Here is a 132,845-nt window from a genome sequence, read left to right as displayed (position 1 = left end):
ATCTCAACCATTCCCAGCAGTTTTCAAGACCAAAACTTTAAACAAAACAGATATTGCCAGTTTTGCTGCTAAAAACTGTGAACAGCTTAAAATATCATTGTCACATTACACTATGAAATAATTTTTTAAACACCTGATTATCGCTGGCATAAATGTCGAGGCCTTTAAAGGTACGATTGGGTTTATACTGTAGGGCAACAACAGTGTCAGAAATAATTGATGAACTGGCCCCGCTTATTTCTTCTTCCTCTAGAATCTCTTGCAGCTCCTTAATGGCACTTGTTGAAAAGGATAAGAAAAAAAATCAGAATGCCACATTCTGATTAAAAATCTTACATTAATTACACACCACAGACCAAAGGTGTCAAAGTCAAGGCCAGCAGGTCAAATCCCGGAAAATAGATTTAGAGTTTGGCAACATGGTGTATTTTACAAAGGTGCAGAAACTAAGTCAGAGAAAAGAGTTTGTGAGCAGAATGAGGAAATCTGCCAATTGCAGACTTGCATGATCACTGATGTGCTGATGCAGTGAAGGAGTTTCAAGTAAAGCTGCACTTATGAGTGCACACAGTGCTTTGGAAAGTAAACCAGAAAAAGAAAATAAATTTCAAGCTGCATCACAACCCATTTGCTGCTGACGACGGAACTGCATTTTTACAGGTTCAAATGGAGCTGATACAGTGGCAGTATAACGGGACACTAGTGACCTGTTTTTATTTTCATTTTTGGAGCACCTTCATATTTTAAATTTTTATACATTTGACAGGATGTATTTTTTAGTTATTTCAGTCATTTTCTAAGAAAGAATATTGTATCCTGTCCTGTTTTTGTTCATATTTATGTTAGAAAAAACTTTCAGTTTTAATCTCTTCAGTAAATCCTGTTTGCCTGCGAACTAAAGTGTGCTTTGGGTTTTGGCCCCTTGTCTGATTGAGTTTGACACCCCTGCCATAAACCATCTGAAACACATTACCATCTCAACCCTTTTGATTTTGCTCCTATATACATATTTAATCTAACAGTTTTTCAAAATAGAAAACTCAAAAAAAGTTATTTAGAAGGAAAGTGTTTACTTGACAGCGTCATCACAGCTTCTGTTTTTAAAAATGTTGGCTAAAACTTTCTTACAGCATGTGCCATTCCCTGTAAAAATAAATAAATTAATTAATTAATCATATACACATTTTTACAACATTGAGTTAATTAAAAGTTCTACAGAATGTTTCACATGGAAACATGAGCCTTAAATATTAATAGTAAAGCATCTTACCGTTGCACTGGCCCCTGCAGGAATCCTGACCTGGTGGACCTGGTTTGTTTCTACAGACTGGTGGTGAACTACGACATGCAGGAGGTTGGTGTGACAGGAAAAACACCAGCCAAAAGAGAAGCCACCACTTCATGCTGCGAAGTGCAGAGAATTAATTTAAAACAGTATCTGTGCTTTACAAACAATAATAGGCTTAGGTTATGGAAGAAGTTCACCCTCCGTCAAAGCAAATACTGCCTGATGAGATTAAGGTGTTATTAAGAAGCACTAAAACATAAGACTTTTGAATTTAAGAGACACATTTTTGTGAAATCTGTGGGTTCTAACAACTGTCTAAAGTCTACGAGGACACAGATAATTTTCTTCGGAAAAATACTTAACAGCACTGATGGAGAAACATCACCAACAATTATTATTATTATTATTATTATTATTATTATTTGACTGCTTGCTTTAGGGTTTGGCACACTGCATTCTCCTTTCTCACACCAACCGTCTGCATGTCCTCCTGTACTACATAGTTCTACATATCAAAACAGCACTTTTAACAGCATTGTACTTTATGTCATATTGCACACCATATTCAGTACAGACATTGAGAAGATCCTGTAACCCAGCACTGCTTGGACTAAAAACAACCAGGTCATCTGCATACATAAGATGATTTATCAATGTTCTACCTAATATACACCCAGTGTTACAGGCTCTCAGCTGTATAGACAAATCATCAACATATAGAATAAATAAATTGGGGATAAAATCCCACCCTGTCTAACACCATTGCTGACACCAAAGGGGGCAGAAATACTGCTTCCCCATTTAACCTGCATGTTCTGATGAGCGTACGAGTAAGAGAGAATCCTCACGATGTATTGAGGAACTCCCCATCTCTTCAGTTTATCAAAAGGTTTTCTGTGGTTCACTCGATCAAAAGCCTTAGAGGCATCAATGAAACACATGAGGACAGATGAATTTTTAGCCCTATACAAACTGACTATTTCCTTGAGTGCATATATGCACATGTCAGTGTCGTGCTTTGGTTTGAAGCCAAACAGATTAAACAGAGAAGAGATGAACACACTAATTCTGTCAAACAAGATTCTTTCTAACACCTTAGATAAAATACTGGCAAGTATCGGCCTATAATTATCCAAACAGCTCACTTTTGCAGCTTTGTCCTTCATAACTGGTACCAGTAAAATACACAGCATTAAGTCTGGTAATATGCCATGAATCATAAACCCAGTGAAACAGAGTGCTAGAAGAGGAGCTAGCCTTAAACTAGCATGTTTTAAATGTTCTGCAGTGATGTGATCCAAATCAGAAGCTTTGTTATCAGATAACCTATGAATGGCTTCATATACTTCATGTGTCCTTACACTTATTGTGTCATTACTCATGTCAAAATTGTCCTCGTATGGTTCACTTTTTATACAGTTAAACAACGCACTGTAATGCTGTCTCCATAATGCTGCAATGTTATCTGCCCCCCCCCAGAAACACCTTCAACAGTTGATGGTAGAGATGGTTTACAGTTATTGAGAGCTTTCACCTCTTTCCAAAAATCTGTCATATAATTACACAGCATTTTCCTGGACAAAGAATCTGCCAGCAGCTTTTCTTTGTGCAGGATGTCAGCAGTTTCACAAGCTATCATGGTTGATGTCCATCCCCTATACACTGACACTATACTGTTTATACTGTCTTTACAATTGACAGCAACCTGCAGTTTATCAAGCGTCACTGAGCAGTGCTTATCTTTAAATCTGACCTGTCTTTTCCCTCTCCTGTCCTGTCTTTCTACAACTTTCTGAATCTCTGAATGAATTAAACTCGCACTCTTTTCTCTCTCCATGAAATACAGCAGCTTTACCTTTATCTAGCAACACACTGTGTAACAGAATCTTCTTCTGTATCTCCAGCTAGATTCTTAAGTACCACAACCAAAACTTGCGGACACCTGAACTCCTTCCAGCCCACTTTAACTCCCGAGTATAAACGCTAGAGAGCAGTGGTGTCAAACTTAATTTACATTGATCTTAAGTGGGTGGGCAGGACCAGTGAAAGGTGGAGTTGCAACTAACCAAATACCCTTTAAACATCATTTCAAGAGATTAAGAACAGTTTTCTCTTGTTCCTCTTCTTTTTAGTGAAGGCCTCAGTTGTAATTTCTGTCTTGTAATTGTTATCTGTTGTTGCATTAAGATTGTTTAGAGTTAACTCAAAACGTGTGTGTTATCATCACATGCACTCATACTTGACTACTGAACCTAGAGTGAGGTGTACTTACTCAAGAGCGGGTTACATTTCGCCTGTCCATAATAATTCAAATGAAAAATTATTACCAAAATATACACTAGTCAAATCAAAATATGGGTAAAGTAGTAGAAAATTGACAAACTAACCTTTGTTAGATTAACCCTTGATAAAGTTTTCCCAAATATGGTAAATTCAATTCAATTCTATTTATAGAGATAAGAGATAAGATAAGATAGAACTTTATTAATCCCTCGGGTGGGTTCCTCTGGGAAATTCGGTTTCCAAAAGCACTGCACCGACAGAAGTTACAGTTACAGAATGTTATATATATATATATATATACACACACACACACACACACATATATATAAATACAGAGACAAATATAAATAAAATATACAAAGGGGATAAATAGAATAAATAGGAATAAAAACAAATAATATACAGCGCCAAATCACAACAAAAGTCGCCTCAAGGCGCTTTATATTGTTCAGTATGTCCTATAATAATAGATACAGAGAAAAACCCAACAATCATATGAGCCCCTATGAGCAAGCACTTTGGCAACAGTGGGAAGGAAAAACTCCCTTTTAACAGGAAGAAACCTCCGGCAGAACCAGGCTCAGGGAGGGGCGGGGCCATCTGCTGGGACCGGAGAAGGAAGACAGGATAAAGAGAGACAGAGGTTAATAACAGATATGATTCAATGCAGAGAGGTCTGTTAATACATAGTGAGTGAGAAAGGTGACTGGAAAGGAAAAACTCAATGCATCATGGGAATCCCCTGGCAGCCTACGTCTATTGCAGCATGACTAAGGGAGGATTCAGGGTCACCTGATCCAGCCCTAACTATATGCTTTAGCAAAAAGGAAAGTTTTAAGCCTAATCTTGAAAGTAGAGATAGTGTCTGTCTCCCGAATCCAAACTGGAAGCTGGTTCCACAGAAGAGGGGCCTGAAAACTGAAGGCTCAACAGGAAGGAACAACAAGTAAGCCTGCAGTGTGAGAGCGAAGTGCTCTAATAGGGTGATATGGTACTACAAGGTCATTAAGATAAGATGGGGCCTGATTATTTAAGACCTTGTATGTGAGGAGCAGGATTTTGAATTCAATTCTGGATTTAACAGGAAGCCAATGAAGGGAAGCCAAAACAGGAGAAATCTGCTCTCTCTTTCTAGTCCCTGTCAGGACTCTTACTGCAGCATTTTGGATTAGCTGAAGGCTTTTCAGAAAGTTTTTAGGACATCCTGATAATAATGAAAAACAGTAGTCCAGCCTGGAAGTAAAAAATGCGTGAACTAGTTTGGACTGGTTCTTGTATAGCGCTTTTTTACTCTCCCGGAGTACTCAAAGTGCTCTATACAACACGCCACATTCACCCCATACACACCCATTCACACAAGCACTGTTTTATGGTGAGTGCTTTCTAACTATCATTCATCCGCATTCATACTCCAATGGATGCATCAGAGAGCAAGTTGGGCAAGTATCTTGCCCAAGGATATTTGGCATGCAAACAGGGGTAGCCAGGGATAGAACCGCCAACCAACCAGCAGCTGACCTGCTCTACCTCCTGAGCTACAGCCACCCCAAAGATGTTTCCTGCCACTTTTTATTACAATGATTTGGATTTAAGGAGTCTCCTTCTTTATAATTTTGATTTGAATATCAAAGGTGAAATATTATCCTGGATAACCTGTTAGTCTAGACAGCTTTGTCTTTTTGTATATTGCATGTCAGGCATCAGCAGAACTGTTGACTGAAAAAATGTAAAAGCAGAACTTCAGAACCTGAAGCACCGGTCAGGAGGGGAAGGATTGGATTTTATTTCAGCTTTGAGAATTAAATGCATTTCTTCCTTTACACAAGCTGACCCCAGAATATGACCTCAGCACCACCCAGTGACAACAGACAAATAATCTTATATACCCACTCTTCATGCTGAATAAACTTTTATTTTAATATTGTAGCATAAACGCGTTGCTGATTTTGGCATAATAACTAGTTACCGTGCTCGTTACCACAATAATAATGTAGTTACTGTAACGCGTTCCTTAATAACGCGTTAGTCCCTACACTGCCTACAGCGTAGGAAGGAGTGCTACCGCAGGTCATTCTTACCAGCAGATGTTGCTGGCATGAATGGTTGTTTATGTATATAGGACCACTTTGTGTCTTCCTTCTATATTTCATAGTCCTCTTGCTATAAGAGCTGTGTAACACCCATATTTCTCATTAGTAGGATAATAAAGGTTTTCTATGCTATTCTATTCTATTGTAACTGAATCTCTCAGGCCTGAATGTGAAAAAAAGGAAGAAAACAACAACAAAAAAACTGGACAGTCTGGGCAATGAGCTGCGAGAGCTTTTTCTGGTAGAGTCATGCTGACAGATTTCAAATTATTAAGTATGTAACTTCCTTACACTGACAGAAAAGGGAGTGTTACTGGTCTGACCCATCAAATGAGTTTGACGCCACTGATCTATACTTCCCGTTTCCACAAAAAGCGAGGAAATGGGTCACATTCAAAGGTGTGAGATGTGTTATAATATTTACATATTAAATTGTATTTATATTTGTATTTATATTTACATTATTTGCTGCTTTATATACATATTGCTATATGACCATGTTTAACAGCAGACACGAGTTATCAAAGTTACTGTTATTAATTGGTAATCAAAAACAAATTTCTATATTGTAACAGAGTTCAAATTAATTTTATTGGAAACACACGAGGCCATATTAGCTTCAAAGATTAGAAAAGGCGGGGTGTCCAAGACTGAACCCATCTAGGGCAAAGGCCGTTAGGCCAATTATATTAATACTAATTCTACACCTTATACTACAACTGCTACACCACTAATAATGATAATATTAGCAATGGGATGCCTGATGTGAAGTAACACTTAAATAAAACCACTTAAAAAAAAACTATCAAATCCACTTTTTATTAAATGTAATATTCTTAAATTTAAGAATTTGGCTAAACTCAGAACTGCACAATCAATGTACAAAGCAGAAAAAAAAATCTTTGCCTCACAATATTCAGAACTTGTTCCAAATAAGGCCAAATACTAATAACCCAAGAGGAATCTTTATGTTCAGCAAGCCAGTGGTAAGGACAAATGTAAAATATCACAGACTTAGTGTGTGGAACACCTGTACAGATGAAGTTAATGATCATCAATACAAAAATTTGCACGAATATTTAAAAACAATAAATTGCAAGAATATAAGAAATTTTCCTCTCAGGGATTGAGCTGTCTCATTGTATTCTATTGAAGACTTGTCCTCATTTTGATGTATCGACTATATTCTGAATACTGACTTGTAAATAATGGAATTTGAAATAAGGGGGCAGGAACAGAAAAAGTGTATACTTCATCCTACTCTTTTTTGAGGATAAACATTTCGTAGACAGTTTTCTCTTCTTATTTGAGTTATATTTACATGTTCAAAATATATTATTCTAATTATCTTACAGCAATATATGTGTAATAAAATAAATAACACAACATTTACGCACAAGGAACAGTTTGTTTAAAAAAGTACACATGGCTTAAACCCCTCCAAAAACCACAGAGATAGGCATTCACAAAATTTAAATCTTTACACATTAGAATAATAATTTTTTATTCAGAGTTTCAAAAATCTACAATATTATAGCTGTAATATTAGCATTTATTCAGAGAGACGAAGTAAATCTCTAACATAAATACAGCCAAACAGCCTACCTTTGCATGTTGCTCAGTCCCTGTTAAAATGATTTTATGCGAAATGAGAATTCGGAGCCCACCTGATGTGACAAAAAGGCAAATGAGTAACCCTGAAGAGGTTTATAGGAAGTTGTTGACATGTAAATTATTTTTTGAATAAAAAAGAGGAAGCATAAGCTGACATAAACCTAAAAATACATATATATCTTCTTCCACTGGGTGTACAGCAAATACAGGCTAACATTAAACTACTGAAAAATATTACACTGAGTTCTAGACACTGTTCTGTTCACACATTAAGCACTAAGTTATCCTTTTATAAACTAGTTTATCCTGAATTTTAAAGAAATTTGTCATTAGAGGCTAAATTGTGGTATGTCACTGCTATGACCAACAGATAGAAGGGGCTTGAGCACTTTTCTCTGGGATGCGCCAAGTGCCCTTTTCTTGAGGCATTTTTTTTATGTGTGTTTTTTTAAGGAGTCCTGCCTGTGCCTGCCTATCTCATTTAACTATTAATCACAATGTTTTGGTTCTGTGTCATTTTTCCATCATTATTTAATTTTGGATTAGGTGTAAGAGTTGTTAAGTGTGGATAATTAAATAATAGATTGACGCAATAGCAAATTGTGCCTTGTTCTTAGATGGATAGCAAGTGGAGAATGATAGATAGAAGGAGAAAGAGATGCAAAGAGTGAGTCACAGGTAGAGCCTAGTTTATGTCTCACAGTTTTTTTAATCTGTTGCCTAATCTGTTTCCAAGTGCTGACATCAATCTTTGCATTTTATTGTTATCTCATAACACTTTAACCCTTTAAGACCTACTATAGAACCAAGGCCGCCAGAGCTTACTTTATATCTTTACATGCTGTAGTGCCATTTTTGGGAGCATTTCAAGTTGCTACACAGCAATACAACTGTTATAGCCCATATTTTAATAATATGTATGCATTAAGTCCATAGTAACGACATAAATTGCAAAAAAGTGCAATAAACTACAAAAGAATTGAAAATCGTTTTTGTTTGATGCATGATGCAAATTTGCAAAGAAAACAGCATGTGCATGAAAAAAAACTATTTTAAGCAGTGCAATTTGAGTTCTAAGCATCCCAGCAACTATTCAGAAAAGCATAAAGTCAAACATCACTTATAAAAACACCAGTATGGACTTTTAAGGCCTACAAGTAAAAAACTACATTTCTGCGAAAATGACGTCACTTCCGGTTTCGGGCAGGTAATGGCGGACATGCGATCGTTGGCGCTGATGTGTTTCAATGTGGGAAGTGTTACGAACAGCTGATCGGATCAGCAAAGCGTGTTTCTTGAATATTATGTTTTTGTTGCTGCAAGCGCTTTTTATGCAATATTTGCAAAGCTATATGTGGAAGGAAACCGTGACCTAGGACAAGCTGATGGCATAAGATGTAAGTACAACTCCTCCGGTTTCATATGCAAAAAAAATATTGTGCTAGCTTACGTGGTTCCGGTTCTAGAGGGATTTAAAAATAGTTACGCAAAACGGAGCGTGCCCGCTCCGACCGGCTTTAAGGGGTTAATAAGCTGCCATCTCTTCCATGGACTTTTCAATGTCCACAGTTTCAGATCAACACAGCCCTGCACTCCAGCACTATCAGCAGCAGGAGCAGCAACAGTGTACCCTATCAGTAGTGCATGGTACAGAAATATTCATTCATTCATAAATATTAGAATAAATAGTTAAATATAGAGATATACTGTAGTTATAAATATACATATAAATGTAAAAGAACAAATATGTTTCCAAATATATGTCATGGTGTAAAAAAGTGACAGGGTGCGTAAAGATGTGATCATGATGTTCATGAAGTGGTTCGAACTTTGCCGCGAGATATGACAGCGATATAAACCCCTCAGACTTCATTCAAAATGTGGGTTTTTGATGGAGAGTTGCGGTTAGTGAGAGTTTGGAGGTTTATGAGAGTGAGGAGAGAAAGTCAGGAGAGAATGGAGCCAGCTAAGAAGAGGAGGATGTCCTCCCCTGTGTGGGAACATTTTGATCTTATATCTCCCAAAAAGGTATGTAAATTTCTACAGAAGATGTATTTTCATAATACTGATGGTGCAATACAATTCATGTTAAGCTGTCTTTACTTTTGTACAAGGTGAAGTGTTTGCTATGTGCCAGGGAGCTGGGATATAACAACAACACCTCATCCATGCTTAGGCACTACAGAGCTTTGCATGAGAATAAGGGGAACACCGATTGTTGAGCAAGACCAGGTGAGCCATCAAATGCCATGATAATATAGCATGCAGTAATGTTACTAAATGATATAACAATATTATACAACTGTAATAAGTTACGTGTATGACATTTATATTTGTGCTTTGTCTTTATTGTCTTTCCTCAGGAGAAGAATCTCAAATAGATGAAGACCTGGTTAGCATGGTGATTGAGGACTCCCAGCCATTTAGCATTGTGGAGGACAAAGGATTTAAAAGATTTGTTAAATCATTAAATCCTAGCTATGTTCTCCCCACTAAAAAGGCCATAAAAGCAGTGAAAATTTAGTTTTTACAGAATAAAATGTGAACAGGCAGTGTGTAGCTGTCCATACCTCAACGTTACAAAAGCACAACCACTGTCCACACCCCAACCACACCTCACCTCACAGTAAATGATCATTTCCATTTTAAGCATTTCCAAATAATCATTTTCCATACTGCCAGTATAAATATACAAAGTAGACTGCCATCGCTACAATATACATGTTTTACACACTCCTTTTGTTGTTGACATTTACAGGCTGTGTGCAAAAGGTCACACTTCAAATTCTTGCCAACTAATATTTTTACGTCCAGTAGGTGTCCTGCTAGAGCAAATGAAGCTTCAAGAAGCTTGGCGCTGGGGTGAACCAATTGGATGAAAAGCTTCAGTGCTTCATGAAGCTTCATCTGCCCATCACTACGTAACACTACCTACTAATTGGAAGGTTGGTGGTTCGATCCCTGGCTCCTCCAGTCTGCATGCCAAGTATCCTTGGGCAAGATATTAACCCCAAGTTGCTCTCCAATGCATCCATCAGAGTATGAATGTGTGTGTCAATGTGGTCTCTATGTTTAGAGAAAGTGCTTTTGAGAATGGGTGTGACTGGGTGAATTTGGCAAGTTGTATAGAGCAATTTGAGTACTCTGGGAGAGTAGGAAAGCACTATATCAGAATCAATCAGTCCTCACATAAAAGCAGTAAAACCAGCCTGCCTGACAACACACCTGAACAAGATTCAAATCAATTAACAAAAAGTGGAGGCAGAGGTGCACTGTAAAAAAACAAACTGTAGATTTTACGGTAAAACGCTGGCAGCTGTGGTTGCCAGAAATCTACCGTAAAATTACGGGTGGAACATTTTCTTCTTTAACGGTAAGAAGGTATTGTTATTGTTTATTTTACGGTTAAAAATAGTGCTAGGGTCAATATTTTACCGTAGAAGAAAATGTTTTAACTTGAAGAACAAATGTTTTTCCCTAGAATTAACATGAAAATAACATATAAAATAAAGTTTGTGCCAGAAAACACAACATTCTTTCCCTGTAAAATTAACTATCTAAATATAGAAAAAATACAATTTTATTCTGTAACCGTTTTTAGACTAGAGTGCTTTTAAGTCTTCTACTCTTTAAGTTTAATACACAAACCATGATTTTATTCAAATTACTAAATGTAACACAAAAATGTCCACCTTAAATTTCCAAAAAAGTATTTTATTTAACATCTTTGATGCTTTGAACATCAAACATTTATATTTTTACTCAACAAATCACAAATAGTTACTGGTTATCTCCATGACAGTAACAGTGAGGAATCACAGAATTCTTACAAGTTCTGTTCAAACTGTGCAAAACCAGTGCTGTAAGTTGAGCACACATTATACTTCACATTACCTTTTGCAGACAATTCAGACGCCATTAAGTGTGTTGGTGCTGTTCTCACTACATAAATGTCAGTACACGTAAAATCTTGACTTTTCAAATTATCCAAATACAAATATAGAGAATTAAAAAAATTTTCTATAATTGAAAGAAAGTCTGAATTGAAGAAATTACAGGAACAAGTTTACACCCACATATTTTGCACACAGAACTGAGTAGTAAAGCTGAAAATGTACATCTTAAAACTGCATCAGGTAACAAACGAAAACTTTACACTTGTTTTGAGAACGTCAACTGCAAATTTTTGGATAACTACAAAATGCCAGCAATGTACATGCAGCATACTTTTACACTATTGTAATACAAATATCTTTAAAACTGGGGAAATTAAAATCCAAGAAACAAAATCGCGGGTTTACCACATTTTCACCAGATACATTTTTCAGATATAAAACAGTGAATCAAAAGTAGAACATGTACTTTTACAAATTGTGTCTAGTAAAACTTCACATTGTTAAAAACTTCCCACTCACAATCAGAAATGTAACAATCGTTTCAAAAACATAACATCTGTAGAGTATGTAACATGGTATACCTTTATCACTTCGTCTCAAACAAGAGGGGTAGGACTAGATCCACTCATGGTCAGCAATGTCTGAGATGAGAGTGAGGACTCTGGGATTGACTGAGAACACTTTTTTCTTCTTGGATTCAACCTTGGTGCCTCTCTCAGGATTTATGGAAAAGAAACACCTTCATGAAAAAAGGGCAAGAGAGATTGAGGAAATTAACAACCTGAGGTGGGATATCAAATGGCCAAGTTTGATAAGCACAAAAATAAATCCATAATAAAAGAAATTTTACCGTTGATGGAACTCCAGTGTTGATCGTAGTTCCACAGGGTAGTGTATGTTAAAGCAGTAGTAACTGCCAAACATTAGGCAGATAGCAGAGGTGAAGGTTGTGATGCGGTCGTTGACAATCTTCTTGTCAATGCTCAACATGAATGTCTCAGCAGCGAAGCAGGAGGAATTAAAACAACAACAACAAATCAAAAACTTAAATAACAAGAGCTTTAATGTCAGTCATATATACAAATACAGAGATACTTGTTACATGGATCATAGGATGAGTTATGTTACTAGTTGAACTTACAGTATATGGTTGTGTTATCCAGTGTATTAGTGTGGAAGCAACAGAACATGAAACTAAACAAGTCAAGACTACAAGAACGTGGCAGTTACAACAGAAAAAAAAAGTTGAATTTTGCACTTTCGGCTTACCGCAAACAATGATGACGGGTGTTGGTGGCACTTTCTCCATCTGAACATCTTCTGCAAGGCTTGTCATCTCAACGCAGTGAAACAGAAGCTCTCCCTTCTCGTCAAAATGAGCCAGTAAAAGAAGCATCATCTCAATGACTTCTTGCAAGCAACCACTGGACTGCCCTCTTTCAGTCTGAAGTTTGAGAACAGCATTCAGGACTTGCTTGTGCTTTTGTGCATCAACATATTTGAGGAACTTTAACAGACGTGCACCCTTTTTGTCTACATTGGCAAGGAAGGTCTCCATCAGATTCACACCAGTCAGTTCTTGGAAATGTGCGGTCATACCAACTTCATTGAAGAGAAAGGGCCATTCCTGGCATAGTTTCTGGATGCTTGCCCCTTTGTTGATGTCTTTACGCTGCGTGTAATAGGTGCACTTGACTAGTTCTTTCACAACATCTGTACTGTAGTTATTCTTTTTAAACAGCTTCTTCATTTCTTCTTTTTTTTCAAGCTGACTCCACAGTCTCAGAGAGTGGCAAATGCTTTGGCTCCCAGCTAATACAGCCATATGTGTCTTGAACCCTTGCTTTTTGTTCAGCTGGTATTTCATCTGTGTCGTTGTCGTCATCTGATATTGCTTTGCGTTTTTTTACCTTTGGTGTGTCAGGTCGCTTGACATTTTCAACTCTTGCCTGAAGTTGCTGCAGTGACCTGCCCGTGAGCTCCGCCGGCAGCCAGCTGTGCCTGAGTGACCGAGCCCCAGGCCGAGAGGCCGGGGGCACCCCACCTCCGAAATGCCCCGAGCGAGCCCCAATAAGCGGCCGCCAAGGAGTGAGCCGGTGTGTACCCGGACGCCCACCCCCAGACACAAAGAACCACCAACGCACCGACACCTGAGGGAGTCCGCCACCGGCAGGGGAAGTGGTGGTGGGTGGAGATAGGCCCTCCAAGGTTTGGAGGCCTGAGATGTCCCCAGAGAGGTGGCGTCTGATACCCAACCTGACATATAGACACAGACATACAGGTACACACAGACACAAACATCCATTCCCACCCTCATGCTCTCATATGCACTTACACCACACTCAACCGACGTGGAGACAGACATAAAGAGACGCTGTATTAGGGCTGGGCGATATATCGAGTTTTTAAAAAATATCGATATATTTTCATACGAGATATAAGATGTGACAATATCGTTTATATCGATATAGTCTATGTTACGTTATAATTATACTTGTGGAGCCGCAGGTTTGCCTCTCTTTCGTCCACTTTTGTCTCTACGCAACGTTACTCGGCCTCGCCTCTCCTGCACTGAACACAACTCCCCCATAGCTTCACCTGCAGGCAATGACAAGATGAAAGCGGAAAATCTCCGTTAGCGAGTTACCGTGCGTGGGGCTGGATGGCGTCAACGTGTTAGCGAGCTAACCGCGCTAACGACATGCAGCCCAGAGGGGCTGCACGGGCTAAAATCCTTTCCTTTTCTCAAAAATCGACAGTGCACCTTATGTATGAATTCTGGTTGTGCTTACTGACCGCAAATGGCACCTGTTCAGAGACGTGGTGCAGCTGTGAAATCTGTCTCTTTGTTATTATGCTCAGCGTCTATTAGTTTACATTTTGACTGCACAATTGTGAGCTTTTTGTTATGCACAAAAACAACATTGTTTTCTTTTATTTATGGACCATGATTATTTAATATATGCTGATAATTTATTTTTGAGTAATATCTACGCTGTATGTAAATAAAAGTGCCCGTGTGACATCTGGGACACAGTGTGACTAAGAACTCTCTTTTTGTTCTTAACTTATGGCTTAAAAAAAAAAAAATCGAGATATATATCTTATATCGCCATCCAGCTAAAAAATATCGAGATATGAATTTTGGGTCATATCGCCCAGCCCTACGCTGTATACACGATCACACTCCCCACGCGTACTCTACCAACCGGGTCTAGGTACCCTTGCCCCTGGAGGGGGGAACTGCACCCGGACCCAGGTGGTGTTACACTTTTCCCTGCAGTGGGGAGAGGCAGACCGCCCCGACTCCGCAGCAGCAGGGAGGCCCCACACCCCAGACCGCAGTCGGACGGCCAACTCCTCCTAGCCCCCCCGCTCCAGCAGGCCGCAGAGAACGGGGGTGAGAGAAGACTCCAAACCTCCCTCCACCCGCTCATTGTAGTGTTGATGCATGTGTGTTCTAAGGTGCAATTAAAACCCAGAAGGGCATGGAGCTACCTGCCAGAGAGCAGCAGGTAAGCGCATAGTCCCTCCTGCTAGCCCTCAATGTCTACGTAAAGAATTAAATACAGACCTGAACTTTATCCCCTGAACTTCTGACACGTCTTCTCTTTCCAGTTGTTCAGTGGCAGATCTATACGTTTCTGGGGTCCGCTGAGGTCCACACACTGCTGGATCAGCACCCTGAAATTCAGTTCGAGTTAACAGACAATATCTGCATAAGTACACTGATGAACTGAAATTTTCTGTAAAACCCCCAATACAATGAGAGCCCAGGTTGTCTCCAGCAATGCAGTAGAGCGCTCCTTTCACAACAGTTTTGTCTGCCATTGTTATCCCATTCTCCTCTAGGCAAGGCAAGGCAAGGCAAGTTTATTTGTATAGCACAATTCAACAACAAGGTGATTCAAAGTGCTTTACAGAGACATTAGAAACAAAAACAAATAAAAAGCATGATTTAAAATTGATTAAAACAAGCAAATAAACTAACTAACTAATTAACAAACAAACAAACAAAACAGTATATAAAATCAAAACAGATAAAATCAGAACAGTAGATAAAATCAGTAGTTAAATGTAAGTTTTGAAATTTAAGCTTAAAAGTGTGGATTTGGTGCTTTATTCAAATGCAGCTGAGAACAGGTGAGTCTTCAACCTGGATTTAAATAAACTGAGTGTTTCAGCTGATCTGAGGCTTTCTGGGAGTTTGTTCCAGATATAAGGAGCATAAAAGCTGAATGCAGCTTCTCCGTGTCTGGTTCTGACTCTGGGAACTGATAAAAGACCGGATCCAGATGACCTGAGGGATCTGGAAGGTTCATACTGGGTCAGGAGGTTATTGATGTATTTTGGTCCTAAACCATTCAGAGCTTTATAGACCAGCATCAGAACTTTAAAGTCTATCCTCTGACGGACAGGCAGCCAGTGTAAAGACCTCAGAGCTGGACTGATGTGGTCCACTTTTTTGGTCTTAGTGAGGACTCGAGCAGCAGAGTTCTGAATGAGCTGTAGTTGTCTGACTGATTTTTTCGGTAGACCTGTAAAGATGCTGTTACAGTAATCAAGCCTACTAAAGATGAATGCATGGACTAGTTTTTCCAGGTCCTGTTGAGACATCAGATCTTTTATCCTTGAAATATTCTTGAGGTGATAGTAAGCTGACTTTGTTATTGTCTTAATGTGTTTTTCTAAGTTTAGGTCTGCATCCATCACTACACCCAAATTTCTCGCCTGGTTTGTGGTTTTTAGATGTATAGATTGAAGTTCTCTGGTGACCTGTAATCGTTTTTCTTTGGCGCCAAAGACTATTACCTCAGTTTTGTTTTTGTTTAGCTGGAGAAAATTGTGGCACAACCAGTCATTGATTTCCTCAATGCATTTACCAAGAGCCTGCACAGGGCCTTGGTCTCCTGGTGACATTGTGATATATATTTGTGTGTCATCTGCATAGCTGTGATAGTTTATTTTGTTGTTGTTTATAATCTGTGCCAGTGGGAGCATGTAAATGTTAAACAGAAGGGGTCCCAAGATGGAACCTTGGGGAACTCCACATGTGATACTTGTCTGCTCAGATGTGAAGTTACCTATTGATACAAAGTATTTCCTGTTTTCTAAGTATGTTTTGAACCAGTTTAGTACAGTTCCTGAAAGACCTGTCCAGTTCTCCAGTCGTTTGAGTAATATGTTGTGGTCAACTGTATCAAATGCTGCACTGAGATCCAGTAAAACTAAGACTGACATTTTTCCACTGTCTGTATTCAGACATATGTCATTAAACACTTTGGTCAGAGCGGTTTCAGTGCTGTGGTTCTGTCTAAAACCTGACTGGAAGGCATCGTAGCAATTATTCTGTTTTAAGAAGTAATTGAGCTGTTGAGAAACTGCTTTTTCAATGATCTTACTTAAAAATGGGAGATTTGAGATCGGCCTGTAGTTGTTCATTTGTGTCTTGTCAAGATTGTCCTTTTTCAGTATAGGTTTTATTACAGCAGTTTTTAGTGATTCTGGAAACACACCTGATAATAAAGAAAAGTTGACGATCTGTAACAGGTCTGACTCTAAAGTCTTTGAGACCTTTTTGAAAAAACTTGTTGGCAGGACATCTAAACAGCAGGAGGAGGAGTTCAGTTGACCTAAGATGTCCTCCAGGTCTTTGCTGTTAATAGGTTTAAACTGTTTCATGGTATTTAAGCAGTTTTTTGGTGGACACAGTATATATCCTGGATCTGCTGTTGATGTACCAATTGCTTGTCTAATTTTTTGGATTTTTTCTGTGAAGAATTTGGCAAAGTCATTGCAGGCCATGGTCGAATGAAGTTCAGCTGCCACTGACACAGGAGGGTTTGTTAGCCTGTCAACTGTAGAAAATAAGACCCGAGCATTATGGCTGTTTTTAGTGATTATGTCAGAGAAGTAGGACCTCCTTGCACTCCTCAGTTGTAAATTATAATTGTGAAGTTTCTCTTTATAGATGTCATAATGAACCTGGAGGTTTGTTTTTCTCCATCTGCGCTCAGCTTTCCTGCACTCTCTTTTTTCATTTTTCACCAGTGTGGAGTTTCTCCATGGAGACTTTTTCCTTCCAGAGATAACCTTCACCTTAATGGGAGCAATAGTGTCCATTACTTTTAACATGTTAGCATTGAAGCTATTGACGAGCTCATTGACTGACCCTCTGGACAGGTCAGGTGTTAATGGGAAGACCTGGTTAAAAATTGCACTACTGTGTTCAGTTATACACCGTTTTGTGATCACTGTTGTTGATATATTTGTGTGGGCTGAGATTTTACTTTCAAAGAAAACACAGTAATGATCAGACAGGCCCACATCAGACACAGTAACCTTTGAAATGCTCAGGCCTTTGGAGATCAGTAGGTCAAGAGTGTGTCCTCTATTATGTGTGGCCTCTGTTACATGCTGAGTCAGCCCAAAGTTGCCCAGAGTGTTACTTAGGTCTTTAGTCCCTTTGTCCTGAGGGTTGTCCACATGGATGTTAAAATCCCCAGCAATAATTACACAGTCAAAATCAACACCGATCACAGACAACAGTTCACTGAGGTCATTAAAAAAGTCTGTGCAGTATTTGGGAGGCCTGTAAACATTAAGAAACACAACTTTGGATGGGGCCTTCAGCTGCAAAGCCACATATTCAAAAGACTGAAAACTTCCAGGAGATAGCTGCTTACATTGAAATGATTCATTAAATAAGACAGCAACCCCTCCTCCTCTCCTGCTCGCCCTGACCTCACTGATAAAACTGTAGTTAGGAGGGGTCGTCTCGATGAGAACAGCTCCACTGTTACTTTGGTCCAACCAAGTTTCAGTTAAAAACATAAAATCAAGGCTGTGCTCAGTGATTAAATCATTAATTAAAAATGTTTTCCCAGCTAAAGATCTAACGTTTAATAAAGCCAACTTAAGTGTTTTAGAGGTATTACTTGTCCCCTCGTGTTTGGGAGCAGTCTGTGGCACACAAGGTATGTTTACTATATTTAAAGATCTTTTAGAGCGCAGCTCTCTGTGTTTTGACCAGGCCACATGTCTCCTTCTGTCACCTAAAAGTACAGAAATTTTAAAACCTTCTAGTAAACAGGGTCCCAGCTTCTCCTGGGAAAAGTCATCACTGCCATAATCCTCACAGCCCGGACCCTTCACACATCACACATCAGACTGCGGAGACAGAGCATGAAGGTGGTAAGGAGGAACTAAGGGGGGCGAGGCTGGGCAATGTGACTTCGATTGCTCTGTTGAGGGTGGGGCTCGATGGCGAACCTTTGGCCGCTCTGGTGGGGGGTTTATGGGGGACAAAAAGGGATTGGGACGGGGGGTAGATCTGAGCCCAGCATTGACCCGCTCCATCATCTCCTCAGTGAATTTCAGGTGTGGGGAGGAGGGAGAAAGGGAGGGGGAGGAGGGTGATGGCCTGTCAGGGGTTTTGGGGACTGGTCCCTTGTCCTGGTCGTTGGTGTTGTTGAGAGAGTTGGAGGCAAATAGGGACCCCTCTTCTTGCCTTAGATGTCTCTCCTTTCTGAGGCTCTTCCTCAGATGCCTTAGGTGTCTCTCCTTTCTGAGGCTCTTCCCGGGTGGGGGCAAATGGAGCTCCTCCTCAAGGTTTCTGCTGGGCTTTGTCTGTTCTTGGAGTACTGTTTGTTCCTCTTTATGAGATAACTCCTCGTTTATCTCAGCCTTGGCACCAAGCACAGATGGATGACGTATGGAATAAAACAAGTTGGAGGTGAACAGTTTCACCCCTGACTTGTTAAAATTAAATCCATTTGCTTTAAACAGATGCCTGCGTTCCCAAAAAATATTAAAGTTGTCGATAAAATGCACTGAGTGGTCGGCACATGCTGATATAAGCCATTTATTCAGTGTAAACAACCTGCTGAATCTCTCGTCTCCTCCTCTGACCGGCGGTACAGGTCCACTGATGAATACAGCTGCATTCAGAGAGTTTACAGTATTTAATAATCCAGTAAAGTCCCGTTTCAGAACCTCCGACTGTTGTTTGGACACATCGTTTGACCCTGTATGCAGAACAATGTTTGTCACAGTTGGATATTCATCTGCAATTTGAAGAATTCTCTCCTTCAGGTTGTTGACCATATCCTTAGAAAAGCAGAGGACTTTAGTGTTCTTACCGCACATCCTTTGTACATCCTTTACGGCAGAGTCACCCACAATCAGAGTTTCAGTACCTTCAAATCAGTCAGGAGTTCTGAAAAAACATTTTCATGGCCAAATTCTTTGAAATCCTTCTCCCTACACAGTAAGACGGTGGATGTTGAGTAGAGAGAAGTACACAGCCAAAACCTTGTGCTTCTTTTTGGCAGAACCAAGTGGGTTCACTACTTCAAATGCATCCTGGTATAGAACCAGCTTGAGGCAATGTGGATTTTCCTGAAAAAATTTGTTTGACACAAACACGTTACCATCACAACAGTCGCTGAGAACATCTGGGCCCTATTTCAGGAAGCCGGTTTAGTGCAAAGTCTGACTAAGTATACCCTGAGTTAACGAAAACTCTGGGTTTTCGGTTTCACAAAGCGAGTTTAGATTAATCCTGAGTGAGTCACTATGACGACACACTCCGTGAAGCTAACCTGCTCCCTAGCAGGTTTACTTCAACTAACCCTGACGTTCTCCACCTCTTTGTCAGAAACCTGACTGTAGGAAGTGTCAGACATGGCGTGCCCCTTCCTTGAAGAGCCAGTAGATGTTGAAGCCCAAATTCTCCGCAGAGCTCTCCGCCGGGAGAGAGTGATTAGAGCGCGTTTGGACATTTTATCATTTCCTGATGATTTTCTGTGTGAACGTTACCGTTTTTCAGCACAATCTATAATTTATTTGAATAACATCCTCAGGCCTAATATTGCTCATGTGACACATCGTGGACATTCTCTCAGTTCTGTACATATTATTTGTATTGCACTTCGGTTTTTTGCAAACGGGAGCTTTCTGTATAATATTGATGACGCTGAGCACGTTTCCAAGGCTACCGTCTGTCGGGCAGTCAGGAATGTTACAGTTGCACTGAAACGTCTCCTGTACTCGTCTGTGGTGTTCCCCGGTCATAGACCCACAAGATTTATCAAAGAGGGATGCCACAAAATTGCAGGTAGCAGGATGAACAAAACTCAATTCATGATGTGGTGATACTTGAACTACTACTTAAATTTTACATTTATTTTCACGGTTCCCAGGCGTGATTGGCTGTATAGATGGCACTCACATTCCAATCATTGCTCCTTCAGTAAATGAAGGAGACTATGTGAACAGGAAGTCTTTCCACAGCATTAATGTACAGGTACATAGTTCCCTGTAGCATTTCAAACTAACAAATTATTTCATTACAGTAATGGATGCTAATTTGTGTTCTCTGCACTGTGAAGATCATATGTGATGCTGCCAACATTATCACAAATGTGGAAGCCAAGTGGCCAGGCTCTGTGAGTGGTGGTGGTGGAGGACCCCCACCTGTTTTTCGGGCCTCCGCTTTTTTTCTAGTGGCCATAACGGGTCACATTTGAGCATACAGAGTAAGCAAATATTTACTTGTAATGTGCTCAGATAATTTCAATAAGTGCTTACAGAAAGAAAATTAATGTAGCCTCTAACTGCAATTGATTTACATAGGACAAACAGACCAAGCACTATGGCTCATAATACAATTACACCTTACCTGTTTGGACTATATTTTTATATTTCATTTTTACTTGCTGCCAGGAACGTTTGGGGCCTGTTGGGTTGCACCTGCGCTCACATCACGTCACAAAATAAAATGTATAAAATAAAAAATGAAATATAATAAATAACGTGTTAAATGGGTGGAAATCCCTAGATCAATGTTTAGATTAACACTCACGCATTGACTCTGTCGGCTATGTTTTGCCATGCATGCTCCCTTTCTTTTGCAACTGAGGCTGTGTTACTTTTTTCCCGCAAAATTTGCATGTTATCGGCATATGCTGCCATCAGAATTTCGGCCTCAAGCGCTGTAACATACATTGACCGCGCCTTCTTTCCCTCCGTCTCCATGGTGACTCGCTTAATCTGTGCTCCACTAATCAGGGCTTTATGTATCCTCGTGCGCGCGCTTAACTTGGGGTTAAAGCAACTCCGCGTTGATTGAACTACTTGTTATCAGCTATTCTGAAACCGGATATTCCGAGTTGGACAGTTCGGGGTTACTCAACCCTGAGTATCGTTTTTCACTCTGAGTTTTCTAAACCGGCTTCCTGAAATAGGGCCCTGGTCTTGAAACATTATTAGGATCCACTGATATGAGACCTTGCCAAAAACTTGATTCCAGCATACCCTTCAAAGTATTTAGCAGAGGAACATAATAGGCAAATCTCTCCATCCTGTTCTCGTCCCTGCCCAAAAACACTTTTCTGGGTTCAACATACTTGAACACATCTTTAAAGCACTGAACTCTTGAATAAGCAGTTCTCATGGGCCCTGTGTGACAAGCTGAGAACAAGTCAGATTGTTTTACTGTGTCACAGATTTTTATAATGTCTTCATCTGAAACTGACATACCTTTTAGAAGTGACCTTAGTCTATTCAGTGTATACATCTGTCCCAATTCATGTATATTTTGTATTTCTTCAACAATGGTTTGAATGGTAGATGCTGGCAGAAGATGTTGTCCCTGTAGTTTAATGTAAAACATACATACATTTCTGAGATACAGGTCACTGAAATTAGACCCATCCATTCCAGGGTCTTCTATATCTGATACACTGGCACCTTCCTGTATGGTGGCACTTGTAGATGGACTCTCTGACTGAGTATCTTTGTTTAAACCACAAATCACATTTTCCAAACGTTTGTGTTTTCTAGACATATGGGAGGTAAATGTAGATTTTACAGAGAACACACTTTGGCATCCTCTCACTGGACAAGTTACATGCCGTCCCTCTTCTATGTGTTCCTTTAAGTGAGCAATCAAAGCTTTAGTTCCCTCACATTGGCGTTCACAAAGTGAGACAGTGCAATTCAAACCCATTAAGGTAGCATTCTGAGAAACAGTTGCGGTACCAGTGTGGTGGCGGTAGAAGTGAGACTTTAAAGCAGCATATCCAGAAAACACCTGCTTACAACTTACTTCAACACATTTAAAAATACACCGGGGTTCATTACGATGCAGTCTGCAATGCAAAACATAAGCTTTCACGGACTGAACCGATTCTCCACATATGCTGCAAAAATACATAGTCAATATGACACAGCTGCGAGGCTAGCTAACTTAAAGCTTCAGCCGGATGTTAAACAAGGCGGGAAAATCCAGGCCGCATTTAGACAAAGCATTCAAATATAGCTATACTAATTAGACGGTTTCCATTAATACACCCGTCTCCAAAACACGTCTCAAAACGCGCACTGCTGGTTTTGCAAGGCTCTTTTCAGCCTGATGTAGCTAACACTAATGCTAGAAATTAGCTAAAGCTAACGTAAATTTATCATTTGCGCCTTCACTGCCTGCAACACAATGCTGTCGATAAATAAACCAAGTTGTAGTGATGGCCCGCTTGAAGCTGACGCTCCGGAGCGTGTGTCGAAAAAAACAACACACTGGTTCAGAAGCACTGTGTCGAGGCTTGCTTCGTTTGGCAAAAGTCACGTGACCAGTGACGTCCGAAGCTTCATTACGCACGTAACTGCTTCGGTACCTGATTCAAACGGATATAAGGAAGTGAATCATCCACGGGATTCGTGGAGTGTGTTGATGGTGACAGAGAGCGAAGAGGTGATCATTCCACTGACAGATATGGAGCCAGCGAGGAAGAGAGGACATTCTGGCGTGTGGGAATATTTTGAGTTGATTTTGCTCAATTCATTTTATCTGCCGAAGTGAAAAACTTGAAATGTCCAAAATCATGTTTTCATAATGTAAATATCATTACAGCATATGACTTTAGGAACACTTCCATGTGAATTAAAGCTGATGAAGACTACAACAATGTATTTGACACTATACGTACATTACATTGCTACAGTTTAGAAAATCATTTTGTTTATTGTTTTTAGGTGATAGTCTGCAGGACCCAGGAATACCTGCATATCTACCAACTTGCAGTGTAGTTCCTGCACTCCACAGCCTCTTCTGTTCCATGCAAGTGGATTTTCTCCAGGGCAGGAGAAACTATTTCTAAGAAAAGAAACAGACTCAGCCAGCGCACAGTAACACTAATCCTCTTTTTAAATGTAAATAACAAAAGGGCTACCTGACATAGAGCATGTTTTTACTTTGCAAGTTCTTGATTAGGGGTGGGTTTTGATTATCGCCTTTCTGATTACAATCCATGCTAAATTGAATAAAGTGATATTGATTCATTAAAATCCCGTGTCGATTTGTAAATTAACGTTATTATGCCTGAAACGCCAGCATCTCAGGTTAAACCTCACAACATGTCGTCAAACACCATGCAGCTAAAACAGTAACTGGGAGCAGGTTTACGGATTCTGCATACAAACGTGAACACAGAGCGCGGACCCGACGCGTCAGAGTCAGATTTTGGTGCGTCGTCGGGTCCGCGCTGTGTTTGCCTCTTTTTTTTCCCGCTGGCTTCTGCAGCTGCAGGTTTCATAACTCTCTGTTTACATCTCTAATTAAGTCTCACATGTGTCAGCTTTCTTTTAATAGATACGAAATTATGGATATATACTGTTAAATGATCAGAATTGTAATATTTCTGACTGAGGCAAAACTTTCCAGATTCCAATCAAATTGAATCGGATCCTGTATCGAATCAAAAATGATTCTACAAATCAGTGACGATGCAGCCGTACTCAGCTCCCTAAGCATTTTCCCTTTCCAGTTCACAATGTTGTTGTGCCTGAAAATGAATAAATAAATGAAATGAAAATGAAATGAACAATCAATCCCACCCCTAGGTCAAAAATATGTATAGGACAATTGGCCTCATCTAATATTTTGTATGAACCTGTCCAGCTGTCCAGTGATTAAACGACAAGTAGATGGAGGCAGGACTTCACAGCAGGGGCATACTCCATAATGTGCTGTGCATTCTCATATGTATATTATATATATTGCTCACTTATTGTATTTACCAACATCAAGGAGTTATGAGCAAAGAAAGGCCACACCATAGTGCATGTTTAAATAGGGAAAGTTTATTGATCAAAATGTATTACGCAGATACGCATTACATTTTTTTCAGCCCCCCAATCGAGAAAACAAAACCAATTACATGTTCAAAGCAACGGAACGGTGGCCCAATATCAGAGAGAACTCCACTCTTGAGTGAGCAGTGATAATTGAGCAGTCCGTTTTATTTTGCAGATTCAAGCTGCTCTTCAAAATTTTCACCACCAGATGTCACCGGAGAGGACTGTGTTGAAAAGCTTCGAGTAATGAACCGTTTTTCAATACAAGCTTCAGTGCTTCGGAAAGCTTCATTTGGCCATCACTACCAAGTTGGATTATTTTCTTACCGTAGTAACTGAAGATGAGCTGTGGCAGACGTTAAATTTAAAAAATGAGAAACAAGTCCACGAAAATGAAGATAGTGTGCTGCCGTAGTCCAAAGCAAAACTTGTGTGGAGCTGTACAGACGTTATCTGCGGTGGAGCCTGATGCAGTGCGCTGATTGGCCGGTTTGAAATCAGGCACCTTGATGTGAAACGGTGCTCTAAACATCAGGGGAAAACGCCTAGTTTTGGGAGGAGGTGCTTTTAAAATCTTTTTTCTTCATATGATAATTAACTATGAATAAATAGAACAGACAACAGATTATTGTTTTAACACTTTTGGGATTATATGAATTCACTCAATAATATAGTATGTCTATCATTAGCTGTAGGTCTCTCAAGTTGTTGTTAGCTTTTACATTTTAAACTCATGGTTTATTGAGTTCAACAGAATGTAGATTTAACAGCTACATCCCATATTCTTTACAAAAACTACATCCAAAAATTGCCCTAATACATTTCTAGTACAAAGATCTTGGGACATATGAATATGCTGTATTAAATGTGCAATGAATCAAGAATGGATTTAATGTAAAGTGCTTTGGGCTTCTTGAAAACCGCTATCTAATCCATTATTATTATTATGTGAAATTAATGCAAAAATCACAAAGTCATATTACAGCATGTATCCATTACTAGCACAACCATGCTTACATTCAGCAATTAAAACCTGTATTTTTTTCAATAAATAAATGGAAAAAAAAATTGTGTTTGCCTGTTCTAAAGTTTATTGGAATCTTCTGTTAAAAAAAACTATGAAAGAGTGATTTACAGTAGGTTTATGTATTTTTTTCAGAGAAAAAATGTACATATTACGGTTTTTCTACATTTCTTTATTTACGGCAATTTCACATCAAATCAACAGTTTTAAACTGTTTTATAGTTAACAGGTTTTTCCTGTCGTATTTTTACTGTCGTTCACTGTTAAATATACGGATCTTTTTTACAGTGTGATCCATCCCAGCTTCAAAATGTCCTCTTAACAGCAGTGTTGCAGCTCACTGAAATTTTTAATGACCAACACGTAGGACTAAAATGATGTCCTTTATGTTATCTAAAATGTACAAAATCTTCAATTTTACTTATTAACATTTTCTGGTCATTTCTAAATCAATTTTATCTATCCATTTTCTTATTCATCTTGGGGCTGTAGGGGTACTGGAACTTATTTTTCATGGGACAAGAGAAAGGGAACATAAAAATACAAAATGCTATCATAACTTTATACAACTTTTATTTTATGTACATTTTATTGTAAGTTACTCTTTTGCAGTATTTTCTTCTCACACCACTTTGTGAATCTATATACAGTAGGTATTTCATATTTAATCAACAAATTCAATTTCAATTCAATTTTATTTATATAGCGCCAAATCACAACAACAGTCGCCTCAAGGTGCTTTATATTGTACAGTAGATCCTACAATAATACATACAGAGGAAAAGCCAACAATTATATGACCCCCAATGAGAAAGCACTTTGGCGACAGTGGGAAGGAAAAACTCCCTTTTAAAAGGAAGAAACCTCCGGCAGAACCAGGCTCAGGGAGGGGCGGGGCCATCTGCTGGGACTGGTTGGGGTGAGAGAAGGAAGACGGGATAGAAGACATGCTGTGTGTAGTGAAGTAGATTTTGGGGTAGGATTTTACGTGATGTCCGCAAATGCAGCACTAACATCAACGCCTTCCCAGCTGATAATTAGCAGCCTTATAAGAAACAGCTGCGCTTCACTATCACATGGAGGCATTTGGCAGTCTTTTCCCATCCAAGGTGGCTGAGAGCGTTAGGCAGCTAAGCACTGCAGATCTCCTGAAGAAAGCTGCTCATTAGTATTGCCCTTTAGTAGTGATGGCCAAATGAAGCTTTCTGAAGCACTGAAGCTTGTATTGAAAAACGGTTCATTACTCGAAGCTTTTCAACACAGTCCTCTCTGGTGACATCTGGTGCTGTCCATAGACAGGGAAGTAGCGACAGTGACACTGGAAACAGCCAGAAAGCCCAACCCAGTGGCCGCAGAAACCCGACATGCTGGTAATACCCCAGACAGGGATCCATTGCTGCAGGCTCGAGAACTCACTAGCCGGCTGACATATCAGACACAGCGAGATCCAACTGGTGAGTAAACTGGCGAACCGCGGGCAATAGGCCAGGGGAACACAGCCTGCAGCAGCACAGCCACTGAAAGTGAAGGGCCAACTGGCCCTTCTCTACTTGTCAGATACACAGGATGCCAGTAATTTAATCTTTTACTCTGTGTAATAGACATGAAATTAAATAGAATTAAAAACCAAACGAAAACATGTACAGTTTTGCTATTTGAACTATGATATACAATTTAATAATGATACTGAACAAAACTGAGATCTGGGCTTTAGATTGCCAGTAACTATTCTACAAAAATATCAACCCAAAGGTTCTTTTTTTCCTGGAGTGACAGCTATTTTTTCAGTCATAAACTGGGTTAGCAAGAAAAAAATTGTTTGCAATAACGTCTTTATGATTAAACATTGAAAGGCAGCTATTACAATTATTATTGACACCACAGCCTTCAGTGATTCACAATGTTTTTAATATAAAATAAACCTCGAAACAGTCCAATTACAATAGAACATTAGAATGCTGTTCATGCAATTAACATAACAGCCTCCTAAAACACTAAACTAATGGCAGGTGAGTTTCATTTAAAACCTAGATTTGAGCTGGTATATAGAAATGTGAATGTGTGACTTAAGACAGAAAAATAAAAAGAGCAATTTTCTATTGTTATACCTCTGATCTCTGAAAGTGGGTGCAGAAGAGACACTTCATCTATCATCTGTCTTATTCTGGCCTTTCTTTCCTGCTTCGCTATTTCAATTTTTACTCTCAGAAGTGCTCCAAAAATGAAAAAGGCTCAAATGCGTTATCATCATATGTTACATGATCCGGTGGAACGTTAAACCCCTTGTCGCAAAGACTCTATTCTAATAACAAGAAAACTTCAAAATAAAGTGGAGCTGTTAAAATCTTCCCACTTAATACATTCATGTACATTTTTTAGTCTCAGTCACTGTCTTATCTGATACATTGTTTTATACATGAACTTAAGAAGAAAGAATGTTTCTAGATTTATATTACTTTACACATTTTAAAAGGAAACACATAGGCACTTCTTGGGTTACTGGTAGTTGTGTGTGAGCTAGGTGCTGGTGCTACGTTGTTTCACTGCTTGTATTAGTAACTGAGGTTTTAGCCTTTCTCAGTGACATCATAAACCACAGGAAGATGAAGAAACCTGCATGGAACAAGAAAGAGAGAGAGATAAGCAAATGTTTAGACTTTGTACAGGAGATACAATGAGTATGCACATTTGAAAATAAAAGCAGTAAATCAATGCTCAGTCAGGATCTGCAGGATGGAGACGTGATTAGAGGAATGGAGATAGCTGGGGAGAACAAAACATGGCTGAGAAAAGAATCATAACAGACAAGAAAGGAAGAAGAACTCATGACAACAAACAAACACCACAAAAACAAGAATGAAATAAATACAAGGTGCTCGACACACAAGGAAGGGTACACAGAGGGTGATAGAAACTAACAAGAGGCTAAAAAAAAACTAAAGAAGGAAAGCACCCAGGACTATAACCAGGAACAGAACTATATAGTAAAACTAGTAGGGTTCAAAATGCAGGATTACCATAAATGACACATTATAATAACACACTTTAATAACATTGCTGCTCATTATTGACACAATTTTAACTTGTCATTTAATATTTTACACATATGTTAATATTAAACAATCTTTAATCACAAAGACAGTTGCCTCGAAGTGCTTTATATTATAAGGCAAAGACCCTAGCATACTGTAATAGAAAGAAAACAGAGAAAACTCCAATCATATGATCCCCCTATGACCAAGCACTTTAGCAACAGTGGGAAGGGAAAACTCCCTTTTAAGAGGGAGAAACCTATCACATAATCCTGGCAGGTAGAATAGCACTAATATGAGCCCAGAACTGAGCCTAACACATAAAATAGTTATACGGACCTTGAAATGAGTTCAGGATACAGAAGAGGTAGAGGCCAACAGTGGTCAGGTAGCCAAAAGAGAAGAAGACCAGGCCCCAGGTAATGCCAAGCAGAGTCATGACTCCCAGCAGGGTACAAATGTCTTTCTTTGCTCTGTCACGGTTACTCTGCCCAAACTGATTGGCCAAATATACAATTACACACAGATAGATAAATGTGTTTGAAGAAACATTTTTACTTATCAAGGTATGTGTTGCTTTTCCTTTGTAAATAAATGACTACAAATATAATGCATTGCTCAAAATAATTAGAGGAACAACATAACAGCAACAATGGCAAAAGAACATCTCATTGGGAAAAAAATCAATGCTGAAATGGACTGGTTAATGTGTTAGACGCGAAAGGATGCCATGCTATTTGAATAAAAATAATATTATCAACCTACACAGGTCTAAATTCACAGTAAGCCCAAACAATAAATGGAAAAATGATGCAACAGGCTTATTAGTTTTGCTGAAACTTCATTTCAGCCCCTCAAAGTGGTTCTTAGTAGTTTGTAGGCTCCCATGTGCTTATACGTATGTCTGGCAACATGCACATGCTCCTAATGAGATGATGGATGTCTTTGGGGAAATCCTCCCAGATCACCAGGGAATCATTGAACACTTGGACAGTTGAGCTGCAAATTGGCAGCATCGGATGGACCAAAAACACAATGTCCCAGAGGTGTTCTGTTGAATTTAGGTCAGATGTGTGTGGGGGCAGTGAATATTATCAGTTCCTTCATCCGACAGTAACTGTTTGCACACTCTCATCACATGAGGCCAAAATTGTCATGTGCCAGGAGGATCCAAGGGCCCAATGCTCCAGTTTAGGGTTGACAATGGGGCCAAGGATTTCAGTTTTATTTGTCATATGCAAGTTAGCACAGGGTCAACATTGGGTCAACATTTTAATAATAAAATGTATTTGACAAGCAGCAGACAGTCCCTCAGCGACAGATAGAGATCTCTCATTCCTGTAGTGTGTGTGTACACCTAATGGCAGTCAGGGTTCCTGTTGTTAATTTCATTAATACAGACGTCGACAAAATTGTTGGTACCCTTCGGTCAATGAAAGAAAAACTCACAATGGTCACAGAAATAACTAATCTGCCAAAAGTAATAATCAATTTTAAAAAAATCTATAAATCTTAACCAATGAATGTCAGTTATTGCTTTACAACCATGCTTCAACTGAGTTATTTCAAAAATAAATGGATGAAACAGGCCTGGACAAAAATGATGGTACCCACAACTTTATATTTTGTTCCACAACCTTTTGAGGCAATCACTGCAATCAAATGATTCCTGTAACTGTCAATGAGACTTCTGCACCTCTCAACAGGTATTTTGTCCCACTCCTCATGAGCAAACTGCTCCAGTTGTTTCCAGTTTGAAGGGCACCTTTTCCAGATTGCATGTTTCAGCTCCTTCCAAAGATGATCAATAGGAATGAGGTCAGGGCTCATAGAAGGCCACTTTAAAATAGTCCAAAGTTTCCCTCTTAGCCATCCTTGGGTGTTTCTAGCTGTGTGTGTTGTCCCGTTGTAAGACCCATGACCTGCGACTGAGACCAAGCTTTCTGACACTGGCCAGCACATTTCTCTCCAGAAGCCAACCTTTGTGGCTTGTCAACATGTAGTTTGGCATATTCCAGCCTGACTTTTTTATGATTTGTTTTCAACAATTGTGTCCTCCTTGGTTGTCTCCCATGTAGCCCACTTTGGCTCAAACGACAGTGCGATCTGACACTGATGTTCTTTGAGCATGAAGTTCAGCTTGGTTCTCTTTAGAAGTCTTTCTGGGCTCTTTTACCATTCAGGTTATCCGTCTCTTGGACTTGTCATAAAATTTCCTCCTGCGGCCACGTCAAGGGAGGTTGGCTACAGTCGCATGGATCTTGAATTTCTGAATGACATGGGCAACTGTAGTCACAGGAACATCTAGCTGCTTGGAGATGGTCTTATAGTCTTTACCTTTAACATGCTTGTCTATGATTTACTTTCTAATCTCCTGAGACAACTCTTTCTTTTACTTCCTCTGGTCAATGTTGAGTGTGGTACACACCATGTCACCAAACAATACAGTGACAACCTGGAGTCATAGGCACACTGACTGATTACAAGATTGTAGACACCTGCGATGGTGATTAGTGGACACACCTTGGATTAACATGTCCCTTTGGTCACATCATTTTTATTCTTTCCTAGGAGTACCATCATTTTTATCCAGGCCTGTTTCATGCATTTATATGTTAAATAACTCAGTTGAAGCATGGTTGAAAAGCAATGTTTGGCTTTCATTGGTTAAGATTTATAGATTTTTTTTTTATTGATAATTACTTTTGGCAAATTAAAGTTATTTCTGTGACCATTGTGAGTTTTTCTTTCATTGTCCGAAGGCTACCAACAATTTTGTCGACGTCTGTATCAAAGCAGTTGAAACTGATTAAGAACATTTAATAACTTCCTTTCCTACTTAAATGATCAGATCAATATTTTCATAGAATTTACTTTGACTTAAACGCTAACAGACAGCCCATCCTACAGTCTAACCTTTAAAAGGAAGGTATGCATATTAAATAAAAATTAATGGTGGTGACGAGGGATGGTCTTCATTTTTGTTGTTAAATAGACTAATTTCTTGTTGCGTTTTGAGATTTCACAGAACATATTGACATAGAAAACATCAATTTCAATAGCAACATAAAACTGCCTGTACCTCTGTGCTTTTGCGTAGAATCAAGACACGTCTGATTGTCGCTCCAAACATAAACATGTTAAAGAGGAACACCAAGCTGAACAGTCCCACTGTAGTTCCCATCTTTACATAGTTATTGGTTATATAGCATCTAAAAAAAAAAAAAAGGGAGTGTAGGTGATCCGTGTTTTAGTCTCTTACTCTGTGAAATTAAAAAGTACATTTTGTACTTCATAGAGGTGTTATTGCAGATGATTTAGATACATGTGGTTAAATATACCAGAAACTTCTCAGTATTTTAATTTTGGTGAAACTGGGTTTGCTGCCTAATGTTTATGTTACATTTATGACAAAGGACTACAGTGTGAACATGCCAAGATACAGAAAGTATGATGCATATTTATTTTATGAATAAATATGAATTACATTGCAGTTTTGTTGGAGCTGTCCAGAGGGACTTGGCCATAAAAGCCTCTGTCAATGATCACCACCACTGACACAATGACTGCAGCAACACCTGAAACACAAGAACTGAACAGTTATACAATATAAAGCACCTTGAGGTGACTGTTGTTGTGATTTAGCGCCATATGAATAAAATTGAATTGAATTATTCAGATGATGATGATGATGATAAACACTTTCATGCCTAAATTATTCCACTCACCCCATCCCACCACACTGAGTTTGAGCAGGTATCTCTTGATGTAGATGTTGAAGACTTTGACTAAGAGAAGGTAGAGGTGGAATCCCTCCAACGCCATCCAGATGAAAGTGGCCAGCAGGGAGTAGTGAAGGGCAAGAGCCATGTATAAACAGAGCCCAGAGGAGGACACTGCTGCCGCTGCTTGATTGATCAGGAAGTGCAGGTTGAGGAGGATAATTGCAATCACGAGGTTGATGTGGACCCTCATAGAAACATCTTCTCTGACTTTTCTGGCAAATACAGGAGTTGTGATTCATGGTAAGTGACAACTTTCAAGCAGATTATTTGGTCATATTTTGTTTGGAAAAAAATGGAAAATCCAGTAAGGAAGAAAGAAGGAAAGGGAATAAAGACAATACAGATGAGAAACGATGGGATTAGAGGAAAAAGATTAAAATAATGCAAAAAAAAGACAAAAAGGATAATTAATTGACAATAAGTGAGGCGAACCTGATGAGAGAAAATGCTAAAGAGTTGATGGGAGCAGGAGAGGAGGATGCTATTAGAAATGGGGAGGATTAAGTTTTGAAGGATGTCATCAATCAGAAAACAGAAAATTACCTATTTGTGATGAAGAGAAAAACAGTGATGACCAGGGTAAAAAGAGACAGACTGCAGCCAATCAGAGTGATGTATGTTAGAATCTCCTGGTCTTTAGGTGATGGGGAAGCAGTGACCTGTGGAGAAAATGCACTTTCACATTGTTTTGCAGCATCTCCATTGTGAGCTAAAATTCAAAACAAAAAGACACACAAAGTATAAAGAGCTGATGTAGATTAGAGAAAAATTACACAGATAAGATGGGGACAAATCAATTAAACAATGAACATTGGATGAGTACAGATGGCACTAACAGAGGAATAAAGGTTACAGTCATGAGTTGTGAGTATTTGTAGCAGGAAAAGATGACTATGTGGAGATTTTTGTTTTGGCATCTAGTGGTAGTATCAGGAATGATACAGATCAAGGGCATCTTTCTATTTTGACAGAGTATCATTTTAAGAATGCAGTAATGTTAGTATCATGAAAGTCACCCCTCATTTCTTTATATTTAGCTTCTAAGGATTCTTCTTATAATTTTATTTTAAACTAGTTTGTATCATTGTTACTAGCAGTTTGTTGCAGAAGCACAGGTTTTTTTTCCCCATTTCTTCAGTTCATCCTATGAAAAATGGCAAAAGTAGCACAGGTTTAAGGGCATTGAATAATATATTTGCACCAACAAACTGATTCCAAACAAGCTTTTAGCAAATACACTATTCATGTTCCTAAAGTTAATCTAACTTTCAATTTATGTTTTTTCCTATGGGTCCCAAACCATATAGTTCTGTGACCTTGATCTACAACATACAAATGAAAAGGAAAAAAGAGATTAGGATGGGTAACAGAAGTAAAGGAAGAAAAGTACTGTAATATCGTTAAAAACACTCCAGGGTTGAAATGTTGAATTTCCAAGTTTTTCAGTAAATGCTCTATAAATCATTAAAATAATCAAAGTTAGTTTAATTTAGGACGTGATTTCTTATGATGGTTAAACTTTGAATTAAAGGACTTAGGAACAGATTAAATTCAGTGAAAGTCTTCCAGTGTTGGGCAAGTTACTTTGAAAAACTAATTAATTATAGTTACTAGTTACTTCTTCAAAAAATAAACTGAGTTAGTAACTGAGTTACAGTTTGCCTTGAAAAACTATTTACTTTGCCTTATTTGGTATCATCCTTTTCAGCACAACCTAACGTGTCTGAATTTAAAGTTGTTTTCATTTTGACATACTGTATTAACACAACTAATCTACAATCAGACAAAAAACAAAATCAGAATAGAAAAAGTTATATATTTTACTGTAACAACCACAAACATGTTTAATGAATTGTATTTCAATGAATTGTATTTTCAATTTTAAAATCTTATGCACAAGTTTTGCAAACAACAAAGTTATTTGCAGGCATTTACCTTTTACCTTGATTTTTTTTATAACCATTTCAAACTATTAACATAACAATCAGGTGTTCTGCATTCAATAAGATGTCACACAAATTATTTGTGCCACTCCAAATATTTCTTTCCACTACAAAGGAGAACATCACAGCCTGATACCTGCAGGTCTGACAGCAGCAGGTATATCACTCCTGTTTTCTACCTATATCATTTTTGATTGGTCGACATGGTGCATTTTCCACCAACACGAAAGGGCAGGTTTTTTGTTTTTTTGGTAATAAGCAGAGAGTGCTTGCTAGCTCTGTCCTTAGACAGTAAATGTAACAAAACTATTGATGAAAAAAACCACGCGTATATATTAGGCTGTTAGTAACGCCGTTACTTGTAATGCCGTTATTCCCATCACTGATGTCTTCACAAAGACAGAGAAACACATCTGTGTTGTTATGTTTGCCTCTCCACACACACAGTGTCACTACTGGGGAAAAAGTAACACAGAACAACTTTTTACCGAAGCATGAGAAACATGAACGTGTTGGATTATTAGTAACACACCTGCCAACTATGAAGAAGATCAGAAAATGGTTGTTAAGATAAATGAAGAGAGATTTCCCATTTTATTACTGAGGTGTTTGTCAATATTTTGTTGATGAAGTATCATTTAGTCTAAAGACACATAATTCTTGAATTAGACTTTTTATAATGAATATGTTGACTCCTACCAGGAGCACAGCAAAGTATGTGAGATGGTCACAGGAACAGGTGAGATGATTTTCACCACGTGTCCATAGGGTAATGCAGCCATCCTGACTGAAATCTGATAAGTCAAACAAAGAGATCAGTTATGCATAAGATGCTATTACATCCAGGTCATATCAGCGCATCTTTGTGATTTTGAGAAAAACCACAAACAACAATGACTCTGGTTTATAAAATAAATGTTCATGTTAGACACTAATGATAATGTGAAGCTTGGTTACTCACTTTTTCTTGACAAGTTAAAGAAGTGGCACAAGGCGTTTTGGGTTTCCTATGTCACAGAAATATTACATGTTAACATGTTTTTATTACACGTACCTAATTTATGTGAATTTGTTGAATATAAAATGTATTTAATAATATAATGTTAACAGGCCAAAATAGAGTAAATGATAAAATTCAGAAGCAGTTACATTTATTTCCCTGGTAAGGTTGATGGTGATATTGACACGCTGCTGTAGTCCTGATATGTTCTTGCCCTCCACACTCAGGCCAACCAGTAATCGATCATACACTTCATATTGGGATCCTAAAATCCTCTACAATAAAACACAAATTCATCAGTTGGTTTTCACAAGAAAGATTAATCTAAGCTTTGTCTATTCTGAAATACATCTACTATTATTTGCATCATATTTAAAGGTGTTGTTGATTTTTCCCTTAGGCATAAACCTTCTTACATAAACCTGCATATTAAATTGTATTTACTGTAATCACATTTTATGCATTATTGCAAAGAGCTAAAGAGCATCTATTTCTGCACAGTTGGTTGAATGTGCCACATCCTGTTTTGTAAAATATTACGGCCTGTGTGAAAGCTGAACTCTTAATATCTCCATATTTAAAAACAAAATGTAAAAAAATAATGGTAAATGGATTCGTTCTTATATAGCAATTTTTTACTCTGAATACTTAACGTGCTTTATATTCGCACTTTCATTAATAATTATTTTCATTTACACTCATTAATACTCTGATGGATACATCAGAGAGCAACTTGTGGTTACTATGTGCCCAACGATATTTGGCTCACAGACTGGAGCAGACAGGGATCAAACTGCCAACCTTAGGAGGTGACCTGCTCTACCTCCTGAGCTACAGCCACTGGCCCTGTTGTGTGTTTCTTCTTATCACTAAAATTGGAGCGGCTCCCAAAGGGGTCTTTAAATTTATAAGCTCAACATTAGAAAAGTTTAGAAACTAATGCACTGTTACTCACATCATCAGCATTTTTAAAATAAATAAATGACTGCACTATTATATCACTAAATTAAACATTAAATTAATGTTCCTGTAGTGAAAACGTTGACATATTCCACGTTTTCACCACAGTTTACTTAAACATTAGCTCATTGAGTCATAAGGTATGATGTTGAAAACAAACTTATTATGTCATGAGGGTCCTCTATCTGCATGATTTACAAAAATTTTAAATTCAAAAAAAAAGAAAAAAACCCAAAACACACTGGATATAAAATATTCTGAATACACAGCATACTAAAGGATCAGTACAAAAACAGTTTCTGCACACTAACAATACAATACAGCACCTGTGAAGTTGACTGCAAGTTCATATTTAGAGTGATCATGTTACGTCTGGCATAGCAGACGTGTGGAGTTGGAGAATATGACCCAAGATGCAACTTCTGATGAGAGTGAGCTTTATTTTATAAAGTGTGTGAAAACAAACAGAAACGGCGAGGCGAGAATACAACCTAAACTGGAAAAACTAACAAAACAAACCTGAAACCAAAAACAGAGATGCAGGGAGCCACCGAGAGAAAACATGAGACGGCGGGAGATCACACAGACGAACCAGCAACACACACGAAAACACAGGGCTTAAATACACACAGGGCAATCAGGGAATGGGAAACGCGGCTGGGATTAGTTGGACATAACGAGACAAGGGGAAGCGAAACTAGAAACACTGACAAGAGGCACAGACCTTCAAAATAAAACAGGAACTCACACATGCAAAGCCACAGACTAAGAAACACGGACTTTACACAGAGGAATACACAGGAAGAAATGACTAAACACTAAACTGAGGAAGAACAGAACCAAAATACATCACAATAATAGAAAACACAAAACGCTGGGTCAAAAGACCCAGGATCATGACAGATTATGCAAAATGGAATTGTAACAGAAGTACTCCAAAAGAATTTTTAAGAACAGCATAGAAACTTTTTAAACTGAATTTCAAATTCAATTATTTTCGCACTCATAATAATTTGTTGTGTTTCTCTTACTAGTATGATGTGCAGAGATCAGAGCACAGTCCATTTGAATTCCTTGGTAAAATTATATGATCGTAACATGAAAATGATGACTCTGCTGCTCTACCAGTAATACTAATAACAACAATCCACTAATTTTCATATATTTCCAGGCAAGAGAACATACTCGTTACAGAATAAGATTGACGAACTGTGCGCTCTGAACAACCACAGACTATACCGTGAGTGCAGCTTGTTTATCTTCACGGAGACGTGGCTAACCGAGCTAATGCCGCAGGCTAACGTAGACCTATGCGGTTTCACATCCTTGAGAGCCGATAGGGACACGCAGGCCAGCGGAAAAAGCAGAGGTGGGGGACTCATTGTTTACGTTAACAACAGATACTGTAACCCTGGACACGTCTCCGTTAAAGTTTCGGTATGCCGTCCGGACCTGGAGCTGCTAGCTGTTAGCTTGCGGCCATATTATCTACCTCGGGAGTTCAGTCATGTGATCTGTGTGTGTGTTTACATCCCTCCGAGGGCCGACGCAACAGCTGCCTGTGAGAAAATACACACAGTCACAGCAAGACTTCAGACACAAAACCCCGAGGCTTTCATTATTATATCTGGAGACTTTAACCATGCCACACTGGACTCTACTCTGGCTGCTTTTCACCAGTTTGTGAATTGTCCCACAAGGAGCAACAGGACAATTGACCTACTGTATGCTAATGTGAGAGATGTATACAGAGCCACCCCCCTCCCCCCACTAGGGAAGTCAGACCACAACCTGGTTTACCTACAGCCACAATACACACCCCTCGTCCAAAGGCAGCCTGTCACAACGCGCTCCATCCGGAGATGGACCCCAGAAAAGGAGGATGCTCTGAGAGACTGCTATGACACCACAGACTGGGATGTGCTCCTGAGCCCACATGGTGAGGACATAGAGGGGGCGACACACTGTCTTACAGACTACCTCAACTTTTGTGTGGACACAGTCGCCCCTGCTAAGACGGTACGGTGTTATCCTAATAACAAACCGTGGGTAACACAGGAAGTCAAAGCTGTCCTCAACATGAAGAAGAAGGCTTTCAGGAGCAAAGTGAAGGAGGAGATGAAAGCAGCACAGCGGGAGGTGAAACGCTGCCTGAGGGAAGCAAAGGACACCTACAGGAGGAAGGTGGAGCTGAAGTTGGAGAGGAACAATATGAGGGAGGTCTGGAATGGTGTGAAAACCATCACAGGCCACAACACCAAGAAAAGCACAGTGGGGGGGACTGTGGAGAAGGCAAACGAACTCAACAACTTCTTCAACAGGTTTGACCAGCCCACAACCCCCCCACCCTCACCTTCACTACAGAGTCCTCTCCCCACTCTCCTGCCTCCCTCGCTTCCCCCCCTTCCTGACACCATGACACCCCCCTCCTCCAATCCCTCTCTCAGCAGCAAGACATCTCCCCCCCTCCCCTCCTCCCAAACATCTCACAGTGTCACAGTGGATCAGGTCAGGAGGCAACTGAGGAAGCTTCGCCCCAGAAAGGCAGCAGGCCCAGACAAGGTGTGTCCTAGGATGCTAAAGGCGTGTGCTGCTGAACTTGGGGAGCCGCTACAACGAGTCTTCAACCTCAGTCTGCGACTGGGGAGAGTGCCCGCCCTATGGAAGACATCCTGCATCGTCCCGGTCCCCAAAAAGAACCGGCCCAATGAGCTGAATGACTTCCGACCGGTGGCACTGACGTCACATCTTATGAAGACTCTAGAGCGGCTCTTCCTCAACTTCCTCCGACCACAGGTACAACATGCCCAGGACCCACTACAGTTTGCATACAAGGCGGGTGTCGGAGTGGAGGATGCCATCCTGTACCTCCTACACAGAGCCCACTCACACCTGGATGGGGGAAAAGGCACGGTCAGGATACTGTTTCTTGACTTTTCCAGTGCCTTTAATACCATCCGGCCCTGTATGCTTCAGGAAAAACTGAACAGGATGGAGGTGGACCCCTGCCTGGTGGCTTGGATCTCCGACTACCTCACCGACAGACCACAGTACGTCAGGCTGAAGGACATCACGTCTGGCACTGTGGTCAGCAGCACAGGAGCACCACAGGGAACTGTGCTGTCCCCTCTTCTCTTCACCCTGTACACCTCTGACTTCTGCTACAACTCTGAATTATGCCATATTCAGAAGTTTGCAGATGACACGGCCATCATGGGGTGTATCTGGGATGATCAGGAAGAGGAGTACAGAAGTCTGGTGAGGAACTTTGTCGCATGGAGTCACACAAACCACCTGCAACTCAACACCTCAAAGACTAAGGAACTGGTTGTGGACTTTGGGAGGTCCAGAGAAGGTCCACTGCCGGTTCAGATAGAGGGGGAGGAGGTGGAGGTGGTCAACAAGTACAAGTACCTCGGGCTGTGGGTGGACAATAAACTGGACTGGTCATGCAACACAGAGCACCTGTATAAAAAAGCCCAAAGCCGACTGTACTTCCTCAGGAGGCTGAGGTCTTTTAACATCTGCAGGAAGCGCCTGAGGATGTTTTACCAGTCGGTGGTTGCTGGAGTACTTTTCTATGCTGTGGTGTGCTGGGGGAGCAGCACAGCAAAGAGGGACTCATCCAGGCTGGAGAAACTGATCAGGAAGGCTAGCTCTGTGGTCAGCATGAAGCTGGACACTCTGGTTACAGTGGCAGAGAAAAGGACATTAAAGAAACTGATGGACATTATGAACAATGCCAGGCATCCTCTGCACACGGCCATAAACAATCAGAAGAGTCTGTTCAGTGACAGGTTGCTTCTCCCCAAGACAAGAACTAACAGACTTAAAAACTCCTTTGTCCCACACGCCATCAAACTGTTTAACTCCTCTCTGGAGGGGAGAGGGAGGGGAGACAGGAGGACAAAGGAGGGGGGAACAACTAAGCTGTAGTGCCTCTTCACCTCACTGTACAATACCTTGTGCAATACTTTTTGTAAATAGTCAACAGTGCAATAGACTCAATACTTGAAATGTGCAATTCACTTGTATTTTTATTTTTTATTCCTATTTATTCTATTTATCCCCTTTGTATATTTTATTTATATTTGTCTCTGTATTTATATGTGTGTGTGTGTGTGTGTGTATATGTGTGTGTGTGTGTGTATATGTGTGTGTGTGTGTGTGTGTGTGTGTGTGTGTGTGTGTGTGTGTGTGTGTGTGTATATATATGTGTGTATATATGTGTGTATATATGTGTGTATATATGTGTGTATATATATGTGTGTATATATGTGTGTATATATATATATATATATATGTGTATGTGTGTGTATATATATATATATATGTATATATATATATATATATATATATATATATAAAAAAAAACACAATTCTGTAACTGTAACTTCGGTCGTTGCTGTGCTTTTTGGAAGTCGAATTTCCCAGAGGAACCCACCCGAGGGATTAATAAAGTTCTATCTTATCTTATCTCTCTTACTCCAATAAATAGCACTATTAAATCATTGAGACCTGAAGTGTCTACAATTTATTTCAATATAATGCAGAGATTTACTAGAAAACATTGGGGCCTGGCATTCATGTGGACTTGTTACTTGAGCACCTTGGTGTCACGGTCTGCGGAGGGTGGACCGTGTGTGGGAGTGGAAGGATCCAGGTGCAGACACAGACGAGGAGACTGTACTGAACTTGAAATGAAAAGCGAGCCTTAAACCAACCAACAATAAAACCCCAACAAGGACCCCAGACCAAACATGAGCAGAGAAAAAAAAAAAAGAAAAGAAAAAAGGTCAAGAAAGCATAACTTTGAAGGTTCAAGGTACGCAGTTCAAAACAAGATGGTTCTGGAGGTCGACCCAGAGGTCAGCAAGACAAGAGTCCATGAAGCTTCCATTCCAAAGGTCGACCCGACGGCTGACAACACAAGAGTCCAAAGCAAAACTGCTCCTGAGGCTGGCTGCACGAAAAGCACCGGCGACGGAGGCTCAGGAGGATGTCTATGACACCACAGATGGCCTGAAAAGTTGCTACCGACCGTGCGGTGCTGGTACGTGGCCGCCAACCGTGCGATGCTGGACTTGCATGGGCCAGATGGCGACGGATCAGGTGGTGTTGATGGTGGCACTGAGGGCTGAACGAGCCCCACAGACCCTCCAGCATTGGCAGATGGCTGGACAGGCCCCTTGGAACCTCCAGCTGGCGAAACATGAGGCTGGACAGGCCCCTCAGGCCCCCCAGCTGACTTGACCTGATGCTGGCTGGGTTCTCTGGCTGGAGCAGATGCAAGGCCAGACGGTGTGGAAACCTCTGGCTGAGGCGAAGTTAGCTGGATCTCTGTGAAATGGACAGCCAGCTCGGGTTGCCTTTCAGGCTCCGGCAACACATAGTCTATTGTGGGCTGGATTGGCTTGCCTGAGCCCTCGGTGAAAGTTGCTGCAGACTGTGGGGACAGCACGCACGAGGTCTCAGTAGAGACAGAACACTGAGACAGCCCAGCAGAGCTCCCAGGGGAAGCAGCTGAGGTGGGCTGAGAGAATTCAGTAGAGCTCTCAGGCGATAGAAAACGAAACGAGAAACGAGGCAGGCGACAGGTGGTCAGACCGAGACAGTGAGGGCGAGTGGCTGGCCCCTGGCGGAGACGTGGATTCAGAGGACTCCGGGTTGGAGTGCAGCCTCAGCAAGTCGACCCAAATCCCCTTGGGGCCGTGAGGCAGTGATGCTGAGCACTGAGGCAAGGCAGCGCCCCTGACAGCTTGAGCTAGCACGTGGGCACGGAGCCCCTCTTTTAGCGGGGCTAGAGAATCAAAAGTTTCCACAAGTTGCGTCATCTGGCTGAGGCGCGGCTCTTTTAGAGAGGTGGCGTCCGCAGCCACCAATCCAATGCTCACTGCCATAGGATCCCTGGACCCGCAGATGGAATCGCAGATGTGGCGGAGCCTCCCCAGCTCCTCCCCAACCTCCTTTGGATTGTCTACCGGAACTGACATGGTCGAGTCGTACTATCACGGTCTGCGGGAGGCGGGCCGGGTGTGGGAGTGTGAGGATCCAGGTGCAGACACAGACAAGGAGACAGTACTAAACTTGAAATGAAAAGTGAGCCTTGATTTTGGCTGATTAACGTGGCAAACAACAGAAAGCAGGCAAAACAAAACTAAAAGCTGAAATGGGAAAACTAAAAACTGACACAGGGAAGGCTAAGACAAGGTGACAATAATGAATATGACTGAGTCAGCTATAAACAGGACTCTGTGCTGGAACATGAAACCACTATGAAACGTATACATGAAAGCAACAGGACCAGCACGGAGTCCTGAAACCTGACATAACTTGGGGAAGTTAAATAGACGACTCAACCCTGACTGAAAGAAACACAAAGACTAAATACACACAAGGGATGATCAAGGGAAGTGGCCACACATGGGAGCACAGCTGAAACACATGAACCCAATGACAGGACAGCGGAAGTGAAACTAAATACAATGAACAAAGAACACTGGAGTCTTTCAAAATAGAACAGGAAACATGGAGACGTAAACATGACACATGGGGAACCTGATAAACCATGAACTAAACTGCAAACTACGCATGACCGAATAACTAGATAACTGAAAAGAAACTCGAATACAGATGAAATAACAAAATAACATGAAACTCAGAAACACTGGGTCACATGACCCAAGACCATGACACCAGTCATTGATCTAAGCCCACACATTAAAGTCACTGCGCCTCCTCAGCTGATACATTTCAACTGTAAGTTATTGTGATTCATGTTGTGTGGTAATGGAAAACTTGTGGAGAATAAGTTACTGCAGTGCAATTTTACTTTAATTATTTTATTAGTGGTTCAGCATTTAAGATAGTTGTATAGCATGACCCATGACAATTGTAAAATAAAAAATAAAAATGTAATGTTGAGGATAATGTGCACTCAAAGTCAGCATTTCTGGTGCATATGTCTAGTTCATATGGTCTGCAAACAAAGAAGTTGAGTTAGCATTGTGAAATCTATGTACATACACAAAATGTAAATTTTATAACACAAAATCATTTCCCTGACCTGTTTCTTTTCAGGCCACTTGAGCTTGAGGAACACAATCGTGTTGTTCAGTCCAGGATTCAGTTCTTTCGGCAGCTGAACACTAACTGTTCTGCTTGGAAGATGATCATATGATATTTCCTATATTATCAAACAAGAAGAGAAACATTCATTCATGTGAATGCCTGTAATAACACAATGAAACTCTCAACTAAGACTGATGGGTATGATTTCTTTGTTGCAAAAAAACTAAGATAATGTTCTGACAATGAATATTAGGAAAATAATTAAATATATTTAAGCATCTAATCTGGAACAACATAACACATCATTAAGATTCATACTCTTTGAAGCAGCACCAAATTTTAATCTATAAAGTAAATGTTGAGGTGCTACATAGCAAAAGTAATAATATACAACCTGTTTTGTTGCTTATGAAAAATGTAAGCAATATACATGTACACTGTTTGTATCCTATTGATTTCCCAATGTCAAACATTCCATCTTTTTTTCTTCAGTGATAATAAATATTTTCATATAAAAAAAAATCATAACCAGAAAGTGAATGTATGTATGCACATCCTTTTAAAGCAAGTTAGTTACTGTCACAATCATTTTTAAATTAATATGAAATCAGATTTTTTTTAAATACCTCATCACTCGCATGAATATCGAAGCCGTTGAACATGTCATTGGGTTCATACTGGAGAGCAACAACATGGTCAGAAGTCATTGATAAATGGTTCCCGTTTATTTTTGCTTCCGCTATGAAATCTTCTAGTTCCTCAATTGCGCTTGTGGAAAAGGACAAGAAAATATTAGCGTGACTCATTTTGCTGTCTCTCATTAATTCTTATACTACATACATAAGGTATACTTAAGGTATATACTTAAGGTATATACATACTATATACCTTAAAATCTTAACTCTGTGTTGTACTCCTACGTACATAAAACTCCAAACAATTGAAATAAAAAAGTGTGCTGTGATTTGGAATGAGAGTGTTTACTTGATAGTGTCATCCATGCTTCCAGTTTCCAAAATGTTGTCTACATAGTTCATACAGCAGCAGGAATCATCTGTAAAATAACATCAATTTTCACATTTTTACTACATTCAATATATTAATTTAATATCTAAAAGTCCTACAGGAGTTCTCACATTTTCACCTGTAAACTCTGGTACATTTTTATTTACTGTATTACCCAAGAACAAAGATGCGTGGGAGAGACACTTCAAACCTAAAGCATAGAAACAAGCATCTTAGTCACAGGTCAGTCACAAGCCCCGAGTTCTTTTTAAAATGTTTAATTCTGTGATTAACCCCTGTGCCACTGTTCCCATGGAGACTTCCTCTGCACTTTATTAAAAGAATATCCGCTTTACGGTCTCCACATTCACAGGCAGTGTTTGACCTAGATCTTCTCTCTAAGAACTCAGCTCATTTTCATCAGTTTGAGCCTGTGACTTTTTCTGTCTTAACGGAAGTAATTGATCATTTAAGACCTTCTAATACCCCTCAGGATATTCTTCCTTCTCGCCTTTTCGAGGAAGCTCTTCACATTATTGGGCCTAATGTTTTACTCTTATTAAATTCCTTGTCATTAGGTTGTGTACCAGCTGCTTTCAACATGCTGTTGTGCAACCCATTATTAAGAAGAAAAATCATAATCCAAATGTTCTTTTTTAACTACAGGCCAGTTTCTAAACTCTTTTATGTCCAGAATTTTGGAAAAGGTAGTTTTTTAGCAACTTCAGACCTTTTTAGATGATCATGGCATTTGGGAAGGGTTCCAATCTGGTTCTCATCACAGTACTGAAATTGCACTTTTAAGAATTTTTAATGATCTTCTTTTAACTGTCGACACGCACAACGAGAGAGTAAACCTCAAGTAGTCTAAGGAGCTTGGAAAGAAAAGCATCTGGACTTCTTTAAGTTGCTTGAAGACGTTTCAAATGACATCCGAGAAGCTTCTTCAATTCTAAGGTCAAATGGTGGAGAGTTCCAGATTAAAGCCCTATGGGACTCTCCACCATTTGACCTTAGAATTGAAGAAGCTCCAGATGCTTTTCTTTCCAAGCTCCTCAGACTACAATGACCTGGATGACTGAGAACCTTCACAGACAAACCTCAAGTAGGCTACTTCTGAAAGTTTTGGTGTTTTTCTAGAAAGGCAGCTAATTTTGTGTTACTTTTCAAGTACCTTGATGATTTCAAGTGTTAATAATCAAAGACAGTATTTTGGCTGCTGCGTAGACTCACAACTTAGGAATAAAAAAAATGCATACAGCAGACATAAATTTAATTTAAAAAATGTAATTTATTCAAATCCGACATCTGCGTTGAGATTTAGGTTGTGAGAGCGTCTGTGTTGAATGGAGTTTACTCTGACGCCTCTGTCTTTTTAAATGGAGGGACAGTTACTGTGTTTGTATATGTAAGCATGTAAAAACTAGATTAACAGCAACAGCAATTTGTCTATATCCGCCATTGTAGAAATTAATCTCATGTAAACAATAACCTGGCGCACAGCATAACGTCAAAAAAGGCAAACACCTTTGATGTTGCGTGACTAAAGCGGTGTCTCAAATCAGGGGCTGCATCCTTTAGAGGACCTGGCCTTCGTGGTCTTCACGTGGGCCAGGTCCTCCAAAGACCAACAAGGCCGTAAGTGCGAATCTGTGAAATTGGACAGTGTAGCCTTCAGATTTACGTCACCGCTGTCTCAGCAGAATTTAATAAACTCAGCCATCTACTCCTTGCTATGTAAACTATAACAGGACACTGGAGTAAATTCTCTACCATCTCACACTTCTGTTTAATCAGTTTTCTGTTTGACGTTTATTCAACTGTGTGAAAACTATAACTTTAATCTCAGCCAAACCAGTTTATTCAGGAACAAATAAAATACTGAAAAAAGCTAAACAATAACATTTTTAAGTTATCTAAGTGACTTATATATCATGTTTAACCTGAGTAGCGAGTAGTCTGAAAACAATGTGCCGGGAGTCTGGGGTTCTCGCCTACTCTAGTGAGCCTTGACCTCCCGGTCAGCTATCGAGCTGGTGGGTAACAGATGTCTCCAAAATCGTCAGGGTACTTTTGCAAATATATGATGTCTTGATAAACAGAGCAGATATTTGAAGTTTACACAGCTACATTCTCGCCTGATGTTCAAAGTTTATTTTGTGACCCAGAAAGAGTAATATTTCAAACTTTTTAGTTGCGCTCCTCCGCTATTGCCGCATTTGAAAAGTATTTTTATATTATTGTCCAAATATTATAAATAATAGTTTAAATAATAAATTATTGAAAAGGGTAATACCAGTAATATTACAACTAAGTAGCTGCTGCCATTGTAGAAAGTGGAATTGGCTGGGCTGCGCTATGAATTCTGGAATAATTTGGGCCACGAAGGATACACCCGACGCATCCTTCAAATTTGGGGAAATGAAGGACGCATTTGTTGTCGCATTTGGAGAAGCCTTTGAATTGGGGCAGCCTTCGTTGCATCGCTGTGACATAATCGGCCTTCAAATCCAGCCTCCAAAGGAGGCAGCCCTTGAATTGAGACACAGCCCAAATCTCTCACCTAAACACAAAAACTGAGTTTTCGCAAATCTCCACCATGGGAGGAGTTTTTAAAAATCTCCATTTTCAGTGATCGAAAACACAGTAAAACAATAAGACAGCAGTTATTGTTTTTGGAAGTTATGTCCCTTTGGATAAGTTAACTGATACCCTTGGTCCTCTTGGTCCATCATTCTCACACTGTAAGAAATCTCAGAGTGTTTTTAGATGGCTCTTTTAAATTAGAGAAGCAAGTGTCCACAGTTGTGGAAAACAGTTTTTACAAGTTACGTGAAATTGCCAAGCGAAGCCTTATCTTTCTCCTAAGGACCCTATTCATGCCTTCATCACCTCTAGACTGGATTACTGCAGTTCTCTCTATTTGGGTCTTCAACACTCACCTGTCCATTGCTTGCAGTTATTCCAAAATGCTGCTGCATGTCTTTTAACAGTTGTTAGATTGTATGAACACATTGCTCCAGTGAGCAACTTGACACTGGCTCCTTCTCTGTATTCGTATTGATTTTAAGATTCTTTTAAACATTTAAATGGCATGGCACCCAGTTATTTAAGCAAACTCCTCAACATATATAACCCCAAAAGAGCACTGAGATCATCTATCCAGATGCTCTTAGTACAGCTGATGTCTCGACTGAATCATAGAGGAGATCGGGCCTTCGTAGGTGCAGCATTTAGACTCTGGATTAAGTTTCCAGTCAATATTCATATTCAGAGTCTATACAGCCTTTCAGATCCCGTCTTAAAACTCACTTTTTTATGTTGGCTTTTAATTCAATTTAAGTTTGAGTACCATCAAACTTGTTTTATATTTTTTATATTTGTTTGTTTTTTCTTATGTTAAATATATTGTCTTTTTCTGTATATGTTTTTCTATTGTTCTTCACTAATTGTGAAGCACTTTGGTCAATTTTGTTGCTTTTAAATGTGCCGCAGAAATACAAATGATATTGATATTGATTAAAACATCCTACCTATATTGTGACACCGATCCTTGCAGGAACCCTGACCTAATGAATTTTCATATTGCGCTGTGTTGCAGGGTGTTTTTGGAGAAGAATGCGTAGAAGTTTGTTGTGACAGAAAAAACACCAGCGACCAGAGAAGCCACCACTTCATCCTGTGAAGTAGAGAGAATTCATTTGAAAGTATCTGTGCTTTACAACCAATCATAAGCTATGTCATGGAAGAAGTTCACCCTTCATCAAAGCAACTTTGAATTTTTATAACTTTTATTAAGATATAGTGGAACATAAGACTTTTGGATTCAAGAGTGAAATTTGTCTAAAGTCTGTGGGTTCTTAGAGCTTTTAAATCTATGAAGGATGCAGATACTAATACCGGTAGACTTTCTTTGAGGAAAAAACTCTTTATCCTCATCAATACTGATGTGGCAACACCAACAAAAATAATCGATAAATAACTCTTTTTCTGTCAGCTGCTCCCTTTGAGGGTCACCACAGTGGATCATCTTCCTTTAGCTCACCCAATCTGTAGCATCCTCCTTTGTCATACTAACAATCTGCATACCATACTACCGTCTTGTAAATCTTCCCTTATACTACCATCTGAGAGAGAACAAAGGACGCGACCCTAAGCGACGGCCTCGAGGTAAAAGAGCCGGCATCAGGAACAGGCTACGGGCTCGCGCACACCGCGCACACCGCGCACCCATGCCCAGTATCCTGCTTGCCAATGTTCAATCCATCGAGAACAAGCTTGATGACCCCAGAGCCAGAATCAAGTTCCAGAGAGACATTCGGGACTGCAACCTCCTCTGCTTCACCGAGACTTGGCTGAACCCAGCGATACCAGACCACGCCGTGCAGCCGACGGGGTTCTTTTCGGTTTACCACATGGACAGGACAATGGAGTCGGGGAAGAAAAGAGGTGGTGGAGTGTGTTTGATGGTGAACAACAGATGGTGCGACAGCACAAACATCTCCCCACTCACACGCTCTTGCTCGCCCAATCTGGAGCTTTTGATCGTTAAGTGTCGCCCTTTCTATCTCCCTCGGGAATTCACTGCGGTCATTGCCTGCACTGTTTACATTCCGCCTCACGCGGACTCGGACACTGCCTTATGTGAGCTACATGAGGCTCTCACACATCAACAAACACTTCACCGAGATGCCGCACTCATTGTTATGGGAGATTTTAACAGAGTGAATCTCAAACGGACATTTCACAACCTTCACCAGCACATCAACTGCCCCACCCGGGGCACGAGGACATTAGACCACTGCTACACCCCGTTCAAGAACTGTTACAAGGCTCAACCCCTGCCGGCATTTGGAAAATCGGACCATTCCGCCATCTTCCTCATACCTGCTTACAAACAAAGGCTAAAGCAGCAACCACCAATCAGGAGGGAGGTCGCTCACTGGACGGACCAATCGGTGGCCGCGCTGCAGGACGCACTGGATGACGCAGACTGGGACATGTTTCGGCGCAGCTCTGATGACATCAACATGTTTACGGAAACGGTTGTGGGATTTATCGGGAAACTAGCGGACGACACAGCAGAAAGAACTATCATCCGAACGTTTCCCAACCAGAAGCCGTGGGTGGATAAAAACATCCGCGACGCTCTGAGATCACGCACCGCTGCCTAAAATGAAGGGCTTGTCTCCGGTAATATGGACCTATACAAGGCTGCGTCCTACAACGTGCGCAGCGCGGTCCGAAAGGCAAAGCGGAGCTACGGGGAAAAACTAGAGTCACAGCTACGACAGTGCGACTCTAGGAGCCTGTGGAAAGGACTGCGGACTATAACGGACTATAAACGACCAGCTTCTTCAATGATGAATGCCGATGCTTCACTGGCTGATGAGCTGAACACGTTTTATGCTCGCTTCGACGCCGCAGCAATTAAAACAACAAACGGCTGCGCGCGCTCGGAGTGCACCAGTGAAGAAAATGCATTCGTCATCACAGAGCATGCCGTGAGGAACACCTTCAGGAGGGTGAACACCAGGAAGGCAGCAGGACCAGATGCAATCCCTGGCCGGGTCCTTAGAGCCTGCGCTGATCAACTAGCACCGGTGTTCACGGAGATCTTCAACCTCTCCCTGGCCCAAGCTGTGGTTCCCACGTGCTTCAAACGGTCCATTATTGTCCCTGTTCCAAAGAAACAACAGCCCGCTTGCCACAATGACTACCGTCCAGTAGCACTGACTTCAATTGTGATGAAGTGTTTTGAAAGACTGATGAGAGATCACATCACTTCTTCACTTCCTCCCACCATCGACTCACTTCAGTTTGCTTACCGGACTAATCGTTCCACAGATGATGCCATATCTCACCTGCTCCACACATCCCTGAGTCACCTGGACACTGGCAGAGGGAATTATGTTAGGATGCTGTTCGTGGACTACAGTTCAGCATTCAACACAATAATTCCCTCTAAGCTCATCACTGTGTCAGTGGATCCTCAACTTCCTCACAGACAGACCCCAATCAGTGAGGGTGGGAAAACAAGTCTCCCCCTCCATCTCACTCAGCACTGGAGTGCCTCAGGGCTGTGTTTTAAGCCCCCTGCTGTACTCACTGTACACTTATGACTGTGTAGCCACATCCGACACCACCTCCATTGTCAAGTTTGCTGACGACACTGCTGTTGTGGGCCTGATCTCCGACAACATCGAGACGGCCTACCTGGAGGAGATTAGGAACCTGGAGACCTGGTGCCAGGAGAATAACCTCCTCCTAAACATCAGCAAGACTAAGGAGCTGATCGTGGACTTCACTACAAAGCAGGCGAGGAATTACAAACCCCTCATCATCAGTGGCACGCCAGTGGAGAGAGTGGACAGTTTCCGATACCTGGGTGTCCACATCACTCAGGACCTGTCATGGTCCTGTCACATCAACACCTTGGTTAAGAAAGCCCGTCAGCGTCTCTTCTTCCTCAGAAGACTTAGAGACTTCCATCTGCCACTGAAGGTGCTCAAGAACTTCTACTCCTGCACCATCGAGAGCGTCCTGACGGCAAACATCTGCACCTGGTTTGGGAACAGCACCAAGCAGGACAGACGAGATCTGCAAAGTGTGGTGCGCTCGGCAGAACGCATCATTCAATCAGAGCTCCCTGACCTGCTGTCCATCTACACCAAGCGGTGCAAGTCCAAAGCTAGGAAGATTATGATGGACCTCTCCCATCCCAACAATGGACTCTTCTCACTGTTGAGGTCTGGGAAGCGCTTCCGCTCCCTTAAGGCCAAAACAGAGAGAATGAAGAGGAGCTTCTTCCCCCAGGCTATTCGGGGCCTGAACCAGGTGTAGGACTGGACTCTCACACACGTCACCACACGCACCACCACACATTTCCTATAATCCTATAATTCCTATAATTTATAATCCTTATCTTTATAATCTCTTCTGCTATTTGCACATTCTTTACTGTAAATTCCTAAGTTAATTTGTAAATTTTTGTAGTAAATTGTAAATATTGTAGAACTTTTCTTCTGTCATTTAATGGTCGGGCATTGTACAGCTACAAGCATTTCACCCCCATGTCATACTGTGTATGGTTGTGTGTGTGTGACAAATAAAATTTGAATTTGAATTTATCTTTCTGGAACATATCACCATGACCCTCAGCTCTTCCTACTCCATCACAGGTACAGTCTCTTTTTCACCTCTGTAGTGAATTGTCCATTGCTTTGAAAGGTTGAAGGTATTACCTTCACTACCTCATCTTCACTGTTACACCTGTCTCCCTCTCACACTGGTAGTCAGGACTACACATGTCTCTATTGTAGTTGAAATAAACCACAAAAGTCTGTTTTGTAGCTTAAAAAAAAACACAAACATTTATTCAGAGTGTGTCACAGGCTTAAACCCATGACACTCAGGCTGAGTATCACTATAGTCTACAAGACACAGTGTGTAAACTGAGGGCCTCCACTAACACACAGTGCAGAAGTCTGATTTCACATGTGGCGCACTGTTGCAGTATATGAAAGCTATAGTACCAGGATACTGAAACTAAACCATAAAATATTAAAAAATTACTGAATTAGTTTTTGTTTCGGCCGTATCATTCTATTTTGTTGTATTAATCCGCGGAACGTTAAGGCCGTTCTGTGAAAATATTGTCTGACATTAAACCGTTCTGTGGCGCAAAAAGGTTGGGGACCGCTGATCTGAGTGGCTTATATATTATATGTTTAACCCGAGTAGTGAAAGACCACGGGGGTTTGAAAACGATGTGCCGGGAGCCGCGCTTTCACCACCCGGTCAGCTGGTGGGTAACAGGCATCTCCAAGAACGTTAGAGCACTTTTGCAAATATGTGATGTCTTGATTAATCGAGCAGATATTTGAAGTTTACACAGCACCATTCTCGCCTGAAAATATCTTAAAAGTTTATTTTGTGATCCAAAAAGAGTAATATTTCAAACTCCGCCACTCTGCGTTCCTCCAACACTGCCTCGTTTGAGTTTTGGACGAAATGCATTCTGGGATATTGAATTTCGTCATTTCGAGCTGACTGGAGACCAAAACAGCCAATCAAAATTTTTTGCATCCAAGCCTGTGATTGGTTGGTTTTGTGGCACAAATATAAGTGCCACAAATATAAGCAAACCGTTTGTACGTGTTTTGGAGTTCGTACATGTTTTGGAGTTTGTACGTGCTTTCTCTCTAGGGGCCACCGTAAATATATTTTTATTTATTCACTCCACATAAAATAAATCATATAATACAAAAACCAACTATTTACATTCAACTTTTAACTATTTACATTTTTTGCTTTTTCCTTTTAAACAAATTTAAAGTGAAACAACACTAAACACTGCAAACCACAACACAATTAAATAGAAATATGAAAAATGCACATTCTCTGTCATATGGGCCTGCATGAATAAACTTTCTAAATCCTTTAACAACCACATGTTAGGATGCCTGGGTCGTTGACCCAGGGTTTTTGAGTTTATTATATTATTTATTATTTCCAGTCTTTGGTTTCTTGGTTCTGTCTTATGGTTTATGTCTCTGTCTTCTCTAGTTGCTCTGTCTCCCCTGTCAGCTGTATCCCCTTGTCTAGTTCACGTCTCTGTGTATCCTTAGTTGCTATATCCCCGTGTCCAGTCAGTGTCTGTGTCTGCCCTGGTCCCACGTCTCTGTTCCCTCTGTTGTAGTGCCTGCATGTGAGTCTGTGTCTTTTGTTCAGTCTGTGTTATGGGTTTCCTGTTTTACTTTGAAAGTCCATGTCTGATGTCTGTCCATGTTTCGCTTCCCCTTGTCTCGTTAGGCCTGATTTGCCCCAGCTGTGTTTCCCTCCTGTTACCCATTCCCTGATTGCTCCCTCTGTGTATTTAAGCCCTGTGTTTCTCTGTGTCTGTGTCGTGATCTACCGTTTATTTAGCTGTGTGTGTTCTGTCAGTCCTCTGGTTTAAGTTTATTTTGATTTCTTCCAGTTATGTTATGTTACGTTTGAGTTCAGCATTAAAGCTATTTCAGTTTACGTTTGTCTCTGGAGTCTACACCTTGGGTCCTATTCCTGTCTGCACACAGCCGCCACACAACACCGCAACTGAAAATAGTTGTGGATGATTACTATACCTTTCTAATGTGACGTTGTTGTCCCTGGCTCTCTTTCTCTCTCTCTCTCTCTCTCTCTCTCTCTCTCTCTCTCTCTCTCTCTCTCCCTCCTGCTCTGTTCCTATGCTACTGCGAGTGTAACTACCGCCCCTCCCCCCCCACGGCTCGCATTGTTCACTTCAAAGAGAGTTTTAGCCAAATTACATTGGCTCCCTGTTAAATATCATATAGATTTTAAAATTCTTTTGTTCACTTTTAATATTTTGAATAATTTAGCGCCCAGTTATCTTTCTGATTTACTCCATTCATACAATCCCAACAGAGCACTTAGATCGTCCAACCACAGGCTCCTAGCACAACCTAGGACTCGAATGAAGTCGAGAGGCGACCGGGCCTTTGCATCCGTGGCACCCAGACTCTGGAATAACCTCCCTGTTCATATTCACACTGCTGAGTCTATCCAGTCTTTTAAATTACGTCTTAAAACTTATTTTTTTACTTTGGCTTTTGATTCTGTCTAGTTGGCTGTTTTAGCTTGTTGCGTTGTTACCTATTGTTTGTTGTCCTTTTATTGTTTGTTTTAACTGTCTCATGTTTTTATTGACTGTGAAGCACTATGGTCAACACTGTTGTTTTAATATGTGCTATATAAATAAATTTTGATTTGATTTGATTTGATTTGAAAGAGTCGGCTCTAAGAGCAGTTTCGTTCGCGACCGACACATCAATACTAGAAAGAGGAGACCAGCGGATAAACAACAGCAGCACGTTTAAGCTTGATCAGCTGTTGTTAGAATTGATTTAATATTACTTTCTAGTAGCAGTTGATGTTTGTTGGAGCCACAGCTGTAAAAGCTGCTGGTCATGATATCGGTTTGGATATGTGGTGAGAGGGAAACATGAAGATGAAACCAGGAGATGTCCTTACTGAATCATCAGAGCTGAACAGGTGATGGAGAAACAGGTTTAACTTTCAGGTGACATGAATGAGTTGAAGGGAAGTTGTGAACTGTTTCTGAGAGACAAATAACACCAGGATCCTTTTTTAAGTAGCTGACAGCTGGTAACTGTGCAGGGGCGGGTCTAGCAAAGTGTGGCCAGGGGGCCACGCAGGGCATTAGCAGAGAAAGGGGGGGCACAAAAAATACTTTACTTTGTTATTTCATTTAAAATGACTAACTTTTAATAGTTATCTGAATCTTACAACTAAAGTGGTCATCTGACTAAATGTATAGAAATCCATTATTGTATCTGGTAACTATGAAGTCTAACATATAACCCAGTAAGCTATACTACTTTTTCCTTTGGGAAGGCACCATCTGTACAGTCTGCAATTCTGTTGAATAGAGAGTCTATTTAATTATTGTAGAAAAATAATTGATTTCTGGGCATTAGTTTTACACGTGCATTAAATTAAAGTTGATTACGTTAAGCATCGTGAGGGTGGGGGGTGGTTCCCTAATATTTCTGCTGGGAGTTGGCAACCCTATTAGTTAGGTTGCTTAATATTTATGCTAAGTACTCTTTAAAATACCAGAATAGGGAGGATGGTGCAGGTTTAAGTTTATTAGATTGATCAGTGTTGCTGAACTATAAAATATTTTGGGTGTAGGGTATTTTTTGCATACAGGTATAACAAAGTAGCTTTAGTGTTTTGTTTTTTAAAACTGGAGTATGAACTTATATAAAATGCAGCAAGATATTTATAAAAAACATTTTTATTGATTACAAAACACACTATATCGGATTCATATTGGTATCGGCAGATATCCAAATTTATGATATCGGTATCGGACATAAAAAAGTGGTATCGTGCCATCTCTAGTTTATATATTTTCTAACTGAGAGTTTGTGTCAAATAGCTGGGTTAAAAAGAAGTTTGAATTATTCTGAATGAGTTTTGGGTCACAAAATTGCTTACACAAGTCTGCACATTTTACATCATTTGAAAGAAATAATATGAAGCCTTAATATGTTGTTGAATGCTGAAGCAGCTGATCAGAGCACTGCTGATATTATCTCCATATGCTTCATCGTCCATGATTCATCATGACTGAACCAAAACTGGTAACCTAACAAATTTTATGTGATCTTTGCATCTCTCCATTAAAAAAAATTAAAGTCTAGACTTTATTTCAGCTTTTCAGCTTTTAGAATCTGACCTCATACAGTGACAACAGACAAAGAATCCTATATGCCCACTGTTTATACTAAATTAATTTATTTGTTTTATTATTGGAGTAAATTTATAATAATTCCCACATTAACTGGGGACATTCTTCCATGGTCACATCCAAGCACATGCACAAACAACCTGCTGTGAGTCAACCATGGGTGACACACAACAGGATGTTATATGTTATTTACATATTATTTGCATAATGTTCCTAGAAAGAGCATTATGGGAATCAGCAGACCTGCCTCTCTATAATATCGACCTCATTGCTGTTAATAATCATTCAAAAAACATTTCTAAATAGTAATAGGGTCGAGAGTTCTTGTCTTAGTGGAAACACATGAAGAAATATTAGTTCCAAAGAATAGATACAGCAGGAAATACAACTACAACAAGACATCTCAGGAAGCTAACCTTCAAAGTAAGGCCTAAAAAAAGCCAAATTTTATAGACTGTGTCCACTTGTGCTACATCTCTTACACTACCACTACTAAAGATTAGAATATTAATTAATGGAATACCTGATGTTAAACATTAACACAATAAATGGACTGGTTCTTATATAACACTTTTCTACTCTCACAAAGCACTGAAAACACACAACATGCCTCATTCATGCAAGCCCTTTTTATATGCCTGCGTGTTGTCTATTGAACAATCAAACTCTGATGGATTCCTCAGAAAGCAACATGGCATTAGTATCTTGCCCAAGGACACTTAGTATGCAGACGTAGCAGCCAGGGATTGAACCACCAACCAAACTTAGCAGATGGCCTCCTCTACCTCCTGAGCTACAGTATTTACATTTATATGTCTTCATATTACCAATTTTTTCTGCAAGAAAAGGACGAAAACCTGAATTAGATCTGTAACATAAAGACAACCAAAGCATAGCCTACCTTTGCATGTTGCAGAGTCCGTTTTATCTGAGCAGAATCAGGAGCAGAGCTGATGTGCCAGCAGAGAAAAAACAAATGAGTAACTCTGAAAAGATTGTTTGGATCTTGCTGACATTTCATGTAAATTACTTTTAGAATAAAAAAGAGGAAGCATCAGCTGACAGAAAACTAAAAATATATTCATCTCTTCTTCCACAGATGCAGCAGTGTCGAGCAAATACAGGCTTACATTAAATTAGTGAAACTTGCACTTCAAATTGCACTTAGTACTGGACACTGTATTTACATTCTTTAGAAACATTCAACACTAAGTTTTCTTTTTAGATGATAATTTTAATTTGATTTAATTTGAACCAATTTGTCATAAGAGGCCAAGTGTTGTATTTCACTGCTGCGACCCACACCCCTCCTAAAACAGCCAAAAAACCAAACTGAACATAAACTATGAAATTTCCAGTTTTGTGTGTATTGTGATTTTCTTAAGATAAGTATGAAAAAATATTTTGTTTTATTTTATTTTTTACATTGTAAATGATGAATAATAACAAGACACAGACAGATATGTGAGATATATGAGCCTCGTATGAGCCTGTTATCATATAAACTTGAATTCAAGCCACTGTGTCAAATCAGATGTAGATGTATAGACCAACCATAGATTTACTGACTGTTTGTTTGTTACTTCAAGCCCTGTGTCAGGATGGTGACCTGTCCAGGGTGTACCTGACCTCTCGCTCTATGGTAGCTGGGATAGCCCCCCCATGTTTAAAATACAGAGGTGATTCTGCGTGGTCCGTGGGAGGTATTTCTTTTAAACAAACATTCTTTATGGGGGCAACATAATGACTGTTTTAACTTTAGCATCAGTCTGCTCTAAACTAGTTGTGTTAACAGGAATATTATTACATCTGAACAACAAACAAAGCAAATTTTTTAGGTTTTATGCAGTTTTTATGAATTAGCAAAGGATTTAGAAATGCATGTAGAAGGTAATAGGTAACCCTTCACTGTTTTGTAAGCTTTAGAAGCATTATATTACAGTTGTTTTGTGCACATAGACACGGCAGTTTTGTGCCTCAATTTTATACAGTATAATGGCCATTAAGCTAACGGCAGGAGCTACAACCATTTTGTCAGGAAACCTGTTCAGGTATATGTATAGAAAGCACTTTATCATTTTGGTTTATTATTTAGCTTTTCCTTCCACCATGTGACATTAAGCAGTACAGAATGTGAAATATTTATGTTCATTTTGATTGCAATAAACAACTGCATGAGAGAAGCATGTCAAAATCACTCTTGTAATTCTTTTCCCCCTGTTTTCAGGGGTGTAACATGCGCACGTTAACTAGTGACTTTTTGGGCAAATTATGGTTTGCCCATGTTGCATATGATCAGAAGTTTACCTTAACTTTGTTGAAAGGCTAATCCTCATAAGTCCCTTCAACAGAAACACACATAGTGGCAGACTGTACAGACCTTGCAGTGAGTTCAGGATGCAGAAGAGGTACAGGCCAGCAGTGGACAGCTGTCCAAATGAGAAGGAGACCAGGCCCCAGGGAAGGTTAAGCAGAATGCCTACTCCCAGAAGGGGACACATGCTGTGCATGGCTCTATTGCATTCAGTCTGTCCAAAAATGATTTAACAAATATAGAAAGAAACATAATACAGCAGGCTATAGATGACCTGCAGAGTCCTTGAAAAGAAAACTTTCAGTTTGTTTGAAATTTCGTTCTCTTAACAGACGGCTGTTTACTCATACAGTGTGTGTGTAATGGAAACGAAATTTTAAGTCGTGATGGTAAAATATTACAAGTACATAAAATTTTATTTAAAAAAGCCAAATTAGACAACCCATTGTAGAGTATTTTTATCAAGTAAAAAGAGGATAGAAATTTAAAAAAGGTGAATGATCTTGATTGATTGATTGATTGATTGATTGATTGAACGTTATTAATCCCTAAGGAAATTATGGGTTAAAGGCTGCCTTCACTCCTACACCATCTTGATAATATCGGACTTATCTTCAAGATCGTTTTAAAAAGATGAAAAAAATTACCTCTCTGCTTTGGCCAACAGTGAAAACACATCTGATTGTCACCGCAAACTTAATCATGTTAAAGAGAAACACAATGACGAACGGTCCCACTGTAGTCACCATTTTCACTATGCCTTGGGTAATATAGCACCTACAAAGAAAGGAAATAGATGATGATAAAAATGTTACACATTGAAAAGCAATTAAGGCATTCTGTTACAAATATGTAGGTGAGTCAGTGTATCAACCAAAACAAATTGTATTCTTTTTTTTTCTAACAATGCAAGTAAACAGAAATTCTGATGCACATACAAAAAAGTTAATAAATAAAAATTAGTTAAGATTTTGCATCCAAATTTGTTTCTTAGATTGCAGTTTCATGGAAGCTGGAGATGCCAAAAACTGAATGTAAAATATTTCACGAGTTTTTACATGCTGGCAAATTCATTCCTTACATTGCATTTTCATTGGTCTGCCTGATAAAGACGATAATCTGATAAAGAGAACTTCCTGTTTGGAGTACTCGACTCCACCCCATTCCACCACGCTGAGTTTGAGCAGGTATCTGCTGACATTGATGTAAAAGATTTGGACAAAGTAAAGGTAGAGGTGGAATCCCTCCAAAGCCATCCAGCTGAAAGTGGCCAGCAGGGAGTAGTGAAGAGCAAGACCCATGTGGACCTTCATAGAGACACGTTCTCTGACTTTTCTGGCAAATACAGGAGATGTGATTCATGGTAAGTCACAACTTTCACATAGATTATTTGGTCATATCCTGTTTGGTCAAAATCCAGTCAGAGAAGAAAGAATGTATAATATAAATATAGAAGAAAATCTGAAATTTCTTGCAAGATGAAAAGAGACGATGGGATAAGGAAAAAAGGATAATTAACTGATAAAACATCAGAAGCAGATGCTGGAGAAATCATGGGACCAGGACAGGAGGATGCTACTAAAAATGTGGAGGAAAGGAGGGTTAAAGTTTAAAGAATGTCATCAAGCAAAAAATAATAATAATTACCTATTTGTGATGAAGAGCAAAACAGTGATGATGAGGGCAAAAAGAGAGCGACTGCAGCCAATCAGAGAAATGTATGTTAAAATCTTCTGGTCTGTAGAGAAGAAGGACTCAGTGCCATTTGTGTCAGAGCCAGAAACAGGCACCTGTGGAGAAAATACACTTTCATTTTATTTTGCAGCATTTCCATTAACGGTGGTTTAAATTAAAAACAAAAAAGGAAGTGCATGGCAAAGTCCAGTTTAATAGACCATAATAAGCAGGAGACAGACAGGTGATTGAGGAAACACTGCACTGGTCAAATATTCCAGTTTTTCCATGTTTAATATTTTTTACAGATCATCAGCTGATCTTTGGCAGCAGAAACTTTAAATGAAAACAGACTAAAAAATTTTCAAGTGAGCAACACGAGCGATGTAAAGACCAGATGTAGATTAAAATGGAACATTTAATATGGGCACAAGTTAATGAACCAATGAACATTGAGTGAGAGCAGATGGCAGAACATAGCATGTCCAGCTGAAGAGCTCGGATAACATCCTGAGCAGCACAGGGGTGCCTCGGGGTACTGTCATATCATCCTTCCTCTTCCCCCTCTATACGTCTAACTAAAATAGGAAAATAGGAACATAAACAGTGCCATCATTGCCAGACCTGGCCTACATCTGGTTGACATACACCCTGCCATGACACCAGTCAGCCAGAAGTGGCTTGATGCCGGATCTGGCCCAGACCTGTTTTCTATGAGTCAGGGCCACATAAACCAAACCACAATCTGGCCAGATGTAGCATGCCATCACATAAACAGTGCCATCTATGCCAGACCTGGCCCAAATCTGGATGACATACCACTTACCATGCCAGAAGTCAGCCACCAGTGCTGGTGATACACCAGAGCCGGGCCAGACCTGTCTGCTATGTGGGCATGAGGTTAACTGCACAGCCTCCAGGAGGCACGAGACAGCTGTATCGGTCAACCAGCAAACTTTCTAATGTTAGGTTTTCTACCCTTTTGATGCCCTCTGCTGAGGCAAGCCCACCACAGGTTGATCAATCCTGTGTGTGTATCTCTGGGTTAGTTGACGGCCTTAGCTGCCCAGTTGATGTCAGCCCTTTTTATCCATAGCCAGTGACTGGTCCTCTCAGCATTGTTAGCTAATTCTCTTATAGCCTGCCATAGTGCCTGTCCTCTGATCCCAATCTCTCTAAGCAGTTTCACTGTTGTACTGGCAACAAAGCCCCTGGACCCCACTTCCACCGAGCGCATCTTGATCTTCCAGCCTCTGTCCTCTGCCTCAGCTGCTAAGTTGGCATACTGCAGCTTCTTACGCTCAAATGCTTCCTCAATTGCATCATCCCATGGTACCGTCAGCTCAGTGATGTATGCAAGTTTTTGGGAGTTAGCCCAAAGGACAAGGTCTAGTCGCAGAGTAGTCGTTATGATCTCTGTGGGAAAAATTAGCCTCTGATCCAAGTCCACTTGCATCTGCCAATCCCTGGCAACCTTCAGCGGGCCCAGTTCCAGGGTTGAAGAGCTAGTCCTCAGCTTGTCCCCTTCCCGGACAAATGCTGATGAAAACTGACAGACCTGGTTGTGTCTCCATGTGTATCTGCCCTGAGTAAGGCTAGTCCTATAACCAACCAAGATGTGCTTGAGTGTTGCTGGGACTGTACACAGAGGGCAGGATGGGTCCTTTCCAAACCACAGCTGCAGATTTATTGGGGAATTACATGGGAATCCATTACTGCTGTTTAGACATTTTAATCAAAACGATGTCAAATTTGTGGAATTAGATGACAAGTTATCAAGATTCTTAGATTCCTAAATGTGAAACAGCATCAACTTTAATGCATAAATGTTGTGGTTAAAACAAGGAAACAAGGAATGTTGAGTAAGTAATATACAACATTTTGCGTTGATTAGGGAAAATCAGAGCAAAGGTAATCAAAATACATGTACATTAACAATCCATCTTGTTTTCTTAACAGTGATAGAATAAAAATGTCATCATTTTTTAACCAAATCTATGGATGTCATTTTAAAGCAAGTCATCCAGTGTCATGGTCTTTTGACCCAGTGTTTTCAGTTTTCTTGTGTTTTTTGTCATTTTGTATTATGTTTAAGTCCACTTGTTATTCTTAAAGTTTATATTCTGTTTAGCTTTTGTGATTTAGATTCCTCCTTGTGTGGTTGCCCTCTGTCTCCCTCTGTGCATCTGGGTTTATGTTTCCCCGGCCCGTCATTTTGGCTCTCTCTCCCCCGTGTTCCCTCGCTCCCTCTCGTCTGCCTCTCCTCCACTTCTGCATCATGTTCCTCTGTTTCCTGTCTTATTGTGAAGGTCTCGTGTTTCCATGTTCATTCTGTTCGGTCTTGCTTCCCGCATCTCGTTATGGTTATTTGTGTCAGGTGTGTTCCCCATGTGTTCTCACTTCCTGGTTATCCCTCTGTGTATTTATGTCAGTGTCTTCCAGTGTCTTCCTCAGTTCCATGAGGAACTCCCTTATTGCTGTGTACCTCTCTATGTGTTCCCCTGTGTAAATTATTATTAGATTTTTCCAGTTTAGTTTTGTATTGTTTTGCATCCAGCAATAAAGCTGTGATTTTTGAATTCACGTCCTGCCTTTCAGTCTGCATTTGGATCCTTTTCCTGTCTGCACACAGCCACATTCATGACAATCCAGTAGTTGCCAAGACATTTCAGTCTGGACCAAAATGGTATACAAAACTGATATTTCCAGTTCTGCTTCTTAAAAATGATTAGCAAGTTAAAATATCAGTGTCACAGTAATTCTGAATTACTCTGAAATCATATTTTTTAAAAATACCTCATTATAGCTGGCATAAATGTCGAGGCCTTCAAAGGAACCACTGGGTTTATACACGAGGGTAACAACATTGTCAGAACTCATTGATGAAACAGTTCCTTTTATTTGATCTTCTAGTGGAAACTCTTCCAGCTGCATAATTGCTCTTGTGAAAAAGGACAAGAAAATATTAGGTTGTTGTAAAGACTTTCATTATTTTCATACCACAAACAGTCTTAAATACCTTAAAATCTCAACTCTCTGTCGTTCACTCTTACATACATATTTGATCAAAGAGTTTTCAAAAGTATTAAACTCCAAAAGGGTAAAAACAATCAAAAAAACGATGCTATGATTTGGAACGAATGAGTTTACTTGATAGCGTCATCAAGGCTTCCCTTTTTAAGAATGTTGTCTACATGGTTCATACAGCAACAGGAATCATCTGTAAAATAAAAGAATTAAAATATATGCACATTTTCACTAAATTCAAGTTGATTGAGTCCTACAGAATCTGTCACATTTCCACCTGAAAACTTTGGTACATTCTGATTTACTTGTGTTACAGAAGAACAAAGGTGTAGGTGCGACATTTCACCCTGAAGCATGGAAACAACAGCCTTCGGACAAAATGAAAGCAGCCTACCTTTCTGACACTGATCCTCGCAGGAACCCTGACCTCCTGAACTTTGATCTTCCATTGTGTTCAGTCTGTTTTTGGGGGAGGACATGCAGAGGGTTGGTGTGACACAAAAAACACCAGCCACCAGAGAAGCCAGCACTTCATCCTGTATAGTGGACAGAAATGATTCGAAAAAATTAAAATGGTAGATGATGCCTGATGAGGTTTAAGTTTTATTGAGCTATAATAGAACATAAAACCTTTTAATTTAAGAGACAAATTTGTGGAAGGTCTGTGGGCTTTAAGACCACTCTAAACTCTATGATGCATGCCTCCCCTGAGGTCTTCTTCTTTACTCTCTCCCTAGCAGCTCCATGTTCAACATCCTTTGTGTAACATATCCACTATCCCTCCACGTGGCCAAAGTATCCCATCCTTGCCTCTCTAACTTTGTCTCCAAACAGCTCACACTGATCTGTCCCACTGATAGATCTGTTTTTAATCTTGTCTATTCTGGTCACTCCCAATGAAAATCGTAACAGCTTCAGTTTCACTTGGTGCAATCGATCTATCACAAATCCCCCCCTGACAATCTTCTGCACCCATCACTGGACAAAAAAAGAAAGAAATAACAATTGGCCCTGACATTTCTAGTTGGTTAAAACAGCATATGGTCCAGTTAAGTGTGCACACTATTTGTGCAACAAAAAAAATAATTCCATACACATAATATGTATATTGATACTAAAACAGTATTTCTTTCTAATCATGCTGGTACACCTGTTGGGTTAGGACATCTCAGTTTCACTGCAGTGCAGCATGTGACACTTGAAAACTGCACACTTGCTATTAATTTTATTTCCCTTCTTTCTTAGTTATGTCCATATTAATTATACCTTGCCCCGCTGCACTGTTTCTGGGGCTGCTTTCCCTCCTAGAGTACTTCTTGGTAGCACTAGAAACAGCACCCTCTTGTGTCCGCAGGGCTTACTTGGCACATTTTTCTTTGACTATTTCTTTTTTCTTTTTCTATTTCTCTTTCAACATTTTAGCTTTTCTTTGTCCATCTGTATCAACCACTTCAATACTAAACGTTGTTCTACAAGGTGCACAAACAAATAGGGAAGGTATGGGAGGGGCCCGTTACATTAAGAGATTTGATTGGACAGTGTCAGCAATGGAAATTAACAAATGGTCTGCTGTCACCGCTCACAGGGCCTGTGTAATAATATTGACAACGAAAAAGAAATATTGGCATATCGGCCCACAGGTACATTAGCAGCCCTCAAGAGTACTGGAAACCTGAGGCCATACATACCACCAGCAACTGCACGTCTATCCCAGCAGAAGTAGGGAGGCCCAAGAAGAAGTCCAAGCAACCCTGGACCACCACCCTGTAATCAAAAAACACTTCTTTGACCACGGGTAAAATATTTTTTGTCATTCTATCTCAGGAATACTTCCTAATACCAATCAGGATACCGATTAACACTGATTTCTATCGGTCACAGTGAAAAGACTTGAACAAACAGCCTGTTGTGAATCAACAAGTGGTTACTTACAACAATAAATTAACATAACATCATGTTATGTTAAAATATAACATATACAATATAATATGTATGTGTAATAAAATGTTTAACAACATACTTTTCACAAACAATGCACAAAAGTATGTTGTTTTAAAAAGTACCTATGGCGGAAAAAAGAAGACTAACACCTACAACATTTACATCTGAACATATTAACAATTATTTTTTAAATGCAGAGTAAAAAGAAAACAACAATAATATTACAGCTGTAATAGGAACTTGTTGCCATTTCATGTAAATTATTTTTTAAATAAAAACGTGCTGTTAGAGATCTATCTATCTATCTATCTGTTTACACATTCAGCACTAAGTTATCTTTTTAGATGCTAATTTATTCTGAAATTTAAGGCAATTTATCGTCACAGGCCAATTGCAGTATGTCACCGCTATGACCAACAGATGGCAGTAGTGCATCAAAACAACCTTAAAAACAACTTCAGCTGGTTGTTTTTCTTTTTCTTTTTTTTTATATATTTTTTATACTAAATATTATGAACTTTTTTCATAAATATACAAATGAGTGAACACATCCCACTTTTTCCACTGTGACAACAAAGTTCCTGAGTCTGATGCCAGGCCACAGACGAGGTTGTGAGAGATGCATGAACCTGGTATTGTTATTATATGAAGTAGAATTAAAGCCACCAACTCAAGTCTAATGTAGATTTAGAGGCCATCTATATGTTTGTGTATTTGTGGCACTTCATGTTAGTCTGTTGGCAGCTGTACTGGCTCATCATGCAGGTCTCCATTCTGGCAGGTGGCCCTCACATTATAGAAACGATGAAAAACACTAAAGTGGAATAAACATGATCATACTGAATAAACCAGACTGTTTCTAGACATTTACATTTTACATATACACTGTGTACATTGAGGTCTTACAAGTGCATGTATGGTACGCATATGATGATATATAACCTGTTTTTATTACTGGACTACAGTAAATAGAATAACAGAATTACGCATTCCAGTGTTTCTGATAAATTTCTGTAATCTATACAATAGCATAGCACAAAATAATACATATCCAATACACTATTAGTATGTATTGCAGTGCTTATATGAGCTATTGTGTTTTGCATGATTTCCCTTTTCTTGTTGAGATACAAATGCTGCCCGTAAAATATGGATTTTGTGTGTTTGGTTAGTTGATGTGAACATAGCTCACCTTCAGTCTGTAATGTAAGCAGTATCTAATGGCTGCTCACCTGGAGGAAGATCAAAAACAAAAAAAACAAAAAAAAAGTTGTGATAACACAAAATTTCTATTTGTAAAATCAGAAAAGAGAACTACAAACCATATTAATGTGGATATTCCCAAGATGTGAAATTCCTATTTGTCAAAACATGTTTACTGATTTGCTGTCGCTTATGTTTTTTTTAATTTTTCACAAAGCTGGATGAAAATTCTTTAGCACTAGTTAACCTTTCTCCAAACTTCAATAAAGCGCTTAAGTCTAACAGAGTAAGTTTTTTCAAACACTGTGTTTATTTAAAAAATTTGAAGTACTTGTGCTTTATTTTAGATTATGAATGATGAAACTCTCCTGAGTGGAACTGCTCCAATTTAAATTCACAAACAACAACAACAATAATGTTGTCACAGTTATATAGTTTATCTCAGTGTGTCGATTACATTACTTTTTCTTTTTAATTTATGTGTGTATAAACTGATGTATAAGGTCAAAGAAATCATGCAAAGCCCCTAATTACCACTAATGCCCATGATGAGTGTATGTACTTATGACCACAACTGTAAATACTCAACACACACATGCAACACAGTTTACAATAAAAAGTGTTTGGAACAGTCGACTTTGAATGTACTATATGCTGATTTGTATGTGCTGACATTCAAGTTCTGAAGAAATAATTCTTTACAAACACTGTGCAAACTGATTGAAAACATCACCTCTTCCCAATGACAGACTTCTAGCTCTCGGTTATGGGCAAAAGACCTTTAACTGACAAATAAAGGCTATCTCATCATCTCATCATCATCATCATCATCATCATCATCATCATCAGCTAAAAGTTCACTGAACTGTTTTGCTGCACTATCCTGCAATATCAAGCACTGCATACATGACATATTCTTAAAACATCAAGACCCCATTAACCCTTATGTTTGGATTTGGAAGCAGTTAAAGGGTTTTATTGTTAAACTGGAGACATTCAGCAGGGAGGTGTTTCCTCTTGTCTTAGATTAGATCCACTGATAGGGACATCTCTGTCTAAGCAACCTCTCTGACTGATGACAAGTGCTTTCATCTCACCCTAATCCATGCTGACTGCCTATCAGCCACCTTCTTAGTTTCTAAACAAAACAAAGTTTGTTCTTTTTTGTTAACTTATAACAATAGCAGAAATTCTGTGGAACAATATTCAAGGAATGTTACTCAAGGGATCTTACAATATCAATGATGTCAAATTGATGACTGAGTTTATAGAAGTATACTCACCTTATACATCGCATATCTTATAATTAGTAGTGTGTGTGTGTGTATGTAGTCGATTATCTCGTTTTGGTGGAAAACCACATCGGTCCGACTAATAAAAGCGTCAATTTTGAATCAGATAAGCTAATACCGGAAGTGCATTGCCTTCAAAATATAAAAAAAATCATGTATAGCTATCATTAATAGAAGATAGTGGAGTTATGCTACACTTTCGTTGATGCCTATATCAAATGCTTATCAAGTTTATCAAATAAGTGCACCTTAAAAAAAAGTCTTTCCTTACCCAGCAGCACTTTCTCACTCTTTCACTGCTTAAAACTGAATTCCGTATTTTTATGGACCCAAGTTCTCATGTTAATTAATGTGTGCTATTTGTGCTCCTTTTGGATAAGCCAAAACATTATTTCATCACTTTCCTTCTTAATATTCTTTTTGGTGGTGAGATGAAATATTATAATGAAAATAAATGAGAAAATCTGGAGAATATAAGTTTTGCATCCTCTTTGACTCCTCCCCACAATCAAGCCCGACTATGTGTTTATTTTGAAAGGCACTGCAGGAAAACGCCGTTAGCGTGATCCAGGTGCAGTAACAGCAGGATCCGAGGACCATTGTCCGTCCCGGTCCCGGAGGGTGACAACACGGGACCTGTTTCAGGACAGGACTGAACGCAACTAACAAAGTACCGGGCTCCCGAGAACATTTCCTCCGAGAACAGGGAAAACTGGATATTTAAAGGGCAAAGAAACCGTCTAATATGTGTTTTTAAAGGACAGGTCCCGATCTGAAACATTCATATTCGACTGTTTACTTCTTGCAACTGCTGCTGAAGGAATCGGTCAAGTGTGCTGAACTTTGGACTTTGCAACTTTGCTGCTCTGGTTAAATTCAGCTGCACTATTTTGGGCATTATGATCACGAGACGCGGTTATTAGCTCACCGGATCTGGACATGATCGCAGTAAAATTAATGTCAAGCTTTCCCGTGGTAAACGCAGTTTCCTGATAATGGTCATTGCTGGTTCTTTTTTTGAAGTGCACGTTGGAGGTTACTAATTAAGGAGCGATTTTGATTTAAATTAAATGCGTGCGCTCTCGTGGGCAACTCCCGCTTCTGTTAAGAGCTCAGTCCGCGAAGGAAGGTGACACTCGCTGCCAGCGGAGTAAAAAAGAAAACGAGTGAAGCTGTGTGCACTCACGGGAACATTTTGCTTACTTTTATGTAGAAATTGTAACTGTATCAGGGATGGAGCTGTTTGGCAGTTAGCAGATGCGCTCTTGAAGATTGCTGCAGACTGTAGGGACTAGTTTACTAAAGTTTGGGTTCTTTTTTACGGCACAAACCAGCGAGTAAAACACGACTGAGAGATCTTATTTAACCCTTGGGATCGAACTACAACGAAGGAGGTCCCCTCGAGCCCGCACCATGGCCACTAGCTCGCGGGACAGCTGCTTCTGGTTGCTCTGGAGACGCACCCTCCTCGCGCTTTGGCTGTGCGCTGTAGGAGCGCGTGCAGCGGAAGAGAGCGCGTTTAACACAGAGGTAAGACGGCACAGAAGATGTGAGAGGCTTCGGGCGCCTTTAGGCATCGCAAATGATCGAAATGCTTTATTTTAAGCAGTCAACACAAAGCAGGGATTCTCCACTGTTTTGCCATAAAGAATTCTGTTTGACTTGGGTGTATATTTCTATAATATCACGTTAATTAAATTAACCATAGTTGTGCTAAATGTTACTCATCTGTTAAACGGCGTACTGACTTGATAGTTATTCTTGGAAGCGCAATATGTCCATGCCTATCAAAAATAAGGCAGAGCACACGATCCATTTACCGCCTGTTACACGATGATGTTGGTTTTGTATGAGTATTTCGAGGGAACACCTTGAACATTTGACGGTCCATCCCCAGCAAATGTGCATCAGACACTTAATTTTGCTTTTCTCCTCTTTTTAATACTCGTATTTCTGCATTTTTCACAGTTTGAAAACTCTAGCACAGTCGGCGATAATTTGATACTGGAGTGATATATTGGAACACGATTTTGTTTCGCTTTCAAACAAAAATATATCGTTTATTTCTTTCATTTAATCTTAGTGTTTCCCCGCTGAGTTAACACAGATTTAGGCATGGTTTCCTTTTGTGCTCTTTTTTCTGTTTGCTTGGGTGCAGATGTGAGAGTCAAGAGTGCAACAAGCCACTATGTCTATTATCAGGTTTGGGAAAGTCACCTGCTTACATGCGCGTGTGTCACCTGTTGATTACAGGTTAATTACACACACTGTAGACTTTTGATAGCAGATAAATGTTTCTGTACACATTTAAAACTTTTCCCTCCATTAAACACACATCACATATATCTGCATATATCTGTGTGCGAAGAGTGGGTGGCAACAACAACAACACTTGGCAATAGTAGTTCTATGTTGTAATTAAAACTTTCTCACAAATAATGTTTTTAGACATTTTGTGAAAAAAAAAAAGTCCTAGTATTGGACCTCCTCCATGGTTCACCTGGAGTGCACACAGTGCTGGGCAGCTGATGGCTCAGAAATTATGCATCTTTTAGTAAATGTATATATCGTAGTTTTTCTGTTTTTGTTGTCCTCCTTTAATGAGCGCTATGCCTGAATGTAGGAGTGCTGCCAGTTAACTTAAGTAAATGGTTAATCTTATGTACACACATGCAAAGATGCTTTGTGACTAATCATTACCTGAAGAGCCAAAGTTTCATAAACTGTTTTGGAAGCGAGCTCATTTCTCAAATATCCACTGGCTATTTCTTTTTTTGTAGGTTTCGCTTCCTTGTAACCAGTGAAACCATTGGTACACATTTATTCCATGTGTACTTAGGTGTGTCAGTAAATGCCAGAGTATCAAGTTGGAACTTGAACCACTGCTTCTTGTACCCTTACTTCACCAGTCCAGCAGTTCATCCATCACACTTGTTTGTTTTGAGAGACAAAAACAGATAAGAGTTGACAAAAAGTTGACCAGTGCTGGAGTTTCTGTTGTGTGTAGATTGAGAAAGAGAAAGAGACAGACTGACAGACACTGAGACCTCCCAATCATTAGAGGTGAGCTTGCATTACCAAACTCACTGACCTTGGTGTGGGGGTGTTGCTGTCTGGTTGTCGGTCAGTTTACAACATTTCCTGATTAGCTGTTAACATAGTTGTGGTGAATGTGTGTGTGTGTCTGTGTGTGTGCAGGTGTGTGCTTATGCACAAAGGCAGACAAAGAGTTTCCACATTGTGTGGACTGATGAGAAATTCCTAGCCGCTTGTTGCTAAATGTGCATGTGTGTTTGTAACAATTGAACCCATGTTGTCAGTTTAACCTTAGGAGTGCTCCATACATGCAGAGGTTGGTGGTCGGTGCATCCTGGGAACTGTGCTTTTCTAATTTGTTGAGGCACATACGGTTTGAGTATCTGGAGAAATGCTTGACCGCTTCCAACTTAGGATATTTTAAAAAAGAAAAAAAAACATGGCTCAGAAAAAATTAATATGTATGAAAATCAGGACAGAGATGAGTACTGTTACCCTCCAAATGTTAGGATGCCTGGGTCGTTGACCCAGGGTTTTTGAGTTTATTATATTATTTATACTTTCTAGTCTTTGGTTTCTTTGAGTTCTGTCTTATGGTTTATGTCTCTGTCTTCTCTAGTTGCTCTGTCTCCCCTGTCACCTGTATCCCCTTGTCTAGTTCGCGTCTCTGTGTATCCTTAGTTGCTATATCCCCGTGTCCAGTCAGTGTCTGTGTCTGCCCTGGTCCCACGTCTCTGTTCCCTCTGTTGCAGTGCGTGCGAGTCTGTGTCTTTAGTTCAGTCTGTGTCATGTTTCCTGTTTTATTTTGAAGGTCCTTGTCTGAGGTTAATGCATCTGGTTTCGCTTCCCCTTGTCTCGTTAGGCCTGATTTGCCCCAGCTGTGTTTCCCTCCTGTTACCCATTCCCTGATTGCGCCCTCTGTGTATTTAAGCCCTGTGTTTCTCTGTATCTGTGTTGCGATCTACTGGTTACCTAGCTGTGTGTTCTGTCAGTCCACTGGTGTAAGTTTATTTTGATTTGTTCCAGTTATGTTATATTTGAGTTTAACATTAAAGCTGTTTTGAGTTCACATCTGTCTCCGGAGTCTGAACCTTGGGTCCTATTCCTGTCTGCACACAGCCGCTCATAACACCAAGCATATATATATATATTATACAGCTTTCTTGGGCATGATAAAATAACTGCACTTTTGAAGTTGATAAGTTTTAGTGTAATATGTAGACAATTAGAATTATATGAATAATAATAAATTATTGAGAAATCTGCCATTTGATGTAATAACAGCTAATATAGTAAACAGAAATTGCATGTTTATTTGTGGTGTGCAGCACTTACTGAAGAATGACACTATATTTATATAGTCATTTATATATAAACTGGAGTTTCTCTAACAGAGTTGCTCTTGATAGGCAAATAAATGTCACTGATGATCACCACAAATGTGACCTGGTGGGTCTGCTGTCAAGAACTTGGAGATTACCCATTACTTATGTGATCATGCAGTTCTCTCAAACGACTAAAAAAAATATTCCACCCTTTACTTGGCTTTGCCCGCCCAATTAAAGTCAGTATGCAGAAAACAATTGTGCTATGCCATAAGCGCTATGATTCATTTTGCAAATATACAAATGCTGCCTTAAAGTAAATTATAATAGGCACCTGTAGCATCCATCTTTCCACTTGACCAGCTAAGATAATCTTAGTGTTTCGCAGCAACACAAAAACTGATCGCTTAGTCTAAAAATCAGAAATTGTTCAGTAAATCTTGCAGAGTGGAGACTGTCAGATTACAGTATGTTATTTGACAACCTTAGAAGAAGAGCTGTTGTTTGTTGATGACTCAGCTAATTTTTCACACAATTTAATGGGAGGCAAGAACTTGCTTTAGTGAATAAATGAAGTCTAAGAGCATTCGCCATCACTAACTATAGATTTATGTTTTGGTATTTTCAATGTGTGAGTGCAAAATATGCTTGAATTTCAGTAGTAATAACAGAAGAAAGAAGAAATGAGTGTATATTGTGCAACGTAATCAACATAGAAAATTAAATAATATATATTTTGGTTTGTTTTAAAGAAGCCAATCTGTGTTGTATTGTGTTAAAATTAAATTAAATACCTGTTTTGAAATCTATACACATATTGAAGTACTCTATCTGGAAGTCTGATCCTCTCTTCAGGCTGTGTTTTTAGAATGTGGCCCCAACTCCTACTCTGTCTGGACAAAAAGGATGAAGTGGGAGGTTAAAAGAAAAGAGGGAAAAAGAGAGGGATTATTAGTGTGTGTGACAAGAATCTGAGATATTTTGATTAGCAGAAGGGAAACACAGAGGGGAATTGGATAGATTTGTTTATAAAAGAGGGAAGGAGGGACAAAGATGGAGGGAGTTGACGGGGAAGGTAGCGCTCTGTCTCAGCTGTGCGGCATGTGATGGCTGAATGTGACAGCTGTTCTCTAACTGGGACACACACACACACACACTGTGCAAATGCATGCTGGGCCTGGGACTCCAGGGCATGTCAGGAAATACAATGGACCCTCTTGTCTGAGGAGAGGGAACTGTGAGCGAAAAGTTTTGAATAAGAGGGAGAGAGAGCGGATGAGGGAGTGCAGACATGGACATGATAAGAAAAGCTTGGTTTATAGAGAGAATGCAAAATGTGTTCAGCAACAATTTGTAGCTGAAACAGTGAGAGTGGTAAGAGGAGGGGGTAATAGGTGACTTATTGCAGCACACAAGTAGACTGCTATTCTCTTTGCAGCCATCCAATCTGCAAACTTCCATCTCTTCAGGTTCTGCACACTGTCCCTCCACTTCCTTGTGATTGACTATCATATTCACACATATATACTACAATGACGGTTGGGGATGTGATGGAAGGGGAATGATATTTCTTATCGTGCATTAGAGACATTGTGCTCTTGTGTATATGTGTTTTTGTGTTTACAAGTATTTGAATATGATAAACGACAGCGACAGCCGTTAATTCTGTGCTATTTTCCACAAGAAGTGTCAAAAATAGTGACGCAACTGTGGACTACTGTAGGCTAAAATAATCAAGGTTTACCTATCATGTGTTTCAATGGTGAGAGAAACCAGTGCAAACTTGTAGATAGTTTGTACGCTTCATTACTCTGAGGTAAAAATGCTAAACATCAGATCATTTCATGATTGACTCCACTGTGGATTAATCTAAACTTTTTATTGCTGTTATTATTTGTCATGTGAACAGCGGGTAATGTTGCTCAGCACTGGACACTCCTTTGAACTGCAGCGCAAGCTTGTCAGTTTTTTATGATTCAAACCACAAGTGTTTAGATCAGCTCACAAAAAGAGAGAAACAGAGAAGTCTAAATGAAATGCAAGTCTTAAGAGTTGACTGCTGAATCCACACCGACGCCACAACAGCTTCTGTCCGACCTCAGCTTTGCTATGGTGTGAGATATGTCTTGGGCTGAATCTAGCCCATAACACTTCTAGCAGCATGAAATAATTTAAAAATTACAATTACATGTCTGGATGTAAAATCAGAGTGTGGTTCATACCTTGATTTTTGATTGAGAATTTCAGTTTTTATTTTTGTATCTGGATGGAAGAACGCTGATAACAAGACAAGAAATTCTTAATTATTAAAGCATAGGTGAGAATGAATTAGTTCATATTAACTAGCTAGTTATTGAGCATTGAGCCAACGGTAGTTTGTTTAAGGTCATTACAAGCAGCTGTGATAAGACTAATGTTATGGTTAGATTTACATCATTTTTCTTTTTAAATCACATAACTTATTTCCATTATGTGTTAAATGAAGCCCCACTGATAGACTGCACTGCTGCACTTCTTGCATTTCTGATCCCTCCAAATTAAACAAATACAAATCTCTTCTGTTTCCTCCTCCTCTGTCGGTCTCACTTTCTCTAACACTTCTCATTTACTTATCCATCCTCTTGGTAGGACGTCAGAAGGTAAAAGATGGCAGCAGACCAAGCCTCGGAATAAAAGCTGTTAGTATCTTGGCTGACATTGTGGTGGGCACACACAAATGCTCTCTCACTTCCACACACACACACACTGCCAGGTTTTACAACTCCCTGTATATCGCTGGGTCTGGTTTTGGCAGGTAAGCTCAAGGACTCTTTGAAAGACCATTTAATAGACGAGGCCCAACGTGTACGCACACACATACACACACGAGGCCTCTCCTATTCCTTACGTTGTTTTGTATTCAGCTCAGCTGACGAGGGAAAGTGAGCAGCCAGGCAGAAGTACTTTACTACTTTAGACGATGGAGGTGAGGGTTCATAAGCCCCCATACGTCTTCCTAATAGCACTGAAACTCTGCCCTTGTACCTGACAACAGCCTGTTGTAAATATACATAGATTTAAAAGCAATGGGACAGAGAAAACACATGTAGAGACAACAGCAGATGCCTTCCACAAAAACACTGAACATAAAGGCATGAAGTAGAGCTGGGCGATATAAGATTTTTTCATATCACGATATGTTTTTTTCATTTCAGGCGATAACGATATCTATCACGATATAAGCCAAATAACTATATTTGTAAGATTTAAATGTGCCGTTGCTCACAAGTAAAATGTGAAATAATCAGCAGCTTGTTTTTATTTAAATATTTATTTCCCATAATAAGTTCAACAGGGTAGATGTACTTAAGGAACATGAGACTTTTTCAGATAAATTAAGGCAAATATTGCAAACTACACAAAAGGCAGCCACTAAAGCGTTTAAGTTTCAAAATAGAACAAACGAATCAGACTCCTAAATTGTCAATTCCACTTAGAAACAAAATATTAATTCTAAAAATAAATCTTAGTTTGTTTTACAGAAGAACAGACAAAATTGACTAACTTTTGTCAATATCAAATAAACTGAGAACTAAAAGGAAATTCTCTATCTCTCCTTGTTGTATAGCTTAGCTTTTCAAACAGTTTTAACAGTTACTTTAGTCTGACAAAAGCCGAATGACGAATTAGCGCTTCCAGTCAGAGACTGAGGCTACGTCCACACGTACACGGGTATTTTTGAAAACGGAGATTTTCCGTTTTCGTTTTAAAAAATAATCCCGTCCACACATAAAGGCAGAAATGAAGGAAAACGCTGCTATGAACATGCCAAAGCAGCAGGTGGCGCTAGATTCCTAACCGTGCAAAAATGTTGGCCAATCAGAAGTCTAGAAGCCTCGGTGGGAAAAAGTAAACAAAGCTGGGGCATAGAAGCAGAACCGAGTCCTATGTGTGGAGGGACAGTAACTGTGTGTATATGTAAGCATTTAAACACTGCAGAGAGTAGAATTAACAGTATTGTAGAAATTCATTTCACCGAAACAATAACGTGGCGCACAGTGTGACGTCAAAAAATGCGCACACCTTTGACGCTGCGTTTTCTCAGTTTTTCTAGTCCACACGTAAATGCAAAAACGGAGTTTTTAAAAATCTTCGTTTTCAGTGACCAAAAACGCCGTTTACGTGTGGACGAAAGGTGCAAACGCATAGAAAAATCTGCGTTTACAAAAATACCCGGGTACGTGTGGACGTAGCGCATGCACCAGTTTATTGTATTTCCAGACTAGCTTTCGGCACAATTTACAGTGCACGCTACTCTGTTTTTTGTCAGACTTGAAATAGCCAAAATACCTTCACACTACGGAACTTCTATGGCTCTTCCGTTCGACAATCTCTCCGGCATTGGAACCATCATCTGTTTTCTCTTCGGTAACCTTCGGTCACGCTCGGTTGATTTCTCTAGTCGGCTCACTCTTTTCCTTAATTACCCGGGCAGTACGGTGGCTGGCTGCTTCCCAAACAAATACACATGTGCGGCTTGGCACTTATGCTGTACGTAACAAGTCACGTGACGTGACGCTGCGGCTGTGATTGGTTCGGCTCTGCGCTACTTAATTTGGATTGGCTGTTCTTTTTTCTTTTTTTTAAGAGGACGAGCGGCGAGGTCTATCGCGATAGTTTAATTTTTCTATCGAGAAAGTTATATCGCGATACATATCGTTATCGTTCTATCGCCCAGCTCTAGCATGAAGGCAATTACTGTTTTTATCAGGTATTATTACAGCAACCATGTGGAGATGCTGATCACAGAGGAGAAAAGCAAGTGGCTGACATGACAAAAGATTCTTTAGAAGGCAGACTTTTCTTTGCATTGCAGAGTTTCTATCAGTGCATTGTGCACTCAGTGGGCAGCCTCAGTTAAATCTGGCTGGGCTTAGGCAGCATAGATATGGTAAACTGTTCTGTGATATACAGTGCTGTGAAAAAAATATCTGCCCCTTCCTGGTTTCTTAATTTTTTGCATATTTATCGTAGTTAAATGTCACAAGCAAAAAACGAAGAAATCAGGAAAGCAGCAAATACTTTTTCACAGCACTGTATGTGATGTTACCTGTGATTCAGTCTTCTGCATAGAGGGAAATAAACTCAGGGTCTTTCTCGGCTCACCCACTCTGTGTGTGTGTGTGTGTGTGTGTGCATGCTTTTATAGAAATTGATATTTCTCTCCACTGCTCCTTCCTCTGTGCCTGCTCTGGTCAATTGTCCATTGGTTGCTCTATTACAGTGTTGCAAACTGCTTGGTTTGCTTTGATGGGCAGTAGGAAATGTGAAGAGCATTTGCTGAGATGAAGTGAAAAGTAATTCTTTTTACAGATTCTCTGTCATTTGGGTGATGTGTTTTTGACATTTAACATTTAAAAATTGAGAAGTGAAACGTGCAGTCTGGTGTGCATTCTCTAATGGCAACATTTTTTCCGATCTTTGAGTAACTGCAGCTGTAGAAAGTATAAGAGGGGTGTCTGTCTTTGTTAAATAGTAAAAACATACATGCTAAAGTTAATTGAAAGGAAAAGAGCGCCTTTTCAACAACAACACCTGTTTTCTTTGCCTTGACTTTGTAAGAGAGAGAGAGAGTCCTTAGATAAGTCTTTCAGGAAATGTAAGTTAGTTTGTACGTGTGTGTTTGCAACCTCCTTATCTTAAGTCAGAGGTGGGTCAGGGTCACATCCAGTTGACCTCTCTACACTTCTTCCTGCTCCAAAACACGAACGCACACATATGCACACTTAATCACAGTGCTAACAAATGACTCTACTGCCAGAAAAGCTTTTGTTCTGAGGTTTTCTTACCAATGCAAACAAACAACAATGTTATTAGTGTGTAAATGGCAAGTATTAGATCACATAACCTTTGGTTAAAACCTGTAAGGTGGTGAATGAAGAAGCTCCTGGGCCAAAGTGCTTCACTGGCTTAGAGCTGAAATGCTTTGGTTTTTCATGCTTGAACTTCAGCTGGTGATTGAATAGACCGCAGTGTAAATACAAAGCTCTCAGGTGCTGTATAATGATCTGTTTGCCTCACTGTACTTTACCTTTGTGTTACTTGTGTTTTCACTGGGAACCTTTTCATTTGAAAGACCCAGACCAAGCACAGAAATACTGGAGCTTGTGAGGTTTTGGGGAAACTAACTGTGTTTTACTAAAAGATAATCTTTTTTTGGAAGATGAGTTTTCTAAATGATCTGCAGCTGTATAACGTTGGTGAAGCACCTAATAATATGTAGTTTTTTTAACGAAACAAACCTGTTGGCTTCAGGTAAATAGATAGAAGGTGCTGATCCAACAAACACCATAAGTTAAAGGGTGACAGGAGTCATTCACTACCTTAATTGAGCTCATGAAATGCCATGAGAACCTGGAGTGAATAATCAGTCAGGCGTTATGTTCCCTTTATGGTAGTTCATCTCATCTAATCATAGAAGAACACAAACAGGCAAAGTATTTCTTGTTTTGTCCACTGTGAAGTAGTAGCATTTGCCCTTATGGCTTGTTTATTACCATCATCCACTAATCCATCATTCGGTTTTCTTCCCCTTATCCAGCTCAAGCTGCAGGGGGAGGGGTAACAAGCCTATCATGGTTATAAGATGAATGTGAGACAAAAAGAAAAAAACATTGAAAAGGACGAGTCAGTTTATGCCTCTGAAGGAGTGGTCAAGTAAATAAAGGCCTTTATCAGGTAGCATTTTGCATTGTGAAAGATGGGTGTGATCTTGAGAGCTGAGAACAGAGATGTAGCTATAGCACATGCGTTACCAAACGTGCAGACACACACACACAGTAACAAGTCCCTGAACTACCCCTGGGAATGTGACTACCCCAATATGGAGGGGTTTTTCTGTGTGTGCATGTGTGTGCATGTTTGCATGTGTGAGTGTGTGTGCACAAACGCGTGTGATATTGGGTTTCTACATAACAGGTGGAATAGTCTTTGCGTCATCTATGATTGAGACAAGTATCATGTTTTCTCCCTCAAGTCTGTCATTAACCCCCACCCTCCACACTACTGGGCTCATGCTCCACTAATACATCACATGCTGAAGGCCCCACTAAGTTTTCTTCAGTTTGTATACCAAGCATTAAATACAGCACAACTCACAGCAGAATACGTTTTGAAAGAGCAATTTACTTTTTTAAGAGGCAGGGTTTACACAGTAAAAGTTATTAGATCAGGCGGAGAGAAGAGGGAAACAGACACACAGGGGAGTGTACTACCAACTTCCAGCATGGCCTACACAAGCACACTCAGTCACATTTAACCCTGTTTACATACAGTGATGAATGTGTTTAACCTACTTTGAATAGGTGACATAAGTGGACAGTTATCATGTGAACAGGTAAAACAGTACGAGGTATAGCAAATGCCTTTGAGACATTTTTATGCACAGAAACAGGAAAAGTAAGCTAAGAAAATATATTAATTAACACACTTAACCAAAAATATGGTGGGTCAGCTCAGGCTTGGTGGGAAACCAGGATTGTACACTTGCAGAAATAATAAATATGAGCAGCTTTCCCACAAAGATCAAGGCAACATGTCAACATGTTACAGAAGCCAAGTAGAAGTCAGACGTTATGGTTTTTAGCTCTTCAGTGCTTTAACTGCTAATATGCTTATAAAACAGCTGTTGCTGTGTTCTTCTTAAAAGTCTCTTGTTCCACAGGCTCGTCTGTGTAGACTAAGCTGTTAAAATGAAAAGTATGCTATTTTTGATAATATTTAGTTCTTTCTAATGAGCTTAAATTCAAATAAACATGCTCCAGATGATACAGTTTTTGTAATGTTGATTATAGGCATGGCTGAGGATGTACGGTTACCTGCCCCAGGCTAGCAGACAGATGTCAACCATGCGATCAGCTCAGATCCTGTCCGACGCTATCAGCGACATGCAGCGATTCTACGATTTGGAGGTCACTGGACAGATCGACGCTCAAACTCTAAGGTCAGCATGACTTAACTGTAGTGTTTTAGTACAGTATATCCATTAATGAGGCCCAAATAAACTGGCAGTACACACGAGTCCTAAATTTTAACTAAACAATCCATTTTAATCCTTTATTCATTGATTTGTCTCAGAATGCTGGTAAAAAAAAATCCTCTGTAGTGTGAAAGAATAGACAGCTGCTTCAGACAAACTGCTCACGAAAATATAGCAGGACAAGAAGGTTTAATGTAATGCTCCCCTTCATCTCTTCTCTTGGTTGCTTCATCCTCCCAACATAAACACACACACACACCACTTCTTTCATCTCCTACAGTGCTATGAAGAGACCCCGCTGCGGTGTGCCTGACAAGTTTGGAGGCCAGATCAAAACCAACGTTCGGCGGAAACGTTATGCCCTCACTGGACATAAATGGAACAAAAAGCACCTCACTTACAGGTAACAACAAAGATGAGCCGATCTGCCACAAATGTACAGTACAGAGAGGAAGTGAATGTAATCTCTGTCTGTTTGAGGCTTGAGTAAAGTCGGCTTTTATATGTTGCTTTTTTTATGTTTTTTGTATTAAGTATACATTTGCCGCAGTGTGCTAGAACTCAAACTTGCCTCGTCTGAAGATCTTTGCTCTCATCTTCTTCAAACTTTCCAGACACTGACAATTTCTAACAGCATATAAATGAAAAACATTAATGCTTAATACATTTTACTTCAAACTTATATTGGCCACTCTCCTTTTTCTATTTCTCTCTTTTTCCCCATAGTATTCAGAACTACACTCCAAAAATTGGAGAGTATAACTCGTTTGAGGCCATCAGGCGGGCCTTTAAAGTCTGGGAGAGGGTCACCCCACTGAGCTTTGACGAAATCCCCTACCAGGACATCAAATATGGACGCCGTAAGGAGCCCGACATCATGATCTTCTTCGCTTCAGGTTTTCATGGAGACAGCTCTCCTTTTGATGGGGAGGGGGGCTTTTTGGCTCATGCCTACTTCCCTGGACCTGGAATGGGTGGAGACACGCATTTTGACTCTGATGAACCATGGACCATAGGGAACCATAATGTACAAGGTAAAAGATTTCTGTCAATCTGTTACATTATGGATTTTATTATTTTTTAGACTTTAAAAATCATCTTGGCTGATAATATAGGAGAACGTTTTATTGCCAAGAGACAGATTGTTTTGTGGCTTTTGTCTTAAGGGTTTGGATATCAACAGTGTGTTATTTGGTTAAATTCTTTGTAGAAGTGGATGATTGAGGCGTTTTTGTGGAGGCCTAGCTGATGAGCAGTTTTCATCACTGGTCGTGTCATGTTGTGCCGGTTGTAATGGATCTATATAACAGCTGTCCCCGTGGATTTCCCCCACAGCTAACTGGAGTTGGCAAGGCTCAGCCACTTACATCATCTCTCATTTGTCAGGCTCGGCTGCTCCACTTACCTTTAAAAGTGGACTCCCTGTGACATCTCTCAGTCTTTATCCTAATGAACTCCCTATAAATTTGAAATATACCCCAGGTGATAATGTTAACATCTTTGTCCTGACTAGAGCCATAGCCATGACTCTCCCCTAAAAACAAAAATCCTTAAAATTCTAAAATAAATTCTCAAAATGTCTTAAAAACGCATTTACTATTAGAAGGTCTTAAAAAAATCAAAACTGTTCATAATTTAACTTGGATCATAAATGTTTTTAGTCATGTAGCCACATTGGTAAACCCATCTGGACAATGTTCTTACACTGAGTCAAAAACTCATAATTTGCCTCACTGTTAAATTTGAGCCAGTACTAGTATGCTTACTTGGAAGGGGTATATTGTCTTTTTATTTAAAATCCCATACAAAAAAGGTTGAATTCTAACTTCCTCATACCTGAAAAGACCCTGAGGTGACCTGCCAAACTTTAAGATAAATTATTACTCACCCTAAAAAGCTACAAAGTATATTTACCCATTCTGTCTTAGTCATTTGTATACTGAATGATTACAACAGATGCAGAACAGATCAGGATGGTGCTGCCCATTTTTATGTGATTTTGAAAATAATACTGTATCAAGAAGTGATCCCATTAGAGGATTCACTAAGGACCGACTTAAACAGGCGTTATGTCCGGAGGAAAAACTATTCTATAAGTCACCATAATGTAATAATTCTGGGTTAATGAGAGAAGAAGCTTCGTTTCTAGCTTGGTCTGGGTGTAGATGCTGCTTCTAGCAGTTATTGGCTTTAAAGACAAATTATTAGACGGATCATATCGAAGTAAGTCAAATATTTTATGCTCATATTTACGCCCTCAGGCATCCTTTGGTAGGATGAGCCCATGTTGACCAGTTAAAAACCTTAACAACAGTGACAAGCACTAAGCTAGTTATATGCAGAAGTGAAGAATGACAAAAATGCTGTTGCTGATTAAATGGGGACTTTACTTTTCAACAAAAGCCTTTTTTGGCCTGTCTGTTATCTGCATATCCAGCTGACACACACAGCTAAGTATTGTGTGTGTGTGCATGTACAAGCCTGTATCTGTGTGATCAGTTGTGTGTGGGATGTGTTGCAGGATCACAGGGATGGATGGAATGCCACTCTAAGTGGGAGTGTGTTCCACTTGGGAGATGTGGAGACTGGTCTTTTTGCTGCACCATGCTACTTACACCGCTTGAAAGCAAAGTGCCGCTAAATTTCATTGTGGTCTTCACTTTAGTTGCCGCGTCTAAGTAGTCAGTCTTGTCAAAAATGTAGCCTTTTATGTGACATGCAAGTTTTTCTTTGTTATTTTCTTTCGGAGGACAGAGGTCATGCAGATTGGTCTAGTACAGGGGTGGTGGAACTCCAGGCCTCAAGGGCCAGTGTCCTGCAGGTTTTAGATGTGTCCTTGATCCAGCATAGCTGATTTAAAGGGTAAATTACCTCCTCAACATGTCTAAAAGATCTCCAGAGGCCTGGCAATGAACTGATCATTTGATTCAGGTGTGTTGACCCAGGGTGAGCTCTAAAACTCGCAAGACACCAGCCCTTGAGGCCTGGAGTTCCCCACCCCTGGTCTAGTATGTGCCTGATGGAGTGACAATTGAAAGTCACAAGTATTTATTTTTAACAGCAACAATTTTCTTTCTCAGTTTTTTAAACCTTTAAATATCATATATGTAGTCCACCCATTTTCTTCCACTTTCAATTGAAGTTCATGTTGGATGGTTAGCAGTCAAAATTGTATAATTTTAATTGTAACTATAATGGATAAATAATAACCGGTTAAAATAGAAATACAATTACAAATACAGGTTTCTAACAATTGAATGGATAGCTGTATGGATAAACCAATTGAATTTTTTTGCATAAGAAAATAATTGAGGCATAATAGTTTCAACTTTTTTTCAAAAAAAAAACGGTCAAAAAATATGTGGATTAGCTGTTAGTAGTAACTAAAGTCAGTGGACTGAAAAAAGGCTGAAATAATAAATCAGTTTGTCTGGTCCCATTTTAGGACGAGTTCAAATGAACACAATGAAACAAAGAAATGATGTTGATGAAGACTTTTAGTCAACATAACAGGGGTTATTTGTCTAACGTGCAGAAAGAAGATTATTCTTAGAGCAGCAGATGTGCTGAAAGAAAAAGCGAGACTTGAAGAGTGACGTTAAAGCCTTAGTCAGCATATGCTTTGCTGAAGGGTCCTCAGAACAAAATGAGCTCTCACCTCTGACCTCTTTTTGAGTTGTATCAGACAAACCAACCCGTTCTCACTCCCAAAGCGTAACATTTTACGCTAGGTGACAAATCGTCACCATATTACGTTTTCGGCTACCCACCACGTTCCTAGATGACGACCTCGGAAAAAAGAGGAAATATGAGAACCGTCTGGACTGAATCTACACATGTTTGCTCTTTTTCTTCAAATCACTTAGAAACACGCTATTTAACATCATTAAAGTCCTGGTTAAGGTCAAGAATAAGGTTATGGTTAGGGCTAGGGATAAGGTTAGGTTTAGGGCTGGAATACAGGGCTGGAACGTCTATTACCGCGGGAGCGTCATTGCACTGGATTCCAGCCATAACCCGCCGCGTACCATAAGAACGCCGAAGGTCTCCTTTCGCGTTCCTCAGGAACGCCGCGGGACGTGACAAAACGTCGACATGTTACACCTCGGGAGTGAGAACGCTCTGGACAAACACAGCTTAGCAATCAATAGAAAAATTATAGACAGCAGCTGACGATAAAGCACAAATGCATTTGATCCACTCATCATGGTGTTTTCTTTCCCTTTCCTTGACCTCAGCTTCAGAAAGAGCTCTTTTACTAGGCTAAAGAGTTTTGGTGTGAACCTTGTGACGCACAGTGTGATTAATCAGGCTTTCTGGCAGGGAAAACAAAAACAGCTTTTACACGTTATCCACAAAACTCAAACACCTTTCGCTCAGATAAAATGTGGTAAGCTGGTAACGGGAAAAGGTCAGAAGCTTTTGTGGTCAGATGAGACTGATGATGATGAGTAAGTTTCTGGCAAAAGGCAGAGCAAACTTGGGTAGTGGATTTTGGTTGTCTAGGTGGTGCTTTAGTCTGCCCTTTTTTACACTGATAGTCTCCCTGTGGCAGATGAATGAGGTGTGAGGCATGATAAACAAGGGAACAAAGCTTTAGGGAGTTGAAATAGGTCAAATGTATGTGTGTGAATTAGCAGTAGAGGAACCGGCTGAACCTAACCAGGCTAAAGCATTTGAAGTGCAATCTTGCTTTTCTCTTTCAAACTGGTAGTCACAGTTACCTCACAAAGGGCTCTTTATCTCTCTTCATTCATCCTGAGCTATCTCTACCACTCTGTCTTACCCTCTTCTATTTTCTCCCCTCGAGTGTTAGCTGGCGCTTAGCATGCCGTGAGGACATTCATGTGACTCTGGACTTACAAGATGAACTGTGTGCATCCTGTGTGTGTTTCAAAGAGGAAATGAGGAGATGCACAAAATAAGGAATCTACAGCACCCCCCCCCCCCCCCCCCCCCCCCCTTCTGTTCCACGTACAGCAGTGACATCACCAGTACACCCAACAGCATGATGTCACTGGCACCAATCTGACCAATCTGTATGGCCAATTATAGGGTGAACAAAATGGGTAGGAAGTTCAAAGGTCGCTCAGGCCGGAGCCTAGGGTGAAAAGCAACAAAGAGGTATTGACTGGAAGGGAAGTACCCAGCTGTGTGCTGGCTTCGCTTTAGAGATGAACTTATAGAATATGACATGAAAAATGTAAACCTGGTTTCTCTCTATTTTTCTTTAAAAAAAAATCTCAAAGTAGTCTTTTGTTCTGAGAGGATGTTGGTCTGCAGTGGTCACTACGTCACAGCTGCACAGAGTGATATTATTGCAGTGGCAGTGGATAACAGGATGTCTTGGTGGGTTAAACGGGACAGAAATGCATACAGATTCATATCAGCAGTCATTAGCATGCCTGTGTGTGATTAATGTTTTAGATCTAAGGAGATTTTTGTGTGATAAATAGAAAAGAATGAACAGACGTTCCTATTCGTTTTATCTGATATGTTACAGATACGTAGACTTGTTATACGTTGTTCTGTCATGTATGTGTAAGATGCTCAAGAATGCATGTTGAATTTTCCATCATTCTGTACAAAGTTATACATCCCCAGTTTTTTCATGAACTTTGATCATCCCTGTATGTCTGTAAACCAACAGTTTTTATGTATTGTTTAATATTTTGGGATTTATTTGGGATTTTTCATCTGTCAAAGACAATGATCAGTTTACCACCAGACAGTCCCCTTGCTCTTAGTTTGAAAGTTGTTAATCACCTACCACAGTACTTCCTTTCTCGTGTTTTGCTGTGGGCTCGCTGGTCAGGTCACAATGTTGTGGCCCTTGATGTCTCTCAGCTTCCTTGATTCTCTTATGGTCTCCTGTGGTCGAACAAACTCCAATTCCACCATCTTGGATTGCAGTTGGATGGATTACTCGAAAGATCGACTGCATGTTTGAGGGTCAATGTTAATAGAACTTGCTGCAAGTTGAAAATTACACTTGGTTGCAGATAAGGATGGGCGGTATGAACGGTATATGGTAGAAACGATACAAATCTGGCGAACGGTAGAGATTTTGACTATACCGCTCTACTGCGATAGCACATGTTGATGGTGTCATCAAGCTGCGCCTGTTTTGGTTGAAAGCATGGCAGCGGCTATAAGCAATATCTTCTGCAAATTATGCCGGGCGACAGTAATAACAAAGAGAAGGAGCACTTTTATCGAGTGGAAAAACGTTAGCGTTCATCCTCCAGCTTCACTGTTTATATTATGCTAATATTATGCTAAGATAGCTGTGTCACTAGCGGTCAAGTAGGACACAATTATATACCAGCTAGTCCAACTTCAGTAACCCTACAAAAGTCACTGCTGTTTAGTTTTCTGTCTTCATTTATGTTGGAAGTGATAGCAGCTTTATGTTTTAATGTTTTTTAGAAATCTCTCAGTCAGAACATGGCATATCATGTTTAGGTGGAAACCTGCTTCCTGCTAACTGGATTTAATAAATTCTGTTTTCATGAATGCCTGGATGTTAAACTTAATTGTTACACCTGGTAAAGCAGCAATGCTGATCATTTTATTAAAGATGAAAGAATTTAGCATTAGTTTTTAACTCTCAGTGATGCTGCAGTGTTCGTTTGACTTTGGGACCTGAAGCAGACAGAGTTTTGGACCCAAATTACTCCGCAGGGCTCCTGATTACGGCAGCCGTAATGCTCCGACAATCCAACAAGTGGTGCGGCTTCGTAGCTTACCAAAGTCGTACTAAAACATTTTTGCCAGATTTCTGTGCACTGTATACCACATGAAATCGGTTCAAGGTTAGTAAGCACAACCAGAATTCATAGATAAGGCACATTAAAGGATTTTAAGTGCCCCTTATAATATGGAAAATACGTTATACAGAAGAAAAGAATATATGGCGATATATATCGTTACCCCACATGCTTCAAATTATACCGCGATATGGCTTTTAGACCATATCGCCCAGCCCTAGTTGCAGATGTGCTTGCGAATGCTGTGGAAACTACACATTCTGCCTGGAGGATGTGAAGATGTGTGCACAGCTGGTGCACTGAAGTGTAGTGACTGTGGAGACAAGCTGAGTTTACGACACAGAACTCTGTAAAGAGTGTTGTGTTTACACTTTGATAACAACATTTTCATGACTCTAACAATGACTGAACTCTACAACACCTACACCCCAAGCAAACTGAGCGTTCTGTGAATTTGAGAATCTTGATACATCCACATAATCCAAGAAACTAAAGATCCAGACATCTTTGTTCTTCATGACAAGAAATAAAACCGTCACAACAGGAAAATCTCTATCTTAAAGGCTATTGTGTCTGATATTACCAATTTGTTAAATCCTCTGCCTATAAAAATCTCTCTATGTTTAGGGATAGGGATTGTGGAAACTTTGAGACCGGATTGAACCCACTAAGCAAGCACTGGGTGTGGTTTACTTTGTTGGGGGTTTCCATCTTGCATTTTGTACTGCAGTGCAACTTGAACTCGGTTAGCTTTTGTGAGCCCTTTATTTGTTTGCCTCTCTCCCCTTTTATTCTAACTTATCTCTCATTCATACAGGTAATGACCTCTTCCTGGTAGCAGTCCACGAGCTGGGACACGCCCTGGGCTTAGAGCATTCCAACAATCCTCTAGCCATCATGGCTCCCTTCTACCAGTGGATGGAAACTGAGAACTTCCAGTTGCCAGAGGATGACCGGCGGGGGATACAACAGATCTATGGTAGGAGTTTATTTTTCATCCTCACACGTATCTTTTAAATGATGCAGACATGAAATCTTATTCTTGATATTAAATTGTGACCAGTTATCCACTCAGTTTAAAGTATTGTGTCTGTGACTTCCTGAAGGTCCTCCTGACAGCAGTCCCACCCAGGCCTTGCCTACAGTTGCACCACGTCGCCCAGAGCCCAGACCACCTCAAACACCTCCTCGGCAACCTGATAGGCCCAGGACCACCGAAAGGCCAGATCATTATGGACCCAATATCTGTGAGGGAAACTTTGACACTGTTGCTATGCTCCGAGGAGAGATGTTTGTCTTCAAGGTAAATGGTTTGCGGATTAAGAAATTGAGAGTCTTTGTAAAGTGGTGAACATTAAATTCAATTAAATTCAATTTTATGCATATAACGCCAAATCATAGCAGCTGCTTCAGGGTGCTTCATTAAGCAATACATGGAAAAGTTCTGCCACCATGAGTTTATTTCCAAGTATGACCTTCCTTGGAAATTAAGTCATCTTCCAGGAAAGGAGCTTTCATGACAACTCCACCGTTTCAATATATTAGTTATTATTTTCCTGAGAAACGAGTTACGACAAATGGCGTGTACGCAGCCAACAAGGGGTCTGTTTTCAATCAGGTGCTTGTGGATTGTAAACCCACGGAGCTGGTGTTCTTTTATGAGACTGAGAACAGTTAAAAGGGTTTGAGGGTTGGTCAGGTGTTTAAAGAGCCTCTGGGCCCACACAAAACATTAGCTGCGGCAGCAGTTAGATATTAACTGAGTCTTAACCTTTATGAGATTTGTCTTGTAGATGCTAGTATTTAAACTGATCGTGTTATTGGCTGCAGCTCCTCTCTCATTATTTATTATATGGGTATTTTGATATTATTTAATCAGCTTTTCCAGTACTTTTTCACTGTGCAGGTGCTGTGTGTTCAATTGAATTTATTGAACTTTCAGCAGCAAGTAGGGCTCCATTTCCTCCCATCCATTTCAGATCTTCTTTTTTCTGGCGTTGGTTTATACATAGTGCAGCTCTGCAAAGATAAGTAATTACGTGTTTCCATGGGAGAGGCCAGAAAAGGTGTCCAGTGTTGATAGCATTGACTAGTGAAGAGAGCTGCAGATATTATACTGAGTGGGGCAGGGGACATGCAGGCTTTACTTTAAAGAAGCCTCAGTTTCACCTCCAGAAATGTTGCTCTGCTGTTTTGACGTCTGACATTGAACTGAAGCATTAGGGCTCACAGCAGCTGTAGATAGCAAACTTGATCTGGGGTGTTTGCAGAGCTGAAAAAACACACAGATGTGAATATTTCTTGCTTGTGGGATCTTTCATTTGCTTTGTAGTCCACACAGCAGACCACTGCACCCCCCCTCCCTCCCCAAGTACTCAGATCAGTCTATGAATAGCTCCTGTCTTGGACTCTTAAGTGTGTGCGACACTGACCAGTCATTACACACTCTGAAATCTGACTGGCTGGACATATGCTACACATGGTCAAGCAGTTATATTTGTACTCTTGGGTTTCATCGCAGACGTTAATGTCTGTCTTCATGGGTTTCATTAACGTCATGAGACATTATTATTCATTGTCCAAAATTAACCAGTTCTTAATCAGCTTCAAAAATAGAAATTACCTGATCAGAGCAAATGCAGACAAAAAGCAATAAATATATATTCATGGTTAGATTAATGCATGTGGTTATATCAAGGTTTGTTGATTTTGAGCTGTAATTATCATTTATTCAAATTTCTCTCTATCACTCCTCCCCAGCTTGGCCTGAAAGTTAATTGCAAGGTTGTAATATTATAATACAGTCGTCTTTATTTCTTCATTTTTAGCCGAGGACAGTGTGGCTTTATGCGTGGAAACATTTGTCTGTCGGTCAGCTTTCGTCCAAATTCAAATAAATTATATGACATTGGTTTTCTCTGCTATTATTCTGCACAGACAAAATTGCTCCCTGAATGAGTAGGAGTAATTCGGAGCACACCAGTTCCACTCTTTTCTCTATGGAGTCCTGTTCATTAAAGGAAAAAAGGTGCTGTCATTCTTCAGGAAAAGTTTCTTTCTTTTGTCCACTTCACAGCAGAAGGTCTCGACATAAAGAGAGCCAGCACACTGAGCAGTTCTCAGTAATGAAACTCCCACACTGAGATCTGCTCTAATATGGTTAATTCTGTAGGAAAGGAGCTGTCCGACCAGACAAACGGTTGAGCATCCAGTTGGATTCAGCCCTGTTCTGTCTCACTCACCAACACATCTCCAGTGTGTTCTGTTCTGTGCCGCGCCGTGCTGTCTGCGAGTGTGTCCTGCATGAAGGACAAAACTAGCAGTGCTTGCCAGAAAGAAGCAGCACCCAGCATTTTACTGTTATAGCATCCAGGACAAGCAGGGCTACTGACTCACCAGTTATGAATGAGTCGAGGGGCTGCTGGTTAAACTCTGTCTGCTGCTTGTTTGCAGTAGATATGAGTGTTCACTAACCAAAGTGTCATGAAGGGTAAAAATATGCATTTTCTTTTTCTTTGTTTTGTGTCACTGACGTGACGAACAAACACCACAGTTCTTTATTAAAGTGCATCTCATGGCAGACTGATCAACAGAGAGACTGCAGTGAGGGAACATGATAAAACCAGCAGAGCAGAGACTGACTATTATTAACCTGCTAGTGTTCTGCTATTGTTAGTTTATTGTACATTCTGGACTAATTATCCTGCAGAGCTCAGTTTGCTTGGCATAGAGGACAAAAAAGCAACAGTGTATGTGACCTCAGCTGGGGTGACTGCATGGATGACTTGAGAAAATATTTCTTATTGTGTCTTTTTGCATGTTCTCTGAATAGAATTGTTTTTAAAGCTAAGGATGTGATATGAAGCTTTTCCCCTCCTGCACTCCTGTCATCGATTTACTTCGCAGTCATTGTATTTCCTTGAGTCTCAGCTAGGAGCGAGTTCTTAAAACTAACTGAAAAGATAAGAAACTAAGCCAAACTTTCGTACTGTGTCCCCTCAGGGCCGCTGGTTCTGGCGTGTGCGTAGGAACAGGGTTCTGGATAACTACCCCATGCCAATCGGTCACTTTTGGAGGGGTCTCCCTGGCGACATTGATGCTGCATATGAGAGACATGATGGCAGGTTCGTCTTCTTTAAAGGTAAGCAGATAATACTGGTGCACATACCGATGGATGCATGCTTCCTATTCTGTAAATGATGACTATGATGACTTGTCTTTCACACTCATGCTGTTACTATTCTTACATGTATTCTCTTTTTGTAAAGGATTTATGTCACCTTGATACCAAATATGAGAAGTCAAATGGGATTAATTCAGTTTATTGCTTAGTAACTGTAAAGAAAAATGCATATTAGTGGATGTAAGCTTGCAGTTTTCAGCCTCCAACAATCAGTGGAAACAGCGGAGATGACTGATTAGATTTTGGTAAAAAGAGGTCAAAGGTCAGGGTCCCTTTGACCGCACATCCATCCCAATCACGAATGTGCTAATGAATGACTGGAGGAATTTATTTATTTATTTAATTTGGCACAACCATTCACTTAGACTCAAGGCTGAACTGATCAGATTGTAGAGGTCAAAGGTTAAGGTCAAAATTCATAATAAAAGAATTCATGCATTGGGCATTTATAACAAGGCATCCAGGCTTGAGAAAGTAATTCCAGGTTATGCAGTTTAAAAAATAAAAAGATAAAAGTTAGATAAAGAAGATAAGCGATGTGAGATAAACACATCTGTATCTAGTGTGTAGGTCCAGGTGTTATCATAAATCAGTCTGTCTTGCTAATGTCAAAGTTGAAATATTCTATTTGTTTCACCTTTATAGATCAGGTATTTACTTTTTCTGGACATATGGACCATAAATATATCTCACATAAACATGTGCACTCTCGTGCATAGAAAACAAAAAAACCCTCACATCTGGTTTCTTTTTTACAACCCGAGTACAGTTTCAATCCATCATATGAGCAGTAAAACTGACTGCAGCTTTTTCTATCTTCTACAGATAATGTTGAAGATATCCTTAGTCCCACTTCCTTAAGAAAGCAACAGTACATAATGTGTTCACCATGCTGAGTATTAATCTTTTTTAGAACAGCTCATTATTTTGGCACAGACTCTGAGAGCAGCTTGTCTTTTACAACAGCGAATAAAGTTGAATGAAAAAAGAAGAACTCGGCTGCTTGATTCTGGGTGCTTCGGGCTTTCAGGCAGCTGTTGATAATGAGGAGAATGATGTCATCGGCAAGACTCTGCATGACATTTGGCGAGAAGCCATTAAGCAAAGGAAGAGTGAGACAAAGGAAGAGGAAAGAGGGAGGGAAGAAAGGAAACTGGCAGAGTATAAGATTAAGGGGGACAAGCACAACAATAGGATGCCTATTATGAACACCTGTATTTAAACCCATCGCATCAGTCAATGCATTTACTTTCTCTGGTGGTGACTAAAGCAATCACTCATCACTGTTGTGCACAAGTTCTTGCAGACTTGTGAAATAGAGTTTTCAATCATGGGCCAAGAAACAAGCACAGCTTCAGGCACAACCAGCTGATCTTAAGACAAGCCCACATCAGCTGATACCATTCAACACCTCCAAGTTCCAAACCTCATATTGCCTGCGCTCTTTATGGTGCATCTGCAAGCCACTTCTCAACCCACCTCAACTCAATCCTAAGTTTTCATGATACTTTGACTCAGTGACATATCTTTGTGATTAATGAGCAATATTATGTGCTACTACTTTGAATTGAAATACTAAAACAGGTTTCACTTAAATTGTGTGTCAATGCTGATGAATTTTGTGGCTCCAGCTAAGACATGTTTTGTTATAAACTCTGGATTATAGTAGTCTCGACCGTTGTAGCTACAAATAATGGCCCAAAAAGATTTTCTTCCTTTGGTGATTTTGGGATCTGAAATGTGGTTTTGAGTAATAGTTATGGCAACTGTTTTAATTCAGACACCAAATATTAACACTGTACATGTTTTTACATTAGCAATAAACTGAACTGTTTTTTGTTTATTATTTTATATCCAAACTAGAAACTAGAAGCACAGAAAAGCCAGCCTGACAAATCAAACTAAAGCACAATGGAGACAGTAAAGAAACCCTGACACACAGTCTAGAGATCTGCTCATGCAGAAAAATTGCTGTTTCTACCGCTCCACCAGCCCTTCAATCAACCTGTAAGGCTCCTGGGTATATTTTTTCATCACTGCCCAATTTCTACATTCGAGCTCATCGCTTAAGCCAAAACACAAAGTCTTACGATATTCTGCTGTTGTACAAATATCCTGCATCTGTGCATTCTCTGAAATACAGTAATACATGGATGAATTGATGTTTGTATTGTACTGATTTACTGTAGTGCGGTAAAGTAAATCTTTACTGTAAGCCAGTTGCACAGCTGTTGTGTTACCCAGAGGTTTCCCTGCTGCTCTGGTTCAAAACAAGGCCAGCTGTAATAGAAACAACATTCATCCCTGTAGAAAAAGATTTCCAGGGGAAAAAAAGGCATCGGATTTTTATGTCACTGAAGTGCTCTGGCATTGCCTTGAAAAGCTGTGGAGTAAGTCATGGGATTTTACATGAGGGCTGTGCACCGCAGGAACCCTGGGAAGCATTGCGTCAACCTCTTGTACTATCCAGATGCTGAGTGTAGAGCTTTCTTTTTAAATGAGGAGCAAGGGGCCAGAAGTGGGTGGATGGATGGGCGGGTGAGGGAAAGGCAGAATGAAGCCAAAAGGAGATGTAATGGTGAAACACAGTCCCCCTGTCAGATACTGTGAGAAACAATAAAACGTTGCCTTCAGCAACAAAATGTGCTTTAGCCTGACATGAGACAAGCCACTCCTTGTGCATAATTACAGGCCAAACCCAAACTCTGTAGTCAGGGATGTCGTACTCACATCTGCTGAGTTTTTTTTTGATTGCTTGCCAATAATCCATTATTGCATTCTTATTATTTACAAGTGTGTGTAAATGCTGGCTTGGTTTGTGGGACTGTTCTTATCCGTAATTGCTAGCAAATTAAACATGTGTGCACGAGCATTCTCGAAGGTTTATGATGTGTGGGTAACCATATATATGTCATATACAATGTGATTGTGTGTGGTAACATTTTCCATATAAGGGTAAGAGTGGATAGGGGAATGCTCCAATGTATACATCAGAAAGCATCACATAAAATTTCTCTCCTCTCCTCAGGAAACAGATTCTGGCTTTTCAGAGAGGCTAACCTGGAACCAGGCTACCCACTTGAGCTAGTCGATTATGGTAGAGATATTCCCTACGACCGAATAGATACAGCCATCTGGTGGGAGCCATCCGGCTACACTTACTTCTTTCAAGGAGACAGGTAATATAGCCCTATACTCTGTCTGAGTGACACTGAACTGTGAGTATATTGCATTAAAAGGATATCAGTAGTTTGGTTGCTTTTGGCAAGTTCTTGCAGGGTCACTTGACAAATCAAATGTTTAATCTAAGGAGTGTTAAACACAATAGGGTCATGTTTATCACTGTGTAGCATCTCCTTTGTTTAACAACAGTCCACAAATGTGTGGGAACCGACGTTTACAGACTCATGAGAGACCGCTTGCTGAAATTTTCAGAGAGGAATATCGTCCCACTCTTGTGTGACGTGGGATATGAGCTGCTCAACAGTCCTGGGCCTTCTGTGTTGTACTGTTGGTTTCATGATGTGCCAAACGTTTTTAGCTGGTGACTGCAGGCAGCCCAGTTCAACACCCAGACACTTCTACTACAAAACCTCCCTTTGTAAGAGATGCAGTATGCAGTTTAACATTGTCTTCTTGAAATATATAATTTCTTCCCTTAAAAAACAAAAAAAGGGCATCTGGTGGGAACATTTGTTTCTGTAAAAACTGTAGAAAACTTTCAGTGCTAATGGTGCCTTTTGATGCCTTTAGAGGCTCTCCTGGTACACAGTCATGTTACCAATCTGTTGTCCGTTAGCCTAATTAGTTGCTTCACCTGTTTTTTCTTAGTCCTACTTGCATTTCCAGCCCTTTGTTGCTCTCGCTGCATTTTTTCCGAGATATATTAATGTCCTCAAATTCAAAATTTGCTTTTTCATGAAACAGTGAAATGTGTCAATTTAAGAATTTGATACTTTGTGTTCTGTTGTTAATAAAATTAGTGTTTATGAGCAAATTATTGCATTCTGTTTTTATTGAGGGCAGCAATGTCTTGAAAAACCTAGTGATCAACTTGCACTCGTCCCAGCTACAAAGGTCAACAGCAATTTGTTGATTGGTCCAGCTTTGTTCCAGACTGGAATATCTCACCAGTTAGATGCTAAATTGCTACGACATCTAGTACAGACCGTCATGCTCCATAAATGATGAATCTTACTCATTTTGGCAGTCCACAGACTTTTCCTCTGTCACTATCATGATATCAGTATCATGATTGTAGTGAATTCACTCTCATCCTGGCTGATGTGAGATGGATTTCAGACATTGACTCCCTAGATTTTATGACCAAATACCAGCAGAAATAAAACTGTAAGAACAGCCTTTTTTTCACTCATCTGTTTTTATTCTATATAGAATAAAAATCTACTCCTTTTGGAAATCATGTTTCAGTTACTCAGAAGCCATCCATAAACCTTGTTGTGAGCTGATTGATGTAGGAACTATTTTTAACTGAACTACAGCCCGTAACCGTACCACTGTGCAGAAAAGCTCATGTCAAACATACTTTATTTTCACTACCATGAAGTGAGTGGTTTGACTTTGGTGCATGAAAATACACGCCCTGAAGGTTTATGTGTACAGAACGCTCACAGCATATTAACTCACAGAACTACAAGTATTCTGTGGAAGCGGTACTGTGATATGCACTCTGTGCAGACCCAGCATGTAGTGTACTGAGGAAGACGTCTGCTCTGTTCTTGTTTAGACAGTTGATAAACAGTATCAACCTTCTCCCGCTTTCTGTCTTCAGGTACTGGCGCTTCAACGAGCAGTCTCGCTCAGCTGACAGAGGCTACCCGAAGTCAATCAGTGTCTGGGGAACGTCAGTGCCCTCTAATCCCAAGGGGGCCTTCCTCAGCGATGATGGAGGTGAGCGGTGTGGTTTCTGTGTATGTGTTTGTGTTTGGAAAGGGGAGAAGAGGGTTTGTGGCAGACTGAGACATGCCTGAAACAAAGAATCAGGGTGTGGTCAGTCATCAGGAGATGGGGGAGGGTGTGGGTGTGATTTTGAACTGACATGTGAAATGCTTCTGGCTTTACTGTGCATTACTGTGATTCAGTGTCTTGACTCCTAGGGACGCAAATTTATAGTTTATGAGTTTCATGTAATTGAATTATTTTGAATTCTATTCTTGTCAATTTGAATTATTTTTTGCTCACTATTTGTTTAACTTGGTAGCTGACTTCTATTAAGAGTTGTTGTGCACACTCTTGTTGAGATAATTTATGAAATCACTGATTTCATAAAACGTGCTGTCTTTAGTGGCTGTTCTTCAGTTGAATGGTGTTCAAAAGCAACATCAATTCATAAATAATAGATGAAAACTAGACCAAAACTGCATACTTTTATAGCATACAGTTTGTACTTCCACCTCTTTGTTGATTAAGAGAGTGCAAACAGGGATTCTTCATCTGATTGCCTCATTGAAGTCCCTCAGCTTGTTAGTTTTATTGATTTTAATACTATAATAATCCAAAAAAGGTGATTTTGAGCTTTGCTATGATTGGATTTATTGAACATTCTGGGTGGGGAGTTCTTTTTCTTTGCAGATATGTTAGAAATAAGCAATTATTGGACTGACAGTAGCCACTTGAGTAATTTTAATTGCCTCAACTGAACACAGAGAGAATTTAGAGTAAAATATTGAAGTTATTAAAGCAACAGTTTGACTTTTTGATAAATATATTAATCTTATTTTTTTGCCAAGAGGCTCAATATAATTTAGATTTTTTTTTTAAATGATCATGTTAGCGTAGCTCAGTATAAACCTTCAAATTATGGAGAAACCACCTACTTCTCTCTAATGGGGAACAAATACAGACTGTTATTCTCTCTAAGATGTACAAATATCTTGTTTAATCACGTACAGCTGTCAGTTATCTGGTAACTCTTTAAAGATCTCTCAAAAACTCTAATTATTCTTTTAGTCATGCTTTAACATTCTTTGTGGGCTCATGTTTTCTCCATTTATATTTCAGCATACACCTACTTCTATAAGGGTTCCAAGTACTGGAAGTTTGACAACCACCGTATGAAAAGCGAACCGGGCTATCCAAAATCCATCCTGAGAGATTTCATGGGCTGCAGCGTGGACCTGGATCCCGACAGAGACACGGACACAGACTCGGGCCGCAAATACCCAGACGTAAGCCGCCCGCCATTTAACCCCGACGCAGGACGTGACGGCGACAAGGGCAAAGACCGGGACGGAACAGATCGCGGGGGAACGGACAAAGACAAAGGCTCAGACGGTGACAAAGATCAAGACTCTCGCGAGGGACGTGAGGAGAAGACCAATGAGGTGGATGTGGTACTGAAGGTGGACGACAGCCAAGAGCGGACCATGAGCATCCTGATGGTAACCATCCCACTGGTCCTGGTGCTGTGCATCCTGGGACTGATCTATGCCATCATCAACACGCTGCAGAGCAAAGGGGCACCACGCCTGCTGGTGCACTGCAAACGCTCACTTCAGGACTGGGTCTGACCCCTGATGTTAGGTCTTTGAACGCTGAACTTGATTTAAACCTTAGATGCCCCCTCCTCCTCTAATCTAGCCCTCTTCCCAGTGATCCATCTGTCTCCAGTCTCTGTGCTCAGTGGCTCCTGCAGCTCTGTGGTAGTAGATCCATGCAAATACTGTAATGATACATACACACAAACTAGACGCGAGCGTAACTTATGTCTTACATTTTCAAACACACACACAGACACACACCTCTCTAACCTCCTCCTGTCTCCCATGGTGCTCTACAATGCAGTGACTGTAGTCTATTTATATGAGAGAAGTTTGCACATAGTTTTGTTCTTTTTGTTTTGGTTCATTTTATGTGAATTTTTTGTTGTTGTTGTTATTATTACTTCTAAAGCAGGAAGGCCGGTCTATTCTCTCTCACATCTCTGCTCCGCCCTCCTCCTTCCCCTAATCTCCGTAGGGGCTTTTTCCTCGCTAATAACCTGACATCAGCTTATGCTATCTCAGTTGCCACAAAAGGAAGAAATTTAAAGCATTAAAAAGATTTGTTGACAGGCCACAGTGCTTCAAGTGGGGTCCAGAAGGGTTCTTTCCTTCCTCTCATCAGCTCCGTGTTTCTTGTCTTTCCTTTTCTCTGCAGGAGAATCTGTGAAGAGGTGTTTTGGGACCTGCAACGAGCTCAGATATTATTCTCTTTGACTCTTGTTGATGGTGATTAGGGTGTGATTGTAAGTCTGAAGGTTAATTCAGAGTTCAGATTGTTAGTCAGAGGAGGGCAGGTTTGTTTTTAAACCATTAAATCTTATTGTTGCAGTCTCTCCTATTTATGTTAATAATAACTCTGTATTCACTGTGAGATCTGAGAAGGTTACATGTATATCAGTCAAACAGGGTTTAAACAAACAAGATAATAAAGCCAGAGCTGTGCGGCTATTACATACTTTTAATTTCTTGTAACCTTCTGGTGAACATATTATTTATTTAGACAATGCAAAGTAGTGAAAAAAGACATTTTGCTAGGTATATGATACAGTAGCCTAAGACTGACAATTGGCTGTTTAACTTCATTGACAAACAAATCGATGCACTCTGCAGACACCCAGTGTTGCTCTGTCTATGTCTATATCCACTTTTGTCTCCGGAAAAGATTTAGTTTTCCAGTCCGGCAGCTATAAAAGCTTTTAAGCTTTTCAACCTCACTCATGTTTTTTATGCCAGTAGACAGAATTAACTAGCAACACAGTCACATAATTCTATAGATAATTCTAGATAGAAACACTGGCACTGCAAATAAATTAACCCTTTAAGGTCAGATGACTAATGCCTTCCATATCTTGTGTTCACACTGATGGACAGTAGGTCTGCCTTCTTTCTTTCCCTTATTTGGAAGCTTGTCTTGTTAAAGAGCTCTCTGGCTGAAAGGATAAATAGACTATAAAGGGGACCTCTTCCTTTAGTTCTCAACTGTGGGGCTAATTCTCAGAGATCCTCTTTTATGTCAAAAATAAGACCTGTCCTTTGTGCCGTGAAGGAGACGGACTAATAGTTAATGAACAAAGTCAGCTCACTGTGAAATAACACAGGAGGGAGAGCATCTGGGTGTGCGAGAGACATAAAAGGGGGAAACAAAGCTAAGGCTGTTACAGAGCATTCACGGAGTGCAGCTCGTCTACCATGCAGTACATAATGCATCTTTTACTGCTAGTATTTTTTAAAGAGACTTCTGGGATGATATGCAGTCTTACTGTAAGCACCAGGGTGGGCTCAGGCCATGAGGGCTTATGTGAACACAGACTAATCCTCCTCATCAAATAACAGCAGGTGTGCGCAAATGCCGTTAACCTCTAAACTAAACTTTGACCTTACTGAGTCAAAACAGTCGGCTTTCGTTTCATCTCTCAAGAAGGCATGCACAGAAAATTGCCTCTTTATTACACGGAGTTCTCAGTCTTTGTCAGTGCATTCAGACACACACTGGAAAATTGGTGTAAAACGGTGACTACGCTGATAAAGAGTCATGAAAGGCTAAAACCCAGGTGTGGTGACCTTTTAAAGTCAACATTTTTCTTAATGGCAGCAATTTATCTCATCGTGATGAGTTTATGCCTGAAGATAAGGCATAAAATGAGTGTGTGAGTGAAAGTGTTTAGAAGTTTGATTTCAGACATAAATTGGAGGAAGGTTTATCTGAAGTAGCATTTAGAACTAAGCTGCCACTCTGACCTGGGGGGTGGGGGGTTGGCTCAGCTCACCCAGCTCAGGTTACACAAATGGGGAGGGTATCGAGAGTCTGAATTTCTTGCAGCTGAGAAAAGGAAAGGGGGAAGGAGGACTGAGGGAACACGCCTGACCTCGGCTCCCTGAGCTTGCAAAGTTTAGATCTCAGGAATAAGGAAGGGTGGAAAGAAGGAGGAGACAAAGAGAAGAGGGAGAGAGAGTTGGCAACAACCCATGTGACCCAGATTCCCTTGCAAGTTCAGCAGCAGTGCTGGCCAAAGAGGAAACTTTCGCTTAGAGTAGGTGACAGGCCTCGTTTAAGAAAGCTTGCCAAAGTGTTTCACTTGTAGTTTTGTATAAGCACATGCATGCTTTAGAGCCTCCTTATTGGCAGAATTCATACTTATTTTCCATGGATCCAGTGCTCATGTCAGTGCAGGTGCAAAGCCATTTCTGCCTCGGTGCCTTTTAATAAAGCCCACATTTCCACAGGTGAAGAATAAAATATTCTAAAAGATTTTAAATAGTAGTTGGGGTCATTTCTGTGTTGCGGATAATATGGCAGACAGTCATGGGAGAATTTTTCTGTAGAGCATTGTCATATCCAAAACAATGTTTGGTGCCAGCTTTTTGCAGTTCTTGTCATTTTTTGGCTGAAATACATTAAACTTCTAAACTGGACACCAGCACTCTGTCCATGGATAAAGGTGTAAGTGCATTGGCCTAACCTGATACTGCTGTTCTGCTAGGCCTCCCACTAAGAGAAGATAGAGCAAAGTGAGACACCTAAGTAGTCAGACCTGAAGTTAACAGGATACCCATACTGAAAGGAGGAAAAGGAAGAGCAAACTCAGCCGTCACCAGAAGTCTGGAGATTGATCTGAGGCAGGTCGATAGCAGTTGCCAGGAAACGGTGTCCCGTGTCCATCCCTCATCTCCTCATCATGAAGCTTTTGTGGGGAAGGAGGGGTTGGCGCACGCAGCTAATCAGCTTTAAAAGCACTCCCTCCCCCTCTCCTCTACTGTCCTGCTCTTCCATTTGGTCCTTCAGGCACATCAATGAGCATTCAGACAGCCCAGCGTCTGGACAGGCTCAGAAAGTGCCTACTCATTGCGCTAGACACCCAGTTGTTTATGGAGTTCTTCTTTATTAAGCCTCCTATTCTCCTCTATAACCTCCAAACAGAGAGCCCACAGGGAGTTAACCACTTCAAAGCTAAAGTAACCACTTCAAAAGTCTGAAAGAGAGGTCCAGTGCACCTGAGTTTGCCTCACGCAGAAACACAGTTTTGGTGATTCAGCAGTTTGAGCGATTTTCTGTGAGGGGACACTGGCGGGTTTAATACAGTTTATTTGTCTCAGGACACCAAGCAGAAGAGAAGTATTGAAAGGTTAGGAAAGAGATCTGTAAGATTGATTGATGCCTGTTTGTGTGCATGTAGAGGTGTTGAGTTAATCAGCCCTCCTCTCTATAAGCTAGGCCTGTGTTCTGACTGTAAATCTCCCACACGCCACGTCTCTCCACGCTCGGCCCAGCCCTCAAAGCCCGAGGGGATCATAATAAAAACAATGGCCTTCTCTCTCACTCTCTTTGTCCTCCCCCTATTTTCTGTCTCTCTAATACATACACACTAACACATTATTGTCACACACAACAAAGCTTGCTAGTAGATCCACCTACTTGTTCAGCAACTTTTAACACGATTTGCTTTGATTTTTGTTGATGTCACATTCAGATTCAAAGCTTGCAAAAGCTGAAGTTCATTTTGAAGTGCATACCCTTAATGCAAATTTTAGGTAAGGTTAGGATATGCTGATCTCAGTCTGAGCTTTCATCTCTCTCAGGATGTGTTTCTGTAAAGACTGCACGTTAAGCATTTCTCATTCAACCCTGATGTTTTGTTCTTTTTAATGAACGTCTGTTAAAATCTCCACAATCGGTCTGAAGCCAGGTTGTATTGTAGCCGTGTCTTCTCTCTCCACACAGTGTGCTTTTTAGCTTGCAGCTTCCCACTGTCACAGTGTATCTCTGCACTGCCTAATCACTGCAAGCTTCAAAAAGTCGTTGCATCAGCCCTGTGCAAAACCCAAACTCTAGGAGAAAAAACAGATTAATAAATAACGAACTAAAAAAGATTAAAACAAAATCTGTTGGACTTGACAGACTGTTTTCCTGTTTCAGTTTGTCTTGGGTTAACTTTGTGGCTTACAGTGACCCCAGCCAAGGGGATTGTGGGTTGTCCAGATGCTTCTCTCTTTTCCCAGAGTGCATCTCAGCTTGCTCTCTGAGCCCATCCACTCTGAAACCACTCATCTGAAATCACCACTCGGCAAACCCGACCGCTCAGCTCGGGAATGAAACAAAAACAGCACCTGACAAATGACTTTCAGCATCCGTCTGCAGCGGATCAGCTCTCGTCGTGCTTCAAACAGACACTGAAACTGTTGAGTAACTTAGGAAAACTGTTTCCATCCACTAACTGCAGCTACTATAGAGAAGAGTATATTTTGAAGGATTCAGTCACTTCTGTGCTGACCATCGATAATGAACCATGGCATCTCACAGCATCTCTTTTCATTACTGCCGGAGTAATGTTTCAGTGATTTTCTGAAAAAAAGAAAGAAAAAAAAAAAACAAACAGAAAAAAAAAACCTTCAACCCTGCGTGGGACTAGATGGAAAAAAAAACTCTGTTTGTCTTTGATCATTTGTCTTATTTTGATTTGATTTGTGCATATTTTTCTCTCCAAACTTGATTTGTTTCTGTTAATAACATTCCAATTATTTTAATTTTGGGGGGTTTGGTTGTGTTTTTATTTTCTTTAGAAAATGTAAGATTTTATACATTTGTGTTGTGTGTTCACCTCTAGTAGAGTGTGTTAACAAGCCATGCTGGACATGTACACATTAAAATTTTCCTCTGAAAATATACAAATTTGTGTCTTTGTTCAGTTTGTGTAGTGACTGCGGCAGCACAACCTACAATCCTGCACAACTGCATACAGTACACACACCCTCTACTTTCTTCCTGCGGTGAGGTCACTGTCCATAGGGCCTTGCTTCCTGTCTCACACGGGACAGGCAGCACAACGGCCTTATGGACCCAGGGAAGGGAGGATGAGAGAGGGGAGGGGGGCATGGCAGATTGCCAGGAAACCATGTGAGCAAGAAGGAAGTTAGCAAGCAGTTTTTAGAGGCCTTATGAAGCAGCACAGGCAATGTTGTCATCACACAGAGAGGAAATTTCATTGTTCAAAGCACCACAACACAAACAGCAGAACTGCAGCCTGACAGCAAACTTTAATGAGATATTTCTGTGCAAGCAAGTTGTCTGCAAGACTAAATAAAGTGACACCTACTCTCATTCATGCAGGTGTAATTGCCCCAAATTCTTGCTACACTCAGAAAATAAAGCACCTTATTGTACCTTTAGGGTTACAAAAGTTTGCCACAGAAGCGGTACTCCCTAAAGGATTGCCATTGTACCTAATGGCAACTTCCAGAGCTGAAAAATAAAACCAACTGTCAAAATCTGCAGTTTCTGGCATTTGACTTGAGTCAGTCCCAACAGACTAAAACACCCAACTAAACAGTATCAAATAGCAAGTTTACGGCCTGTTACAAAGAACATTTGACCTGTATGGATAGTTTCCCACTTTATATCAAATGTGCTATCAACCTTTTGCTATCAACAGTACATTCAATGATGATTAACTTCTTTGTAACTGCTTTGATTAACAGGTGTCCCAAAACAACGAGCTGTACAATAACTTATTGACTATTTGATGGCCCATTGGGAGTTTTTTAAAGGGGAGGTTTGTACTTCAGACAGGGCTGGACCGGGACAAAAGATCAGCCCGGGCATTTTGACTAGAGACCGGCCCACCAGGTATTAAAGCCATAATGACTTTTAATGAAAACAAACGCTGTTGTGACAGTGATGCACAGTCTTGTTGGTATATATATGATTTCTGTACATTTTACATCAGATAAAAACTTTGGTTGTAAGATTCAGATAATTATTTATTAAAAGCTAGAAATTTTAAATGAGAAAAAGAAAGAAAAGTATTTATTTGTGCCCCCCTTTTCCCTACATGGACCCCTGGCAACACTTTGCTAGACCCGCCCCTGCACAGTTACCAGCTGTCAGCTACGTAGAAACAGGATCCTGGTGTTATTTGTCTCTCAGAAACAGTTCATAACTTCCCTTCAACTCATTCATGTCACCTAAAAGGTAAACCTGTTTCTCCATCACCTGTTCAGCTCTGATGATTCAGTAAGGACATCTCCTGGTTTCATCTTCATGTTTCCCTCTCACCACATATCCAAACCGACATCATGACCAGCAGCTTTTACAGCTGTGGCTCCAGCAAACATCAGCTGATACTAGAAATTAATATTAAAAAAATTCTAACAACAGCTGATCGAGCTTAAATGTGCTGCTGTTGTTTAGCGCGACATCCACTGGTTTCCTCTTTCTGGCGCAAAGTGGGCAATAAACAAACAAGAGAGAAAAGCCGATCAGCTGATCATTGATCAGTTTCATGATTGAAGTAGCAACAGGAGAGGGAGGGGAGAGAATGAGAGAAGAAGAGGCAGCTGACAGCGTAAACACACAGAATAACTCCAGCTTTGTGTCTTTTTCATTCTAGCTGAAGTTCGGGACAAACTGTGTTCCTTTTCAGCTCAATACGAACTGCATAATATTTTCTCTGAGTATGGACATTCCTTTTTTACCGGATGGTTGGCAACTCTACTAACCTAATGAATCAAGTTCACTATCAGTAACATCATAGCACCCAGTAAAAAGTCAGCACAACAAAATTAAACTACACCTAAACTTGGTTTACATCTGACCCAGACAGACTGCAGGTCATAACTTCTTACTTGAAGTTCAGTTCACCTGATACTCGGACTGGCAGCCACCTCGGGTCTCTGCTCCTCCTGCCTCCCCTTTCCCTCAACCAGCTCCGCCATATCCACCACCAAACAACTGAGTTATTTTTACATTTTACACATGGACTAGCATCTGGCCAATCCATGACTTTTCGTTGTTTATGCCGTTTGAAAAAAGAAGAAGAAGAAAAAAAAAGACAAAGGCCTATAAAAACGAAAAATCCCCATCGGCCCACCAGGCAAATGCCCGGTATGCCCGATGGCCAGTCCAGCTATGTTCGTACCCTTAACATGACATACTATTTTAACTCTTGTACTTCTAACAAACTACAAGTGTAGGAACCTTTTTGTCATAATTTTGTACCTTAATGTACAAAAAAAAGAGAACCTACTAAAACAGGTAAGTATTTATTCATTCAAACACGAATGAAGTGTTACTGAAATGGGACACTCTTCTCAATTAAAGTTTTATTTATCTCACATCTGTACATAAGAATTTAACCTGACCAATCGACATATTTGCTGTGTTAATTTCTGCACCATTGTGCTTCCAGCATACACAATAGAGCTTACAGTATGCATGAATAAACAAGAAAGCTATAAATTCTAAAAATCGAAGAGTAAATTTGAAATTTTACTAAATTTCTTCTTGGATTTGAAGTTTCTTTAGTTATTTTATCCTAAAATATTGAAGACGTGTCACGGTTGATGCTGGCCAACCGTGGGGGTGTGAGGAAGGAGGACCCAAATGCTGGACTCTTTAATGAAGACAGTGCGTTTATTTACAGTGAAGTAAATAACCAGCACACCCCGTGCGTGCTGTCCTCTTCTGCTCCACGCTCCTCCTGCAGGGAAACAACAGCCGTCAAACACAACTCCCGCGGGCCTGCACGACACTACACTAGACACACACTAACTTGGAGTGTAACTCAATGATCCCGCGTCAAGGAGCTCTCAGCTACACCCCTATGTAGCTCCCCCGACGAACCAGATCAGCTGCAGGTGTGTGAGGTCCTTAGGCGTGGCCAGCCACCTGGCAGGACACACCCACCAGGCATGAAGACTCCTGTAGACCAGTGCTCAGCACACACACACATCCACACACACGAACAAACCCACAAACCAGGAAGTCGAGGAACATCAGCACCAAAAATACATATGTCCATCACTCCTCAGGGACCCTGGGTCGCTCAGTAAGCAGTGTAAATAGGCTATTCAGCTTTCAGTACTGGGTAACGTACATGTGCATTTTCATACTTGAAAAATGACACAGATTGACGTCCTGATCGGTTAGTCAAGGAGGTGTTAGTCAAGATGTTTCAGGTGAACACTGTGTCTCATACAGTAATCCAGAGTGAAAAATCTATCCAACTGTTGGATGTAATGTTACAAATGTGTAAAGATGACATTAAATCCTAAAGGATATAACCAATAAATCACCAAAATATATATCAACATTAGTGTGTATTGTTTGCTTCCCTGTCCTATTATTCTGCACCTGTTTTTCCCTCCTTTGTTGATATAGGCTGTGTTTTCTCCTTAGTGCCATTGTCCACGTACTCAGCACTCCATAGCATAGCACAGTTTCCTCGTAATAGGCTTCTATGACCTTGTTTTCTTGTTATTATTATTATTATTATTATTATTGATTTTCTTCCTCTGTCTGTTTTTTCTGCTTTAGCATGCCAGCCAACTGACTAGTTGTGTAGCAAACCTTGAAATCCTAATGGACCTATTCTGTGACAGATGTTATTTTCCCTGGTCTCCTGAGTTGGGCAGAGTAATTTTTTTCTGTGTGAAATGTTTAAAAAAGAAAGGTCACAAATGGGTCCTTTAATTTGTGAAAATGCCAACAAATTCAGTGGAGATGAACACTAGTCTCTACTTTTAAATGGTATATCTACTGAAGTTATCAAACACTCAGACACGCCAGCAGAAAATCAAACAAAAAGTTCCTTTGCACACCCAGACCACAGTGGCTTCATTTGCAGTCATTCTGGCCGCCTGACCGATGCAAAGCTGTAACCGTGTGTGAGAATACAATGTAGTTAGATGTGACAGCCACACTCTTTTCATCGTCAGCTCGCTTCCACAAAGTCTGTGTGATGTCCGATTGCGCCTACATGAAAGCAGAGCGAGTCACTGTCAAAGTGAGGTTATAGGTTGCTCCATCTACTGCACGCTGGATCCAGCAGAACACTCTTTCTTGTGTGCTCCATGTGTCAAAGAGCAACTGTGGAAAAGACTCGGGCCTGATTCATGTGTAAAATCAACTCATTTCAATGCTGAGTGAAATATCTGGCTCTCTAGCTGGTTGTAAGGTCCCTTTTGGTTTTGGAGCATTTTTGATGCATGTTGATCACTGCCTTTAAAAAACAAGGTTGTGGGCAAAGCAAGCTGAAACATATTTTAAAAAATGTGAATAATTTAGTAAGACATCACTTTGTAAACAAGCAGCTTTATTTGTGCATGTCCCGTGTGTACATCATATTTGAGTGTGGCTTGCTTTCTGCTGTGTTTACATGCTTTTAATGCTTTCCTGCTGCGTACATAAAGTCCAAGGATTGCTTGTTAAATCTGTCTGCCACAGTTATCACCTGGTACACCCTGCGGAGTGTCGTAATTACTTACAGTCATCTCTTTCTGCCAGGTGGAAATGTAACTTTCCTTCAGGCCCATGAGACACACATGCTTAAAGGACAGGAACTTAATCAGTAACAGCTACAGTTACTGGCTCTGCTGCAGGAGTCTGACGGTGGTGCCACCTGTTTAAGAGGACTTTTACTGGCATACACCTGTTGGGCATCCTGATCACATTGGCTCATCTGTGTGTCACTGGGCTTTAACAGATTCAAATGTAGTTTATAATTTCAATTATATATTATTTTCCTTAAAGAAAAGGAACATCGATGCTAAAGCAAACTTTTCACAGGGAAAAAAAGCACATTTTCAGCAGCATGACAGGTAAGTGTTTTTTAAGCTTATGCGTAAGTTCCGTGAGGAAGATCTGTAATCACTCTGCCTGCTTTCCTGGGTGTTGGGCTACTTTTCTTTTCTTTACATCACTAACACTTTCCCAAGTTGTCAGTCTCAATACTAACATGTAGTCCAATCACCTTCTCACCTGCCTTGTTTGAGCCGATCAGCCTCTGCTTCGCATGGTTTAAATCTATGCTCTCTGCCATTCACCCTTTCCAACTCTCTTTTATGAAACCCACCTCCTCCTCATCTTCCCCTCAGACACCTCAGCCCGAGCTCTACTTAAGCCTCAGTCTTCATCTTCACCACCACCAGCGTCTAGACTCTGGAGGGGGATTCGGTTCTGCCATGATGGGTCATCGGAGTCTAATCGCCAAACACATTAATTTCTCTACCTCATTAAATCATGTTCAGTTTTCAAAGTGATGTCTCCTTGTTGGAATCTCATCTGTCAGAAGTTTACTGAAGTTTATTGAAGCAACTGTTGTTAAGAGTTGGCACTGTAAAAATAAAACTGAATTGAACTTAAATCTAGGTTTTAGGTGTTTTTACTGGCAGGTGGATGCGGATACAGAGAGCTTTAGCCTCTCACCTCCTCTAAATCGAGTTGCTGAGCTGGACTTCTTGAAGGCTTGCCAGAGTTTTTAAAGGGGGACCTATCATGTCTACTATGCCCAGTTATATTTTTGCATTCTTTTCATTTATTTTCCAGTTTAAAATAATCTTTGTTAATTTGTCATAGATCTTAGTGCAGCCTCTGAGTGTAACCGCAGTCTGTAATGAGCAGGTTTAGCTCCACTTCCTTTTAGGGCCACACTCTCTTTGAGCCAGCTGTCCTCCTATTGGCTGCCCCTCTTAAACAGAATTCTTTAGTAGCAGGTGGGTTGGGCTTCTGACGTGCCATCCTGTCTTCTGATATCCACTCACTGACATGTCACTGATGATGCTTTAGTGTCATGGTCCTAAGGGTTTTCTGATAATTTTGGAGTTATTTGTATTTTTATTGAATATATTTGTGTCTATGATGATCTTAAGGTTTCAGAGTCATTTCAGTTTTGAATTTAGTTAATTACTATATACTTTTATTTCTTTTCTTCACATTTATCTGCACATTTCTTCACATTTATCCCAGGAAAGAAAAATCCTACTATACTCACATACAGCCCTTGTTGTAAAGTATTGTGAAGAAATGTAATATGGGTGTGTAATGCACTAAAAATCCAAAGAACAATGTACTTTGGCTTATTTCTTTAGGTGTGACATAACTTATTTAGATTAGCTGATTAAATAAGATGAAACTTTAATGAGGCTGGGGTAAATCTGCTGCGGTATGAGATACAGCAGGGGAAGATAAGAGCAGACTGGATGAGCGTCCATAAATTAAGTAAAGCCATTTAAGCAGGCTACAACAAAAGCATCAGGCATGTACAGTATGCAACCATATTAGGAAAACTCCCCCAATAAAATACATTAAGAGAAACACGAGATAGAAAAACACAGCATATGCAATTTCAAGCTAAATGAAGCCGAAAAGAGTTGTATTCATTTTGTTATGCCGAGAGCTTTTTCAGAACATCCACAAAGGATCTATGTGCATGGATGTGTGATGTAGCAAAAAATGCTTCAGCACAAGAACAGCTTCCACTCCTGCCCTCTGTCACATCTCCTTCCCTTCTTCTCCTTTGATGTTTAACGGTGAAGTAATGTTGAGGTAACATCTGGAGCTGTGATACATCTCTGTGTAGTGTGTTTTGGTGCTGGCTTCACCGCAGGAAAAGGGTACAGAGATTCTGCCAACATTTTGGTCAGTGTGCTCCTGATGCTTGTAAAGCTCTGGTGGAGCGTGAGGTGCAGCTCATAGCTACAGTGTAGGAATGCATTTGAGTGAAAGTGTAAAACAAAAATGTGTTATCTGTTTCTTCTGTGTTGGTTTTTTGGGTTGTTGACACATGCGCAGCATTGAAACCTATCCACCAGACTTCTTCGAACTTCTTTCAGATAAACACAACTCCCTGGAGACACCTGGAGATTCCAGCTGTCACGGGCAGGTCACCATTCTATCACAGTGCCAACGCTGGCAGAGAGAGGCAATCATTAAAACTTTGAAATTACCAGTTAACCTAACATGCAGGTCAGTGTGCTGTGGAAGGAAGCCGTAGCACTCAGAAAGAACCCCATGCATGCTTTGACCTTCTTGTTCTGAGGCTACAGTGCTGCTGACTGCACTGCTAAAATGATGAAACACATTTTTGTTTTTCTTTGAATCATTTTCATTTTTAATAAAACACATTTTCTATCCAATATTCATGTTTTGCCCAACAAAGGCTGCCAACCTATGTCCACAGTGTGCTCTGCTGCCTCTCATCCTATCCCAGTCTTGTTACCATATCCTTTTATTTAATCCTTTTTTTCTCTGCCAGAAATGTTTGTAGCTGTTTTTTCTATTTATTTTTTTTAAAGTGTGTATATAATTTAAAAAAATACTGTACCAGGCCATTAAAAGGAAAACTGAGTATTTTACTCCTAATTTTACTACACATGCAGAAACTGTGGACTCCACCTGAAGGATGCTTACACAGTTGGCGTATTGCTATTTAGTGTCACGCAGATGAATCTGTGCAGTCACAAAATGAAATGAAACTTGGATTGCAATCAAACGGTGGCTCAAGCAGAACACTGGCGGAAGAGTTTAATCTTAAATGTAAACTTATTCAGGAAGCTACTTGGAAACCTATTTCAGTTGTACCTTCTATAACCTAATTATGCTATCAAACCAGTGTTTATTGCATTAAATTTAAAAAAGAAAAGCTTACTTGCCATAAGAGGATCTGTCCTGAATTATCTAAAGCTCGTGATTTTGTATGATTCCCCAAAGGAGTAGTCTGGGTTATATAATTACTGTAATTAAGCCAAAACTAGACTTTGAGCCTAAACTGAGACATTTACTCAGCATGTACCTGTGAAGGATTTTCTATTAAAGCTTTGTGCTTGACATGGTGTGGGGATTTGTCGCTTAGTTTGCTGCTGAGGGAGAACATCTGGACTCCTTCATGAGACCACATACAACACCTGGATGCGCTTATAAACAGGCAAAGAATGTGTGAATTAACATGCTCACACGCAGGTGAATGGGTATTTTAAAAGCACATTTAGCAAAGCAGAGCATGTGGTGTAATGATAGATAATTATACATTACTGATTTTTACTCCTCTATGTATGCCATTTGGGATTTTTTAGTGTAAGGCTACATTTTTCTTCACTGTCCATTACAGAACCATTTTCTCAGCTGTCATCTTCGCACAAAGAGATTATTAAACTAAATTATGACAACCAAAAAAAGATTACAGCCTGTGTTGTTGATGTGAAGTGACATAAAATGCAAGTTAGAATATGCAAAAAGTACATGAAAATCAAGAAAAAGTGAAAAACAATGAGCGTTAGAGATACTGAACATGTAGGTTTGTGTCTTGTGGTGCTGACACTGCTGCAGTTTTCCACAAGATTTCCACCGTTTGTCCATTTTCCTTTCCTGAGAGACATTTTTGACCTCATCTCCACACCAGATGAGTCCAGAAGACAGATGAGCTTCCCACAGTCTCTTGTGTTTTTAACTTTTTTTTAACCTGCACAGAATCAAAGCAGTGAAGAAGAAGAAGAAGCGAAGAAATGATGCTCACTTTAGACGACTAATTTCTTCATAATGACTTAATAGGACAATTAAACTTTGTTTAGATGAAAGAGTAAAATCTTGTGCCTTTCCCACAGGTCATTCTAGTTATTATGGACTTACATCATCGTGTCCTAGATAAACCACAATCTGTCACCCTGTAGGTTTCACTTACAGCTTTAAAAGGGGAGATATCTAACTTTCTACATTCAACTCATGCATAAAAATCCACTGGGAATTACAGCAACAGCCTTGGGAAGACTTACCTGGTCATTGCATTCTCCTGACTTTATATTACTGTCTTTATATAACTGTCAAAACTTTTTATTACATCCCGCATCAACTCTGCAGTGGCTGATGTGAAATTATGTGCAGAGATGTGCTCTGTGAAGCTGAGATTGCAAAGAGGAGCCAGATGAGGTGGTGAGAGTTGAAGCAAACCTGCTCCTGTGTTTTACTGTGATCTGAAGTTTCCCCATCTGTATAATAAAAACTGCATCTGTGTGAGGATGTGCGCAGCTGATCTCTCTTATGCATAGCATTAGGAAGTGTATGCGGATAATGTGGATGCTATCATAACAACTGGCAGGAAAGCTCATATAATTAAGGAATGCAATAAAGTTAATGAGGAAAACATCACAGGGGAGACAGCCGTATACCTGTGTGAGCGATAGTGCAGCGTGCTTGTATCAAAGAGCAGTCTTCACAATACAAGAGAGGAGTGCTGATGATGAGCAGCAACACATTTCAGTTACATCTAGGGTCTGAAACGATTCATCAAAGCAGCAGTTAGTTTGGCTTCTGTGCTCAAAGCTCATCTCTCCCCACAAATATGATGCACATAGAAATTGGGGAGTGATGAGTACACATCCTCCAGAGCCTAAAAGTGGATGCTGGGGTGGTGGAGGGTTTGAAACAGCAGGCAGCGATGCGGAGCAGCTGCACCACTGAAGTGTGAGAGGAGAGATGGGAGATTCTGCAGCTTAAATAGACTGGGTACCGTGTACAACACAGTCTGTGTGTGTGTAGGTGTGTGTCTGTGCACACTGCTCCTACATTACCAACACTGACTGAGATTTGCTGCAGGCTGGCTTTAAGTCCCAAATCGGCCATGAGTGAGTATGTCTGAACCGGTGTTCTCAAAGTGCGGCCTGCGGGCCAAGGGCAGCCCCGAGTGACGCTTTGTGCAACTTGTGAGTGAATAAAAAATAACTACGTATTTCATTCATGGTTCCCTTCATTCATTCATTCGATTCAGCAATGCAGCATTGTAGATATTCATACATACTAATCTTTCTTATTCCTCAATACAGCTTACGTTACTTTTTTTTTACCCTGAATAAATTACTAGTTTGGGAATAGTTTTGTTTAATGTATGCATACTCAGAGTCAAAAGTGGTTTAATTGGTTCAAATGATCAGAGCAGCAATTTCCAAGTAATCAAATTGCAAAGTAATAAAATAAAAGAAACAACTAAAAAAACTTTTCAATAAAGAACTTTGCATTTTGGAATCTCTTCAGTGTTGGGGTGTAGTTCTAGATCCTTACACATTCAATGCATAAGACATGAGGTGTGAGCATAGCACATAAAATATATGAGTTTCAAGTTTCCCAGTTAATGAACTGGGACACGCAGATTCATACTTGTGGCTGCTTAAAGATCTCTTAACTAAGCTGTAAAGCTGAAACACAGTGGCAGGTTTTGGAACGTATTCACTTCTCTGACAGAAACAGGAACATGAATAGCATCTTTCTGCAATGTTGCTATAAAATACATGTATTAAGATCATTGCTCACTGGAAAATACACCGGATCGTTTTCTGACCCAATATCTATCTTTTTCGTTCTCTTCTTCTGTCTTGTTATTTTTGCGGGATGTTATGGTTAATATGGCTCGATGGGTTGATTGACAGAGTTGATGCCAGTTCACTAATCAATCTCTGTTCCTCAAAACCCAACATGCATGCCGTGCAGCAGTTATAGTCACACCAGGCTGTATGTATGTGAGTGTGAGTCACACAAGTGTTTGTTTAGCTTGTTGAGTCTGAATGTAGTGCAGAAATAAGCCAATCTGCTGTCTAAATTCAGGACTTCTCGACTGACTAGACCAAAGAGTAGCAGAACACCTGCTACACTTGTTTAGTTTTCAGAGTGTTACTGATGGAGTCCTTCTGAATTAATCATATGGGACTATTATCTGTCAGTGTGGAGTTTCCAGCATATCAACAAAAAACAGGTGCTTAATCACTCACTTCAGTTTAGTTGACTTTGAACAGCAGTTAATGTGGTAGGCCCTCCACACAAATGCTTAAACAAAAAGTGCAAAGGGGTCAGATGGGGACTGGGTTATTGAGTCATCCTGGAATACACAATTAACCGAAGAGCTCCGAAAACTATCTCCATCCATAGCCTTCAGAAATGTGTTCGGACCTCTGGATTTCTGTTATTACTCTTTGTTCTTCTGTTGTCACATTAAAACAGCAGCTTCCAATACAGACTGTAAATGCATGCTAGTGTTTGTTGTAAGGGTGTGTATTTATGGCAGCTTATTCAGCTGATATTGCAGAAAACACATTGATGTGGGCACACACAGATACGGTGAGCATCTGGACACAAGATTAGTTTAATGTTTTCTGGGCAGTCTAACAACTGTTAGGGTGGCACCCAGGCAAACACACGCATACACCTTTATCTGGAAAAACACTGCCGCCCATCAGGGCAGGGACATCTGGAGTTTGACGAGTCCATGTTAGTAGGCCACACAACAGGAGTGGGAACCCCTGGTCCTGGAAAGGTATTTGAGATGCTGTCATGTTTTCCAGGCAGCTGGAGCAGGAATGGTGAGGGAAACAAACAGATGCCAAAATGGAGAAAGTAATTAAAGGAGTTTGTAAAGGAGTTTGAGAAAGTCTAATGCACCAAGGAGAAAGGAACTCTGCTTGTTTTAGAAATTTACCAGTTTTTCAAAAATTATTTTCTCTATTTTTTAACTTTCTGGTTTAGGATTAGATGGTTAGATCATTACCCACCACTCAAATACATCTACATCTCTATATATGTATGAATCAACATGTCTCCTGTCTTTCTAATATGCCATTAATATATAGTATTAATGGCATATTTCTGTCAAAATGCTAAATGTAGCACCTGCAGCTATTTTGATCACGAAAGCTTTATTGCAGAGCCACTAACTCATAAAAGAATAGTTTTGTGAAATGTTAATGTTTCTGTTTAGATGAAATAATCAGTTTCATTGTCATTTCTGCATGTTGAGCTGCTGCGAGGCAGCGATTAGCATAGCGCCTGCATCTTTTTCAACCAGCTTGCTGTTTAGCATAAAGGCATCAAGTCTTTATGCTAAACAAAGCTAAGCTAACTGCCAGTGGCTCCAACTTTATACTCGGATTATGCACAAGTTGCTCCATTGGTCACTACTCTAGAAAAAAAACAATGCATCAGCCCAATTGCTCAAGGGGAGCGAGGGCTCAGAACCCATGCATGTCTATAGAGACATGAGCCTACACAACTAGAAATCATAATAATCAGTGATAATGTTACAGCTGTATTATGATACAGGATACGTGACAGCCAAAGACAAATTATTTGGCTCAAAATCTTTTTTTTCTTCAGTGCTTCTGCATATAAGATCTGTAGAAATCTCTATGCACTAAAGATCTGAACAATGCTGTGTACCTTCACTCTCTTCTGGGGCTGTAATTCATAAGTTTGACCTAGATTTCATGATCAAACTAGGTCACTTTATTGCCTCTAAACAGATTTAACGGATTGCACATAATTGAGGACTACTTATATGGTGACATAGCCACTGACAAATCAAATTTTCAATACCGATAATTGTTAAAATGGTACTTTAATTACAGAATGAATAGAGGATTTTGGTGCAGCACTGTGGCACAGAATATATTGCTATGCTGTCATGTTAGATATTAACTAGTGATGTATATATTATTATTATTATTATTAATTTATTTAGATGCATTTAATGGTTGTTTTCTTTCTTAGGATTTAGCTGATTAGACCATTAGCCTACCACTCACAGAGGTGGATCTGGAAGCCGCTAGCTCAGCTCAGTTTAGCATAACTTAAAGCAGGGCAACAAAGACGAACAAGCTTTATGTTAATTACCTCCTTGCAGCAACTCAACACACAGCAATGGCAGGAGTATTGATCTTCTCATCTATGCAGAAATAAGAATATTTCTTCAAACTAGCCTTGTACGAGTTAGCGCCATGCAATAAAGCTTTCACTATCTATAGCTGCAGGTGCTACATTTAGCATTTTGACAGCAATGCCCCATTAATCCAGAGACATGGGTAGACTGGAAACAAAAGAGACCCTTGAGGTGCAGAGTGTCATCAAGTGCCACGCTTGTCATTTCATGCTGTGACTTCCATTGTATCTGATGCTGCACAGTATGAGGCACGATTGCTTGAAGGCACGATAGGACGTACCGTACCTTCAGCAAAAATCCTCAAGAAGCAATCGTTTGGAGGGGATTCAGTTCTATTTTGAGTCACATTAGCATGAGCAATACTGTTTATCAAAACATGATAATGATTTGTTTATGGTAATTAATTAAGATATTAATTTAGAAAGTTAAAAACTTATCTATAAATTTTGTAAGTAAACTTAATCAGAGAATTTGGGCATGGATTTTTCTTTTTTTAAATGCTTTTATGAGATAGTGCTTTATATCATCCTAACAGAGATAGAATAAAACAGTTTGGGCCTCTACATCTCGGCTCCCATTCGCTCCCATTTTCATCTTTTTCAAGGCAGAATCACTTTTCTGCTCACTTCATCTCCCTGTGTGACTCTTGCACATTCATTGTGTGTGACTATTCTGTCTTCTTTTCAGCTTCTCCATCAGTTCCCGCCTCTGGTCAGAAGGATTCCTGTGATAGCATCCTCAAAGTTAAGATATGCCTGCACACTGAAACACATAACAGAGACAGAGTGAGACACTGACTCAGAAAGACCGGTTGAATTTCAGTTGTTGTGCACCTTCAATTTACCTGACTTCCAATTTTAAATTTAAACTTGCAAATTAACCAAACTGCTCCCTTTAAGTAATGTTCTTTTTGACTAGAAATGAAAAAGGAAAGCGGTAATGTAGTTTAGTTTGTGAATTTCAATCATGCTGAATTTTAGCTGAACAGAAAATATGTAGAGCCAGTGCCTCCCTAGCTGTGTTTGATGCCTGTAGCTTCGCTCATTTTCTCTGGGCAGCTGGTTATCAGTCTTTTCTCACCCCCTGCTTCTATTGGTCTAATAACTTCTGTGCCTTTTCGGTCATGTCTGCATCACTATAAAGCATTCTTGTGCAAAGGGAGTGTAGTCTGACTGACTCTTGCCTCTGCATGCATTCAAGCCTCAGGGCAATGGCTTGAGTCTGGATGTACTTCTGACTGGCTGAGTGGGCTGAGTAGGTGGCCGCTTGTCTGTCTGCAATCTGCCTACGACTTCTACCAGGCTAACAGTGTTGATAACCAGTCAAAGGTGGGCGTTATATAGAGCTGCTGAGTTTCTGACATTAAAGCACCATTTTCATTTAAAACATGCAGCGAGCAGGAATCATCCCTGAGTCTGGCCACCAGCAGAATGCATAAGTGTGGCCACAAACAGGAAGAACACAGCCCGGTTTACATTTGTTTCTCATTTTATGGATACATGATTATTGACCAACAACAAATCCTTTTCTGAGGAGTTTTGACGTTGTTTTTTCACAGAGCAAAGAAAGAGAGCAGAGAAATGGATTATCCTACAGTTGTCATGTATATCTCAGTAGCCTTTATACTTTTCTGGCAAGTGGAATCTTATTTGCTTTCATTATTATTATTTCACTGCAATTTGTTGTTACTGATTGATTAAATATATGGGGTGGATAAAGTGTATCATATGAGGTGTAAGCTTCTTTGTGTTCTATCAGGGATATGACAGACAAAGGACCAGGGTGCAGTATCTGCTGGTAAAATGTACTCATTAGAGTATTGTTGCATTGCTAAAAAATAAGCACCAATTTGCAGTTAGCTTGTTTATGTTCATTGTTCAGAGTGCGGTAAGCCTACTAAGTATAATGACTTAACCTAAGTGCATGGGGACTCAATGTTGCTAGCAATGTTGGAGTCGTTACTCAATAAGTAATCTTAAAAGTAAGAAGCACTTAAATGATTAAGTCCTTGCTTAATTACTCCAGCAGGTAAATAAGTCATGAGGACACATATACAATCTTTCTATTAGTGTTTACTTATGAACACAAAGCCGACAATTCAAAACAAAGATGAAAACCGGCCAAAAAGAGACTTGATGACCACAGCGATTCTACGTTAGAAACATCAACCGATAGAAATGGTGGCATCAAACACTTAGCTCAACACTAGTTACTAGCATCCTCTCAACCACATAGCCAGCAACAAGCACCTTTAGTGGAGTTTCTGAGCTGTAGCATCACCATCATTGTCCTCCCCAATGGGGAGTTGAACTGCATTAACGCTTTGCATGCTACAATGAAAATATAGTAAATTAATAACACTTTAACATAATATTAAATGTCTTAATATTAAAATTTTAGCCAATAGTTCAAATGCAAAACTAAAAAACCCCCCAAAAAATAGGATGAACCAAGAAACGCCACCATCTCCAGGAGAAAACATGAAATTTTCATTTTTGTTAAGCATCTAGTTTATAATTAAGCATATACAAAGATGTTTTTAAATCTTTAATATGGTGACATTTCTCCACTTCATGTTTTTGCTTGCTTGTTTATTTGGGGATTTGCAATAATAACAATAATAAGAAGAAATCCATGTACAAGCCAAGATAGATTAAATGTCTCTTCTTCAAATAAACCAACCTGGCACAATTTAGTTTTCATGGTTTAGCACTTAGAACCCCATTTACATTCTCACTGACTGTTTGACGTATAAGATGTCTGCCTAATCTATGTATATCTATACTTCTTTGTCCACTGATGTCAGTCTTTGTCTTCTGTGGTTTATGTAAATTGCATGGAAACATTGTTTATTGTGGACCAAGAGTTTGATTTGATCTTACTGGAATCTTTATGTTTTAATAAAAAAACAAACAAACATATGTTGTGTATTATATGATAAAAAATATATTTTAATAAAAAGTTTCAGTTAAATAACATCTTTCCACTCTTCAAATCTGGGCAAAACATTTTGTTTTCTTGCGTCACAGCCTAAAGCTACTGTATAAAGTCCCACTGTACTCTAACTCTTCTATTTCTGTTCTATTTCATTGGCTCTTTGGTGTTCATACATTTATCCATATTTGTACATATGTAAGTACAATGTGTGAGACGAAGTCTTTTAGTGGTAGGCAGTGTGACGCACTGTAATCCACATTTAGATATGACCACAAATTAAAACTCTCACAGTTATTCTTAGCCAGACTATCTGTGGGTTGAGAAGTCATACCTTCACTGTAGTATATTTGGAGCAGTGGTCTATTCTCAGAGGAAGTAAACAGAGTGATCAAATGCAGTGAAATACAGGTAATCAGAGGGCTTGGCATCACTGGCTGCTCTGGGTAAAAGTAAAACTTTTTAACATAATTACACTGTATTATGATTCTAGGCTGTAAGCCAGAGTTGTGGACCAGAAGCAGAAGTGAGACAAGTGAAAAAAAAGAAAAGAAAGGATGGACGGTGGGTGAATGCTGAATGAGATGCCACAATAAGTACATCTTTATATTCACTTCCACCCAGTTATTCTCTGTGGCATGGTGTGTGTTTGTATTGGTACTGTGTTGTCTTGTTATTGCGTCTGGCTCAGGAATGCAGACAGATAGCGAACTAGCAACCACCACTCATCCGACCACAAACTTACGTCCCCGGGGTGATGCAGACGCTCACATTCACACAGACAGTAGGTAGCTCAGTAGATTTACGGGGCTATTTATTGTGGCAGTCGGCTGTCTGTCTAGTCAACATTTATTCTTGTCATGCAGGTGCGTACGTGTAAATTAAACCTCTTTCTGGATGATGCTCCACGTGTAGATCTCTCTGAATGGAAATATATGCTCTCTAAATGTCTCTCAGACTTTATGAACTTTGTCATGTCACACATGCACATGCCAAAGCAGCTGGATACATTCTATGGGAAACTGTCTGTCTGGGGTCCCCTGGGGCCACAGTAGGTTGCAAGACACATATTGCACTGTCTGCTTTGTGACCTTTTCTGTGTGTCAACTTTTGTACCAACCCCCCAACTACTTTTTCTCCCACCATGTACAATCAAGTGCTGTGAAGCAGTTATCACCCAAAAACAGTTTTGTATTGAGCTCTGAAGCTCTTCCACCAAGTGTGACAGGTACAGCAATTTGCAATAAAGTAAGAGGAAGGATGCTGGAATGGACGATAACATGTTATTTCATCCTTACACTGCTTCAAAACAACTTTTAATGCAAAATGAGAGGGTTAGTTAAGAATGTTAAGAATGAGCCTTTAAATATAATGAAATGAGACCTCAACCACAAGCAGACAAGAAGTTAGGGGCTGATGGGGATACATATAAACAAAGCTAAGTTATAGGTCTCCTGTCTCATAAGGGCAATTACAGTGAGGCTTACATCCCTCGGGACATGAGATATTGTGAAGTGTACACAATGGTTTATGTTTGTGGGACTTGCTGCTTGTGCGGGTGTCTGCATCCTTGCAGAGCTTTGAGGTCTTGTGATGTTTTCCCCACTGGCTACAAGTCGCAGCTATCAGACGGTGACAGATATAGTGCCGCATGAACCAAAAAGTACTGGTGCGACATGTTTCTGACTTCTCTGTGAAACAAGAGACTTGAAGTTTTTGAAAGCAGTTCTTGGCAGTATGAATAGTCCTCCACATGAATAATTCTGTCTGTGTTTTCCTGTGTCTCTGTGTAAGGTAACTCACACTGACAAATGCAAGACATGGAAAGTTAGTTTTCTGGCTTTTTGCAGTTTCAATGAGCAGTCATAGAGGCCACTCTTCATGTCATGCTGCTGCAGATTACGTTGTTTTTGGGGTTTTTTTAACAAAGTTTGAAATACTTGTTCAGCTTTAGTTGCCCATTTGTCACAATTCAGACATGTAATGAGGCTGCTTCAAACAGGCTGACAAAGACAATATCCCTAAAAATACTTGCGTGCATTTTCGTTTGCTCTTTTAACACAAGTATTTGGGGAATTGTGCATTGAGGCTCTAGGCAGCACTACCTCTCTGTACTCACTGAACATCAATACAGCCATATAGAGGCTGTAACTGTCATAGCAGCCATCAGCAACATGAAGCATTCTGGCATACTGCTGAAGAAATGTAGGCGTTGGTATGCAAAAATTACCCATGTATGCTTGACAATGGAAAAAAAGAGGGTTTTTTTTTATGAAGCACATATCGCTGTAGAACAGCATCCATATATTACTGGCACCAAATGAAAACCTTTGATGCTGAAATAATGATGCATTCAAAAACTGCAGTTACTCAAATAGCCACTTGAGGCTGGGTTCCATAGGGTTTAAAATGGCCAACTTTACATCTGAAATAAGCATATTTAAAATCTGGCCCAAAAAACACATTTTAATTTCTATACATAATTTTTCTTCACCACACCTAAATGTGGGCATTTTTATATAATTCCCTTGTTTAAATTAAATCAAAAGTCTTAAATACATGCCTAAAGGCAGATGAGTGCCCAACAGGCAGCTGTAGATGCTTTAGCTCTCTGCTGGGTGTGACCATGTGCACGTCTTGACATTTTTAATGCAATTATCGGATGAATAGGATGGTTTGCAGTCCAAGAAACCCAGATGTACACAGTCTGGATGCACTTTGCTAACAAAGAAAGCTAGTATTAGCTGATCACATAACACTTACACTGTTTTTCTCTGATATCTGAACTCTCTTTTTAGGTCATTATCAACTAATTTAGCTTTAAAATTGCTAAATGCCTCCATATCTAGGGAAACAGGGTGGGAGATGATCTGCTATGCCAACTCCTAAAAGGAGCAGCCAAAAAAAAAAAAAAAAAAAAAGCCTCAAGGGTATCTAATCTTCAAGATCTAATGTCAGTTTTTTGGAGTGCAGATGCATGTCACCAAGGAGATACATTTCTTTTCTTTTTTAATAATTACATTATATGTGCAGAAATCATTTCCCTCCATTATTCAGACACAAAAATTTAATTTGAGCAAACAGTGAACTGATTAAGTCGAAATTGGATGCTCTTCTGAATTTGAGCCCTGGTTCTTGATTTAGGCATGAGTGGCTTTTTAGTTTAAAAAAATGCCTGGTGTGTTTTAAAACCCATTAGCTTCAAGTTAGATTGCTCTGTTTTCAGTTAGGTACATTTACAGATGAGCTGATGCCACAGGCTACGGTTCTTTTACACAACTGGATATTTAATAATAAGCTTTCTAACTTCCACTTTGCTGCTGTAACTAGATGCTTTGAAGACCATATTAGGAAGGGAAACTACAAAACCAGAAAGTACCGTCTCATTGGAACACCTTCTGTGGTTACGGACAGCCAGCTGACTTCATTCTGTGAAACAAAAATACCCTTGTAACTCCATTGCTGAGCCTCTGAAAATATCATCTCATGATCACACATGTAAAACTTTCTTTCCAATTTTTTGCTCCTTTATCCTTTATTTTCATCTCCATGTCCTCTTTGTCAGTTCAGATGTCGTGATTGTAACAATTTTTTGAACCCCTTATTTCTGTACACCTGCACTAAATTATAATTTATCTGTATTGTTTTCTTTGCTGTAAAGTATAATTATGTATATTTGTGTTTTGCATTTTGATAAAAATGATGTTTTAACCATCTTAATTCAGTTGAATTAGAAGGATGTTTTGGGCACTGTTGTTCTATGGATGCATTATCTTCTATCATCTTTTCTTTTTGCCTTCAACGAATAAGGTGCTTTTCTGTCTTTGATCTTTATTTTATGTTTATATTATACCAGCTCTATCCATGTTGTTTCATTCCTGATCATTAAACTGTGATTTGATAATGACAGTTAACAGAAACCTAAATTAGAGGTTTCTGTCAACTTGGATTTGCATGTACCAGGTGACCTGGGAAAATTTCTGAAAATTACTCCAAATTTCTCAAATCTGTCACAAGTCTTACTTAAAATGTCAGTGTTGTGTTCATAATAGCTCATTGTGGTGACATCTGGGTTTAAAGGCCAAGCACACTCACTGCAAACCTACAGGGGTCCTAATTATTTTTGGCTGATTAGTCCTTTTATAGTTTGCGTAAGCAGCTTGTGGTAAATTAACATATTTCTGGTTGTGATGATTATTTTGTTAGGGTGGGGAATTCAGACCTTCGTCATTGTTTGTTAATAAACTGATCTAGTGAGCTCAAGTGATGTCAATGCAAAGCTAACCAGCTCCCCACCTGAGCAGAAAGAGGCGTTTTATAATTCAGCAGTGTTGTTTGTGTGTACATGTTTAGGCATCTTTGTGAGGACAGACAACTGGAATAGCACTATACTTGTGGGGACGAACAGTCACTTATGGGGACAAAATGTCTGTCCCCACGAATTTGAAGGTATTTTTGAGGCTCAAAATGTGCTTTTAGTGTCAGGCTTACAATTAGGTTATGGTTAGGTTTAGGCTAATGGGGTGGGGTAGACATTAACTTTTGATGGGTAGGGTTAGGGTAAGCACTAAGATATGAAAATGAGTGTGTTTGTGTGTGTGTGTGTGTGTGTGTGAGAGAGAGAGAGCGAGTATGTGTGTTCTCTTAAAGGTTATTTTGTTTTATTATTTAAAAAAAAGGGTTTTGTTTTTTTCAGATTTCCAGAAAACGAGAGAATTTTCTATCATAGTTTCTGTGGAGGAAATGAAACGAGTCACATCATATATTTTTTTTATCAATTGCAGTTAAGCTGGTGAATCAAATAGTTGGTGTTTATTAGGAAGTAGACAGATCAATCTGAAAGATCAATTTGCAGTCGACTTCTTTAAACCCCTGCATACGAAAGCGGTCGTTTTTCCAAACTGCCGAATTTATCTGAGTCTCTGCAGCTTTCTTACCTTCAGTGTTCATATTAGTGCTTTAAGCCATGCAGTATGCTTGCACAACTAATTGCCTGTTTCCATCTAAAGGATTGTTTACTCTGAATATATGATTTAGCACCACTTGAGCAGTACTGCTGGTTGTGTTTGCCAGTGTGTGTGTGTGTGTGTGTGTGTGTGTGTGTGTGTGTGTGTGTGTGTGTGTGTGTGTGTGTGTGTGTGTGTGTGTGTGTGTGTGTGTGTGTGTGTGTGTGTGTGTTTGAGAAAGAGAGAGAGTCTGCCAAGTCATATAAGAAAAAGAGCGAGCCAATCCGCTGGCACAGATCATTGTGGATGTGAGCCAGAATATCGTCCTTCATGTAAAATGGATAGATATGTGCCTTTGTGAATGATTTTGTCCCTTGCTGCACTCTTTCCAGTAAAACAGACAGAGAGAAGAACTGGACATGATCTATGAGAGACTGGCAGCTTGGTCTTGACCTGCTTCTCACTGGAATGCTCTCTTTTCATGCTGATAGTTTGCAGATATCGCCTCATCTGTCAAGTCCTACTGTGTGAAAGTATTGTTGGCTTGTGACTTCTTCAGTCTCAGCTGACTGCAGGTTTCCCCAATCTTATAAACAGTACATTTGCATAATGTATGTGGAGGAAATAATATCTGTGTAAATGATTAAGATTACTTATTGATATGTGTATGTGGTGATCTGTATTATTCATGGTATGATTAGGTTTCATAATTTATTTTGGGGCAGCTCTGTCACCTCACAATAAAAAATGTCTTAATTTGAACAAGATTCCAAGTGTTACTGGAGCCCAAAGAAACGGCATCCAGAGTAAGTAGTTTTTAAGATTTTTAAGGTCAAGTACAATAACCCCAGTTTTATCTGAGTTTAAACGCAGGAAATTAGAAGTCATCCAAGTATTTATGGTGTGTGTTATCTGGCTTCATTGATAGATAGATAAATCTGGATATTATTTGCATATAAATGTATGTATTTGAATGATGGTGTCTAGGGGAAGCATATATAACGTAAACAGAATTGGTCCTAGGACAGAAACCTGTGGGACTCCATAATTCACCTTAGTGTGTGAAGAAAACTCCACGTTTTTAAATTTAGAAAGACATGATTCAAACCACAGCAGACACACCTTTAATACATTCAATTCAATTTTATTTATACAGCACCAAATCACAACAAAAGTCGCCTCAAACAACCTTTATTATTATAAGACAGACACTACAATAATACATACAGAGAAAACCCCACCAATCATATGACCCCCTATGAGCAAGCACTTTGGTGACAGTGGGAAGGAAAAACTCCCTTTTAACAGGAAAAAACCTCCAGGAGAACCAGGCTCAGGGAGGGGCCGGGCCATCTGCTGCGACCGGTTGGGGTGAGAGAAGGAAGACAGGATAGAAGACATGCTGTGGAAGAGAGACAGAGATTAATAACAAGCATGATTCAGTGCAGGGAGGTCTATTAACACATAGTGAGTGAGAAAGGTTACTAAAGAAGAAATACTCAATGCATCATGGGATGCAGCCTACACCTATTGCAACATAACTAAAGGAGGATTCAGGGTCAGACATATAGGGTCAGATGCTCTAATCTCTTTAATAAAACATTATGGTCAACAGTACTACTGAATGCTGACATCTAGCAGGATAAGGGCAGTGATGAGTTCACTGCGAAAGACCATAGGAAGATCGTTTGTAACCTTCACTAAAGGTGCTTCTGTACTGTGATGAGCTCTGAAACCTGACTGAACTCTTTAAATAAACCATTCCTCTCCAGATGATCAGTTAGCTGTTTTACAACTACTCTTTCTAGAGTTCGTGAGATAAAATGAAGGTTGGGGGATGGTCTACAATTATTTAAGACAGCTAGATCAAGTGATGGCTTTTTAAGTAATGATTTAATTACTCCCATCTTAAAGGCTGGTGGCACCCAGCCCATTAATTGACTGATCATATTTATTGGTGTATTAATTAATGGTAGAACTTCTTTGAGCAGTCTTGTAGGAATGGGGTATAACAGACATATTTTTGGTTTGAGCATCATCTTGCTGTGAGGAAAAAGTGCTAAGCTGTGCTGAGTGGTGTGCTAAGTTATCAACTAAAGTTAGAAAGCTAGCAACACACAGACACAGGTATTGATTATTGGTGCGAGGTAGCATACAAATAAAATACTACACTCATCAAAAACTTGTTTACACAGTTCTTGTACAGTTTGTACAATTAACAAGGCAGCAATTCGTTTTCAGATAAATTCAATAAAACATACTTCAAAAGCCACAAACAGCAGAAACACAATGGAGAGTGACTCTAAGCAGTAGAAGTGAAAACTGGCAGATGACTGCTGGTTTTGCCTCAGTCCATGGGGACTGACTCACATTTGGACCCAGCTTCATCCCAGATGTGCTGAAGGACTGCTGCCCAGGTCCAGAGTCCAGATAAGCAGCAAAAAATAGGTGGATTGATGGATGGATGACAACTTGAGGAACTTGTTTTGATACCTTTATATTGGTTTCATTTTTTAGGTTGTGTACAAGGTTGCACATAAATACTAATAAATGTTTAATTTCAATATGTCATGTTTATTTATTTATTAACTCCCATTTCCTCATTTAGTATCACTTCAATCTAGACAGAGGGCCAGACAGGGTTCATTATAGGAATCCCAAAGGAAACATTGGTGTACTCAAATCACCCAAGCAAGCTAACCAGGAAATGAGCCAGTGTTACCAAGGAGACCACCGGCAGAAGACTACTGCTCTACAAAGTAGTCTCTAAAGAGAATTAGGAAATAGTTGTTCTGTTACCAGTTTATGTGCCCTGTTACCAGATTTACAACTCTGTGAGTACTAACACAAATACCAACAAAGCCTCTCGGTACAAAATGGGCATTGCGGAGGAAGGTGTTCCTGGTCCTAACTCTCAATAGAGGTAGCTTCTTGCTAAATCACTACAGCATTTATGGCTTTTATATGGTTCTGTGCACAGTTTGCTATCGAGATATTCATTTATATTAAATGTCTGTAATTATTACATTGACCCTCTATTGGTGGATGTAGGATGCCATAGTTGCACATGTTAGGTGCTGTGATTTATTTTCCAAAAAACACTAACAAAATTATCATAAAAAGAAGAAAAATGAAGAAAAAATGCTGGACAGCTGTAGATTATAGTTGCTGTAGTAATTTTGAATAATATTGCTGACATAAATGTACCAGTGTTGCTAAGCTGCTTGTGAGTTTTAGACAGTATTTGGGTGAATGTCCATCACTCTTAGTTCATACTACCCACTCTCTTTCTTTGATCCCATAATCATCCCTCCATCTTGATCTCTATCTCTAGTGTAGGCCGGTAATTACTACCTCCTACTGTATCTCTTATACACAAACGCGCATACACACACATTCATGCACAAATCAGACAATAAACACAAGGCATTTCACAGCTCATTTTTATTCTTCCATGTCTGTCATCCCAATTTATGTAAATTACAGGGTTGCATCAGATTGAGTCTGCCTACCCTGCTCAACTGTGGCAATTCTCTTGTGTTTCAGAGGATTTCCATATGAGTTCGGTAATTACGTCTAGCTATTCATCCTACGTGTAGCAACTATGGGTGGTAGACTGACCACAGTTCTTTCAAAGGTCATCAAGTAAACAGTCGTATCGTCTTTCATACACTCCTACTGCTGCCTGCTCTTCTCATGGGTGTGTTTGATACTGTACCATGTGTTTGTGCATGTCGCAATGAAAAGTTGAGCTTTATTTTAAGCCATATTGAGGCACTTTTAAGAGGACTGATCAAATCCCAGGAGTCAAGTGAAGAGTGAAAGCCTTCATCATTGCAAGTGACCTTATGGTTTAATTCAACAGCTATTTCCTCTGGGAGGACCAATGACTCGATTTAGTCTGCATTTATCATTCAGTAAGTGAACTGCAGGAAGAAAGGCTGGCCTTGAGACCCAAAAGTACAGATAAGGAAGATTAGCTGGAAAGTGATGATATATTCAATTATTAGATGCAGTTATTCCTGTAGCGGTAAATAAAAGACGAGCAGATATTTTACCAATCAGTGAGCAATGTGACATTTTCATAAAAATGTATTCATTAGGATAGCGTGTACATGATATAGTGTCTTTTTTACATACCTTATTTCTATTTATTTATATTTAGTTGTGGCAGAGTCCATTAAAAATCTTTCTGTCTCTGTGTTGGCTGGCATCTTTGAAAGAGTGATGTCTTAGTCTCATCACAACAAAAATACCTAAGAAAGTGCTACCGTATGTATATCAGAGCTGTATAAACCAGGTCATCCATTTAAGTATCGATTGGCTTCACTTTAATTCTCATCACCTTTGGAATATCACTGGCTATAATAATCGCTGAGCTTCAGTTGGCTGTTGCTTACTACTGATTACTTTGTTTTTAATGGGCATTGTTATTGGCATATTTAAATAGATTTTTTTAAATTGATATTTAATAAAGAAGGATGGTCTCAATACTCTGACCACACTTCCCACTCTGACAGCCACAAAGGCAAAGAACAAAACCCTGATGGATTAGAGGGTCACAAAGGGAAGAAGCGCCTCGAGGAGATGGTTAGAAAGAGAAGGGAAAGAGGAGAGACCGTGGAGAGGGCGGAAGGGGAAGCAGTGGCTAATTATCCAACCACCATGGTTCCAGACCAGCAGTTTTCAAAGTGGAAGTCCTCCAGCAAAATGAGGAAAGTGTTCAATTAATGTAATGACTACCTATTTGGCGATATGCTCTGGTGATAATCTTTATCTCTGTCTTCTGTTTTGGACTTTATTTTCCTCGCCTTCTTGAAAATCCAGTACAACAGTGATGGATATCTTTTTGTTTGCAGCCCTTACAGCAATGACATCCAGATCTGGACTATTTGAGTTATGAACATGAAAATCTTTGGGCTAGTACAGTCTCGTGTTTCCCAAGAAGTCCAGGGGAGGTGGGGAAGGTAACAGATTATTAGCAGGATCAGAGATAGATGATTTTAATTCAACATGGTTACACGGAATAGGAAACCTATAGTATTACTTTTAATAACTTATGGTATTAAATACTGTGAGTATCTCAAATGTATCACAATGAGTCCAGCTCTCTTTTTTGTCCTGTCTTCCCCCCCTCACCCCCAACTGGTTACGAGAGGTTGCTGCCTCTGCCTGAACCTGGTTCTGCCAGAGGTTTCTTCCTGTTAAAAGGGAGATTTTCCTTCCAAGTGCTTGCTCCTAAAGGATCTGTATTCTCTGTATTATTGTAAGGTCTTTACCTTAAAGTGCCTTGAGGCAAATGTTGTTGTGATATGGCATTATATAAATAAACTGAGTTGAATCTTTTGCCACACTAAAAATAGGGCCATTTGACATTTTTCACATTGAATGAGCCTGTTGTCTTTCCCTTGGTGTGAAATACTAGCACCTTTTTAAAGACATTGGCATAATACAGATCAGTGACATGATGCAATGCATTATGGTAAAAGTGTGACAGGTCTCTACTCGTTGAAAAACACTGCAAAACTTTAAGATGCAGGGTTAAAGTTGCACGTGTATCTATTTTAACAAAAAACACAAGCATTTGGTGAATTTTTATGCAGGAATTTCTTTATGTTGTGCATCAGGGGTTTTTTTTATGTAGCGGAAAAACAATCAAATGAGGCAACACGCTGGAATACATAATGCAATGAGGCACTTTGATATTCGGTATTGATTTAAATAACTGCTGTCAACTTTTCTCATTTAACATTATGAGCCACACATTTATGAGGTGACAGTTTTACGTGACATCAGCCTAATTTTCTGCCCTTCTGTCTGTGTATTTGTCACCTGTTTGTGAATAATTTATTTGTTTTAATATCTCAGATGCGTTTAACTGAGGTCTCAGCTCATGTTCAAATCTTCTGAACATTAAAAACAAATTTAAAAAGAAATCAGTCATTTCAAATGTGAGAAGTGTGACTGCAGTGAATCAAATGTTTCTATAGTGATATATTTTTCTGTCACACTTGTGGTTTTAGTATTTAGCTTCTGTTCAAATCCCAGAACTTATGCCGTGTCAAACCATTAAAAAGCAGTTTTATTTCATTTTATTTTTTAGCATGATGTAGTAAAAGTCTTTTCTGTAATGCAGTCCCTCCTGCTAAATGATTTAGCTGGCACAGAGACCCATGGGCATAACTCACTATCAGCTATTATAATGGAGGTCAAGGGTCATACTAATTCATCATAGAATTGTGGAGTGGACTAAATGATGGAGCAACACACATATATATGCACACACATACAAAGTGGCTGCTTGTTAATGACAAGCTTGCTCCCTCAGCAAGGAAACTGAATGGGAAATGCTACTTCATAATAATTTGTGACCTCAAAGTTCACACTATCAACGCTTTTATGGTTGGTGTATCTGGTTTTCATGTTATCAGATGATTTTCTTTCTTCTTTCCTCACTCAACATAGGTCATTCAACATAGGCTTAATTCCTTCCTTCCTTTCTTTCAGGAGCATTTTACACTTTTCCTTTACGTAACTACAGACATATCAGAAGAAGTGGTGGAAATGTGGAGCAGAGGTGGAGGAGGAAGAGACTTTGGTGACATCACCTCCTTCCTCTTACAACTACGTTTGTGACTACGTGCTCTTGTTGTGGGAAGTGGTGCTCGTGTGGGTGTGTTTGAGTGAGCGTGAGTGACAAAACGTCACAAAATTGATAGAACACTTTCAAATAAAACCTTTTTTTGCATTTTACATTCATTAAAAAAGTCATTTAAGAGTGTCAGACACACAGACAGAAAGAGACGAGCTCACCTAGAGCTGATGCCTGAGACAAACCTAAGCAAAGGGTTTGTGTGTGAATGGAGTGACTTGAGGATGGGCAGTGGTTAGACAGGATATTGGGCAACATTGCTGGTCACTATACTGCCTCCAGCATTTTCACACCTTTATGATGTCAGATACTGGAAACCACTGAGACGTAACCCCAGTGTCCAGTAAACGTATACTCCCATCAAGCCAAGTTCATGAGAACGTGCGTCATGTGACCAATTTTTTTTCTTGACCTTCTAATCAGTTATAGAGTTATTTAAGAAATAAAATAAATTGAGGTTATAGCGTCTTATTAGTATGTTAACTTGCACAGCTAACTAGCAGATATATGTATGTTCAGATTAGGATCTGTCAACTATAAAAGATAGAACTAAGTGTTTAGCATTTTTTGAAGTTTAGAGAACATTCAGGAATCAGTGAAAAAGTTCTTCCGTCCCTTTAAAAACACTCAGTTTCACATTTCTGGGTAATTTCCCAATCAAGTTTTTGCTTACATGGTTCACTGGCTGTTATTGACAAATAAAGCATCTTTCAAAGGAAGTAAACATATGAAAGAGGATATGAAACAGTTGTGAACGTCACACCACAGACTGCACAGATGGCAGTAGACGACAAGCCGTGCATGATCCCCTTCACCTGGTGCCTGTTTCTTTTCATTTATAATGTATTTGACAAACCTTTGATCCAGAAACCTGTCTCAGTGGTAGTTTGTATTAAAAGGCTAAGATTTACCCAGAAGAGATGCTAGTGAGAAGGAACGATTTTGTGCAGTGTGCTACATGTGAGAAAAGACAGGTGTGTAAGATATCACCTGATTCTCCCGCCTGCTTGGTGTTCCTGTGTTAAAACTAAAAGTTCCCTTTTCTTTACAGAGCCTGCTGTGATATCACTCTCTCCTGAACTGACCATGGCCATGTAAAACATATATCCTTCCTCCCACATGACCCCAGCTGTGTTTACTGTCCTCTGCTGTGTTTGATTCCCAGGACCTGTAGAGACATAAGACCCTGGGAGAATCAACACGCGCAAGCATATGTTGCAGTTTGAAGGCCTGAACACTGAAGGTCGATTGATTGGTGCAGTGGTGACGATTATAAAGTCTTTGTGCTCTCTCAAACAGCGTACAACAGATTGTTTTGTAACAGTTGGAGAATAACATGTTCTCGCTTTGGGCATCAGCATAATGGAAGCAAAAATATTTAAGAGCCTTGGTGCCTTCAACAACAAAAGCAGTAAAATTTAGTAATTGATGTAATATAGGAAATATTATTCACAGCAGGTACATATTATGTTACTACACATTAACTGACCATTTTTAATACTTCCATCTAGACTGGTAATGATTTTCCTACGCATCGATTTCACAAACTGCTTTGGGAAACAACAGAAACTGAACAAACATTTCAGGTAATTGTAAGGGGGAAGGAGATTGCCTTCATTTTGCACATTTTGCATCTCTAAAATATTCAAAAAGCCTCTGTGATGTCGACCACCGGCTTTTTAACTGTGCACTTTTGAGCTTCCAGTTAAGCTTCATTGCCATTGCCACCTTGATTTTCCGGACCCTGGAAATATGTAAATATATAGCTCAAACTATGTGTGCTAAATTAGCAGCTAAAACTAAGTACCAACTGAAGCTGAAAAGTCAAGTACTGCAGTTCTGCTAATGGTCACTTAAGATTGTATCCAAAAGTGAATAAGAACCAATAAAAAAGAATGCTCAAATGGACAAAATCAATATAAATCACATTTTCCACCATGCGATGCAAAAAGATTTTGGCCTCTGATTTGTTCTTTCCAATTCTTTCCATAGAATTATTTTATCGTTACTCATCCAGTTGGATACTGGTAAAGTTCAGAGTACAGGGGTGCGGCTGCAGCGAAGCAAAACTTTAGCTGATCGCTGCGTGCCAACCTTGACCATCACTAATTCAAATTACTGAACTCAACCTTTCAATTTGTGATGCTTTTTAGAACTTTCACTTGATAATTCAGCTAAATGATCAAATAATATGGCTTAAATGCAGTACACACAATGTAAGAACTAAGCACTTTATTCTATACATATAGCTCACATCCATGGCTAGTTTACATTACCAGTTAACCCAACGTGCATGTTGTTTGGAGGAAGCCAGAAAAGAACACAAAAGAAAGCACTCACAACTATGGAGTACATGCAAACTCCACATGGAAAGACCCCAGATAGGATTTGAACAAGGAACTTTCTCGCTATGAGCCAATAGTGGTAACCACCCAGCACTGTGCTGTCCTGTTACAGAGCTCATGTCTATGTGAAGTCACCCTCTTTCAGGGCTCCCTCTAACCGTATGACTCTATTCCTTATATGCATCATATGTGATCACTCCTGTGCTGTTTTCTGTTTAGGAATCCTTTAGTCCAGAAAGTGCTTGTCTCTGTGGGAATCTAGTCAAATGTGGTTGTAAAGCAGATAGTTCTCATGTCAGTGTCAAGGTCCCTCTCGGACTCTATCACCACTCCCATCCGACATATACACAGACATATGGTATGTACGGTTTCAAGGTTTTCTAAAAAAAACTTTTTCTTTGATCTGACTCCCACTGGTGGATCTAAAACCTGTCTCAATAGATATGACCCAGAAGAGCCTCAGTATCTATACATTTGTAGCAAGCGTACAACAGTATACAATTTTAAAATGTATCATTGTTGTATAATTCCAGCTATTTTTTTTACAAAGGTCATCGGGTGAAAAGAATGACATATAAGACATTTTTACTACTGTCAAATGTCAAAACAGGTCAATTTGACCCAAACAGTGTTTAAGGGCTATTCTGCATGCTTGACCCTCACTAATCGAAACCACTGAGCTGCATTTTGCAGTCCCCTGTTGACTGTACATGACATTTTATATTGATTGGTTTCTCTTACCCAATTAAATCTGACTGTGGCAGTTTCCATTTACTGCAAATTGTGACAATTGCAAAGCTTGAACTAACAAGTCCTTGAAGCTAAAACGACTCTAGTATGGCTTTTTGATGAAAGTGAGCTTCTGTTATGCAATATCATGGACATGAACCTGCTGTAGGGTCAGGGTTTGAGAGGGTTTCAGCAACATGGGAAAACTATCAAAAACAGCTGACGAGAAGAATATCTGAAACTGTTCTGAAAGAACAAAGGCCGGACTGAACGAGGGAGGAAGAACAAAGAGACTATTTAATTACTGAGACAGATGGTACTAAATGGCTCACATTAACCATTAACCAATCACAGAGGTTCAACAAATGAGGTAAGCGGTGAGGTCACTACCTGCAGCCTTTGAATTTAATCTCTGTGGTTGGGTGATTTAGAGGTGAGGGGCTGTTCTCTGAAACCATGTGGGAGTGTGTGTTTGCATAAGTGCCGGCAAGTGTGCATGCGTGCATATGAGGTCACCTTCATAAGGATACCACTTATGATATAGATGTATATAAATCCTGTTTTAACATAAAATTACAGTTTGAC

At 39.8% G+C, this 132,845-nt stretch overlaps 3 protein-coding genes across 3 annotated transcripts; 1 reads left to right on the top strand and 2 right to left on the bottom strand.

Annotated features, from left to right (window-relative positions):
- Nucleotides 1–11,243: 11,243 nt before the first annotated feature.
- LOC146678154 (uncharacterized) lies at nucleotides 11,244–13,433 on the bottom strand. Its single transcript, XM_085410751.1, has 3 exons — nucleotides 12,440–13,433; nucleotides 12,022–12,189; nucleotides 11,244–11,910 (listed from the first exon to the last, which is right to left on the bottom strand). The coding sequence occupies exons 1-3, from the start codon at nucleotides 13,054–13,056 to the stop codon at nucleotides 11,787–11,789; spliced, it is 909 nt and encodes a 302-aa protein (XP_085266877.1). The 5' UTR covers nucleotides 13,057–13,433; the 3' UTR covers nucleotides 11,244–11,786.
- Nucleotides 13,434–27,259: 13,826 nt separating this feature from the next.
- LOC146678153 (adhesion G protein-coupled receptor G5-like) lies at nucleotides 27,260–42,042 on the bottom strand. Its single transcript, XM_085413119.1, has 11 exons — nucleotides 41,626–42,042; nucleotides 41,091–41,495; nucleotides 35,239–35,364; nucleotides 35,051–35,096; nucleotides 34,789–34,883; nucleotides 32,690–32,805; nucleotides 32,090–32,358; nucleotides 31,849–31,939; nucleotides 31,444–31,573; nucleotides 28,701–28,857; nucleotides 27,260–27,942 (listed from the first exon to the last, which is right to left on the bottom strand). Exons 1-11 carry the CDS (start codon nucleotides 42,040–42,042, stop codon nucleotides 27,860–27,862), a joined length of 1,935 nt encoding a protein of 644 aa, XP_085269245.1. The 3' UTR covers nucleotides 27,260–27,859.
- Nucleotides 42,043–67,423: 25,381 nt separating this feature from the next.
- On the top strand, nucleotides 67,424–101,855 carry mmp15b (matrix metallopeptidase 15b). Its single transcript, XM_085410999.1, has 10 exons — nucleotides 67,424–68,384; nucleotides 79,048–79,196; nucleotides 79,513–79,635; nucleotides 79,959–80,266; nucleotides 86,820–86,981; nucleotides 87,109–87,305; nucleotides 90,005–90,143; nucleotides 93,214–93,364; nucleotides 94,978–95,096; nucleotides 96,207–101,855. Exons 1-10 carry the CDS (start codon nucleotides 68,268–68,270, stop codon nucleotides 96,713–96,715), a joined length of 1,974 nt encoding a protein of 657 aa, XP_085267125.1. The 5' UTR covers nucleotides 67,424–68,267; the 3' UTR covers nucleotides 96,716–101,855.
- Nucleotides 101,856–132,845: the final 30,990 nt, after the last annotated feature.

Source organism: Rhamphochromis longiceps, linkage group LG1, assembly GCF_057381845.1.
Source record: "Rhamphochromis longiceps isolate RC_006_pf linkage group LG1, R_longiceps_female_GT1.1, whole genome shotgun sequence".
NCBI classification, from domain to species: domain Eukaryota; kingdom Metazoa; phylum Chordata; class Actinopteri; order Cichliformes; family Cichlidae; genus Rhamphochromis; species Rhamphochromis longiceps.
The sequence above is the reverse complement of the archived record's forward strand: the minus strand, read 5'-3'. Positions and strand labels throughout refer to the sequence as shown.

What these genes read in the sequence shown, in the direction of transcription:
- mmp15b (XM_085410999.1), top strand. Translation starts at nt 68,268, where the DNA reads ATGGCCACTAGCTCGCGGGACAGCTGCTTCTGGTTGCTCTGGAGACGC. An exon ending in CAGGTTCGTCTTCTTTAAAG is followed by an intron (nt 90,144 to 93,213) that starts GTAAGCAGATAA and finishes TCCTCTCCTCAG; the next exon opens with GAAACAGATTCTGGCTTTTC. An exon ending in CTTCCTCAGCGATGATGGAG is followed by an intron (nt 95,097 to 96,206) that starts GTGAGCGGTGTG and finishes TTTATATTTCAG; the next exon opens with CATACACCTACTTCTATAAG.
- LOC146678153 (XM_085413119.1), bottom strand. Translation starts at nt 42,042, where the DNA reads ATGTCAGTTCCGGTAGACAATCCAAAGGAGGTTGGGGAGGAGCTGGGG. An exon ending in CTTTAACTTGTCAAGAAAAA is followed by an intron (nt 34,884 to 35,050) that starts GTGAGTAACCAA and finishes TTGACTTATCAG; the next exon opens with ATTTCAGTCAGGATGGCTGC. An exon ending in TTCTACGCAAAAGCACAGAG is followed by an intron (nt 28,858 to 31,443) that starts GTACAGGCAGTT and finishes TTGGCCAATCAG; the next exon opens with TTTGGGCAGAGTAACCGTGA.
- LOC146678154 (XM_085410751.1), bottom strand. Translation starts at nt 13,056, where the DNA reads ATGACGACAACGACACAGATGAAATACCAGCTGAACAAAAAGCAAGGG. An exon ending in CCCGTCATCATTGTTTGCGG is followed by an intron (nt 12,190 to 12,439) that starts TAAGCCGAAAGT and finishes TTGTTGTTTTAA; the next exon opens with TTCCTCCTGCTTCGCTGCTG. An exon ending in ACACTGGAGTTCCATCAACG is followed by an intron (nt 11,911 to 12,021) that starts GTAAAATTTCTT and finishes TTTTTCATGAAG; the next exon opens with GTGTTTCTTTTCCATAAATC.